The following is a 144,179-nucleotide window of genomic DNA, read 5'->3' on the forward strand; positions in this document are numbered from 1 at the left end:
CTCCAAGCAAGAATAGTGTGGTGGGTTGCCATTCCCTTCTCCAGGGGATCTTCCCGACCCAGGGATTGAACCCAGCTCTACCCCCATTGCGGGCAGATTATCTACCATCTGAGCCACCAGGGAGGCCATTCACAAGCACAGACTGGCAATTTTGAGGCAAATAAGGAAATTCAAGGAAAATAAGAAAGGAGGCAAATGAAGGGAAGAGTCATAGCATCTGTTCCCGAGAGAAAAGTAAAGTAAAAGTGAAAGTCGCTTAGTCGTGTCTGACTCTTTGTGACCCCATGGACTGTATAGTCCATGGAATTCTCCAGGCCAGAATACTGGAGTGGATAGCCTTTCCCTTCTTCAGGGGATCTTCCCAACCCAGGGATTGAACCCAGGTCTCCCACATTGCAGGCAGATTCTTTACCAGCTGAGCCACAAGTTAATTTCTCCCAAAAGAAAATGGGACCCAAATATGACTATCTCAGTCTTCAAGAAACTACAAGACCTAAAGAGAACCACACTGAGATAGCAGTTTATGCCATTAGAATGGCTGTAATCAAAAAGGTAAGAAATAACCAGTGTTGACATGGATGTGGTGAAAAGGAAACCCTTATACACTGTTGGTGGGAATATAAATTGATGCAGCCTCTATGGAAGATAGTGTGAAGATTCCTCAAAGGGGAACACATGTATACCTGTGATGGATTCATTTTGATTTTTGGCAAAACTAATACAATTATGTAAAGTTTAAAAATAAAATTAAATTAAAAAAAAAAAGAATTAAATCTAGAACTACTATATGACCCACAAATTCCGCTTTTGGTATTTATCTGAAGAATTCAAAAACACTAATTTGAAAAGATTCATGCACTCAGTGTTCATTACAGTATTACTTACAATCAGCTCAGTTCAGATGCTCAGTCGTGTCTGACTCTTTGCCATCCCATGGACTGCTGAATGCCAGTCCTCCCTGTCCATCACCAACTCCCAGAGTTTACTCAAACTCATGTCCACTGAGTCAGTGATGCCATCCAACCATTTCATTCTCTGTTCTCCACTTCTCCTCCTACCCTCAATCTTTCCCAGCATCAGGGTCTTTTCCAATAAGTCAGCTCTTCGCATCAGGTGTTCAAAGTATTGGAGTTTCTCAGCTTCAGCATCAGTCCTTCCAATGAACACTCAGGACTGATCTCCTTTAGGATGGACTGGTTGGATCGCCTTGCAGTCCAAGGGACTCTCAAGAGTCTTCTCCAACACCACAGTTCAAAAGCATCAATTCTTCGGAGCTCAGCTTTCTTTGTAGTCCAACTCTCACATCCATACATGACTATTGGAAAAACCATAGCCTTGAATAGACAGACCTTTGTTTACAAAGTAGCGTCTCTGCTTTTCAATATACTGTCTAGGTTGGTCATAACTTTCCTTCCAAGGAGTAACCATCTTTTAATTTCATGGCTGCAGTCACCATCTGCAGTGATGTTGGAGCCCAAAAGAATAAAGTCTCTCACTGCTTCCACCCTTCCCCATCTATTTGCCATGAAGTGATGGGACCGGATGTCAACGATCTTCGTTTTCTGAATGTTGACTTTAAGCCAACTTTTTCACTCTCCTCTTTCCCTTCATCAAGATGCTCTTTAGTTCTTTACTTTCTGCCATAAGGGTGGTATCATCTGTATATCTGAGGTTATTGATATTTCTCCCAGAAATCTTGATTCAAGTCTGTGCTTCCTCCAGACCAGCGTTTCTCATGATGTACTCTGCATATAAGTTAAATAAGCAGGGTGACAATATACAGCCTTGACATACTCCTTTTCCTATTTGGAACCAGTCTGTTGTTCCATGTGCAGTTCTAACTGTTGCTTCCTGACCTGCATACAGATTTCTCAAGAGGCAGGTCAGGTGGTCTGGTATTCCCATTTCTTTCAGAAATTTCCACAGTTTATTATGATCCACACAATAAAAGGTTTTGGCATAGTCAATAAAGCAGAAATAGATGTTTTCTGGAATCCTCTTGCTTTTTCAGTGAGCCAGCGGATGTTGGCAAGTTGATCTCTGGTTCCTCTGCCTTTTCTAAATTCAGCTTGAACATCTGGAATTTCATGGTTCATGTATTGCTGAAGCCTGGCTTGGAGAAGTTTGAGCATTACTTTGCTAGCATGTGAGATGAGTGCAATCATGTGGTAGTTTGAACATTCTTTGGCATTGTCCCTCTTTGGGATTGGAATGAAAACTGACCTTTTCCAGTCATGTAGCCCCTGCTGAGTTTTCCAAATTTGCTGGCATATTGCATGCAGCACTTTCACAGCATCATCTTTTAGGATTTGAAATAGCTCAACTGGAATTCCATAACCTCCACTAGCTTTGTCCATAGTGATGCTTCCTAAGGCCCACTTGACTTCACATTCCAGGATGTCTGGTTGTAGGTGAGGGATCACTTCACTGGGCCATGAAGATCTTTCTTGTACAGTTCCTCTGTGTATTCTTGCCACCTCTTCTTATATCTTTTGCTTCTGTTAGATCCATACCATTTCTGCCCTTTATTGAGCCCAACTTTGCTGAAATGTTTCCTTGATATCTCTAATTTTCTGGAAGAGATCTCTAGTCTTTCCCATTCTGTTGTTTTCCTCTATTTCTTTGCACTGTTTGCTGAGGAAGGCTTTCTTATCTCTCCTTGCTATTCTTTGGAACTCTGAATTCAAATAGGTGTATCTTTCCTTTTCTCCTTTGCTTTTGGCTTCTCTTCTTTTCACAGCTATTTGTAAGGACTCCTCAGACAGCAATTTTGCTTTTTGCATTTCTTTTTCTTGGGGATGGTCTTGATCCCTGTCTCCTGTACAGTGTCATGAACCTCCATCCATAGTTAATCAGACACTCTGTCTACCAGATCTAATCCCTTAAATCTATTTGTCACTTCCACTGTATAATCATAAGAGATTTGATTTAGGTCATACCTGAATGGTCTAGTGGTTTTCCCCACTTTCTTCAATTTCAGTCTGAATTTGGCAATAAGGAGTTCATGATCTCAGCCATAGTCAGCTCCTGGTCTTGTTTTTGCTGACTGTATAGAGCCTCTCCATCTTTAGCTGCAAAGAACATTCTGTACTCCAAGGCCAAATTTGCCTGTTACCCCAGGTGTTTCTTGACTTCCTACTTTTGCATTCCAGTCCCCTATAATGAAAAGGACATCTTTTTCGAGTGTTAGTTCTAAAAGGTCTTGAAGGACTTCATAAAACCATTCAACTTCAGCTTCTTTGTCATTACTGGTCAGGGCAAAGACTTGAATTACAAATAGAGAAGATGTGGCATCTATATACAATGAAATACTTACTATTCAGCTATTTGAAAAAAGATGAAGTCTTGTCATTTGCAACAACATGGATGGACCTTAAGTGTATTGTGCTAAGTGAAATAAGTCAGACTAAAAGAGACAAATATTGTATGGTTTCACATGGCAGATAAACAAAACAAAATAAATGAACAAACCAAAACAAGCAAAAGCAAACATGTAGATCTAGTGAACAGAGAAGTAGTTACCAGAAGAAAAGGGACAGAGGCAGGAACACTAAATGGATAAAGGGAATCAAAGATATGGTGACAGATTACCCAAAGTGTGGTCAGCACACTATAGGGTATACAGGAATAGAAATATAATGTTGTATACATGCAACTTATATAATGTCATAAACCAGTGTTACCTCAATGAAAGACAAACTAAAATATGCACAAAATATATAAATCAATAAACAAATAAATGAGCTATCAAACTACCAAAAAAGACCAAGATCTGAAAGAAAAGTTGATCATAATTGTTCTTAAAATATATGATGTGTTGAAGTGTGAAGTACTTCCAACCCTCCACATAGTTAATGTCTCTAGAATGAGTGAGGGTTTGCTGCTTGGCCCCACATCTCAGATGACCACTTAGATTTGATCACCTAGTGTTTATACTATTTCCCAATTTAGACACTGCCATATCAGTACTTTTCTCTTGGGATCTACTGGTTGGCTTTATCCCAGACAATATCTATGGGAAGAGGAACACTTCTCCTTGCTTGGATTTCCTTCCAGACATGGCTCAGCTCCTATCTAGAGAGGAGCAAGTGCAGGCAGATAACTCCATTTAAGAGTAATAAAGGGAGGAGGAGCCAAGATGGCAGAGGAGTAGGACGGGGAGAACACTTTCTCCCCCACAAATTCATCAAAAGAGCATTTAAACATCGAGTAAATTCCACAAAACAACTTCTGAATGCCGGCAGAGGACATCAGGCACCCAGAAAAGCAATCCAACTCTTCGAAAGGAGCGCGACTGAACAAAGAGAAGAAATACAGCTCCACCCATCAGAACACCGACACAAGCTTCCCTAACCAGGAAACCTTGACAAGCCACCTGTACAAACCCACACACAGTGAGGAAAAGCCACAATAAAGAGAACTCCACAAACTGCCAGAATACAGAAAGGACACCCCAAACTCAGCAATTTAAACAAGATGAAGAGACAAAGGAATAGCCAGCAGATAAAGGAACAGGATAAATGCCCACCAAACCAAACAAAAGAGGAAGAGATAGGGAATCTACCTGATAAAGAATTCCGAATAATGATAGTGAAATTGATCCAAAATCTTGAAATTAAAATGGAATCACACATAAATAGCGTGGAGACAAGGATTGAGAAGATGCAAGAAAGGTTTAACAAGGACCTAGAAGAAATAAAAAAGAGTCAATATATAATGAATAATGCAATAAATGAAATTAAAAACACTCTGGAGGCAACAAATAGTAGAATAACAGAGGCAGAAGATAGGATTAGTGAATTAGAAGATAGAATGGTAGAAATAAATGAATCAGAGAGGATAAAAGAAAAACGAATTAAAAGAAATGAGGACAATCTCAGAGACCTCCAGGACAATATTAAACGCTACAACATTCGAATCATAGGGGTTCCAGAAGAAGAAGACAAAAAGAAAGACCATGAGAAAATACTTGAGGAGATAATAGTTGAAAACTTCCCTAAACTGGGGAAGGAAATAATCACCCAAGTCCAAGAAACCCAGAGAATCCCAAACAGGATAAACCCAAGGCGAAACACCCCAAGACACATATTAATCAAATTAACAAAGATCAAACACAAAGAACAAATATTAAAAGCAGCAAGGGAAAAACAACAAATAACACACAAGGGAATTCCCATAAGGATAACAGCTGATCTTTCAATAGAAACTCTTCAAGCCAGGAGGGAATGGCAAGACATACTTAAAATGATGAAAGAAAATAACCTACAGCCCAGATTATTGTACCCAGCAAGGATTTCATTCAAGTATGAAGGAGAAATCAAAAGCTTCTCAGACAAGCAAAAGCTGAGAGAATTCTGCACCACCAAACCAGCTCTCCAACAAATACTAAAGGATATTCTCTAGACAGGAAACACAAAAATGGTGTATAAATTCGAACCCCAAACAATAAAGTAAATGGCAACGGGATCATACTTATCAGTAATTACCTTAAACGTAAATGGGTTGAATGCCCCAACCAAAAGACAAAGACTGGCTGAATGGATACAAAAACAAGACCCCTACATATGTTGTCTACAGGAGTCCCACCTCAAAACAGGGGACACATACAGACTGAAAGTGAAGGGCTGGAAAAAGATTTTCCATGCAAATAGGGACCAAAAGAAAGCAGGAGTAGCAATACTCATATCAGATAAAATAGACTTTAAAACAAAGGCTGTGAAAAGAGACAAAGAAGGTCACTACATAATGATCAAAGGATCAATCCAAGAAGAAGATATAACAATTATAAATATATATGCACCCAACACGGGAGCACCGCAATATGTAAGACAAATGCTAACAAGTATGAAAGGAGAAATTAACAATAACACAATAATAGTGGGAGACTTTAATACCCCACTCACACCTATGGATAGATCAACTAAACAGAAAATTAACAAGGAAACACAAACTTTAAACGATACAATAGACCAGTTAGACCTAATTGATATCTATAGGACATTTCATCCCAAAACAATGAATTTCACCTTTTTCTCAAGCACACATGGAACCTTCTCCAGGATAGATCACATCCTGGGCCATAAAGCTAGCCTTGGTAAATTCAAAAAAATAGAAATCATTCCAAGCATCTTTTCTGACCACAATGCAGTAAGATTAGATCTCAATTACAGGAGAAAAACTATTAAAAATTCCAACATATGGAGGCTGAACAACACGCTGCTGAATAACAAACAAATCACAGAAGAAATCAAAAAAGAAATCAAAATTTGCATAGAAAAGAATGAAAATGAAAACACAACCCAAAACCTGTGAGACATGGTAAAAGCAGTCCTAAGGGGAAAGTTCATAGCAATACAGGCACACCTCAAGAAACAAGAAAAAAGTCAAATAAATAACCTAACTCTACACCTAAAGCAACTAGAAAAGGAAGAAATGAAGAACCCCAGGGTTAGTAGAAGGAAAGAAATCTTAAAAATTAGAGCAGAAATAAATGCAAAAGAAACAAAAGAGACCATAGCAAAAATCAACAAAGCCAAAAGCTGGTTCTTTGAAAGGATAAATAAAATTGACAAACCATTAGCCAGACTCATCAAGAAACAAAGGGAGAAAAATCAAATCAATAAAATTAGAAACGAAAATGGAGAGATCACAACAGACAACACAGAAATACAAAGGATCATAAGAGACTATTATCAACAATTATATGCCAATAAAATGGACAACGAGGAAGAAATGGACAAATTCTTAGAAAAGTACAACTTTCCAAAACTCGACCAGGAAGAAACAGAAAACCTTAACAGACCCATCACAAGCACGGAAATTGAAACTGTAATCAAAAATCTTCCAGCAAACAAAAGCCCAGGTCCAGACGGCTTCACAGCTGAATTCTACCAAAAATTTAGAGAAGAGCTAACACCTATCCTGCTCAAACTCTTCCAGAAAATTGCAGAGGAAGGTAAACTTCCAAACTCATTCTATGAGGCCACCATCACCCTAATACCAAAACCTGACAAAGATGCCACAAAAAAAGAAAACTACAGGCCAATATCACTGATGAACATAGATGCAAAAATCCTAAACAAAATTCTAGCAATCAGAATCCAACAACACATTAAAAAGATCATACACCATGACCAAGTGGGCTTTATCCCAGGGATGCAAGTGTTCTTCAATATCCGCAAATCAATCAATGTAATACACCACATTAACAAACTGAAAAATAAAAACCATATGATTATCTCAATAGATGCAGAGAAAGCCTTTGACAAAATTCAACACCCATTTATGATAAAAAAACTCTCCAGACAGCAGGAATAGAAGGAACATACCTCAACATAATAAAAGCTATATATGACAAACCCACAGCGAACATTATCCTCAATGGTGAAAAATTGAAAGCATTTCCTCTAAAGTCAGGAACAAGACAAGGGTGCCCACTTTCACCATTACTATTCAACATAGTTTTGGAAGTTTTGGCCACAGCAATCAGAGCAGAAAAAGAAATAAAAGGAATCCAAATTGGAAAAGAAGAAGTAAAACTCTCACTCTTTGCAGATGACATGATCCTCTACATAGAAAACCCTAAAGACTCCACCAGAAAGTTACTAGAACTAATCAATGATTATAGTAAAGTTGCAGGATATAAAATCAACACACAGAAATCCCTTGCATTCCTATACACTAATAATGAGAAAATAGAAAGAGAAATTAAGGAAACAATTCCATTCACCATTGCAACGGAAAGAATAAAATACTTAGGAATATATCTACCTAAAGAAACTAAAGACCTATATATAGAAAACTATAAAACACTGGTGAAAGAAATCAAAGAGGACACTAATAGATGGAGAAATATACCATGTTCATGGATTGGAAGAATCAATATAGTGAAAATGAGTATACTACCCAAAGCGATTTATAGATTCAATGCAATCCCTATCAAGCTACCAACAGTATTCTTCACAGAGCTAGAACAAATAATTTCACAATTTGTATGGAAATACAAAAAACCTCGAATAGCCAAAGCGATCTTGAGAAAGAAAAATGGAACTGGAGGAATCAACCTACCTGACTTCAGGCTCTACTACAAAGCCACAGTTATCAAGACAGTATGGTACTGGCACAAGGACAGAAATATAGATCAATGGAATAAAATAGAAAGCCCAGAGATAAATCCACGCACATATGGACACCTTATCTTTGACAAAGGAGGCAAGAAAATACAATGGATTAAAGACAATCTCTTTAACAAGTGGTGCTGGGAAATCTGGTCAACCACTTGTAAAAGAATGAAACTAGAACACTTTCTAACACCATACACAAAAATAAACTCAAAATGGATTAAAGATCTCAACGTAAGACCAGAAACTATAAAACTCCTAGAGGAGAACATAGGCAAAACACTCTCTGACATACATCACAGCAGGATCCTCTATGACCCACCTCCCAGAATATTGGAAATAAAAGCAAAAATAAACAAATGGGACCTAATTAAACTTAAAAGCTTCTGCACATCAAAGGAAACTATTAGCAAGGTGAAAAGACAGTCTTCAGAATGGGAGAAAATAATAGCAAATGAAGCAACTGACAAACAACTAATCTCAAAAATATACAAGCAACTCCTACAGCTCAACTCCAGAAAAATAAATGACTCAATCAAAAAATGGGCCAAATATCTAAATAGACATTTCTCCAAAGAAGACATACAGATGGCTAACAAACACATGAAAAGATGCTCAACATCACTCATTATCAGAGAAATGCAAATCAAAACCACTATGAGGTACCATTTCACACCAGTCAGAATGGCTGCGATCCAAAAGTCTACAAATAATAAATGCTGGAGAGGGCGTGGAGAAAAGGGAACCCTCTTACACTGTTGGTGGGAATGCAAACTAGTACAGCCACTATGGAGAACAGTGTGGAGATTCCTTAAAAAACTGGAAATAGAACTGCCTTATGATCCAGCAATCCCACTGCTGGGCATACACACTGAGGAAACCAGAAGGGAAAGAGACACATGTACCCCAGTGTTCATCGCAGCACTGTTTATAATAGCCAGGACATGGAAGCAACCTAGATGTCCATCAGCAGATGAATGGATAAGAAAGTGGTGGTACATATACACAATGGAGTATTACTCAGCCATTAAAAAGAATACATTTGAATCAGTTCTAATGAGGTGGATGAAACTGGAGCCTATTATACAGAGTGAAGTAAGCCAGAAGGAAAAACACCAATACAGTATACTAACACATATATATGGAATTTAGAAAGATGGTAACGATAACCCTGTATATGAGACAGCAAAAGAGACACTGACGTATAGAACAGTCTTATGGACTCTGTGGGAGAGGGAGAGGGTGGGAAGATTTGGGAGAATGGCATTGAAACATGTATAATATCATGTATGAAACGAGATGCCAGTCCAGGTTCAATGCACGATACTGGATGCTTGGGGCTAGTGCACTGGGACGACCCAAAGGGATGGTATGGGGAGGGAGGAGGGAGGAGGGTTCAGGATGGGGAACACATGTATACCTGTGGTGGATTCATTTTGATATTTGGCAAAACTAATACAATTATGTAAAGTTTAAAAATAAAATAAAATTAATTAAAAAAAAAAAAGAACAAATCCCTTAAAAAAAAAAAAACCTAAAAAAAAAAAAAAAGAAAGAAATTTAAAAAAAAAAAAAAAAAAAAAGAGTGATAAAGGGCTTCCAGGCGGCGCTACTGGTAAGGAACCTGCCTTTCAATGCAGGCAACCTAAGAGATGCAGGTTGGATTCGTGGACCGGAAAATTCCCTGGAGGATCAGATGACAACCCAGAATGACTGAAGCAACTTAGCATACACGCATGCAAGAGTGACAAAATAGGTTTATAGAGGGTAAGTCATCTTACTTCGTTTATCTGTAAATTGGGGGGATTTGGAAATGATTAATACCAGAAAAAGGCAGAGGAACCAGAGACCAAATTGCCAATATCTGCTGGATCATCGTAAAAGCAAGAGAGTTCCATAAAAACATCTATTTCTGCTTTATTGACTATGCCAAAGCCTTTGACTGTGTGGATCATAATCAACTGTGGAAAATTCTGAAAGAGATGGGAATACCAGACCACCTGACCTGCCTCTTAAGAAACCTATATGCAGGTCAGGAAGCAACAGTTAGAACTGGACATGGAACAACAGACTGGTTCCAAATAGGAAAAGGAGTACGTCAAGGCTGTATATTGTCATGCTGCTTATTTAACTTCTATGCATAGTACATCATGAGAAAGGCTGCTCTGGAGGAAGCACAAGCTGGAATCAAGATTGCCAGGAGAAATATCAATAACCTCAGATATGCAGATGACACCACCCTTATGGCAGAAAGTGAAGGGGAACTAAAGGGCCTCTTGATGAAAGTGAAAGAGGAGAGTGAAAAAGTTGAGTTAAAGCTCAACGTTCAGAAAACTAAGATCATGGCATCCAGTCCCATCACTTCTTGGCAAATAGATGGGGAAAGAGTGGAAACAGTGAGAGATTTTATTTTTCTGGGCTCCAAAATCACTGCAGATGGTGATTGCAGCCATGAAATTAAAAAATGCTTACTCCTTGGAAGGGAAGTTATGACCAACTTAGACAGCATATTAAAACCAGAGATATCATTTTGTTAACAAAGGTCCATCTAGTCAAGGCTATGGTTTTTCCAGTGGTCATGTATGGATGTGAGAGTTGGACTATAAAGAAAAGCTGAGCACTGAAGAATTGATGCTTTTGAACTGTGGTATTGGAGAAGACTCTTGAGAGTCCCTTGGACTGCAAGGAGATCCAACCAGTCCATCCTGAAGGCGAACAGTCCTGGGTGTTCATTGGAAGGACTGATGTTGAAGCTGAAACTCCAATACTTTGGTCACCTGATGTGAAGAGCTGACTCATTTGAAAAAACCCTGATGCTGGGAAGGATTGAGGGCAGTAGGAGAAGGGGACAACAGAAGATGAGATGGTTGGATGGCATCACCGACTCAATGGACATGGGTTTGGGTGGACCCCAGGAGTTGGTGATGGACAGGGAGGCTTGGCATGCTGCAGTTCATGGGGTCGCAAAGAGTCAAACAGGACTGAGCGACTGAATAACTGAGAATAACTGCTCCAAAGGAGTGAAAGTTGGTAGGGGTGAGCCCAGTTTATCTTACATATTACAATTGTTTGTAACCCTCCAAAGTTCAATTTTAATCAGCAAAACCTTACTCCTTAGTATTCAATTTCTCCCATTAGGGACAAATTAAATTTTAATTTAATTTTTCTTCCTATGGGGCTGACAATGAAAAAGATATTGAGAAATATTGGTAATAGTTTATAAAATGCAATAAAATTGTATACGGTATCAGTCAACTATATATGAATACTCACAAATCATATTGGCTTTACATCCCATATCACTAAGAATGACCTGGGTGAAGAATTTGTCTTGATATTCTTCTTTCAGATAATTTTGCTGATCTTCCTTTTAATCTCTCATGTCTATGCTAAAATCACTGCCATTTTTTTATCAGAGAATTTATTAGTGACAGGTAAAAGTCTCAGTTTCTGCTTATGAAACTGCTTTAAATTCTGATTTACGTAACTTTAAAGAGATAGGAATGACTTTTCTCTCTGTGCATTAGTACAGCTTATTTCTCTTTCTCTATATCTTCCCCCTTCCCCTTCCTTTAACTACTAGCTTTGCTTTCTTGTACCACAGACTTGTGATTTCAAGCTTGAATTCACTTTCAAAATGCTTCCAATTAGGCAGAACTGTGGATGCACATGAACTTTCTATGCCACATCTTCGACCAGACGTTCCCACTCCTGCTGTTTGAGGTTTAACACCCAATCATTTTATTCTTAATTCTGTGTAGGCTACATCCAGTGTCAAAATGGTTTTGAAAAATGAACAATTATTTTTTGGAAGATACTTCTGAAAGAAAAAAATAATCAGCTTGCCTAAACCAAAATAATTTTTCCCCTTGAGATGACTTTAAAATGAGAGTCTTTCTATACTGGTCTAGACCTGGCCAACTTTACCAAGATTTTAAGCAAAGAACAGTTTTGCTAACTATTTGGTTTTACTGAGTCATCCAATCTCTATGGTATCACCATAACCTTATTTAAAATTCATGAAATAAATACTTCACAGATACGTTTTCCAGTTTGTATCTTGAGAAAGGGAACACAGAAAACAAAATAACACTCACAGACTCAGATGCATATATACAAACTTATAATTTGAAATCATAAGTTATCATTTGAATTTGAGGGAAGTAATAAAAAGCTCAAATTTCTGAAAAGTCAAATTTCCATTAAGTTTAGAAAGCAAGAAGACTGCAAAAACAATCTAGTCACACAAATCAATGTTCATGCATCTTCCCTAAAAGATAATAATTAGTAGTTTATTCAGTGTAATGCTAATTGCAACAAGTAAGTTTTGTAATACTTGGTAAGGACTTCCCTAGTGGCTCAGTTGTAAAGAATCCACCTGCAGTGCAGGAGACCTGGGTTCAATCACTGCGTTGGGACGATCCCCTGGAGGAGGGCATGGAAACCCAATACAGCATTCTTGCCTGGAGAATTCCCGTGGACAAACGAGCCTGGCAGGCTACAGTCCATGGGGTTGAAAAGAGTCAGACACAGCTGAGACACTAAGCACACAGCACACAATTCATTTAATAAGCATTAGTTTTGAACCTACTGTGCATTACCATATTTTGTATTTTAAGGTCAACAAATTTGAGCATAAATCTTTCTAGAGGATATTTCTAGTCTTTAGAAGGAACAAATCTGACTAACATGCAACAGATTTTTTAAAAAGTAACTTGATTCAAAAAAGAAATTGGATGCCTAACACAGTAAAGAAACAGCCACCAGCAGTGGCAAATGAGGAATAAGAGTAGTGTGGAAGTGACAGCAGGCTAAAATAGGTCTGGGTCATAATTCTGATACTCATGACATTTTACTATGCGATTCACATAACACCAAGGGAATAATTTGGAAATGTTAGTCTTAATTTAACTTACATAGCAGTTTATGTTAGACTAGAATAAAAATATATACCTTATGTTCAAAATATTTTTATTTGTTGATTTTTAACAATGATATTCTCAAAACTTTATACTGTTTAGGGCCATGGAGACTATTTTAAAATATATGCATGAGCCAATAAACCCAGAAGTGTGTTTATTCAGATATTTATTTTAAAGAGAAAAATAGTTTTTCCTTCTGCTTTAATTGGTAGGAGACATTCTCTAGAGATTCAGTTCTCAAACCTTTTGGTTTGGGGATCCCTTTACACTGTTAAAAATTGAGAAACCAAAAGAACTTTTTTTTGTCTCAGTTATATCCATCAATATTTATCATACTAGAAATTAATACTATTGCATTAAAAATATTTATGACATTGAAAATGAAAGTAGTGTATGTATTCTCTATAATATGTAAAATAGTAAACATTTTAATGAAAAATAACTATATATTTTCAAAAAAGAGAGTAGCATTATCTTACATATTTGTAAAATCTATTCAATGTCTACTTTAACAGAAGACAGCTGGATTTTCATATTTGTTTTTATATCAAATTTGTTGAATGTGTTGTTTTTTTGTTGGTGTGTAGAAAGAAACTGAACCTCACAGACTCTGAGTAAAGTCTTGGGGATGCTCTGGTAGTCCTAAGAACACACCTTGAGAACAGCCACTCTAAAGCAGACCAACCAGCTAAGGTGGAGGAGTTATCCCCGTGATACAAAGTAAAAGAATGTTTTCTGTACCAGGGGTTGTGACCATTTCAATTCATGCTTGAGCAACAAACTGTGCCACTGACAGCAAAATTAGGCCTGTATTTGCCCACGTGGGTGTTAGTTGGGAGAAATGTTGGCATAATTCCTATCCTTTTGGCAAAATGCCTGCTGAAAGAGAGGAGCAGCTGACTAGAACACATGTTTTCTAATTTCTTCAACTTCCACAGTAATGGGAAGTAATACTGTTGCACCTGCATGAAGAGAAATTGATAAAGTGCACAAAAACAAAACAACACACAGAAAGGTAAATACGATCTAAAAACTGAATTATTGGATAATTTCACTCATTAGAAAAAATGCATTTAGGAGCATGATAGAATATTGGAGATGTATGCTGAACATGGATATTTCCAGTTCTTATGCTATCACAGCTTCCTCTTTGTGAGGCAATTTCTGCCGAGAGTGATATGATGAATAGCATCATCTCTTTAGCTGATTGATTGATTGATAGTAAGAAGAAAAATAAAAATATTGACAGATGTTTAGAAAAAGGAGCATTAAAAGCCTACATCCAGGTGCCCTAATTTCATGAGAGGCTGTCCATTTTCCTTCACACTTTAAAATCACTTTCTTCCTTGATTTAACAAGCATTTAAAATATGAAGCTTTTAAAAACTAGAGAATTCCTTCATTTTTCCAACAAAATATTACTGAGGAGAGCCATACCAGAAGACAAACAGTTTTATTTATAATAGAGAACACATGTAATTACACATAGCGTGGTCTTATTAATCCATTTACAAAATGCTAAGCTTTTTTGTTAACCAAGGACCAAATAAAGAGTTAATTGAAAGTATTACTCAAATTTTCAACAGAGATGGAAACTCAGCTTATCTTGATCCCCTTGAACCTAATATTAAACATGATCACTTTGCTTCAAAATGGAATCTTGATGGCCCCGTATTTGAGTTTTCAAAAGGAAATCACTTTTTCTACATGTTAATATCAAAAAAACAGATTCACTGCTTCAATAGAAAATGTATCAATTCTATGCACTAATAATATCACATTCATACCTTAAGCACTATCATTGATCTTTGTATCAAGAAATATTCTAATTAAATTTGCATTTTATTAATTTTTACCTTAAGGAAACAATTTCGGACAAAAAGTCTGATTATTATTTATATATGGAGCACTTGGGTAATCTAAAATCTAGACTAATGACTACAGGCGAGCAAATCAAATATTTACAACCTCCAATGCTATTGTATGATCGCCACTGCCTGACAGATTCAAAGTGCCCTCGGTTGCTGCCAGGTGTGCAGCAGATTGTGCTGCACAGGGATGCCTGCTCTGGGCTCCGGGAGAACTCTTACTCCACCCAGCAGTTCCCCAGTGTGGTAACCAGTAGTGAAAAACCAGGGCGTGCAGTGGGACTCGTCTTCCTAGGAGTCATGACATAGTATGTTAACAAAGCTGAACAAAGAAACACACTGCTAAGTTTCGGATTTTCTCAAATTGTTTTCTAAATGGAGATGGAAAGATTGATATTATCCAGATAAAATATTTTTAGGCATGAAAGATTTCAGATGGAAAGCTGGAATATTGGCTCACCTGTTTTAAAATAGAATACCTTGCAAGCTTACAGGAGCTACATGACCAGCTTGCTTCAGGGCTGAATTAGAACAAGACTTATGAATCCCAGCCCTGAATATCTTCCACTTAAATGAAGTTAGTACTTTCTTTTCTGGTTGAAGTCCCATTGAAATACAGAATTAGCAATTATAGCATATCGATGATCTATGTGAAATTATTAATAACCTGTGGATGCATGCATTCATGCTCAGTTGCTCAGTCGTCTCTGACTCTTTGTGACCCCATGGACTGTAGCCCACCAGGCTCCTCTGTCCATGCAATTTTCCAGGCAAGAATACTGGAGTGGGTTTCTATTTCCTGTGCCAAACCTGTGTGTAATGAATTTCAAATCCTACCTGGTCACTTTGTGTGCACCAATTTCCTTATGGTAAAGTGGAGCTGTGGTGAGAATTAACACGAGTAAAACACAAAGCACCTGGTACAAGGTACTTTCTAAATAAGCGATATTATTTATTGCTTACAAAAGAAATACTTTATTCAAGCTATAGATAAGATCCAATGGTATGCATGTAAACAATGATGTTAAGGCAATATTTCATGTCTCAGCAGCTGTTCCATTAACCATGAGTTTTTATGTCTAGTGTAGAACTCTGAACCCAGTGAGAGGATCCAATAACGCAAGATTAAAGAAAGATGATAAAAATAACATTTTCCCTTTCCATATAGAAAAATAATATTTTCCCATTCCAAGCTTTCTGATTTAGGGACTTTCTGGATGAGGCACTCATTGGCCATATCTCCTATATTTAAATATATTTTACATCAGTTTTCATTCCAATCCCGAAGAAAGGCAATGCCAAAGAATGCTCAAACTACTGCACAATTGCACTCATCTCACACACTAGTAAAGTAATGCTCAAAATTCTCCAAGCCAGGCTTCAGCAATATGTGAACCGTGAACTTCCTAATGTTCAAGCTGGTTTTAGAAAAGGCAGAGGAACGAGAGACCAAATTGCCAACATCCGCTGGATCATAGAAAAAGCAAGAGAGTTCCAGAAAAACATCTATTTCTGCTTTATTGACTATGCCAAAGCCTTTGACTGTGTGGATCACAATCAACTGTGGGAAATTCTGAAAGAGATGGGAATACCAGAACACCTGATCTGCCTCTTGAGAAATTTGTATGCAGATCAGGAAGCAACAGTTAGAACTGCACATGGAACAACAGACTGGTTCCAAATAGGAAAAGGAGTTCATCAAGGCTGTATGTTGTCACTCTGTTTATTTAACTTCTATGCAGAGTACATTATGAGAAACGCTGGACTGGAAGAAACACAAACTGGAATCAAGATTGTGGGGAGAAATATCAGTAATCTCAGATATGCAGATGACACCACCCTTATGGCAGAAAGTGAAGAGGAACTCAAAGGCCTCTTGACGAAAGTGAAAGTGGAGAGTGAAAAAGTTGGCTTAAAGCTCCACATTCAGAAAACGAAGATCATGGCATCCGGTCCCACCACTTCATGGGAAATAGATGGGGAAACAGTGGAAACAGTGTCAGACTTTATTTTTCTGGGCTCCAAAATCACTACAGATGGTGACTGCAGCCATGAAATTAAAAGACGCTTACTCCTTGGAAGGAAAGTTATGACCAACCTAGACGGCATATTCAAAAGCAGAGACATTACTTTGCCAACAAAGGTTTGTCTAGTCAAGGCTATAGTTTTTCCTGTGGTCATGTATGGGTGACCAGTCGTGTCCAACTCTTTGCGACCCCATGAATCACAGCACTCCAGGCCTCCCTGTCCATCACCAACTCCCAGAGTTCACTCAGACTCACGTCCATTGAGTCAGTGATGCCATCCAGCCATCTCATCCTCTGTCGTCCTCTTCTCCTCCTGCCCCCGATCCCTCCCAGCATCAGAGTCTTTTCCAATGAGTCAACTCTTCGAATGAGGTGGCCAAAGTACTGGAGTTTCAGCTTTAGCATCATTCCTTCCAAAGAAATCCCAGGGCTGATCTCCTTCAGAATGGACTGGTTGGATCTCCCTGCAGTCCAAGGGACTCTCAAGAGTCTTCTCCAACACCACAGTTCAAAAGCATCAATTCTTCGGCACTCAGCTTTCTTCACAGTCCAACTCTCACATCCATACATGACCACTGGAAAAACCATAGCCTTGACTAGACGAACCTTTGTTGGCAAAGTAATGCATCTGCTTTTCAATATGCTATTTAGGTTGGTCATAACTTTTCTTCCAAGCATAAGCGTCTTTTAATTTCATGGCTGCAATCACCATCTGCAGTGATTTTGGAGCCCAAAAAAACTAAGTCTGACACTGTTTCCACTGTTTCCCCATCTATTTCCCATGAAGTGATGGGACTGGATGCCATGATCTTCGTTTTCTGAATGTTGAGTTTTAAGCCAACTTTTTCACTCTCCTCTTTCACTTTTATCAAGAGGCTTTTGAGTTCCTCTTCACTTTCTGCCATAAGGGTGGTGTCATCTGCATATCTGAGGTTACTGATATTTCTCCCCGCAATCTTGATTCCAGCTTGTGCTTCTTCCACTCCAGCGTTTCTCATGATGTACTCTGCATAGAAGTTAAATAAGCAGGGTGACAATATACAGCCTTGATGAACTCCTTTTCCTATTTGGAACCAGTCTGTTGTTCCATGTGCAGTTCTAACTGTTGCTTCCTGACCTGCATATAGGTTTCTCAAGAGGCAGATCAGGTGTTCTGGTATTCCCATCTCTTTCAGAATTTCCCACAGTTGATTGTGATCCACACAGTCAAAGGCTTTGGCATAGTCAATAAAGCAGAAATAGATGCTTTTCTGGAACTCTCTTGCTTTTTCCATGATCCAGCAGATGTTGGCAATTTGGTCTCTGGTTCCTCTGCCTTTTCTAAAACCAGCTTGAACATCTGGAAGTTCATGGTTCACGTATTGCTAAAGCCTGGCTTGGAGAATGTTGAGCATTACTTTACTAGCTTGTGAGATGAGTGCAATTGTGCAGTAGTTTGAGCATTCTTTGGCATTGCCTTTCTTTGGAATTGGAATGAAAACTGACCTTTTCCAGTCCTGTGGCCACTGCTGAGTTTTCCAAATTTGCTGGCATATTGAGTGCAGGACTTTCACAGCATCATCTTTCAGGATTTGAAATAGCTCAACTGGAATTCCATCACCTCCACTAGCTTTGTTCATAGTGATGCTTTCTAAGGCCCACTTGACTTCACATTCCAGGATATCTGGCTCTAGGTGAGTGATCACACCATCGTGATTATCTGGGTCATGAAGATCTTTTTTGTACAGTTCTTCTGTGTATTCTTGCCACCTCTTCTTAATATCTTCTGCTTCTGTTAGGTCCATACCATTTCTGTCCTTTATTGAGTCCATCTTTGCATGAAACGTTCCCCTGGTATCTCTAATTTTCTTGAAGAGATCTCTAGTCTTTCCCATTCTGTTGTTTTCCTCTATTTCTTTGCATTGATCGCTGAGGAATACCTAACTTACCAGTAATCAATCGCTGTGACAGTATATTTGAAGAAAAAAGTAAAACACACCTTATCTTGTCTATTACCTTTGAGTGAAGGTTGTATGAGAGATTGGTACAGACAAACCATGTTATCATGTATTTTCTTGTTTTGCAATTCCATGCCTCACTACATTCAATTCCTCTCTTCAACTAGTTTTCATTCAGATGTTTAAAACAGATAATAGACACAATACATTGCCATTTCGGCTACTTTCTTTTCAGGAAAAGTATGCTTTTTAAAAAGTTACCATGGTTACATGTGGGTCAGTAGTAGCCTGGTTCTTTTTTAACTTGCTATAAACCAAATAGGACTGAAATTTATAAAGTGGATGGAGTCTCACAACTTGGAATTTTCAGGCGAGGGCTGTTTCTCTACAAAATGTATCTAACTGCTTGCTGTTTACTTTAATATTCCTATTCTACAGTGCCTATCTTAAATCCAACTTCTCTCAGAAAGGTCTTTCCAGCTACTAGAAATGTAATACGTCTTTCCCTGGAGCCCTCTTTGGAATTTTTTCTTTCCATTATTTCTCAAAGTGTGCCACTTTCTCCTAAGAAGCACCTGATACAGTTGCTAATTATGCCAACTTCTAAGTTTCACCTGAGGTTTAATTACTTGGAAACTCTGTTGTGGAATATGGTAATCTAAATAAAATATTTAACAAATGTTCAGAAAATTTTTCTTAAAAAACACATTCTTACAGATTTTTTGAAGTAGAATTCCACAAATGTCATAAATCTTACAATATATCATTTTGTGCTTTAGCCAGCAAATAGGTTTTAAAGAAATCTTATGTGTACAATTTTAACAAGTGTAAAGACCTGTGTAACCTATGCCCTTATCATGAATAAAAACATTTCCACAACACTCCAAAAATCTTTCATATCCACATCCTGTCAATTTCCCCTTTTCCAGAGTACTACTCTGATTCTGGTTTTTTTTTTTAACATTTTATGTGATTTCTATCAATGCAAATGCTACCCAAGATTGAATAAGGTTTATATAAGGAAAACTACAAAACTCTGAGGAAAGAAATCAAAGAACCAAATAAATGGAGAGATGTTCCATGCCCATAGATAGAAACACTCAATATTGTTAAGATGTTCGTTCTTCCCAACTTGATCAATAGATTCAATGCAATCCCAATAAAAATCACAGAAAGCTATGTTGTAGATGTTGCCAAACCAATTCTAAAGTTCATAAGAAAGGCAAAAGCCAGAATAGCCAAAACAGTATTGAAAAAGAAGAAAGTCAGAGGACTGATGCAACCTGATTTAAGACTTACAGAACAGTATTGCTGAAAGAATACACAAATAGGTTAATGGAACAGAATAAAAAGCCCAGAGACAGACCTAGACAACTGATCTGTGACCAAGGACCATGGGCAATACAATGAAGTGAAAATAGTCTTCTCAACAAAAAGTGCTGGAACAAACGGACATCCACATGTGAAGAAAAAAATGAATCCAGACACAGACCTTACACCCTTCACAAAAATTAACTCAGGATGGATCATTGACTTATATGTAAAAGGCAAAAGTATATAACTCCTGGAAGACAACATGGGAGGAGAAAAGTTATATGACCTGGGGTTTAATGATTTAAAAAAATTTTTTTGGTTATTGTAGACTCATCCAATAAAATACTACCCAGCAATAAAAGGAACAAACTACTTATACCTTAGCAACATAGATGAATCTCAAAAAGCATTACACTAAACAAAAGAAATCTGCATGGTATATGATTACATTTATGAAATACTAGAAAGGTACACCTAATCTCTAGGAACTGAAAGGAAATCAGTGGTTGTCTGGTTCCCTGAGTGACATAATATTGACTGGGAAGGATCACAAATGAAGTTTCTGAGGTGATAAAAATATTCATGAGTGTGGTGGTAGTACACAGGTATATGCTTTTATCAAAACTCTCTGTACACTCTACTTAAAATAGGTACTTAAAATAGGTACATTAATATGTGCATAAAATAAGTCAATGATATGACTGATAAGAGATTAATATCCAACATATATAAACAACTCATACAACTCAACATCAAAAAAACAAACAACCCAATTTTAAAAAATGAGCAGAAGAACTGAATAGATATTTTTCCAAAGAGGAAACACAGATGGCCAACAGGCACATGAAATGATGCTCAGCATAGCTAATAATCAGGGAAATGCATGCAAAACTACAATGAGATATTACCCCACACCTGACAGAATGGCTCTCACTGAAAAGAACACAAATAACAAATGTTGGTGGGGATGGGGAGAAAAGGGAACCCTTGTGCACTCGTGGTGGGAATGTAAATTGGTGCAGCTACTGTGGAAAACAGTATGAAAGTTTCTTTAAAAACTAAGAAGAGAAATACTATATGACCCAGCAATCCCACTCTGTAGTGGAATATGGGGTAAGTATATAGCAAAACAAACCAAAACACTAATCTAAAAAGATACATGTACCACAATGTTTACAGCAGCATTTTTTATAATTGCCAAGATATGGAGGTAACCTAAGAGTCCAACAACAGATAAATGGATAAAGAAGATATGGTGTATGTATACATATACAGAATAGAATACTACTCAGCCATAAAAAAGAATGAAATTTTGCCATTTGCAGCAACATGCATGAACTTGGCATTATGCTAAGTGAAATAAGTCCAACAGAGAAAGGCAAATACTGTATGCTATTGCTTATACGTGGAATCTAAAAAAAATTCAACTAGTGAAAATGACAAAAAAAGAAGCAGACTCACAGACAATTAACTATGGTTACCAGTGAGGGGGAAGGGGCAATATAGGGATGGGAATTAGGAGATAAAAACTATTGGGTGTAAGATAGGCTCAAGGATGTATTATAAATGCAACATGGGGAATATAGTCAATATTTTGTAATAACTGTAAATATGAAATAACCTTTAACATTGTATAAAAATTTTAAAGAGTTTAATGCACCTTTAAAATAGGTGCATCTAATTTTTTAAAAATAAAATGTACCTATTATAGTGGGGGAGATTTAAACTTACCTGCAAAGCAACAATAGAGACACAGATGTAGAGAACAAACTTATGGATACCAAGAGGCAAAGGGAAGTAGGATGAATTGGGAGATAGGGGTTGACATATATACACTTGATGTTTAGTTACTAAGTCACAGCCAACTCTTTGCGACCTCATGGACTGTAGGCTGTCAGCCTCCTCTGTCCATGGGATTTTCCAGGAAAGAATAAACTGGAGTGGGTTGCCATTTCCGTCTCCGATATATACACTACTACATATAAAATAGATAACTCTGTGTGTGTGCTTAGTTGCTCAGTCATGTTCAACTCTTTGCAATCCCATGGATTGTAGCCCGCCAGGCTCCACTGTCCGTGGGGATTCTCCAGGCAAGAATACTGGAGTGGATTGCTATGCCCTTTTCCAGGGTATCTTCCTAACCCAGGGATTGAACCCAGTTCTCCCATATTGCAGGTAGATTCTTTACTGTCTGAGCCACCAGGGAAGCCCAAAATAGATAACTAATGAGAACCTACTGTACAGCACAGGGAACTCTACTCAATACTCTGCAGTGACCTAAATGGGAAGGAAATGAAAAAAGGGGGATGGATGCATATGTATAGCTGATTCACTTTGTCGTACAGCAAACATTGTAAAGCAACTACGTTGTTTAGTTGTTAAGTCATGTCTGGCGCTTTGCAACCCCATGGACTGTAACCCAAAAGGCTCCTCTGTCCATGGGATTTTCCAGGCAAGAATACTGGGGCAGGTTGTCATTTCCTTCTCCAGGGGATCTTCCTGACCCAGGGATCAAACCTCATCTCCTGCATCTCCTGCTTGTCAGGCAGATTCTTTACAACTGAGCCAACTGGGAACCTCAAAGCAACTGTACTCCTATAAAAACTAATTTACCAAAAGCAATGGGCAGGTTCAAATCACTGAATTCTTCCCTTATCCTATTAGAATATGCCCCCATCCAAGCAAACCACAAGAAGAAGCATATGATCTTAGAGGCATAGACCACACAGCTGAAGTGATATAGTATACATGGGTCATGCTATGAGACAGCATATTTTTGTTTATCATTCTGTTTTTTTCTAGCTTTACGCACATTTTTAATGTATACACAAACTCAGTAGCTATCCAACTTTAGTTCACGTTTCATGATTTACATGATTCATTATATGCTGTATTTCATGCTTAATCGCCTTTTGGAGAGTTACATATTATTTCTTTCTTTTGAACATCACTATTTTTCATTGTGATGTGCCTGTTTGTGACATGCCTTTCATTTTCTTATGCTTTCTACAAGGAAAAAAGAATAAAGGAGGTGGCATTTAAATTAAAAAGCTATTAATTAACTATATCTACCTACATACATAAAATTCATAGTCATATATCTATATACATCTTGCTATTTGATGACATTTTCTTAGAAACTTAAGGAAAATTAAATAATAAAGGGGAAAAATAAGGTGACGCTAATTAAATTTATATCCATTTTCCCACTAGGACCACAATGTGAAATACCTGTCTTAGCATTCTGAATGACTGCCTGAAATAAAATTTGGTCTGTCTAAGCTTTCTAACTTTTCAATATTTGAAGCTGTCATGATTCCTCATCATTTTGCCTTCAAATGTTATTTTTTTCATAGTTACAAAATTATGCCCACTGAATAGTCCAATGTCATTCTTGCTTCAGTGTTTTCTGTAAAATAACTATTGATAAATATTTACCAATGAAAATGATTTTATTTGCCTTTATAATTTCTTTCTAGTATTCTGTTTATTATTAATATGTGAAGCATCTTCTCGAAGATAAAAATTGCTTCTACTCCTGAGTCTCCTAATTTAGATGGCAGATTTTTGTGTGTGCAACCTTCTCTAGTTATTTCTTATCACCTATCTGCCAGTCTGGCTTTAAGAAAATTTATAGAAATCCTTATATGCATATAACCTTCATCAACATCATTAAAATAGTCTTAGATTCTGTACAGAATTCTTGAATTTATTGTTACAAACAAGGCAGTTTTAAGATACACTGCAAAAACTTACATTAACAAGCATGCATGTGGTAAGACAACAATAAATTATATACCAAATTTGAGGACACTTATGCACTTACTAGCACATAAAGCTTTACTTTAGAAAACTGCTTATAGCCCAGAACGTGGGGAGTCCAGAAAGTGGGGAGCTCAGAGGCAAGGATGTTTAAGCCTGATAGTCACATGAAAAGTGAGATGGGATGGGACACAGAGTAGGAAGACAGTGCGTGGTTCAACCGGCGATGAATGTGGGGACTGGAGGTAGACTTCAAACTCGGGACACCGAGATGTCAAAGCAGAACTGGGAGAGTGCATGAGAGTCTAGAATTTGTGGGTGAAAAGAACTCTCAAAAACTGTGAGAGCTTCTGCAATAGGAAGTCTGCGTTTTTCACCCCTTTGTTTGCTGTATCTATCATAGAACCTGGCACATAAACGACCCAAGTGTTAGTTGAATGACTAATATGTGAATGAAGTGGAAATCCATCTGAGTTAAAATAAGGAGTAGGATTTTTTCCTTGGGGGAGGTACACCAAGCTTGCCTTTCTTGCTCATTATCCGAAGAGATTCTTACCACAAAACAGTGTCATGAGGATGCATGCGTCAGCTTTGTCTCTTTGGGGACAGCTCCATTGCCAAGTTCTGTGTAATGGCAACTTTAGTAAGCAAGTGAGTTGCTTTTCCCCACGAGCCCAACCTATTTTTTCTTGGTTATGCCCTTGTCACCAACCTGATTATCTGCCAGAAGAAAGAAGCTGCTTAATCAAAACCTTACAGATGACTCCTGGGAGTCACAAGAGGCATCAATCCCACCCAAGTCACCTGCCTGAGAATGGGGTAGGGTTGGTTTCCCAGAGGAAATTTGAAATATTATTTCAATTTTATAATATAAATTCTGATTTTGTTATTATCAGAATGAAAGAGAACAGATACGGGGCAGTGAACACAAAACACTCTTCACAATATCTTTCTTTGAATCCCTTAATTGCCATCCATCATAGCCAGATTCAAATCTATCATTTTATTTGAATGTTATTTAGATTTATGCAATGCTGCTATTTTTGATCCGAATCAGGAAAACAAAATGGAGTGTTGAGTCTATATTACTTAATATTCATTTCATTGTTCATTAGTATTTCTATATCTCCTGCATGCTTAGTCACTCAGTAATGTCTGATTCTTTGCAACCCTTTGGACTGTAGCCAGCCAGGCTCCTCTGTCTTTGGGGATTTTTCAGGCAAGAACACAGGAATGGGTTGTCATTTCCTCCTCCAGGGGATCTTCCCAACCTAGGGATCAAACCTGTGTCTCTTGTGTCTCCTGCCTTGCAGGCAGATTCTTAACCCACTGAGCCATTGTGCTGGCTACCATTCTGCCCTAAGACCTCCACAGGGAGAGAGATCAAGATCGCCATCCCCACTGAGGCTCATTCCTTCCTTTATCACTCTTAAATTACTGGACCACAACTCTTTCCTTTGAGCTGAGACCAGATAATACTTACCAAAGTCTCAGTGGTACAGCCTGCAAAGCTCTGGAGAAATGGTTGCCAGTGCCATGGCAGGCAGTGATTTCTCTGCCTCAGAGGAAATTTCTTCTTGATTTCTTCTCCCATCCTCAGACTACCTTACTTAAAGGGCTCTCAAATTCAGCATGCCCAACACTGAACAAACCAGCTTCACTGAGTAGTACTTCTGCCTGCCTTCTACACTCTAGATATGGTACAGGTTTCCCCCTCACTATCCAAAAGAAGAATGTTTTTATAAGCTGAAGTGCTGTAAAACAAGGAAGCATGTTCCCTAGGACATATCTTACTAAGGGATGCAAGAAATAAATTGCAATAAAACACAAATGCTCGCATCCAATTCAAAGCTGGCAACTTGATGCTGAAATGCTGAGTGTAATTCCCTAGGAAGTAGCATGACAGTCCCACTCTCACTGCTCAGGGTATATGCTGCCTCTGGCTACAAAACAAAGCCTGAATGCTATCTTTGCTTTTTGCCTTTTTTCATAAAAGTGAAAATTCTCCTCAAATTTCTTTAATTAAAACTAGATATATTTGTGGGCTTCCTGGGTGGCTCAGCTGGTAAAGAATCTACCTGTGATGCGGGAGAACCTGGTTCAATTCCTGGGTCGGGAAGATCCCCTAGAGAAGGGATAGGCTACCCATTTTGGTATTCTTGGGCTTCCCTGGTGGTTCAGATGGTAAAGAATCTGCCTGCAATCCAGGAGACCTGGGTTTGATCCCTGGGTTGGGAAGATCCCCTGGAGAAGGGAACAGCTACCCACTCCATTATTCTTGCCTGGAAAATCCCCATAAACAGAGGAGCCTGACAGAAAGAGTCAGACAGGATGGAGTGACTAAGCACAGCACACAGCACAACACAGATATATATATAAATGAGCCAAAGGATCCTGGTGTGTGATTTTTGTTATATGTCAACTTGTCTTTATAAATTTAATGGAAATTAGACTATGGTGTTTATACTGATTTCTTACATTTATTCCTAACTTGCTAAAATGAGATTTTTTTAAAGACTTTTCTTTTCAAATGGTTTTGTATTTATAGAAACGTTGCAAAAATAAGTACACAGGATTCCAGTACACCCCTCACCTCTCATTGGGTTTCCCTCTTTGTTAACACTTTATATTACCATTGTACACTTGTCAAGCCTCAGGCACTAACACTGGCACATTTACTATTAACAAAACTCCAAACTTTGTCTGGATTTTACCAGTTTTGACATTAATCTCTTCTTTCTGTTCCATGATCCCATTCAGGGTTGACACCTTGCATTTAGTTGTCCTGTCTCTCTGCACCATCTGATTGTGACAGTTTCCTTGGTCTGTTCTCTTTTCCTGACCTTGACAGTCTTGAGAAGTACTAGCCAAATATGCTGTAAAATATCCCCAACCAAGGTTTATCTGTTTTCTCATGACTAGATTGAGGCAAAATGAAATTTTCCAGGGAAATAGCACTTGCTTAAGAAGTCCTATTCTAAGGAGTCCTTTTCTTAGTGTGTGAAAATAGCCTTTGAAAATTTTCTTGGTTTATTCTGCCCATAGTCAGACCCCAGAACAAGATCCAGCAAGATTAAATTATACGTTGCCATTTTTATTTTAAAGAATTGTTGAAGCATTCTTTTCACATTACAGTGGTTTTTAAAATGTTAGATGTTCTGGTTGCCAGTTGGGATGGAATTGGGAGTGCCTCCACTGCCCCTCAATTAAGCTGAATTGGGGGTGCCTGACTCTTGCCTGCTCGGGTTGGCATTTTTCTGAGGCACTGATCTCTGTTGCCAGGCTCTGAGGAGGTCAAAATCAGACTTTGGAAAAGCCTTTGGTCATTAGGAATCTGCTGTATGTGCTAAAATGGTGAAAAGAAAATGTTACACAAACTCAGAGCTTCATTTACTAAATGTTTTCCTATTTAGCCATTTTAATCATTAACCAAATGAGCCACATAAGCTCCCCAAATGAAATGTGGTTTAAGAAGAGATTAAGGGTCTAAGTTGGGGTTGAATTTAAATACGAACATCATTAAATTAAGAATCAGTGAGAGAGAAGGACATTTACCATTTTTCTTGTCTCTGCACCAATTATAAATGACTTCTCAGTTCAGATCAGTTCAGCCGAACAGTCTCATCCGACTCTCTGCGACCCCATGGACTGCAGTACGCCAGGCTTCCCTGTCCATTACCAACTCCCGCAGCTTACTCAAACTCATGTCCATCGAGTCGGTGATGCCATCCAACCGTCTCATTCTCTGTCGTCCCCTCCTCCTCCTGCCTTTAATCTTGCCCAGCATCAGGGTCTTTTCAAATGAATCAGTTCTTCACAGCAGGTGGCCAAAGTATTGGAGTTTCACCTTCAGTATCAATCCTTCCAATGAATATTCAGGACTGATTTCCTTTTTTTGTTTGTTTTTTATTTTTTTAATTTTATTTTATTTTTAAACTTTACAGTATTGTATTAGTTTTGCCAAATATTGAAATGAATCCGCCACGGGTATACATGTGTTCCCCATCCTGAACCCTCCTCCCACCTCCCTCCCCATACCATCCCTCTGGGTTGTCCCAGTGCACCAGCCCCAAGCATCCAGTATCGTGCATCGAACCTGGACTGGCAACTCGTTTCATACATGATATTATACATGTTTCAATGCCATTCTCCCAAATCTTCCCACCCTCTCCCTCTCCCACAGAGTCCATAAGACTGTTCTATACATCAGTGTCTCTTTTGCTGTCTCGTACACAGGGTTATTGTTACCATCTTTCTAAATTCCATATATATGTGTTAGTATACTGTATTGGTGTTTTTCTTTCTGGCTTACTTCACTCTGTATAATAGGCTCCAGTTTCATCCACCTCATTAGAACTGATTCAAATGTATTCTTTTTAATGGCTGAGTAATACTCCATTGTGTATATGTACCGCAGCTTTCTTATCCATTCATCTGCTGATGGGCATCTAGGTTGCTTCCATGTCCTGGCTATTATAAACAGTGCTGCAATGAACACTGGGGTACACGTGTCTCTTTCCCTTCTGGTTTCCTCAGTGTGTATGCCCAGCAGTGCGATTGCTGGATCATAAGGCAGTTCTATTTCCAGTTTCTTAAGGAATCTCCACACTGTTCTCCATAGTGGCTGTACTAGTTTGCATTCCCACCAACAGTGTAAGAGGGTTCCCTTTTTTCCACACCCTCTCCAGCATTTATTGCTTGTAGACTTTTGGATCGCAGCCATTCTGACTGGCGTGAAATGGTACCTCATAGTGGTTTTGATTTGCATTTCTCTGATAATGAGTGATGTTGAGCATCTTTTCATGTGTTTGTTAGCCATCTGTATGTCTTCTTTGGAGAAATGTCTATTTAGTTCTTTGGCCCATTTTTTGATTGGGTCATTTATTTTTCTGGAGTTGAGCTGTAGGAGTTGCTTGTATATTTTTGAGATTAGTTGTTTGTCAGTTGCTTCATTTGCTATTATTTTCTCCCATTCTGAAGGCTGCCTTTTCACCTTGCTAATAGTTTCCTTTGTTGTGCAGAAGCTTTTAAGGTTAATTAGGTCCCATTTGTTTATTTTTGCTTTTATTTTTTTCTTTTTTAAAAATTAATTTATTTTAATTGGACGCTAATTACTTTACAATATTATAGTGGTTTTTGCCATACATTGACATGAATCAGCCATGGGTGTACGTGTGTTCCCCAACCTGAACCTCCATTCCACCTCCCTCCCCGTCCTATCCCTCAGGGTCATCCCAGTGCACTGGCCCTGAGTGCCCTGTCTCATGCATTGAATGGGTCATAGAGGATCCTGCTGTGATGTATGTCGGAGAGTGTTTTGCCTGTGTTCTCCTCTAGGAGTTTTATAGTTTCTGGTCTTACGTTGAGATCTTTAATCCATTTTGAGTTTATTTTTGTGTATGGTGTTAGAAAGTGTTCTAATTTCATTCTTTTACAAGTGGTTGACCAGTTTTCCCAGCACCACTTGTTAAAGAGATTGTCTTTAATCCATTTTGAGTTTATTTTTGTGTATGGTGTTAGAAAGTGTTCTAATTTCATTCTTTTACAAGTGGTTGACCAGTTTTCCCAGCACCACTTGTTAAAGAGATTGTCTTTAATCCATTTTGAGTTTATTTTTGTGTATGATGTTAGAAAGTGTTCTAATTTCATTCTTTTACAAGTGGTTGACCAGTTTTCCCAGCACCACTTGTTAAAGAGATTGTCTTTAATCCATTGTATATTCTTGCCTCCTTTGTCAAAGATAAGGTGTCCATATGTGCGTGGATTTATCTCTGGGCTTTCTATTTTGTTCCATTGATCTATATTTCTGTCTTTGTGCCAGTACCATACTGTCTTGATGACTGTGGCTTTGTAGTAGAGCCCGAAGTCAGGTAGGTTGCTTCCTCCAGTTCCATTCTTCTTTCTCAAGATAGCTTTGGCTATTTGAGGTTTTTTGTATTTCCATACAAATTGTGAAATTATTTGTTCTAGCTCTGTGAAGAATACCGTTGGTAGCTTTAGAATGGACTGGCTGGATCTCCTTGCAGTCCAAGGGACTCTGAAGAGTCTTCTCCAACATTGCAGTTCAAAAGAATCAGTTCTTCAGTGCTCAGCTTTCTTTATAGTCCAACTCTCACATCCATAAATGACTGCTGGAAAAACCATGGCTTTGACTAAATGGACCTTAGTTCTTCAGTGTTCAGCTTTCTTTATAGTCCAACTCTCACATCCATACATGACTACTGGAAAAACCATGGCTTTGACTAAACGGACCTTTGTTGGCAAAGTAATGTCTCTATTTTTTAATATGCTGTCTAGGTTGGTCATAACTTTTCTTCCAAGGAACAAGCGTCTTTTAATTTCATGGCTGCAGTCATCATCTTCAGTGATTTTGGAGCCCAAAAAATAAAGTCTCTCACTGTTTCCATTGTTTCCCCATCTATTTGCCCTGAAGTGATGGGACCAGATGCCATTAATGTTGAGTTTTAAGCCAGCTTTTTCACTCTTCTCTTTCACTTTCATCAAGAGGCTCTTCAATGTTTCTTTGCTTTCTGCCATAAGGGTGGTGTCATCTGATGGTTATTGATGGTCATCTGAGGTGGCATATCTGAGGTTATTGGTATTTCTCCCAGCAATCTTGATTCCAGCTTGTGCTTCAGCCAGCCCAGTGTTTCTCATGATGTACTCTTCATAGAAGTTAAATAAGCAGGGTGACAATATACAGCCTTGACATACTCCTTTCCCATTTTGGAACCAGTCTATTGTTCCATGTCCAGTTCTAACTGTTGCTTCTTGACCTGCATACAGATTTCTCAGGAGGCAGGTAAGGTGATCTGGTATACCCATCTCTTTAAGAATTTTCCACAGTTTATTGTGATCCTCAGAGGTTTTGGAGTAGTCAATAAAGCAGAAGTAGATGTTTTTCTGGAACTCTCTTGCTTTTTCGATGACCCAGTGGATGTTGGCAATTTGACCTCTGGTTCCTCTGCTTTTTCTAAATCTAGCTTGAAAATCTGGAAATTCATGGTTCATGTCCTGTTGAAGCCTAGCTGGAAAATTCTGAGCATTACTTTGCTAGCATGTGAGGTGAGTGCAATTGTGTGGTAGTTTGAACATTCTTTGGCATTGCCTTTCTTTGTGATGGGAATGAAAACTGACCTTTTCCAGTCCTGTGGCCACTGCTGAGTTTTCCAAATTTCCTGGCATATTGAGTGCAGCACTTTCACAGCATCATCTTTCAGGATTTCAAATAGCTCAACTGGAATTCCATCACCTCCACTACCTTTGTTCATAGTGATGCTTCCTAAGGCCCACTTTGACTTCACATTCCAGGATGTCTGGCTCTAGGTGAGTGATCACACCATCGGGATTATCTGAGTTGTGAAGATCTTTTTTGTACAGTTCTTCTGTGTATTCTTGCCTCCTCTTCTTAATAGTTTCTGCTTCTGTTAGGTCCCTACCATTTCTGTCTTTTATTGAGCTCATCTCTGCATGAAATGTTCCCTTGGTATATCTGATTTTCTTGAAGAGATCTCCAGTCTTTCCCATTCTATTGTTTTCCTCTATTTCTTTGCACTTCACTGAGGAAGGCTTTCTTATCTTTCCTTGGTATTCTTTGGAACTCTGCATTCAAATGGATATATCTTTCCTTTTCTCCTTTGCCTTTCATGTCTTTTCTTTTCTCAGCTATTCTAAGGCCTCCTCTGACAACCATTTTATCAGTGAAAAAATGGAAACCCCACATAAAGGTTGTCTTTAAGTGCCAAAAAGATGAGTAATCTAAAGGCAAAGTTGTTCAAAGCCATTTCTGCAACAAGAGATAGGCAAAATTTCCACAGTCTCCTAAGGCAGCCTAAGAACAGGATTTAGAGGTTATCAAGACATGGTACCTGTATACACAGAATAACAACACTTACATAATGGCTTGGAAATCCATGCGTCAAATAGAAAAGTAATGTTCCCTATGTTTAAAAATACTTTGTTCAGAAATGTAATACATCATGGGATGCAGATTCTCCTCTACATATTTACTGAAACTACATTACCTGTAATAAATGTAAGTCTTTGATGTTGCACTTAATACTTTATAATAAGAGCACCTATTATTTCTCCAGGATTGAAGAATTCGAAATAAAACATGATTTGCAGACTTCCTCTGTTAGAAAACTGATTTCATTTGTAAAATAAGTCACTAAGAACCAGATCATATGAAAAGATTGGTGCACTGCATGTTAACTGGTAAAGAATGACCAGATTCCTTAGGAGTCGGTGCTTTCAAAGAAACTCATCCACATTTGTGCCTTTAATTATATGATCTTTTCTTTTTTTATCCCCCCTTACTATTCATAATGAAAACATGACCACATTTACTATACATCAAATAAAAATGTTAACAAAATACTCCTTTACATACCAACTGTCAGTAAAGTATGTGTACATTCTTAAAAAAAAAAAATGGGATTTAGATCTTTATAAACTTGAGTTAGATATTTTGGGTGAAATTTTAAAAACAGCATAAACTAAAAAGCTATTTTTCATTTTGATGGTCATGATATATTGGTTAATAAAAATGTTCTGGGCTTCCCTGGTGGCTCAGTAGTAGAGAATCCACCTGCCAATGCAGAAGACATTGGTTTGATCCCTGGTCCAAAAATATCCCACATGCCTTGGAGCAACTAAGCCCGTGCACCACAACTACTGAGCCTGTGCTCTAGAGAGCTGCAACTCCTGAGCCCATGTGCTGCGATTACTGAAGCCCAAGCACCCTGGAGCCCGTGCTCTGCAACAAGAGAAGCCCCCACAGTGAGAAGCCCAGGTACCGCAACTAGAGAGTAGCCCCTGCTCTTCAAACTAGAGAAATGCCCATGTGGCAATGAAGACCTAGCACAGCCAAAAATAAAATTAAATAAGCAAATAAATAACTTTTTTTAATGCTTTTATCAAAAACTATTGTCATATTATTTTTTTACATGTCCTTGATTATTGGTAATTCTACCATCAAAATAGTTGGAATTATTAATAATTATTATTTCCTCATTGACTTGGCATACCACTAGGCTCTTGATAAATAAAATTTTAAAGGGTCACATGGGTGAGAGAACAATCAAGAATTTTAGAGTTAAAGTGAACTGGGTTCAAATCTTGGCTCAGCCACTGTGATTTTGAGCAAATTGTTTTACTTCTGATTATCATAACACTTTTGAGATGGTGATAACTGCATCACAGTGTATAATGAAGACTATATGATAAAATATACTGAAAATACTGAGCTTAGTACCGAAAATAAAGCCAGGGTGTGTATATATATATATATATAATTCTTTGTATATGTTATTTCTAAACTGACCATCCATTCAGAATTGAACTTCCTGGAAGAAATTGCTTCTCTGTTTGTCTCAGGGAGAGGGTTCAAGAGTGAAGGACACAGACAGAGCAGGCCTAAAGAAAGAAAAAGACTGAAATCCAACTCATGGGCCGAAATACTTAATAACTAGAAAAGATAAGAATGTCTTTTAATAAACTCAACCATATAAATATTTATATTTATAAAAATAACTGCTGGTAAGCAAGTGAGTTCTAATGACTATATGACCCAAGAAAACCTACAGATTCAATGCAATCCCTATCAAATTACCAATGGTATTTTTCACAGAACCAGAACAAAAAAAACTTTAAATTTGTATAGAGACAAAAAAGACCCCAACTAGACAAAACAATCTTGAGAAAGAACAGAACTGGAGGAATCATAATCCCTGACTTCAGACTATACTATAAAGCTACAATAATCAAAACAGTATAGAACTGATACAAAAACATACACATAGATCAATGGAATATGATAGTAATCCAAGAAATAAACCCACATACTTATGGTTAATTAATCCATGACAAGACAAGAATGTACAATAGAGAAAAGATAGTCTCTTTAATAAGTGGTGCTGGGAAGACTAGACAGCTACACATAAAAGAATGAAATTAGAACATTCTCAAACACTATTATAAAAAATAAACTCAAAATGGATTAAAGACTTAAATGTGAAACCAGATAATATTAAACTCCTAGAGGAAGGCATAGGCAGGACACTCTTTGACAAAAATCACAGTAATTTTTTTTTCTTTTGATCTTTCTCTTAGAGCAATAGAAACAAAAACAAAAATAAACAAATTGGACCTAATCAAACATAAAAGTTTTTGCACAGCACAGACAACCATAGCAAAAAGACAACCTACAGAATGAGGAAAAATATTTGTGAAGGATTTGATCGACAAGGGATTAATTTCTAAAATATGCAAACAGCTCAGACAGCTCAGTATCAGAAAATAAACAATCAATCAAAAAAAAAAAAATGGGCAGAGGACCTAAACAGACATTTCTCCAAAGAAGATATGCAGATGGTCAACAGGGACAGAAAAAGATGCTTAAAGTCAGTAGATCTGGGTCTGAAACCATGTTCTCTCAATCACTTGTTGTGTGACTTTGGGCAAGTCAATCTACCTCCATGAGTCACAGTCATTTGTAAAAAGGGGGACAGTGATAAGACTTACTCCATAAACTTTGTGGTGAGGATTAAATAAGTCAATGTGTGTAAAAACCTAGCAGGATATGTGTACCCAACATGCACACAATAAATATTTCACTGCCACAATATACTGACTTGTCAAGCTCAGTGAAGTTCTGGGGCTACATGCTGATCTCTGTAGATTTGAAGAAGGGACATTTGACTGGTTCCTATAAACAAAGTTAGATGCTAAAAGAACATTTTAAAAAGTGACTCAAAATGTATTTTTAAAACAAACTTTAATTTATCCCACATGCCATTTGGAATACAGTAATAGAACAAAGAAAAAATAATAAATTCAGTGTGACCATCACTATAAATGATTACAAACAAAATCTGTTTGCAGACATAAGCTCACTGACCAAGAAAACCTTGTGTTAAGGTTTACAAGAGTGTTAAGGTTTACAAGAGAGTGAAGACTTGAGATCTGGCTGGTCACAGAGGGGACATTCAAAAGAAGGAATATGTGCAATATTCTTTTTTGAATAATTTCCCTTTTTCCTAGAATGAAACAAGTTTCTCACACATTTATTGTTTTAACAAAATCCAGACAACGTATCTTCCAGTGTGTACTTGTTCTGCGATCTTTAATCTTTCAATGTACATTTTTAGACCCTAATTGTTGCTATGCACTGACAAAATGAATGGAATGATAGAAGTCCCTTAAAGTGGAAAAGAGAACACTGATTTGTTTAAAGGCAAATGTCACATACCAAATGATCTCTATCATATTTAGAGTGATATTTACAAGAGAAAACTAGAACCAAGCAACTGAAATGTTTCTCTACCCAAAAGGAGCAGAAGAATGAACATCACAGAGCAAGTACTGTACATTAATTCAGAAAAGAATTTGATGCCAAAATATGGTAATAAACTGCTCCACTGACTTTCTCGTTTTGTGGCTTTAGTATTTACAGGAGCCAATTCATGGCGCCTGAAAATGGGCTGTGAACACTGGAGCCCTGACTGCTCAGCTCTGGGGCTAAGCAGCAGGATACAGGCCAAGCTCCTCTAACACAACGAGATGAATCAGCTCTTCAAAGACACAGATATGGATTCACAGAGCATCCTCGGTTTCTCCTTTGCTTCCTTCCAGGCCTGTGCTAAATTCTAACGGCCTGGAAGACTCCTCCATTATAATCTCATCTCCCTGCCTCCCGCCACTTTCCTTGGTCTCTTCATGGATCAATTGTGGTAGGCAGTCCTGCTCTGAGTTACTCCAGACGTAGCCAGGTAAAGTCATGTGGTTGTCGGGCTGTCGGCTGGCCTTCCTGGGTGCTTTGCCTGAGATGAGCCCCATGCGCGTGCTGGCCGCCATCTGCGACTGACTGCTGGTGCTGTGCGTCAACGTGGTGAGCACGGAGCCGTATCTGTGGCCGCCGCACGGGGGCGTCCTTTTCCAGTCCACGGAGAGATTCCACCGACTCCACAACTTCTTCACCTCAGACTGAACCTAAACACCACAAGGACCATTTCAGGCATCAAAAACCTTCAGAGGCCCTGCAACCTTACTGGATGGATGTGTGCCCTGACTTCATTGATAGTAATAATCACTAAATTTCCACTGTGTACCAGGGACTTTATATATACAGTTGACACTTCAATAATGCAGGGATTAGGGGTCCCCAACACCTGCAGCTGAAAAATTCCCTATGAATTCTCAGTTAGCCTATATCTGGAGTTTCACACGGGTGGACTCAACCAACCCCAGATGGTGCGGTACTGTAGTGCATATATAGTGAAAATGTATAAGTAACAACACAGTTCAAACCTGTGTTGTTCAAGGGTCAACTGTGTATTCTCTCTCAGTCTCTTCCTGAGAGGTGTTATTACTGGAGATGAGCAAACAGGCTTACAGAGAGGCAAAAAGATTTGTCCAAGGTTAGTGCTTTAATAGAAGTTGACATGCAGCCAGTATAAATGTGTGACTCATGGGAGAGGAAAAAGAGGGGTCTGCGTTGGAGGAACAATATGGATACACAGTGCCAGCTGAGGCTGTGGAAGGGCACGGAAGCTGCTTATCTGTAAATGGAACTGTTAATCTATCACTCTGCACAAGCATAATGATTAACCTATCACTCTGCACAAGCATAATGAAGGAGAGAAACCGGGAGGAGGACTGGACTATGAAAAGTGGGCACTGCAAGGGCATTCTTAGCAGGGTAGGGCTCTCGTTTCCATTCTTGCTGCTGAAGATTCAGTTCTGCTACTGCAACTTTCCAGAAGGGAGCTTTTTGAAAGTTCCATGGGAAGCAGTAGACACCTGATAAGCTGATGTCACCTAGAAGATTTGTACCATTCTTTCTCTCCTAAATGAACTGAAATTGTCCCATCACCATCTGGTAGTTTAAAAAATGTCACAATGTTCTAATGGGTTATTCCCAGAGAGTTATATTTGATTTTTTTATAGAACTTGAAATTAAATGTAAGTTGAAGCACTGACTGGAATATGATGTTCACTGTCCTTCCAAGTATCAATTTGCATTCCAACAAATTGGGTTTCTGACATCAAGGTCTGCAACTGAATTGACATTGAAAAGTGCTGGAAGAGGAAGACCTTGGCTTATTTACATCAATTCTCGCTTTCTCAAAACAATTTATATCTCCTTTCTCCCTGCCCATTCTTTCCTGTAACCCCTGGGGATTCCAAAGAGATTCAGGTCATATTGTGATAGCCATTTATACTCAGAGTTAAACCTACAGGAGGTCTGGGGTCCTTCAGACTTACCTCTCCATTGCAATAGCAGTAGATGATAGACACAAAGAAACCCTGGAGGAGAAAATAGAATGTTTTAATTAATTAATTTTAATTATGAAGATCAGAGCACTAAAGCATCTTGTGTCAAAATGCATATTTTGAAAAACAGGGTTTTTTTAAATGATTCCTCCAGAAAATTATACAAGTTATTCTCTCCTAATATTTCCAAATCCTTAAATATACATGAAAGTTGTCTGAGATCTTTCCTTGGTGTCAAATTAACCAAATAAATAAATAAAATACTCCAGGACACATGAATAACTGATTTTTATCATGTTAATTTCATGTTTGCCACTCAGAATCACAGAACATCCCCTAGCTGGTAAGTGAAATTTATACACTGTGAATGTTGGCAACTATAGGCGTAGGGTATATTATAGTGAAAACACAAACTTTTTTTTCCCCACTCATTCAAAAATATTTGTTGACTTTATACACTGTGAAATGCTCAGTGTTACAGAGATAAACAATTTAATCAACACAGATAAGGTCCCTGTTCTCTTGCAGCTTATATTCTGGAAGAGAATACAGATGAATAAAATATAAACAAATAGCCACAGGAGAAAATCGTAAAATGATGAGATAAAGACTATTCAGGCAAAACAAGTGGTGGTGGAAGAGAAGAGTGGAGAAGATCTATCAGAGGGGGAACTCGATGAAGACCTCTCTGAGAGGGTGACATTTAAGCTGATTTGAATGAGAAGAAGCCAGGCCATATGAATATTAGAGGGAAGAGCATTCCAGGCAGAGAAAACAGCAAGTACTGCCCCTGAGGCAGAAGTGAACCTGAGGAACAGAAACTGTGGATGAGCTAGTGTGGCTCAGACTTAGTGGGCAGCATGGACCTTAGGGAGATGAGGTCACAGCTGGGCAGGATCCCTGCAACGTAGGGCTGTGCACACAAGCAAACAGTGTTTGGATTTCATTCTGACTGCAATGAGAAGCCTCTGGATGTGTTCAGCTGATAAGTGACGTGGTCAGATTTATCTTTAAGAGTCTTCAGACTATTCTATGAAGACTAGGTTGAAGGCCAGGAGGTGGCAGCAAATGAGTAGCAGGAAGAAGAGTTAGGAGGTGTGTTTAGCCATCCATGTGAGGGATGATGGTATCGTGTTTTGTACTGAGATCAAATGTATGGAAGCAACCTCTTCCTCTTTCTTGTCTCCCCTTCCCTTTTTTCCTCTCACCTGCCTATCCTGTCTTTTGTTTTCATTGACCTTCCATATACACACACAGATTCCTGCTCCAAAGGTGTCACATATGTTACAGCAATATGCTTTCTTGTCTCAAAGCCCAGGCTCCTGCTGTGGTAAGAGGTTAACCTGACCTCCTCAGGATAGAAAAGCACAGGTGCCAGAAAACAGTCCCTTTCCTGGCCCTTGGGAGACGGATGGGTGGTGCATGAAAGTCAGAGAAGAGGCAGAGACATGACCTTGCAATTTGGCAGCATCAGAGGGGGTTAGAGGAGCGGGGGTGGAGAGGAGAGCAAAATATAGGAATCACATTACTAGATGGCACTCTCTACCTGAAAGGAGTTGAAAAAGAGCTCACAGTGCATCCGAATCTCCCACCCCAGCCCCGCAAAGGAATGGGGCAGACACACGAACACGATGTAATGCACACCAAAGACCAGGACCAGCACCAGTGTGGATTTGGCGAGTTTCCTGGAAGAGAACAGCACGTCTTTTAATTAGTCAATATAGAGTGCCCTTCTGTAGACATTGGAGAAGGAAATGGCAACGCACTCCAGTATTCTGGCCTGGATATGGATAGTCCATGGAATTGGACTATTCCAAAGAGTTGGGCAAAGAGTTGGACACGACTGAGCGACTTCACTTCACTTTTCTGTAGACATGTGCATGCAAAGTTGCTTCAGTCATGTCCAACTCTTTGAGACTCTATGGGCTGTAGCCAGCCAGGCTCCTCTGTCCACGGGATTCTCCAGGAAAGAGTACTGAAGTGGGTTGCCATTTCCTCCTCCAGGGGATATTCCTGACCCAGGGATCGAACCCACATTTCCTGCATTGCGGGAGGATTCTTTACCACTGAGCACTGGTGAAGCCCCCTGTACACATAACTTTCTGGAAAAAAATAAAGCTTAGCAGAACTAACAGGGACTGATTTCCCCATCTCTGACTCACTACTTCTGCTAATTTTTCCCCGCCTCCCTCTTCTTCCTGTCACTTCTATTCTAAATCGGCAATTTATTCTCATTTCCGGTGATTACTATCCCCTGAAAAGAAGTGAAAGTTGATCAGCCATGTCTGACTCTTTGCAACCCCGTGGACTGTAGTCTGCCAGGTTCCTCTGTCCATGGAATTCTCCAGGCCAGAATACTGGAGTGGGTTGCTGTTTCCTTCTTCAGAGGGTCCTCCTGACCCAGGAACCGAAGCTGGTTCTCTTGCTTTGTAGGCAGATTTCTTTACTATCTGAGCCACCAGGGAAAACCACAATTATCCCCTAAGTCTTTCTAGTCTCATTTCTACTCTTTTTGCTTAAAGGATACTATTTTCATAAAATTGTAAAATGCCTTTTTTTTTCTGTCCTAAATCTTCAGCTTCAACGTTTGAGATGTAAGAAGTGTCTCTTTCTCTAAGAATCATTTAATATCCCAATAATCTCAAAGTAAAGTCAATCCTAAAGGAAATCAGTCCTGAATATTCATTGGAAGGACTGATGCTGAAGCTGAAGCTCCAATACTTTGGCCACCTGATGGGAAGAACTGACTCACTAGAAAAAACCCTGATTCTGGGAAAGATTGAAGGCAGGAGGGGAAGGGGACGACAGAGGATGAGATGATTGGATGGCATCACCGACTCAACGGACATAAGTTTGAGTAAGCTCTGGGGAGTTAGAGATGGACAGGGAAGCCTGGCATGCTGCAGTCTATGTGGTCACAAAGAGTCGGACACAACTGAGTGACTGAACTAACTAAAAAAATCTCAAAGGATTATAACCTTCTCCCTTCCCTCACTAGTCTTTCCTTCAGTGTTCTTCCTTCCTTTCTTTTGTCCTTCCTTCCTTCTTTCCTTTCTTTCTTTCCCTACTTACTTATTTTTTTTCTTTTTGGAAGTAGGTTGACTATCTAGTTTCAAAGATAATCCACTCTTTGTTCTCACCAGAGTTTTTCAAGTCTCTTGGGCAACTTTCTACTGAAAGTATAATTTCACATCGTTCAGAAATAAAGGAAATAGTAGCTTTTATTCAGAACTAGAGAAATAAGCATCTTTCAAACACAAGTGCACTTTTTCATTTTATGAAGATTGAAAGGCTACTTACATTTTTCCATTTCTATCATCCTTTGAACTTTGTCTTCACCAATGGGATGTGACATGAGACAAGCTATCCTAGTATAGCATGGACCCTTTACTGTAAACGCTTAGGCACAATTTATGGTACTACCACTTCCACCATACTGCAAATAACTGGAGCTAGCAGCTGAGCACTCGTTCATACTGTGCATCCCATTCTAGACCTCGGTCCATCTGTACCTGTAGTCTTTTCTGCCTGACAGTAAATGCTTCCTACATGGTATAGGGGAATGTTTGTGAGAGAAGATGGAAATGCTGGCTATGATTTCTTTCTTTCTGTGTCTGAGATAGCATTTCATGACAACATGAGGCAGAAAGAAATAGATTCTTGTTTGGGGACTGCAAAAACTAATCCACATGCTCCTGACTAGTGGGTGTATATGTTCAGTTGCCTAAAAGGCACTTCCAAAATGACTTAGAACCTCTGAAATGATAATTGGAAAAAACAGACATAGTCTTAAAATAGTTTGATAGTGATTATAAATACTTAGGATATTCCTGGTAGCTCAGACAGTAAAAAATCTGCCTGCAATGCGGGAAACCCAAGTTTGATCCCCGGGTCAGGAAGAACTCCTGGAGAAGGCAATGGCAACCCTCTCCAGTACTCTTTCCTGAAGAATCCCATGGACAGAGTAGCCTGGTGGGCTACAGTTCAAGGGGTCACAAAGAGTCGGACACAACTGAGTGACTAACACTTTCATATTCATAAATACTTAATTTGTCCTTTTTTTGAACAAAGACTGAATAATAGACCTCCTTCAATCAGTACTTTTGAAAGTTCTTAAAAATCAGTTATTTGGGAGGTGCCAATTTGATAGGAAGGCTTCTCAGGTGGCCCAGTGGTAAAGAATCTGCCTCGCAGTGCAGGAGAGGCAGGAAACGCAAGTTCAATCCCTGGGTCAGGACGATCCCTTAGAGAAGGATACGACAACCCACTCCAGTATTCTTGCCTGGGAAAATCCCATGGACAGAGGAGCATGATGGGCTACAGGCCATGGGGTCACAGAAGCAGACATGACTGAGCACACAACACACCCAATCTGATGGGCAGGCTGGAACAATATAGCAAATACATTTTCTTGATTTTTGTTGTGTGTGTGTGCTCAGTCGCTAAGCCCTGTCTGACTTTTTGTGACATCCTAGACTGTAGCCTACCAGGCTCCTCTGTCCATGGGATTTCCCAGGCAAGAATACTGGAGTGGGTTGCCATTTCCTCCTTCAGGCGATCTTCTTGAACCAAGGATAGCACCTGCATCTCCTGCTTGGCAGGTGGATTCTTTACCACTGAACCACCAGGTGAGCCCTGGTTACAAAGTTTATTATAAAATCCCAGTTGCTAAGAACATATTTTTAAAAACATACTTAGAATTTAAGCATGTGGTAAGGTCTGTTGTTATTTATATTTTCCTAAAATATATATACTTTTCTGACAAATAGCACAATTAAACCAAACAAAAATATATGTTCACAATTTAGTCTCTTAGAGACATTTCAGATCAATTGATATCTGTCCTTTAGTCTAAATAGTAACCAAAATATTTTCTTTTATGGATGTCTGTCCTGGAATTACCTGTATTGTTTTCTGGTGTCATGCCCAACCACATTGGTCTCCCAGATTTTAGTAGCCAGAACTCTAACAGTATTCAGAAACAGGATAAAATTCAGCTGAAAAAGATAATATTACAAAGAATTATAACTTAGTCTTCAAGTTGTTTGCAAAAATTTACATAAATTGAACTTCTTTGTATTCAAAGACTGAAAATTACTGATTCTGTAAATGTGAATGAGGAAACCTCAGATAAGATATTAGAAAGACAGTGATTCTTGATGTACCCTTATGATAACACAGAGAAAATTTCAACAACACTAGAAATCAGAAATACCAGAGGATAATCTGCCAGAGTCCATGGGGGATTTCCAGGCCAAAGTTCAGATGAAGTTCTGTGGCAGACTGGTTAAAGGATAATAGTTACTATATAAATGTAACTGACTGCCTTTTCAAAATGAATTACCCATCTCTGTATCTATTTGGGAGAAGGCAATGGCACCCCACTCCAGTACTGTTGCCCAGAAAATCCCATGGATGGAGGAGCCTAGTAGGCTGCAGTCCACGGGGTTGCTAAGAGTCAAACATGACTGAGCAACTTCACTTTCACTTTCCACTTTGATGCATTGGAGAAGGAAATGGCAACCCACTCCAGTGTTCTTGCCTGGAGAATCCCACGGATGGAGAACCCCGGTAGGCTGCAGTCCATGGGGTTGCACAGAGTCGGACACGACTGAAGCGACTTAGCAGCAGCAGTATCTATTTTAGGGAGAATAATAGGGTTGCTTTGGGGATGCTGTCTCTTCTACGATGTATGAAAAGCACTGGGTGAAGTATATGTAAGGTTAAGGGGGGGAAAAAAAGCCAGGTAAGATGCTGTATAAGATAAGAAAAGGTCCCAGTGTTGGCAGTTAAATTGAGATATGAGCACCACCAGAGACAATCAAGTTCTGGCTTTAAAAAGGAGAGAGTGAGGAAAAGATATTGGACATTTTATGTCCAAGGGCCTCAAGGATTAGTGAAGAGGTCCAAAATGAAAAAGAAGAAAAGATCTCCAGGTCAGGGTTCATAAAGAGGTGGAAGCCCGAACCCCCTGGGTCCCTTCATTCAAGGAGATGTCTACAGTCCAGGAAGTGCCAGTACTTAGGAATAATGGAAATGTGGATTACCAAGAGTGGGTTAGTGTTAATGCCAGAGTAACAGTTCAAAGGGAGCACCTATCAACTCTGCATCCTGGGATAACCTATCCTGCAGAGTCTTCAGTCCTTTCTGGAATTTGGAGAATTTTGGTTATTGGGTGATTTATGTGCCCCATTACCCAATCGAGTTTATCATCTGCATCAGCCCTTACCATTTTTGCCATCCTACCACTGACTACTCCATAGGCAACTCTCACCAATTTCACAGCTTCCCACAAGAATTGGGGGTCTTGAGCCCCATATCCTAGAGAAAGGACAGAGCTGTGCTGTGAACTTGTGGAATAAGGATGTCTTCAGGTTAATAAGAGCTACTGAGTATTGAACACTCTCTCTAGTTCACATAAATATGTTCACATAAATATGAAACAGGCATGTTTATTACGTATAAAGAAACTCTAGCTCAAGGAGGTTAGCTGATTTAACATAGACTACCCAGCTACCTGGAGAAGGCAATGGCAACCCACTCCAGTACTCCTGCCTGGAAAATCCCATGCCTCGGAGGAGCCTGGTAGGCTGCAGTCCACGGGGTCACTAAGAGTCGGACACGACTGAACGGCCTCACTTTCACTTTTCACTTTCACGCATTGGAGAAAGAAATGGCAACCCACTCCAGTGTTCTTGCCTGGAGAATCCCAGGGACGGGGGAGCCTGGTGGGCTGCTGTCTATGGGGTCCCACAGAGTCGGACACAACTGAAGTGACTTAGCAGAGACCCAGCTACCAGCTGGAATTTGAGCCAGGTCTATATGAGTCTGTATTATGGAATTCTTAACCATTATCTTTATTTTTTAATTAAATTGAATTTTTTAATTTATTGAGGTAACATTAGTTTATAACAATACATAAGTTTCATGTATACAACGTTATATTTCAGTTTCAGTATATACTACAGCATGTTTAACACCAAAAGTCAGTTTCTATCCTTCGCCTTTACCCCTTTCGTCCACCACACCCCCTTCCTCTCTGGTAAACTCCGTATCTAAGTATTTATTTTTATTTAGTTTGGTTTGCTCATTTACTTTGTTTGAGGGGTTTTTTAAATTTTTCTATATCCCACATATAAGTGAAATCATACAATATTTGTCTTTCTCTGTCTTGATTTATTTTAGTTGGTGTAATATCCTCAAGGTCCATCTGTGACACAAATGGCAAGGTTTCACCTTTTATAGCTGAGTCATATTCCACTGTGTCCTTGAGTGTGTGCGTAGATAAATATAGATATATAGGTATCACGTCTTCTATGTCTGTTCATCTATCAATGGGCACTTGGGTTGTTTCCATATCTTGACTATTGTAAAAGAAAATGCTGCTAGGACTATAGCGGTGCATATATCTTTTTGAATTAATGTCTTTGCATTTTTTGAGTAAATAGCCAAAGGTGGAAAAACTGGATTGTATATGATAGTGTCATTCTTCATTTTCTAAGGAATCTCAATACTGTTTCCATAGTAGCTACACCAATTCACATTCTCTACATTCTCTCCAACATTTCTTATTTCTCATTTTTTGATAATAGCCATTCTAATGGACATGGAATGATACCTCACTGTGGTTTTGATTTGCATTTCCCTAATAATTAGTGATATTGAACATCTTTTTGGTGCTTGTTGATCATCTGTATATCTATTCAGCTCCTCTACCCATTTGTTTTTTTGTTGTTGTTTAGTTGTGTAAGTTCTTTATATGTGTTGGGTATTAGTCCCATTATTAGAATAATGATATATGATTTGTAAATACTTCCCCCATTTGGTAGGCTGTCCTTTTTGCTGCTGATAGCTTTCTTTGCTATGCAGAGGCTTTCTAATTTGATACAGTCCCATTTGTTTATTTTTGCTTTTGTTTCCCTTGCCTGAGGAGACACACCCAGAAAGAAATTGCTAAGATCCATGCCAAAGAGCATACTGCTTATGTTTACTCCTAGGAGTTTACAGTTTCAGGTCTTACATCCAAGTCTAATCCACTCTGAGTTGATTTTTGGGTATTGTGTGAGATAGTGGTCCATTTTCATTCTTTTGCAAATGGCAATCCAGTTTTCTCAACACCGTTTTTGAAAAGACTATACTTTCTCCATTGCATGTTCTTTGTTCCTTTGTTGTAAACTGATTGTCAATATATGCGTACGTTTATTGCTGGTCTCTCAATTCTGTTCCACTCCACTGTGTCTGATTTTCAGCCAATACTATTCTGTTTTGACTACTATAGCCGTGTAATAATTTTGAAATCAGGGAGAGTTATATTGCCAGCTTTGTTCTTTTTTCTCAGGATGTCTTTTGCTATTCAGGAAACTTTTGTGGCTGTATATACTTTTTTTTTTAATTTTCGTGTTCTAGTTTTGTGTATAATGTCCTTGGGATTTTGATGGGGATTGCATTGAATATGTATATTTCTTTGGGTAATGTAGACATTTTCACAATATTATTTCTTCCAATCCATCAGCACAGACTGTTTTCCCATTTCTTTGTGTAGTCTTCAATTTCTTTCACCCTGTCTTATAGTTTTCAGTGTAGATATTATTCACCTCTTTGTTAAATTTGTTCCTAGGTATTTTATTCTTTTTGCTACAGTTGTAAATGGGATTGCTTTCTTAGTTTTTCTTCTTACTAGTTCATTGTTAGTGTATAGAAACGCAATGATTTAGTATATTGATTTTGCACCCTGAAACTGTAATGAACTTACTAGTTCTAACAGTTCTTTTATGGAGTCATCAGGGGTTTTTACATACAAAATCATGTCATCCGCAAATAGCATTAGTTTGACTTTTTCCTTTTTAATTTGGATGCTTTTTATTTCCATTTCTGGCCTAACTGCTCTAGCTAGGGCTTCCAATACTACGTTGAATAACAGTGGTAAGTGTGGGCAACCTTGTCTTGCTCCTGATCTTAGAGGGATAGGTTTCAGTTTTTCATTGTTAAGTATGATGTTAGCTGTGATTATCATGTATGGTCTTTATTATGTTGAAGTACATTCCTTTGATATCCATTTTATTGAGTTTTTTAATCATTGGTGGACATTGAATCTTATCAATTACTTTTTATACATCTATTGAGATGGACAGGGAGGCCTGGCATGCTGCAGTCCATGAGGTCACAAAGAGTTGGACACGACTGAGCAACTGAATTGAACTGAACTGAATTGAGATGATCATGTGATTTTTATCTTTCATTTTTTTAATGTGGTATATCATGATAGATTTGCAGTTATTGAACCATCCTTGAATCCCTGGAATGAATATCACTTTATATAATGTATGCTCCTTTTAATATATTATTGTATTAAGTTTGCTAATATTTTGTTGAGGGTTTTTATAATATTTTATTGGGCTTCATTTGTTCTTCTTTTCTAGTTCACTTAGGTGTAAAGTTAGATTGTTAGACTGTTATTTGAGATTTTTCTTGTTTGAGATATGCCTGTATTGCTACAGACTTCCCTCTTTAGTACTACCTTTGCTACATCATATGGATTGTGGTATGTTGTATTTTCATTTATCTTAATTTTTTTTCATTTCTACTTTGATTTATTCTTTGTTGTTGTTGTTCAGTTGACTGGTCATGTCCAACTCTTTGCGACCCCATGGACAGCAGCACAGCAGGCTTCCCTGTCCATCACCAACCCCTGGAGCTTGCTCAAACTCATGTCCATTGAGTCAGTGATGCCATCCAACCATCTCATCATCTGTCATTCCCTTCTTATCCTGCCTTCAAGTTCTCCAGCATCAGGGTCTTTTCTAACGAGTCAGCTCTTTGCATCAGGTGGCCAAAGTATTGGAGCTTCAGCTTCAGCATCAGCCTTTCCAGTGAATATTCAGGATTGATTTCCTTTAGGATTGATAGCAGAGAAGGCAATGGCACCCCACTCCAGTACTCTTGCCTGGAAAATCCCATGGACGGAGGAGCCTGGTGGGCTGCAGTCCATGGGGTCGCTAAGAGTCGGACACGACTGAGTGACTTCACTTTCACTTTTCACTTTTCACTTTCATGCATTGGAGAAGGAAATGGCAACCCACTCCAGTGTTCTTGCCTGGAGAATCCCAGGGACGGCTGAATCTGGTGGGCTGCTGTCTATGGGGTCGCAGAGAGTCAGACACGACTGAAGCGACTTAGCAGCAGCAGTAGCAGCAGCAGGATTGATAGGTTGGTTCTCCGTGCAGTCCAAGGGACTCTCAAGGGTCTTCTCCAACACTGTAGTACAAAAGCATAAATTCTTTGGCTCTCAGCCTTCCTTATAGTCCAACTCTCACATCCATACACAACTACTGGAAAAACCATAGCTTTGACTATATGGACCTTTGTAAGCAAAGTAGTGAGTCTGCTTTTCAATATGCTGTCTAAGTTTGTCATAGTTTTTCTTCCAAGGAGCAAGCATCTTTTAATTTCATGGCTCCAGTCACCATCTGCAATAATTTTGGAGCCCAAGAAAATAAAGTCACTGTTTCCATTGTTTCCTTAACTATTTGCCATGAAGTAATGGGACCAGATGCCATGATCCTCATTTTTTGAATGTTGAGTTTTAAGCCAGCCTTTTCACTCTCCTCTTTCACTTTCATCAAGAGGCTCTTTAGTTCCTCTTCACTTTCTGCCTTAAGGGTGGTGTCATCTGCATATCTGAGGTTATTGATATTTCTCCCAGCAGTCTTGATTCCAGCTTGTGCTTTATCCAACCTGGCATTTTGCATGATGTACTCTGCATAGAAGTTAAATAAGCAGAGTGACAACATACAGCCTTGATGTACTCCTTTCCCAATTTTGAATCAGTCCGTTTTTCCATGTCTGGTTCTAACTGTTGCTTCTTGACCTGCATACAGGTTTCTCAGGAGGCAGGTCAGGTGGTCTGGTATTCTCATCTCTTGAAGAATTTTCCTCAGTTTTTTGTGATCCACACAGTCAAAGGATTTAGCGTAGTCAATGAAGCAGATGTTTTTCTGGAATTCTCCTGCTTTTTTGCTGATCCAACAGATGTTGGCAATTTGATCTCTGGTTTCTCTCCCTTTTCTAAATCCAGCTTGAACATCTAGAAGTTCTCAGTACACATACCACTGAGGCTTAGCTTGGCGAATTTTGAGTGTTATTTTGCTAGCATGGGAAATTAATGCAATTGTGCAGTAGTTTGAACATTCTTTGGCATAGTTCTTCTTTGGGATTGGAATGAAAACTGACCTTTTCCAGTCCTGTGGCCACTGCTGAGTCTTCCAAATTTGCTGGCATATTGAGTGCAGCACAGCATCATTTTTAGGATTTGAAATCACTCAGCTGGAATTCCATCACTTCCACTAGTTTTGTTCATAGATATGCTTCCTAAGGCCTTACTTGACTTCACACTCGACGATGTCTGGCTCTACATAAGTGATCACACCATTGTGGTTATCTGCGTCATTAAGATCTTTTTTGTAGAGATCTTCTTTGTATTCTTGCCACCTCTTCTTAATATCTTCTTCTTTGACCCAAAAGCTATTCAGTAGCATGTTTTTTTAGTCTCAAAATGTTTATTATTTTTTTCAGCTTTCTTCTTGTATTTGATCTCTAGTTTCATACCAAAGGAGTTTCCCTTGTGGCTCAAGAGGGTAAAGAATCTGCCTGCAGTGCAGAAGACCTGGGTTCAATCCCTGGATAGGGAAGAGCCCCTGGAGAAAAGAATGGCAACCCACTCCATTATTCTTGCTTGGAAGATCCCATGAGCAGAGGAACCTGGTTGGCTATAGTCCATGGGGTCACAAAAAGTTGGCACAACTGAGCAACTAACACTTTCATTTTTCATGCCAAAGAGATTGATAAACTGTTTATGTTTCATGTCTGTGCTCTAAATTTATGTTTTCTGGTCACCATAAGTGTTCTCTTAGCTTCATTGACTAATATATCCCATTCCTTCCCCAGATTTGGGAAATTCTCAGCTATTATTTTTTTAATATAAACTTTCTTCCCCCTTCTTCCATTCTTCTCCTGCTGGGATACCAGTAATATAATTCTTTCTTTCCTAACAGTTCTTATAGAATGTCTTCTTTTTTTAAGATCTTAATTCTCTTTTCCCTTCTGTCTCTATTATTTCTAGATTTTTATTTTCAAACTCACTAGTTCTCTCTTCCATATGGGCTGCTGTATTTCCAATACCTCCTTCCTCTTATTTATTGAGTCCTTTAGGTCCAGAATTTCACTTTGGTTCTTTTTTAGAGTTCCATTCTCCTTGGTAAAATATTCCTTCTGTTCATCAATTTTATTTCTGAGTTTATTTAACTGTCTTTCTATATTTTCTTATAGCTTGTTGAGTTTCTTCATGACAACTATTTTGAATTCTCTATCAGTAAAATCACAATATTCTGTGACTTTAAGTTTGGTTTTGCAGGATCTGTCATTTGTTTTTTGTGATACATTGTTACCATGGTTTTCATGGCTCTTGATGAGTTGTTCTTCTGACAGCACATTTGAAGTAGTGAACACTCTTCTTTAGGTAAAGTTTTTTTTTTTTTAACTTGATTCTAAGGATTCAATGGATTAGTAATTAGTAGAGGCCTCACCAGTTTCTGGTCTCTTACCTGAGCTGCTTCTGGTTATATTTGAGAATCAGCCTTTTCCACCTTCCATCAGCTCTGTCAGAGGTGTCATGCATGTCACTGCTTGTGCCTTTGGAGTTATTAGTGCCTTGCTGCTGCTGGCATTGTTACCTGGGACATCAGGGTGGTGGTCACTTCTGCTAGGCCCAGGGTCTCAGTCTCTATTATCCCTGGGGACAGGGGTGACAGGGAGCCAGGGTCACAGGCCCTTTGCCATGGCCAGGATTGTCAGGCACTACCACTGTGGGTAGGGGCAAATGGAGGAGCCAGAGTAATCGGTATGTCCATAACTGGAGGGACAGGGTCATAGGCCCACAGCCACTACTGCCTGGATCCCTGTGGCCAGGGGCACCCCTTTGACAGGGAGGCTGGAGTCATATGTTCTGCTTCCCCTGATGCTGCCAGGCTCTCTGGGGCTGCAGGCTCAGCTACCATGGCTGGGGTTCCAGGATCACAGGCACCACTTCTGCTGTTCTGGTTCTGCCTCCCCCATGTGTTCCAGTCCACCTTCCTTTGCAAAGGTGCTAAATCACTTCAGCCATGTCCAACTCTTTGTGACCCCATGGACTATAGCCCACCAGGCTCCTCTGTCCATGGGATTTCCCAGTGAAGAATCCTGGAGTACGTTGCCATGCCCTCCTCCAGGGGACCTTCCCGACCCAGTGATCAAACTCACGTCTCTTATATCTCCTGCATTGGCAGGTGGGTTCTTTTTACCACTAGTGCCACCTAGGAACTCTGGTGTCCTGCTGTGTTGAGCAGAGGCACCGTTGTTGAGTTATGGATGTTTTTAGTGGTTGTAGATTGAAGAGAAAAGGCAAAGAGAGTGCCACACACCACAATGATGCTGATGTCATGCTTAATCACAATCTTATACCTTCTTTTCAGGAGGATAAAAAGATCCAAAACATGAGAGCTAAGGATTTTCATTTATCCTCTCCCACTGCAATATTTGGTTCACATCTATAGAAACGTTTTCAATAAGAAGGTAAGAAGGTACTGCATGTGTATCATATGTGTGCTACTTTCTGAATGGCTAAACTTACTTCATGCTTCATTAATTCCTCTTTCCCTAAGACTATACTCCCTGGTAATACAATGCAGGTGGAAGAGATACTGTGTAGGTGTGAAGGTCCAAGTGCTAGGAGCTGAAGCTGGCAGAGCCACGGAAACAGTACTAGCTGGGTACTGTCACTTGCCATTCCCTATTCCTAGAAAATAAATAATTACAAACGGCTACAGATGAGCCAATCTTTAGCTCCATTTATATTAAGATGCCCAAGATCAGGGACTCTGTACTCAAGTTAGTAGACCATACTAAGTAAATGCAGCAAACTTAGGGGCAGTTCCAAGATGGTGGAGGAATAGGATGGGGAGACCATTTTCTCCCCCACAAATTCATCAAAAGATCATTTGAATGCTGAGCAACTTCCACAAAACTTCTGAATGCTGGCAGAGGACACCAGGCACCTAGAAACGCAGGCTGTTCTTTTTGAAAGTAGGTAGGACAAAATATAAAAGACAAAAAGAGAGACAAAAGAGTTAGGGACAGAGACCTGTCCTGGGGAGGGAGTCGTGAAAGAAAAGTTTCCAAACAGCAGGAAGCCCTCTCACAGGTGGGTCTGTGGGGAGTTTTGGAGTCTCAGAGGGCAACATAACTGGGAGAAAAAAAAAAAAAAAAACACAGAATAGGCACCTAACCACAACTGCCAGCAGAGAAGTAGCCCAGACGCTCGGCTGGACAGGGAGGTGGGGGCTCATCATCAGTCCTTAGGGTAAGGACCAGGCCTGAATGCCCTGAAGACAATCTGAGGGAGCTAACGTGAGATAGCAACCCAAACTGTGGGATTGCCAAAGAGGGGAAAAAAGAAGAGAATTCTCCCTCAAAAGGCTCTAACCTAATGCACAGCCTGGCCTGCTCACAGAACAAAGGATTGAACAAATACCAAAGGAGAGCTAGCCAGCTGTGTACAGGTCCCTCCCCACTGCTGGAGGCAGAGAAGCAGGCATGCAACAGCCAGAGCTGGAAAACAAGGGGCTACTCCAATCTTGGCCCTAGGGACCAGCATCCTTCACCAAACTGTGAGCAGACTCCCAGTTGCTAGCCCCATCTTCCTGGGATCCTGGATAGTTGACACTTGCCAGGAGGATTGCAGCCTGAGATCAGCTCCCTAGAGGATTCACACAGCACACCTGAGATGGTGCTCTTGCAGTGCACTGGGAAACCAAGTGGCCGGGATGGGGGAGGTGATTAAGATACACGGCCCACCTGCGACAGTGCACTCACCAAGCACCTGGTCATCTGAGCTGCTCGAACCTAGGAAGGGCACAAAATGCATGCTCAACCGAGTCTGTGCCCTTGCAGAGTACCCGAGAACCTAAACCTAAGCAGCTTAGACCTCGAAAGTGCATGAAATGCAGGGGTACTTTGGACAGTACCCCTGCAGAGCACCCTGGAGCCTGAGCAGCATAGACCTGGAAAGCACACACACCATGAGCTGGGGCAAACCCAGTGTGGTCCATACACTGTGAGCACTTCCCACACACACCCACAATATTTGTTTGTAGTGTTTCTCCCTCCCCACAACACAAGCAAACAAGTGAACCTAAATAAGTGACCACCTTCACCCCCTTGTGTCAGGGCAGAAATTAGTCACCAAAGAGACTTGCAAACAGAGGAAGCCAAAATAAAGAAGAGGGAACCACTCTGGAAGTGACAGGTGCAATAGATTAAAACCCTGTAGTTAACATTGACTAAGCACCTGATGTGAAGAACTGACTCATTTGAAAAGACCCTGGTGCTGGGAAAGATTGAAGGCGGGAGGAGAAGGGGATGACAGAGGATGAGATGGTTGGATGGCATCACCGACTTGATGGAAATGAGGTTGAGTAAACTCCAGGAGCTGTTGATGGACAGGGAGGCCTGGCATGCTGCAGTCCATGGGGTCACAAAGAGTCGAACATGACTGAGTGACTGAACTGAACTGAACTGAAGCATTGGAAGGGGCCTATAGACCTTGAGAACAAGTACAAGCTGGAACAAGGAACTATCTGAAACTGAACTGACTCCACACTGCCCACAACAGCTCCAGAGAAATTCCTAGATATATTTTTACTACTATTATTTTTAATTTTTTTTTATCTTTAAGCTCTTTATTACGCCTTTAATTTTCATTTTTATAACCTAGTATTACCTTGAAAAAAAAAAGACCCTACTTTCAAAGCAAATTTCATAGAGCCAGCTAGCTCTCCTTTGGTATTCTCTCAATCCTTTGTTCTGTGAACAGGCCAGGCTATGTGTTAGGTTAGAGCCTTTCATGGGAAAGTTCTTTTTTTCTCTCTGGTTATCCCACAGTTTGGGTTGCTATCTCACATTAGCTCCCTCAGATTGTCCTCAGGTCACTCAGGCCAAGTCCTTACCCTAAGCATGCAGCCTGAGCCTCCCCATCCAGCCCCCACTTGCTGGTGCCGGACACGAGCATCTGGGCTACTTCTCTGCTGGGAGTCGTGGTTAGGCACATATTCTGTGGAGTTTTTTCCTCCTGGTTCTGTTGCCCTCTGAGATTCCAAAACTCCCCACAGACCCACCTGTGAGAAGGCTTCCTGCTGTTTGGAAACTTCTCCTCCTTCACGATTTCCTCCCCAGGATGGGTCTCCATCCCTAACTCTTTTGTCTCTCTTTTTGTCTTTTATATTTTGTCCTACCTCCTTTTGAAGAGAATGGCCTGCATTTCTGGGTGCCTGGTGTCCTCTGCCAGCATTCAGAAGTTGTTTTGTCAAAGTTACTCAGCATTCAAATGATCTAATGGTGAATTTGTGGGGGAGAAAGTGGTCTCCCCGTCCTATTCTTCCACCATCTCGGAACCACCACACACAGTGAATTGATTACTGGCTAGATTGCTTTCTCCCTTTTTGACTCCCCCTCTTCTCCTCCTGGTCACCTCTATCTCTCTCCTCCCTCTTTTCTTCTCCATGTAACTCTGTGAACCTCTCTGTGTGTCCCTCACTGTGGAGAATTATTTCACCATTTACCTAGATGTTTTATCATCTGTGCTGTATGCATGGAGAAGTCTTAAGGCTACTGTAAGAATAAGACTGAAAGCCAGAGGCAGGAGGCTTAACTCCAAAACTTGAGAACATCAGAGAACTCCTGATTCCAGGTAACATTAATAGATAAGAGCTTATCCAAAAGCCTCCATACCTACACTGAAACCAAGCTGTACCCAAGAGCCAACAAGTTCCAGAGCAAGACATACCATGCTAATTCTCCAGCAAAGGAGGAACACAACCCTGAGCATTAAAAAAACAGGCTGCCCAAAGCCATGTCAAACCCATAGACACCCTAAAACTCACTACTGGACAATTCATTGCACTTCAGAGAGAAGAGATCCAGCTCCACCCAGCAGAACACAGACACAAGCTCCCCTAACCAGGAAACCTTGACAAGCCACTAGTCCAACCACACCTACAAGGAGCATGCTCCACAATAAAGAAGAACCACAAACTTTCAGCTTACAGAAAGGACACCCCAAACACAGCAATTTAAACAAAATGAAAAGGCAGGGAAATATTCAGCAGGTAAAGGAACATGATAAATGCCCACCAAACCAAACAAAAGAGGAGGAGATAGGAAGTCTATCTGGAAAAGAATTCCAAATAATGACAGTAAAGATGATCCAAAATCTTGAAAACTAAATGGAGTGACAGATAAATAGTCCAGAGACTATTGAGGATTGAGAAGATGCAAGAAATGTTTAACAAGGATAGAAATAAAGATGAGGCAATCAATAGTGAATAATGCAATAACTGAGATCAAAAGCACTCTGGAGGGAACCAACAGTAGAATAACTGAAGCAGAAGATAGGATAAGTGAGGTGGAAGATAGAATGGTGGAAATAAATGAAGCAGAGAAGAAAAAAGAATGAAAAGAAATGAGGACAACCTCAGAGACCTCTGGGACAATGTTAAACACTCCAACATTCAAATCATAGGAGTCCCAGAAGAAGAATACAAAAAGAAAGGGCATGAGAAAATACTTGAGGAGATAATAGTTGGAAACTTCCCTAAAATGGGAAAGAAAATAGCCAACCAAGTCCAAGAAACCCAGAGGGTCCCAAACAGAATAAACCCAAGGTGAAACACCCCAAGACATATATTAATCAAACTAATGAAGATCAAACACAAAGAACAAATATTAAAAGCAGTAAGGGAAAAGCAACAAATAACACACAAAGGGATCCCCATAAGGATAACAGCTGATCTTTCAATAGAAACTCTTCAGGCCAGAGGGAACAGCAGGACATACTTAGTGATGAAGGAGAAAAACCTACAGCCCAGATTACTATACCCAGCAAGAATCTCATTCAAATATGAAGGAGAAATCAAAAGCTTTACAGACAAGCAAAAGCTGAGAGAATTCAGCACCACCAAACCAGCTCTTCAGCAAATACTAAAGGATCTTCTCTAGACAGGAGACATAAAAGGTTTATAAAATCGAACCCAAAACAACAAAGTAAATGGCAATGAGATCATACTTATCAATAATTACATTAACTGTAAATGGGTTGAATGCCCCAACCAAAAGACAAAGACTGGATGAATGGATTAAAAAATAAGACCCCTATATATGCTATCCATAAGAGACCCACCTCAAACCAAGGAACACAAACAGACTGAAAGTGAAGGGCTGGAAAAAGATATTTCATGCAAATGGAGACCAAAAGAAAGCAGGAGTAGCAATACTCATATCAGACAAAATAGACTTTGAAATAAAGGCCGTGAAAAGAGACAAAGAAGGACACTACATAATGGTCAAAGGATTATAAATATATATGTACCCAACACAGGAGCACCACAATATGTCAGGCAAATGGTAACAAGTATGAAAGGGGAAATTAACAATAACACAATAATAGTGGGAGACTTTAATACCCCACTCACACCAATGGATAGATCAACCAAACAGGAAATTAGAAAGGAAACACAAACTTTAAATAATACAATGGACCAGTTAGACCTAATTGATATCTATAGGACATTTCGCCCCAAAACAATGAATTTCACCTTTTTCTCAAGTGCACACAGAACATTCTCCAAGATAGATCACATCCTGGGCCATTTATCTAGCCTTGGTAAATTTAAAAAAATGGAAATCATTCCAAGCATCTTTTCTGATCAAAAAGCAGTAAAATTAGATGTCAACTACAGGAAAAAAAAAAAAAACTATTAAAAATACAAACATATGGAGGCTAAACAACACACTTCTGAATAACAAACAAATCATGGAAGAAATCAAAAAGAAAATCAAAATATGCATAGAAAGTAATGAAAATGAAAACACGACAACCCAAAAATCTATGGGATTCAGTAAAAGTGCTAAGGGGAAGGTTCATAGCAATACAAGCTTACTTCAAGAAACAAGAGAAAAATCAAATAAATAACATAACTTTACACCTAAAGCAACTAGAAAAAGAATAAATGAAGAACCCCAGGGTTAGCAGAAGGAAAGAAAGCATAAAAATTAGGGCAGAAATAAATTAAAAAGAAACAAAGGAGACTATAGCAAAAATCAACAAAACTAAAAGCTGTTTCTTTGAGAAGATAAATAAAATATACAAACCATTAGCCAGACTCATCAAAAAAAGGGGGGGGGGGATTAAATCAACAAAATCAGAAATTAAAATGGAGAAATCACAACAGACAACACAGAAATGCAAAGGATCATAAAAGACTACTATCAGCAACTATATGCCAATAAAATGGACAACTTGGAAGAAATGGATGAATTCTTAGAAAAGTATAACCTTCCAAAACTGAACCAGGAAGAAATAGAAAATCTTAACAGATCCATTAAAAGCATGGAATAGAAACTGCAATCAAAATCTTCCAACAAATAAAAGCCCAGAACCAGATGGCTTCACAGCTGAATTCTACCAAAAATTTAAAGAAGTGCTAACACCTATCATACTCAAACTCTTCCAGAAAATTGCAGAGGAAGGTAAACTTCCAAACTCATTCTCTGAGGCAACCATCACCCTAATACCAAAACCAAAGATGCCACAAAAACAGAAAACTACAGGTCAATATCACTGATGAACATAGGTGCAAAAATCCTCAACAAAATTCTAGCAAACAGAATCCAACAACATAGCCAAAAGATCATATATCATGACCAAGTGGGCTTTATCCCAGGGATGCAAGGATTCTCCAATATTCACAAATCAATCAATGTGATACACCACATTAACAAATTGAAAGATAATAACCATATGATTATCTCACTATACACAGAGAAAGCCTTTGACAAAATTCAACTTCCATTTATGATAAAAACTCTCCAGAGAGCAGGAATAGAAGGAACATACCTCAACATAATAAAAGCCATATATGATAAACCCACAGCAAACATTATTCTCAATGGCAAAAAACTGAAAGCATTTCCCCTAAAGTCAGGAACAAGACAAGGGTGCCCACTCTCACCACAACTATTCAACATAGTTTTGGAAGGTTTAGCCACAGCAATCAGAGAAGAAAAAGACATAAAAAGAATCCAGATTGGAAAAGAAGATGTAAAACTCTCACTGTTTGCAGATGACATTATCCTCTACACAGAAAACCCTAAAGACACCACCAGAAAACTAATAGAGCTAATCAATGAATATAGTAAAGTTGCAGGATATAAAATTAACACAGAGAAATCCCTTGCATTCCTATACACTAACAATGAGAAGACAGAGAAATTAAGGAAACAATCCCATTCACCATTGCGACAAAAAGAATAAAATAATTAGGAATAAATCTACCAAAAGAAACAAAAGACCAATATATAGAAAACTATAAAACACTGATGAAAGAATTCAAAGACGACACAAACAGATGGAGAAATATACCATGTTCATGGATTGGAAGAACCAATATAGTGAAAATGAGTATACTACCCAAAGCAATCTATAGATTCTATGCAATCCCTATCAAGCTATCAATGGTTTTTTTCACAGAACTAGAACAAATAATTTCACAATTTGTATGGAAATACAAAAAAACCTCGAATAGCCAAAACAATCTTGAGAAAGAAGAATGGAACTGGAGGAATCAACCTGCCTGACTTCAGACTATACTACAAAGCTACAGTCACCAAGACAGTATGGTACTGGCTCAAAGACAGAAATATAGATCAATGGAACAAAATAGAAAGCCCAGAGATAAATCCATGTACCCATGGACACCTTATCTTTGATAAAGGAGGCAAAAATATACAGTGGAGAAAAGATAATCTCTTCAGGGAAAACTGGTCAACCACCTGTAAAAGAATGAAACTAGAACACTTTCTAACACGGTACACAAAAATAAACTCAAAATGGATTAAAGATCTAAATGTAAGACCAGAAACTATAAAACTCCTAGAGAAAAACATAGGCAAAACACTCTGACATAAATCACCGCAAGATCCTCTATGACCCACCTCCCAGAGTAATGAAATGAAAGCAAAAATAAACAAATGGGACCTAATTAAACTTAAAAGCTTTTGTACAACGAAGGAAACTATAAGCAAGGTGAAAAGACAGCCCTCAGAGTGGGAGAAAATAATAGCAAATGAAGCAACTAATGAAGAATTAATCTGAAAAATATACAAACAGCTCATGCAGCTCAATACCAGAAAAATAACCCAATCAAAAAAATAGACCAAAGAACTAAACAGACATTTCTTCAAAGAAGACATACAAATGGCTAACAAACACATGAAAAAATGTTCAGCGTCACTCACTATCACAGAAATGCATATCAAAACCACAATGATGTACCATCTTACACCAGTCAGAATGGCTGCTATCAAAAATGGCTGATATCTACAAACATTAAATGCTGGAGAGGATGTGGAGAATAGGGAACCCTCTTACACTGTTGGTGGGAATGGAAACTAGTACAGACACTATAGAGAACACTGTGGAGATTCCTTAAAAAACTGAAAATAGAACTGCCATATGACCCAGCAACCTCCCTGCTGGGCATATATACTGAGGAAACCAGAATTGAAAGAGACATGTGTACCCCAGTGTTCATTGCAGCACTGTTCACAATAGCTAGGACATAGAAGCAACCTAGATGTCCATCAGTAGATGAATGGATAAGAAAGTTGTGGTACATATACACAATGGAATATTACTCAGCTATTAAAAAGAATATATTTGAATCAGTTCTAATGAGGTGGATGAAAGTGGAGCTTATTATACAAAGTGAAGTAAGCCAGAAAGAAAAACACCAATATAGTATATTATCACGTATACATGGAATTTAGAAAGATGGTAACAACAACCCTATATTCAAGACAGCAAAACAGACACAGATATAAAGAAAAGACTTTTGGACTCTGAGGGAGAAGGCGAGGGTGGGATATATGAGAGAATAGCACTGAAACATGTACATTACCATATGTGAAACAGATGACAGTCCAAGTTTGATGCATGAAACAGGGCACTCAAAGCTGGTGCACTGGGACAACCCAGAGGGATGGGGTGGGGAGGAAGGTGGGAGGGGGGTGCAGGATGGGAGACATGTGTACACCCATGGCTGATTCATGTCAAAGTATTGCAAAAACCATTGCAATATAGTAAAGTAATTAATTAGCCTCCAATTAAAATTTTAAAATTAATTTAAAAAAATAAGAAAATAAATGTTAGAGCAACATTCCATAAATAAAGCATATGATGTACTTAAGCACAGTGCAATGCACAATTTTAAGTCTCTTCTGAGTGGCTGGCACTATGATAGACCTAAAGATAGATGAAGTAATATGCTCAAAAACTCAGTCTTTGTCTGTCTTTCACTCTGATAAAACAATAATCTGGACAAAACTGATTTAAACTGTAGGTGATCTTGTATTCATTGACACTGAAAGGGAACTTTGGCCACCTGATGCGAAGAGCTGACTCATTTGAAAAGACCCTGATGCTGGGAAAGATTGAGGGCAGGAGGAAAAGGGGATGACAGAGGATGAGGATGGTTGGATGGCATCACTGACTCAGTGGACATTAGTTTGGGTAAACTCCAGGAGTTGGTGATGGACAGGGAAGCCTGGCATGCTGAAGTACATGAGGTTGCAAAGACTTGGACATGACTGAGCGACTGAACTGAACAGAACTGAACTGAAAGGAAACTGATATCTATTTAGTAGATACACCAGGCTCTTTATCCACAAACATTATTCATTAAACCTTGTGACAGTGTAAAAAAAAATGCAGCAAATTCCCAAAAACTTGATTAAAGAAGACACCCACCAATCAGTCCATCAATTTGATAGCTAAAATGACAGTCAAGTAGATTATGGAAAGAATTAAGAAAAACTAAGATTAAGAGAACTTGCTGCTTTAAAAAACAGGTAAACAAAATACACAGATGCATGCACACATGCACATACATTCACATAACAGTTGAATGAAATTTAATAATTTAGGAAAGTATAGACTATAGGTTAATCAGAAACTGAGTTATTGACTACTTACGATTCTAAGTATTTCAGGTGAATTAACAGTCTTCACAACAGCTCTATGAAACAGGCACATTATTCTCCCCATTTTGCAGGTGAGGAATCTGAGTCACAGCTTACACAAATTAGGTATGGTCACACAGCCGGCAAGTTGCAGATCCCTAATGCAAAAGTTGGCTTAAAGCTCAACATTCAGAAAACTAAGATCATGGCATCTGGTCCCATCACTTCATGGGAAATAGATGGGGAAACAGTGGAAACAGTGTCAGACTTTATTTTTTGGACTCCAAAATCACTGCAGATGGTGACTGCAGCCATGAAATTAAAAGATGCTTACTCCTTGGAGGGAAAGTTATGACCCACCTAGACAGCATATTCAAAAGCAGAGACATTACTTTGCCAACAAAGGTCCATCTAGTCAAGGCTATGGTTTTCCCAGTAGTCATGTATGGATGTGAGAGTTGGACTGAGAAGAAAGCTGAGCGCCGAGGAACTGATGCTTTTGAACTGTGGTGTTGGAGAAGACTCTTGAGAGTCCCTTGGACTGCAAAGAAATCCAACCAGTCCATTCTAAAGGAGATCAGTCCTGAGTGTTCTTTGGAAGGAATGATGCTAAAGCTGAAACTCCAGTACTTTGGCCACCTCATGTGAAGAGTTGACTCATTGGAAAAGACTCTGATGCTGGGAAGGATTGGGGGCAGGAGGAGAAGTGGACGACAGAGGATGAGATGGCTGGATGGCATCACTGACTCGATGGACATGAGTCTGAGTGAACTCCGGGAGTTGGTGATGGACAGGGAGGCCTGGTGTGCTGCAATTCATGCGGTTGCAAAGAGTCAGACACGACTGAGTGACTGAACTGAACTGAACTGAATGAAACCCATGCAGCCCAGATGTATAGAATGGACTCTTAACCACTGCACAAAATGCCCATAAAAGAGTTAATAGTGAACTGAAATACAGAAATTTTTTAAAGAGCAGAATCAATTAAGAAAAGATTGGAAAGAATCTAACTTACCAATTCAGTTCAGTCGCTCAGCTGTGTCCAACTCTTTGCGACCTCATGGAATGAAACAGGCCAGGCCTCCCTGTCCATCACCAACTCCTGGAGCGTACCCAAACTCATGTCCACTGAGTTGGTGATGCCATCCAACCATCTCATCCTCTGTCATCCCCTTTTCCTCCTGCCTTCAATCTTTCCCGGCATCAAGGTCTTTTCAGATGAGTCAGCTCTTCCCATCAAGTGGCCAAAGTATTGGAGTTTCAGCTTCAACATTAGTCCTTTCAATGAACACCCAGGACTGATCTGCTTTAGGATGGACTGATTGGATCTCCTTACAGTCCAAGGGACTCTCAAGAGTCTTCTCCAACACCACAGTTCAAAAGCATCAATTCTTCTGCGCTCAGCTTTCTTTATAGTCCAACTCTCACATCCATACATGACCACAGGAAAAACCATAGCCTTGACTAGATGGAACTTTGTTGGCAAAGTAATGTCTGTTTTTTTAATATGCTGTCTAGGTTGGTCATAACTTTCCTTCCAAGGAGTAAGCGTCTTTTAATTTCATGGCTGCAATCACCATCTGCAGTGATTTTGGAGCCCCCCAAAAATAAAGTCAGCCACTGTTTCCACTGTTTCCCCATCTATTTCCCATGAAGTTATGGCGTGATCTTAGTTTTCTGAATGTTGGGCTTTAAGCCAATTTTTTCACTCTCCTCTTTCACTTTCATCAAGAGGCTCTTTAGCTCTTCTTCACTTTCTGCCATAAAGGTGGTGTCATCTGCATATGTGAAGTTATTGATATTTCTCCCAGCAATCTTGATTCCAGCTTGTGCTTCATCCAGCCCAGCATTTCTCATGATGTATTCTGCATATATTACTTATATACTATACTTTCCTAAATTATTTATAATAATTTTTAAAATTTCATTCAACTGTTAAATGAGTGTGTGTGCATGTGTGCGTGCATGCGTTTTTTGTTTACCTTTTAAGGCAGCAAGTTCTATTAATCTTAGTTTTTCTTAATTCTTTCCATAATGCACTTGATTGTCATTTTTGCTATCAAATTGATGGACTGATTGGTGGGTGTCTTCTTTAATCAAGTTTTTGGGAGTTTGCTGCATTTTTTTTTACACTGTTACAAGGTTTAATGAATAATGTTTGTGGATAAAGAGCCTGGTGTATCCCCTAAATAAATAAGCAGGGTGACAATATACAGCCTTGACGTACTCCTTTTCCTATTTGGAACCAGACCATTGTTCCATGTCCAGTTTTAACTGTTGCTGCCTGACCTGCATATACGTTTCTCAAGAGGCAGGTCAGGTGGTCTGGTATTCCTATCTCTTTTAGAATTTTCCACAGTTTATTGTGATCCACACAGTCAAAGGCTTTGGCATAGTCAATAAAGCAGAAATAGATGTTTTTCTGGAAATCTTTTCCTTTTTCGATGATCTAGTGGATGTTGGCAATTTGATCTCTGGTTTCTCTCCCTTTTCTAAAACCAGCTTGAACATCTGTTCAAGGTTCATGTATTGCTGAAGCCTGGCTTGGAGAATTTTGAGCATTATTTTACTAACATGTGAGATGAGTGCAATTGTGCAGTAGTTTGAGCATTCTTTGGCATTTCCTTTCTTTGGGATTGGAATGAAAATTGACCTTTCCCAGTCGTGCGGCCACTGCTGAGTTTTCCAAATTTGTTGGCATATTGAGTGCAGCACTTTCACAGCATCATCTTTTAGGATTTGAAATAGCTCAACTGGAATTCCATCACCTCCACTAGCTTTGTTCATAGTGATGCTTCCTAAGGCCCACTTGACTTCACATTCCAGGATGTCTGGCTCTATGTGAGTGATCACACCATCGTGATTATCTGGTTCATGAAGATCTTTTTTGTAGAGTTCTTCCATGTATTCTTGCCACCTCTTCTTAACATCTTCTGCTTCTGTTAGGTCCATACCATTTCTGTCCTTTATTGAGCCCATCTTTGCATGAAATATTCCCTTGGTATCTCTAAGTTTCTTAAAGAGATCTCTAATCTTTCCCATTCTATTGTTTTCCTCTATTTCTTTGCATTGATCGCTGAGGAAGGCTTTCTTATCTCTCCTTGCTATTCTTTGGAACTCTGCATTCAAATGGGTATATCTTTACTTTTCTCCTTTGCTATAACCAGGTTTTAAAATCAATATTAGAAACACAAACATTAGGTCTAAGAGAGAAGGAAAATGGATTTAGCAATTTAGAAGACACTTGAAGAATCTTCCCAAATGGAGGAATGAAGAACAAAGACTTCTGTGATGAGGGATAGATGTCTACATGGAGGGCACAGAATTGAAAGTCATTATGAAGATTATTTCTCTTTCTGAAGAAAATGATAAATAGAACAAATCAATAAAGACATAAAAAGAAAAAATCCTGCTCTAGAGAAAGATTTGAGCCTACAGAAGGAAAAATGACACTATATATTGGGAAATGGAATGAAAAATAACAACTCACATTCTGGGGAGATTTTAAAATTTCTTTTAAATAAAGAAATATATGCTTGGGGCTTGTGCACTGGGACGACCCAGAGGGATGGTATGGGGAGGGAGGAGGGTGGAGGGTTCAGGTTGGGGAACACATGTATACCTGTGGCGGATTCATTTTGATATATGGCAAAACCAATACAATATTGTAAAGTTAAAAAAATAAAAAGACAGAAAGAAATATCATTTAGAGACAGAAAAATCACTTATAGGATCCTTGCATATCTCAGATAACCTTCTTGAAGGGAAAATTTTGCTTAATGTCATTAATAAGCCAGTGAAAGAAAGTGAAAGTGGCTCAGTTGTGTCTGACTCTGCCACCAGTGGACTACAGTCCATGGAATTCTCCAGGCCAGAATACTGGAGTGGGTAGCCTATCGGATCTTCCCCACCCAGGAATCGAATGGGGGTCTTCTGCACTGCAGGTGGATCCTTTACCAACTGAGCTCTCAGTTCAGTTCAGTCTCTCAGTCATGTCCCACTCTTTTCGACCCCAAAAATTGCAGCACGCCAGGCCTCCCTGTCCATCACCAACTCACAGAGTTTACCCAAACTCATGTCCATCGAGTTGGTGATGCCATCCAGCCATCTCATCCTCTGTCGTCCCCTTCTCCTCCTGCTCCCAATCCCTCCCAGCATCAGGGTCTTTTCCAATGAGTCAACTCTTCACATGAGGTGGCCAAAGTATCGGAGTTTCAGCTTCAGCATCAGTCCTTCCAATGAACACCCAGGACTGATCTCCTTTAGGATGGACTGGTTGGATCTCCTTGCAGTCCAAGGGACTCTCAAGAATTTTCTCCGACACCACAGTTCAAAAGCAACTGAGCTCTCAGGGAAGCCCAAAAGAGAACTCCAAGGAATTCAACAAGAGCATTCCTTGGAGGGATTTCCCAGGCAAGAATACTGAAGTGGGTTTCTATGTCCTTCTCCACGGGATCTTCCCGACCCTGGGATTGAACCTGGGTCTCCCGCATTGCAGACAGACTCTTTATTGACTGAGCCACCACAGAAGTCCTGTAGCACACAGAATAAGCCAGTAGCACACAGAATACATTTTATGGAAATGTGGCTTTAAAATAATGCAAATATAAACATTAGATTCTCTCTCAATTACGGTTTTAAAGATTTATTCAAAGTGAACCACAGATGAATTTCAAATTCAAAATTTCAGCCATGAAACCTGTGGTTCCATAGGCCATCTCAAAGACTGCTCCTTGAATCACCTTTGCCAGAATCATTCTCCCCACTCCTTCTGCTCTCCCATCCTTACTAGGACAGCTCATTCTCAGGCTTCAGCCTGAATGTCACTTTTTCTCAAAAGCTATTCCTGACACCCCAGTCCCACCCTAGCACTTGTCACATTTAAATCTTATCTCACCCCATGGGCTTCTCAGGTAGTGCAGTGGTAAAGAATCTGCCTCCCAGTGCAGGAGACACAGGCGAGGCAGGTTTAGTCTCTGCCTCGGGAAGACCCCCTGGAGAAGGAAATAGCAACCCACTCCAGTATTCTTGCCTAGAAAATCCCATGGACAGAGGAGTCTGGTGGGCTACAGTCCATGGAGTCACAAAGAGTCAAACATGACTCACTTGCATGCACTAACCCACTATGGTTAAGTTTAAGGAGAAACTGGTGTCTGTTTTCCCACCATCTCATCCCCATTGCTAACACAGCATCTGGAGTGTTCTTGGTCTTAACCAAGATTTGTTAAATGACTGAATGAAATGCGCATTCTCTAAACCCTACTTATATTGAGGTAAATTAGCACATCCACTTCAGTGTAGAATTTTCACCTCTAAATGTCTATCACAAAAGATTTTAGTAGAGAAAGAAGTCAAATTTATGTACAAGAAAGTCCACTGTTTTAAAATATCTCTAAAGATATCTGAAACTGAAACTGTTAGTCACTCAGTCCTGTCCAACTCTTTGTAACCCCATGGACTGTAGCCCACCAGACTCTTTTGTCCATGGGGTTCTCCGGGCAAGATTACTGGAGTTGGCTGTCATTTCCTTCTCCAGGGGATCCCGACCCAGGGATCAAACCCGGGTCTCCTGCATTGCAGGCAGATTCTTCACTGTCTGAGCTAAAGAATCTGTAAAGCTATCTATTTACACTTAAAATTTTCATCAGTGCTTTTGGATATGTAATGGGAAGGGTTCTCTTTCTCCCCATTCCTGATCTTTCCTTCCAGGGAAGATAGCTCAAATGATGTGCACTTCTGTTCTCCCCACTCCACCTTACTGTCTCCATCCCTGGAGAAGATGGACTAAAGTATTTGATGAGTGAATGCAGGAAGAATACTAAATCTGTTTAATTCAACTCATCCTTCTTTACTTTGGCAGCTTGCAGTGAGCAGACTTGCTCTGCAGCATCTCAGCATCTCAACATCCTGTGCCTGAGTGGGCAGATGCTGCCTATTACGGGCTTCTTCAACAGGCCCACTGCAAGGAGAGATGGAAGATCACCCCAGACTCCAGCAGCTCTAAGGATTTTGCTTTGGTTCTCTCTCTCCTCCTTTGTTTTATATCTCGACTTGTTTGGAATCTGAGCAGCAAAGAGGGATGCTATGTACTAGCTGTCCTCAGACATTCTCTGAACACATCACATCTCACCCCATATATTGGTTTCTTTTTCAGTATCATGAACATAGGAAATGTGTCTGCTTTGTTTATATGTACATCAATTCTAAATATTGAACATTTAATGATAGATAATAAACTCCTTAATCTTTATCAATTATTATCATTTGATTATCTTTATAACAGGCATGATGATAAAGTATTTAACTCAATTCTTATCAGTTGGAATTCAATTTGTAACTTATGGGTAAATGCTTGAGCTTTAATTTCACTTGAAGTTCTATATTTGACTTATTTATAAGAGGAAAGGGATTATGGAGCAGAGATTTTCCTCTAGGGAAAAAAAAAAACAATTTTGTATTTGCAACTCCATCAAAGATTAGAAATTAAATTTCATTCACTTTACTTTAAATTCCTTCCTTATCAGTCATTCCTCTCACCCTCCCCTCTTGTTCTTCATCACTGAGCTTTCTTTAATAACCACTGGGCGGAAATGAATCACTGACTCAACAGCAGCTGAGGTGCTTGTACTCTGCTTGTCCCCTTCTTTTTATATTTCATAAAGTGCACTGGGTATTATTTTTTTTAACTCATCACTGTAAAATTTTTCTTAAAGGAATTAGTAAAAGTACCATCTTATTCCATTTGCTGGCATTCCCTGAAATATCCTTTGACGGGTACATGAACAAAACATGTATAAGAAAAAAATGAAAGTCTGGAGCCTCTCCATTTAATGCACTCTAAATAGCATGCAGTCTCTTCAAGAGCCACTACTTAGTCATTCAAATTAGATCATTACTCATAGGATGAGCAAGCCCATGACAAACATCACAAACTACTTGTTGACCAGAGATTAGTCCTTAGCTTGGGTACACAATGGTGCTGTGATCCATGACAGACATCTAAAAACAAGCAAATATACCAATAACAAAAAGAAAGGGGGGAGAGGAGGGGAGAGAGAGAGAGGGACAGAAGGAAGGAAGGAAGGAACTGTTGCCCTGTAATTTCCTAAAATCCATCAACATGTATAAACCAAACTATACGCTCTCACGGTTATTAATTTTCTGTAGGATTATTTAAAGATCAAAATCTCTGAAATAGTGTTGACAGATTATTATCAGGCAAGAGATCCCCAAAATGCTTTCCAACATGTACATTTTTTTATTTTATGGATTATTTTGGGGGTGTTACCAGGAAATAAACTACTGCTTGTAGAAAAACAAGTACATAAATTCTAGTATCTCAGCAAATGACTAGCCCTGATTTCACATTTCAGTCTCTTTAATAAAAGTTTTGGGTTGCTTTCAGACTGAATTTTGGATTTTCTATTTCACCCTTCCCACATTACTTAGATGTACGTACCATAAGAAAAGTAACTCAAAGAAATTTATACCCGATGAGTATAAAAGCTGTATTGCATGTGTGCTCAGTCATATCTGACTCTTTGCAATTCCATGGACTATAGTCCACAGGTTCCTCTGTCCATGGGATTTTCCAGGCAAGAATACTGCTGCGGTTTGCCATTTCCTACTCGAGGGGATCTTTCAGACCCAGAGACTGAACCTGCATTTCCTGTGTCTCCAGCATTGGCAGGCAGATTCTTTACCACTGAGCCACCTGGGAAGCCCCCAAGTATAAAAGATGTATTATTAAATAGTAACTAAATCAGTAATAATTTTTATCAATGACACTTACCTTTTCTTGGTTCTTTAAAAATAAATAGTTCTTATTGCATTTACATTTTGGTTCTGCTAAGATGAAGCAAAACATTGTACAGAAAAATATTTTGAGAGTTTGTGATGCCTCCAAAGGAATGGATTTATGTGCATGGAAGAGATGGGACTGACTCCTATCAGAAGAAGAAAAAGCCTTGGATTGCTGTCACCCTGCTCATGGTCACCAGCTACTGAAGCACTGATGTCCCTTTGCTGCCCACCCTAGTTTAACACTGTTTATGGTTGTTCCAATTTTAACATAATTCTTTAATGCTTGTATCTTTCTTTGGAAACCTAATGAAGAAAATGACCTCTCACAGAGAAATCTGAGGACCTTCAAAATATCGTAATTGATGCGAGAGTTAATTGGATAGAATTATGTACTTAAAAGTGAATAGTTAATAGTTCTCTTAAACAGATGTCCATGCCTCCAGACTAGTTCATTTAACCCCTGTTCTTGATCTTTCCTTCCAGAGGAGGCAGCTCAACTGATGTGCACTTCTGCTCTCCCCACCCCCTTTACTCTCTCCAGCCCTGGAGGTGATGGACTAAAGCATATGATGAGTGAACGTGGGAAGAATACTGAGGTTGCTTGACTCAGCCCATCCTTCTTTATGGAGGGAGCCTGCAGTGAGCAGACTTCCTCTGCAGTTATCTCCAGGGTTAGGAGCATCCTGTGCCTAGACACCATCCCCATTAGGTCAAAGCCCAAATCTAATCTGATCACTAACCTGCTTAAAATCTTCCAAAGTCTCATCACAATTTTAAGGAAAATTCCAGTGTCCTTTTAGCACAGAATACAAGGCCAATCACAAATCAACCTCTCTCCACTTTCAGTCTACTCTCCTGCATTTTCCACAAATGCACCCATCCAGCCAGCCACAGAAAACATGACCTGTCCTTTTATATTTTTAAAATTCCTGATCACATGAAACATAGCTAGTCTTCCACAACTACTGATTACACTTGTCATGTCTTTTGCAGCCACTTCAAATTTAATTGTCAAGGGAATTTGTCTAGTTCAGCATTTTCCAAGTGGCTTAGAGTGCCACCACCATGATTTTGCTATATCAGTGTTATTCATCCACTATCATTTACTTGATACCCTTCTTCAATCTACTTTTATTAAAGTTTAAACATTTACATTTCATATCATTACCATAAATGGAAATCCAGTAGAAGCTGCTATAAGCAAGTGGCAACTGTAAAAATAAATACAATGGGAACAAGTCATGTGAAATTTTATGTAGACTGGGTTGTCTGTCCCCCACCTCTATCCCCCAAAGGAAGATATCACACATAATAGAAGAGTATTAAAGACCAGTACCAAAATGAGACTGTCTCTGAGATACGTTCAGAAGAGTTGGAGAAGGACCAATATTCTTAATACATGATCCAACATTACTTAATAATATTGCATGTATTACTTAATCAGTCCTCTATGTACCAGGGTATGTGCTCTCAATCTGGTAAACACTGGCTGAGCTTAAATTCAATTACCACGAACAGAAGTCTGTGGGCTCTGTAACTATAATGTATTGCCTGAATTTGAGTACTCTTGCCTGGAAAATCCCATGGACGGAGGAGCCTGGTAGGCTGCAGTCCATGGGGTCGCTAAGAGTCGGCCACGACTGAGCAGCTTCACTTTCATTTTTCACTTTCGTGCATTGGAGAAGGAAATGGCAACCCACTCCAGTGTTCTTGCCTGGAGAATCCCAAGGATGGATGAGCCTGGTGGGCTGCCGTCTATGGCGTCACACAGAGTCAGACACAACTGAAGCGACTTAGCAGCAGGAGCAGCAGTCAGCACTTTATAAATGTATCAGTTCAGTTCAGTTCAGTCGCTCAGTCGTGTCCAACTCTTTGTGACCCCCGTGAATCACAGCACACCAGGCCTCCCTGTCCATCAGCAACTCCTGGAGTTCACTCAAACTCATGTCCATTGAGTTGGTGATGCCATCCAACCATCTCATCCTCTGTCATCCCCTTTTCCTCCTGCCCCCAATCCCTCCCAGCATCAGAGTCTTTTCCAATGAGTCAACTCTTCACATGAGGTGGCCAAAGTACTGGAGTTTCAGCTTTAGCATCATTCCCTCCAAATAAATCCCAGGGCCGATCTCCTTCAGAATGGACTGGTTGGATCTCCTTGCAGTCCAAGGGACTCTCAAGAGTCTTCTCCAACACCACAGTTCAAAAGCATCAATTCTTCGGCGCTCTGCCTTCTTCACAGTCCAACTCTCACATCCATACATGACCACAGGAAAAACCATAGCCTTGATTAGACGGACCTTTGTTGGCAAAGTAACAACAGTTTCTAAGCAACAGTTAGAACTGGTAAATGTATAAACCTAAGCTATTAATAGTTACATAACTGCTCTTGGACTCAAACTAAGAATAGTGAAAATCCCAGTCTCAAAGCTGTTTGAGGGTTAAGGAAGAAAAGGTTTTGTGATAAAACCTGAAGCAAAAAAGACCCTAAAATATTCATTCATCAAATAAATAGAAAGTAGATCCAACCAGTCCATCTTAACGGAGATAAGTCCTGGGTGTTCATTAGAAGGACTGATGCTGAAGCTGAAACTCCAATACTTTGGCCACCTCATGCGAAGAGTTGACTCATTGGAAAAGACTCTGATGCTGGGAGGGATTGGGGGCAGGAGGAGAAGGGGACAACAGAGGATGAGATGTCTGGATGGCATCATGCACTCAATGGACATGAGTTTGGGTAAACTCTGGGAGTTGGTGATGGACAGGGAGGCCTGGCATGCTGCAACTCATGGGGTCGCAAAGAGTCAGACATGACTGAGAGACTGAACTGAACTGAACTGAACTGAAGACATTTAACTCAGTCAAGGGACAAAAGAAAAGACTTTTTGTTAAAATGAAATTGAGCAAGGACTCAAAAGACCTTTTGATCACATATTAGAGGATGATGAATATGAGGATGAAGGGATGAAGTCAACTAACACAGGTTGAAGGAAACAAGTAAAAACAAATACCAAAGAATTTCTGTTTTCCTTTTCCCTTCCCATCACTTCATGGGAAATAGATGGGGAAACAGTGGAAACAGTGTCAGACTTTATTTTTTTCAGCTCCAAAATCACTGCAGATGGTGACTGCAGCCATGAAATTAAAAGACACTTACTCCTTGGAAAGAAAGTTATGACCAAACTAGATAGCATATTCAAAAGCAGAGACATTACTTTGCCAACAAAGGTTCATCTAGTCAAGGCTATGGTTTTTCCTGTGGTCATGTATGGATGTGAGAGTTGGACTGTGAAGAAGGCTGAGCACCGAAGAATTGATGCTTTTGAACTGTGGTGTTGGAGAAGACTCTTGAGAGTCCCTTGGACTGCAAGGAGATCCAACCAGTCCATTCTGAAGGAGATCGGCCCTGGGATTTCTTTGGAGGGACTGATGCTAAAGCTGAAACTCTAGTACTTTGGCTACCTCATGTGAAGAGTTGACTCATTGGACAAGACTCTGATGCTGGGAGGGATTGGGGGCAGGAGGAGAAGGGGACGACAGAGGATGAGATGGCTGGATGGCATCACTGACTCGATGGACATGAGTCTGGGTGAACTCCGGGAGTTGGTGATGGACAGGGAGGCCTGGCGTGCTGCGATTCATGGGGTTGCAAAGAGTTGGACACGACTGAGCAACTGAACTGAACTGAACTGAACCTATAAATTCAAGATATGATGAGGACCAAACCTCTCTCCACCCCATATTACTGGCATCTTCAACAACAACTTGTAAATGCTCAAGAGCAAGTCTGCTCAGTTTGCAATCTGTATTTGTCAGTGGTTTTGTTTCCTTTCAGCTATTACAGACTCTCTCCTGGTTGACACCAGGGACAATGTAGGTCCTCATGTATTGGGAGGCAGTGCCCTGCTGGGTCAGGATTTATCACATCTGCCAACTTCACCTTGACCACTTCTAGATGGTGCTGCCCCACCTGTGGCTTCTCCTGCCCTGCAGGCCAAGCATCCTGTTCCTTCTAAGACTGCTCTGGGAGGCCAGGCGCCAAGACAATGCTCCAAGTCCTGCTGTTGATTAGAAAATATTCCTCTCATATTTTAATGCTATGTAGAAAATTTTTTAAATCGTCTTTGAGTCAACATCAAGATGCTGCAAATGAATAATTAGTTATTAGAGACATTTATTTCAGAACGAAAATTACTACTTTCAAACATAATTGTACCACATATGAACAAAACACAGAAAACCACAGTGCTACAGTTTCAGAACTTTCATCCTTGGAAGAAAAGCTATGACAAACCTAGACAGCATATTAAAAAGCAGAGACATTACTTTGCCAACAAACGTCTATCTAGTCAAACTATGGTTTTTTCAGTAGGCATGTACAAATGTGAAAGTTGGACCACAAAGAAGGCTGAGCACCAAAGAACTGATGCTTTTGAACTGTGGTGTTGGAGAAGACTCTTGAGTGTCCCTTGGACTGCAAGGAGATCAATCCAACCAATCCTAAAGGAAATCAGTCCTGAGTATTCTTTGGAAGAAGTGGTGCTGAAGCTGAAGCTCCACTTTAGCCACCTGATGTGAAGAGCTGACTTATTAGAAAAGACCCTGATTCTGGGAAAGATTGAAGGCAGGAGAAGAAGGGGATGACAAAGGATGAGATGGTTGGATTACATCACCGACTCAATGGACAAGAGTTTGAGCAAACTCTGGGAGATGGTGAAGGACAGGGAAGCCTGGCATGCTGCAGTCCATGGGGTCACAAAGAGTTGGACACAACTGAGCAACTGAATAACGACAGTTTTAGATTTCATGAGTCCAAAATCAAGTGGTTTCTTCCAAACTTGTACTTAAGCCTGTAATTATCTCTAAAATTCAATTCTCTTGATATAACTTTAAGTCAGAAACTATAAATTCTCATTCATACTATGTGCAATGCAAGACTAAAAAACAAAATTTTATCCTGAATTTAACATATAAAAAACTATAAATGCAGCCATAAAAACAAAAAGACTGTTTCCCAATAATTTTGAGAAAAAAAATTTCACATGCTTTGGAAATGTAAGTGAAAAAAAACATGGTCCAAAAATGCAGGTTATAGTCTTGGTTTTGTCACATGGGCTGTGTGACCTTTATGTGTGCGGACTTTAGTTTCCTTTTTAAGAAAATAAAAAGATTGTGTGACATGAACCCAAAAGTTCTGCAATTATACTGGCTTTGTGCTCTTATTTCACTTCTTATATCTTACTGTTTCTGCAGATTATTTACTTTGTACACAGTTTTATTTTTTCAGCAAGTGTTTATGGAGTGGCCACTCCATTTCAGGCAGATTGCTGGACGTTAGAATATAGACATAGAGAAAAATATGGTTCTTATTCACACAAACCTTGCAGTTTAGTGGGCAAGAAAGGCATTCAACAAATAATCCAGAGCATTATACTAGATGATGATCTTGAAGAGGAAAAACCTCACCAGGCTCTGTGGGATATAATACTGCTGCTGCTAAATCGCTTCAGTCACGTCCAACTCTGTACAACCCTATAGACTGCAGCCTGCCAGGCTCCTCTGTCCACAGGATTCTCCAGGCAAGAGTACTGGAGTGGGTTGCCATGCCCTCCTCCAGAGGATCTTCCCAACCCAGGGATTGAACCCAGGTCTCCTACATTGTAGGCAGATTCTTTACCACTGAGCCACCAGGTAAGCCCTCGGGTTATAACAGGTGAACTAATTTAGATGGAGAGCATCAATGACAGGGTCTTCTCTGAACTATCAAGAATGCTGGCTTTTATCATAAGTGTACAGAGCTCACTAGGTAGGGATGCTGGCCCTGATGTTCAAATCTGAGCTCCACCACTTACTAGCTGAGCGACCTTGGGCAGTTTCCTCATTTAGAGTTATTGGTAGGATTAGATCAATGTAAATCAATGTGATCAATGTAAATAAAGTGTATAAAACAGTGCCCAGTGGTGGTAAGCTCTTGGCTATGTATGTTGTTATTATTAGCATCATTTTTCAGACTTCAGAAGAGCTCAGAGGAAGGAGCACTGAACTCCAGGAGCTGAGACCTGGGCTCTAGGAGCATCTCTTCCCATACAGGCTGTTTCTACCATAAAATGAGGAAACCTTAAAAGGAATTGAGATAACCCTGAATTGTAATAAAGAAACAAAAAGGTAGCTTCAGGTGAATAAAAAAAAAATCTGATTTTTGAAATTAAATGGATGTTTTAATATGGGAAAAAGATTTAAGAATTTTTTATTTGTATAATTTTAGTTCTAGAAGATGAAAATGACATCCCACTCAAGGCTCCTTCAGAATTTACTGACTGTACCATCATTTCTGGTTCCCTTTCACCAATGATGAATCTTCTAGAATCTCTGTGATCACCTAGGGGCTTCCCAGGTGGCGCTAGTGGTAAAGAATCCACCTGCCAATGCAGGAGACAGTGGCAGGAGACACAGGTTCCATCCCTGGTCAGGAAGATCCCTTAGAGAAGGGAACAGCAACCCACTCCAGCATTCTTGAAGAGGAAAAGTTAACATTTTACATAACCTCCTGCTCCTTCTGCCTCTGTAACTCAGCTTGCTCCTTGCAAAGTCTGGATCACGTAGGTCACATAGTCTCAGAAAGTGGGAACTTACAATACTAGGAACTGGAGCTTATCTCACTCACCCTTGTCCTACTGTTTGCAAATGCCCAGCCCCTGTAAACCTGCTTAATCATGCCTGTCCGTGTAAAGGTCAGGCATTCCCCTCCCCATCTTGACTGCTGTTCCCACGCTCGAAACCCCTTAGTTTGAATCAGCTTATTAACAGCTAGTGTTGCCCACTATAGTGTGTCCATAAAAACTCTGTAACCCCTTTGTTCGGGGCTCAGAGCTTAGAGTGTTAACTCTCCTTTGGGCCCAACGGCATAATAGACATGTGTTCTCCAACTCTCCAGGTGTAGTGCTTGGTTTCTTGATTATTGGTTTCTGCAACATTCTCACTTGTAAAATCCCTTGGACAGAGGAGCCTGGTGGGCTACAGTCCATGGGGTCACAGAGTCGAATACGACTGAACGACTTTTAACTTCCTCAGTCACAATCACCTGATTTAACTGTTTCACATTGCAATCTAGAAAACTCAGCATATAAACTTCTCATCCACATTGGTGATGTGAGTAAGGTGGCTTAGTGGGTAAAGAACCTGCCTGTCAATGCAAGAGATGTAAGAGATGCACGTTTAATTCCTGGGTTGGGAAGATCCCCTGAAGGAGGGCATGGCAACCCACTCCAGTATTCTTGCCTGGAGAATCCCCATGGACAGAGGAACCTGGCAGGCTACAGTTCATAGGGTCACGAAGAGTCGGACACAACTGAGCAACTGACACACACAAAATCTGTAAACAAACGACAAACCTTCAAATAAAAATCAACTGTAATATACACTTGAAATATTACAGGCAGATAAGGTCCCATGCAATATGATTGCCAACTCTAGTCTTTTTCTTAGTACCTATTAGAGGCTACATATCAGTGTGGAATTCTCTTAACTCCTTTTGGAAAGTATGTCAAATAAAAGCTTTAAGCAATGCTTTATAATAAATCATACTCCCATATTTCCCTCTTGATAATTCCTGTTCTCTTGCTATTCCATCTTGACCTCTCCTCCTGACCTATTACCAGGTGATCAGAACATTGTAAAATAATGGCTGAAAAAAAGAAAGAGTTTAAGGACCTCCCAACTGCTTGAACCTGCAAAAGTTCATAGATATTTTGAAGTCCCAGAATTTTTCCTATGTGCCAGCAGATTAAAGGGAGGGTGTGTGCTTTCTTCATGGATCTCAGTGTCAGCCAGGAATAAGGATCCAGGAATAAGGAATAAGGATTCCCAACCCAGACTTTCTCAACAGCTACTATATAATGTGAGGTTTCCTAAACTTTTATAAACAAAGTGACCAACAGATTTTCTCTGGATTTTAGCAGCAGTTTAATTATCATCTTGTTTTTCTTTTTTTAAAACTATACAGGCCTTTAAACTTACCCCGATAGCAGCTAATATTGGGGCTTGGTAAATCCACTTGATGTCTCCAGCACTAAGTTCCCAGCATCTGAGACATTAAAAAGAACTTCCATGAATAGACTGGCAAAGCAAATAAGAATTTAGTAGCATTTTAAGTTTTACCAAAAACTCCATACCCAGGATTTTGATTAAGAAACAAGTAGACCAAAAAAAAAAAAAAAAGCTCCTAAAACTCTCAGTGGGGAAAAAAATGTAGTGAGTCCTGCTTTCTATACTATTAGCTACCCTTTGGGGATAAGTATTATAAAGAGTGGTGTATTATTTTTATAATAAGAGTCAAGTGGCTATGTTTCCAGAGCCACAAAAAATTAGTCTTCTAAATGTGGTACCATTGATTCTTTACTTTTGATATCACTGGAATGAGCCATAACAGTTAAACAGAGTTTAACAGTTGATAGAGAAAGTCCTCCCATTTTCAGAATTTACTCCATTGGCTATAAGACACTGACATTAATACATTCTTATCCACAGACATGCAACATAAAACTAACAATAATGCAAATGATCCTTGTTAATAGGAATGTAGAAGAAAACTGAATACAAATGATTTTTATCCCTAGAAAGGAAAATTAGCTGTTTGGTGAAATGTAAGTGACTAGTGATCTGTGAATATTGACCAGTTTTTACATTTATTTGTAAAATCATTTCAGCGTTCACAGTACTAAATATAAACATGCGATTCTTTTATTTCTCCTTTGAACCAGTTAGCTCACTGGTTACTAAGCTAAGCTTATTGGTTAGCTAACTAATCAGTGAGTCAAAAAATCTCTGACAGGTAGTCATTTCATATTTGCATAACATCATGACTTTTAACTTCTTTTTTTAAGAGTTTTTTTAATAGTATTAATAAAAATGCATTAGTTGTTCAGTCGTATCTGACTCTTTGCAACCCTATGGACTGTGTAGATCACCAGGTTCCTCTGTCCATGGAATTCTCCATGCAAGAATACTGGAGTGGGTTGGCATTTCCTTTTCCAAGGATCTTGGATCTTCCTGACACAGGAGTTGAACCTGGATCTCCCGCATTGCAAGCAAATTCTTTACTGTCTGAGCCACCAGTATATAATTTACCTATTTGCTATACTTATTTTCTGCTTCCTGCTCACTCCAACTAGAATTTAAGTTTAGATAGGCACGGATTGCTGTTGTTTTTGTTTTCTGTTATAAGTGCCTAGATCATACACAGTATTTAGGTAGCCAATAAACATGTTTTGAATTAACTGAATTAAAAGTAAGTTGAACTTCACCCAATCTGGTTTGTGGTAAAGGTCTTACACTAGAATAAATGGAACAGAGTTAAGAAAAACTAGTTCCACTTGAAACTTTAACATAACACTTTAAACAGTTTTTTAAAATTAAAGATACATAAAGCCTTCAGTTTCTCTCTCCTTAGACCTAACATTGATTGTAGCATTAGTAAATAAAATCTTATGAAGAAATTTTAGTGATATAATGATAATTTTTTTATTCTAGATGATAAACTTATATTAAGAAGTTACTTTTAAATTAATTGGATTCATTCTGATATATGGCAAAACCAATAAAATATTGTAAAGTTAAAAAATAAAATATATAAAAAATAAAATAAAAATAAAAATAATAAATTAATTAACAAATTATGGATAATAAAAGGCTATTTCAACTATTTCTTGAAAGTAAAACATTTTCAGCACACATATAATAACAAAAATTTTAATTTTTATGTAAGCAATACATTCTCAGTCCATTCTGAAGGATATCAGCCCTGGGATTTCTTTGGAAGGAATGATGCTAAAGCTAAAACTCCAATACTTTGGCCACCTCATGCGAAGAGTTGACTCATTGGAAAAGACTCTGATGCTGGGAGGGATTGGGGGCAGGAGGAAAAGGGGACGACAGAGGATGAGATGGCTGGATGGCATCACTGACTTGATGGACGTGAGTCTGAGTGAACTCCGGGAGTTGGTGATGAACAGGGAGGCCTGGCGTGCTGCGATTCATGGGGTCACAAAGAGTCGGACATGACTGAGCGACTGAACTGAACTGAACTGAATATATTCTCATTTCAAAACTCAACCTATATAAAAAGACAGACATTGAGACATTTCAGCCCTCCCCATCTTCCTGTCTATATCCGACCTTGCCCTTCTGCTTACAGGTTAATACCTTTTATTACTTTATTGTGCATGCTTTCAGTATTTTGTTGTGCATAAACAAACACATACAGATACTATAATCTTATTTTCCCCATCTTACAAAAATGCAATGTACACTCTGTTCTGTAACTTGCCTTTTCCTTTTTATAGCATAACTTTAATTTCTTTCCATGTCAGTATTGAGAGAGCTCAGTAGCCCAGCATTTCATTGGAAGGCTAAATCGACCAAACTCCTACACCAAAGTGTAATTCTGATCCAGCCACGCTGAAATCAGCAAAATCAATGGGCTTGAAGACTGAGTCAGAATAGACATCAAACATACGTTACTTGTTTACACAAGTAACTTGCATACGTTACTTGTTTACACAGTGTTGAACACTGCCCAATATCATCTGCATGCACCTATATTCCACATTGTTCAGCCAGACAAGAAAAAGATAGTGTTACGGAATCATGCAAAACATCTATCACACCACCCTAAAAAGGCTTCCTACTGTAAGGAAAGTGGCACGTGTTGTGAAAATATAAATTGAACACTGATTCACTAGCTATGAGACTCTTGGATTTCATAAATTCTCTTTTCAGCTTTGACATTTGGTAATACCTTTATAATCCTCTTTCTTTTTGCCACAATGACATTTCATTGTGGTGTCTCCTAACACACTGGAATTCAATCACACAATTTCAGTGAAGGAGAAAACAGAACAGGCTTTATCTTGAAAGCACAACTCCATCTTGGGCCTGACTGGACTTTGAGCTATATGCCGAGTATCTATGGGAACAATATACCAACTGGAAAACCAGAACCCCGCCCGCCCGAGATGGAAGAGCCCCAGGGCTCAGACCTAGACTCTCGTCTCCTAAAAGAATACCCTAATTATCTGTGTAACTGAATAGAATCATAAATTTTATTATGCTTATTGGGGTATGACCACAGGCCTATTGATAATTGTCCACTGTTAACTACCTAGGCCTAAGGCATATGAATCCCGGGTTATCTTTGACTGTATCTTTCTTTCCCTTTGTTCAGGGTATATAAGGTTTTCACAAGGACTGGTCAGGGTCCTTGGCTAAGAGGAGACTCTGCCTTGGGCCCGCCAGTGTAATAAATTGCACTGCACTATCTGCATTGTCCTTCTGAGAGAGTTTGTTTCCTGGAATGCGTGGCTACAACATCAGCTCTACAAAATCCTCGTACCTGGAAGTAGGTCAAATCAGCTACTTCTAAAAACAAGAAAAACTTGACTTTGATCATTTTCAATGTCGAAGTTTTAAATTTGCCCTTTGATAAGAGGCAACCGAGGTTTCAGATTTTTTTTTTAAGGAAATGCTGTTGATTCTTGCTTATCATTAATTATTCAATGACCCAGCTCACACTGTGTTTGTCAACATGGCCAAGAAATTACTCTCTGTTCAGATTTTTTAAAATAAATTTTAACACCCTCGGAAATGCAGGAATAAATGTCAGTAAATATGTAACTCTGAATGGTAGAGCATAAAACACAGTTGTCTTGAATAGTAGAGCATAGACAGGAAAGTAGGTCCTTCAGCCAAGCTGGGAGCAGGAAATGTACTGTCTCCCAAAAGGACCCAGTATTGGCATACTGTATTATCTCCAACACTCACACTCTGATAAGAGAAGAGGAAGTGAAGTAACCTTAAAGCCATGCAGATTTCCCAGAAATGACAGAGTGTAACATTTCTTGGTCCTTTTTACTGCAAGCCTTAATGTTCCTACTGGCATCTCTTATCTCCTTTGAGTGAGCAGGGAGACAGTAATAAAGTATCTCATAAGGTGTTTTTGCTTTTGTAAGTTAAAAAGAAAGAGAAAATTATTCACTCTTTAAGTCATTTGTCCAATCTAAACTGCAGGAAATTTCCTAAAGGAAATCAACCCTGAATATTCATTGGAAGGATTGATGCTGAAACTGAACCTCCAATACTTTGGCCACCTAATTGATGTGAAGAGCTGACTCATTGGAAAAGACCCTGATGCTGGGAAAGATTGAAGGCAGGAGGAGAAGGGGACAACAAAGAACAAGATGGTTGGATGGCATCACCAACTCAATGGATATGAGTTTGAGCAAGCTCTGGGAGATGGTGAAAGACAGAGAAGCCTGGCATGCTGCAGTCGCAAGGTGCCGGACATGACTGAGTGACGGAACAACAAACTACAGGCCTCAGTTATCTTACCCTACGTTAGTCAACACTTCACTAGAACTTTAGAACTGGAAGAAACTTTTTGTATATTCAATAGTTTAAAGTACCGTCTAAAACTGGGTCTTATCTGCTTATTTCTAAATGTCCAAGATACAGAGAAAATAAGAGTTCTAGCTTTGAAAGTCCAGATCAGAAAAAGATAAATCTCAAGTGTAAGAGACATGAACCAGGACCCCACCTGGCCTTTGGAGATGCTCCCAGTCTGCTCTCTCTACCTGAACTTTGTGACATGACACAATACGTAGGTCAGATGACACTCAAGAAACCCAAGAATCTTTTTATCTTAGACAAGCTGAATTTCATGAGAAATCAAATCAGGCAATTATGAAATTATGCCATGAATGTGGTAACACAGTTTTATTTTCTACGCAAAATAAATGTAAAATGACCTCTTAACCCAATTATCACACTCAGATCAGAGCACTACAGAATTCAAGATTTTAATCTAAGGTAAGGTAGGAATAAATATGCTATGCAGAGGAGTCATATGATCTAACTTATAGTTAATATTTTTACATTAATTCGTCTGTTTTAGAGCAATATTTAGCATCAGCTGTAGTTTTGCAAGTATCATGTACCTAATGGATTTTTTCTAAAAATAATAAACTCATAGTTCCTATTTGTTCAGCAAAATAATTATGATTATTAATAACTTAATACCTAGTTTATAATTTTTAAGAAAAAGCGCAAGATAACTAAGGAAACTACCTATTTAATTCAATATATAATGCACTATAAATATATTTGCTTTCTTTCCATGCTCAAGGCCTGGAAGAGCTACGGAATGGATGAATGAGTCGAAGTGCTCCAGGATATGTATAGGCAATCAGGTCTCATTCTATTCATCTCTCACAAGAGAGGATTGGACCAAACAATGCTTTTGGTTCTACCCTCTCTAAAATTCCAAATCTGAGTGATTTGGTTACATATCTCAGGGTAAAATTATTTAGCACCTCTTTACTGACTCAACCTCCCTCTCTCATTCAAGAAATCAAATAGCAAGGCTGCAGGGTTTTTTTGAGATTTCCAATATTGCTGTGTAACTATAACAATAATGGTAACAATGTAGATAACATTAACCCTCATGTGTGTGTTAAGTCACTTCAGTCACGTCCAACTCTTTGTGGCCCCGTGGACTCTGCCAGGGTCTACCCTGCCAGGCTCTTCTGTCCATGCAATTTGCCAGGCAAGAATATTGGAGTAGACTAACATTTCCTTCTCCAGGGGATCTTTCCAACCCAGGGATCAAACCCCAGGTCTCCTGCATTTGGCAGGCTGGTTCTTTTCCACTATCGCCACCTGGGAAGCCCTCGTTAACCCCCAAGTGTCAGCAAATCCAAATAGCAAAAAGAGATAAAGGTAAGTAAAAATGAAACCCTGCAGGATCCTTCTGTGTATAAGCCCCTCCACATTTCCACTTCTTATTTGGGAAAAAGCTTTAGCCTTGTGAAATGAAAATATCTCCTGCCATATCAATAAACAAGAAATGTCACAGCCTTCAGCAATTTCTGGCCTCCAAATGTGAATGAGGGTTCCCAAAACTGTGATCCAACAGATGCTGCCACTTCCCCCCTCTCCCTCGCCGAGGTAAATGCTGAGGAACTAGGGGAAGGGATGCAAGAAACAGCCATCTGCCACTCCTAAAGTTGAACAAGGAAATAGGATTTGGCACCAGAGAGCTGAGCTGCATATGAGAAGAATGAATTCAGTGAGCCCAGAGGCTTGCACCTTCCCATACATAGAATGCTAAATTCCTTAACTTAATATCTAATCTTTGATGTTCAGACTGCTTACTCCCTTTGTTGCAAGCTTGTATATAGCCTAACTCCCCCTCCTGCCTCCTTGGAGCAGTTTTCTCAGAGCTACTGAGATACGGTCTCCCGGGCTCTGAGTCCAAAACATGTACACCAAACAAAATAATTCTACTTTCAGGTTGTGACTATATTTTTTAGTCGACAGTTTTCAAGGGCTTCCCCAAGTTTTGAAGAGCAGACTCAGTCACTAATTAGGAAAGTGAGAAAATGCAGAAACAAAGGAAAAGCAGTCAAGCAAGAAAAGTAGTAACAACATGAACGACAGAGTTCCATGACTCCTAGTTTCTCCTAAAGAAAGATAGATAATGATCTAATGCATAACTTTGCACTGTTCTGCAGAAATTAAGCACCAGCCCAGTGGATGTTGACTACATGCTGACTACAAGCATGTCGACCCCGGGCTGGTTAAAACCAGAAGACTGGTAATCAAGATTCCTAAAACATCACCATTACCTAACCACTAACCAGTATCCATGACATCATCTTGCTGTGTGCTCATAAAACGTTTACTTTATGTACACGCAGAGAAGGCACCCTCTGGTTTCTCTTCTCACAAAGACACTAATCCTGTTATATCAGAATCCTACCCTCAGGATTTCATTTAACCTTAATTACCTTCTTAAGGGTACTATCTCCAAATACAGCCACATTGGGGGTTGGGGTTTCCCACATGTGAATTTGGGGGAGATACATTCAGTCCAAGCAATAAGTTTGACAGTGAAAGCAAAAAGCAGGGACTGAATACTTCTCTATGTTCTCCTTTCCTTTCTTTGACTCATCATCACTAAAAATAGAAATAATATGAAGCAATGAATGTTTCAGCATCCATGCGTCATGTAGCATCAAAAGAGAAACAGGCAACTGGGAGGCTAGTGATTCCCTAGGATGGATTCCACTTCTAATGTGCACTTGTTTATCATTTTAATATATTTATCTATGCTATGCAAGACAAGAAAACAAAGAGGTGGATTAAACCTATACTTGACATCACATATATGTAAGTAGTAAGTAGAACACGTGTGTGTTAAGCATAGGTACTAGATACTTCGGGCAACTGAGCACTAAATATCCAGTTCACCAAATATATGAGACACAAAGTATCCCTTGATACACAGGAAGTCCTTGATATTCTTGATGTCTTAAGCACCAACAGGTGGAACTCATGGCCACATATCCTTTGCCCAAAGAACGCAAATAAAACCTAGGACTGCTGAGTAGCCTACATGGCAAGTTAGAACCATGGCCACATAAACTTGCCCTTACATCTCTCTGAGACAGCAAGTGTGTGTCCCTGGCCCAGGGCACCTTCTGTCTGTGGGTTTCCTTGCTGCAACCTTATTTCTGGCCCTCGTAACTGATGAGTGGGGAATGCTGATGTGGTGGAGAGTAAGAGAAAGGAGATATGAATATTGCATATTCATATATTAGTTAGTACAGTCCTTTCACCTGTGTGCACGACATCCTAAGTATGTTAACTAACCCATCTCTTTCCCCCAGCTTCTTATGGTATGTTTCAAATTGATTTCATAAACCATGGCGGTCAAGCATCCCAACTGGGTCTGTGAGTCCTTCTGTCTCATGACTCTGGAATGGATAGCTGGCTGGTAATATATGAGAGGCTATAGGGTAGTCCCTAAAGGGCAACGTCATCAAGAACAGCCGCAAGTGCGAACTCCAAGGAAGCCAGACTTGAGAAAATCTGAGGCTTTTGCTTTACCTCTTCCTTTTCACCCACCTCGCATCAGCCAGAGTTGCTCGTGCTACAGCCCAGACTGTCACAAAAGCCGCTGGGAACCCTGCAATCAGAAAAGGATTCAGAGACAATATTTGTTTCAGGATTAAGGTATCTTTTTCTTATATTCATCACATAAAAATATACTATTAAAAGGTGAGAGAAAAATTGGACATGAAAAATGTTACTATGTGAACAAGAAAATTCCACTTAATTTTCACCTTGTCCTTTTGAGAAGAGAGCTGGTACATTGATGTTATTTGTTCCCAAAAGTCTGAAGAAGAAGATTGGCCCTATTTTCATTTGAGGGGTATAAGGTTAAGCTATGTAAGGAGGGGACTGAAGTTCCTGAAGTCAAAGGCAGGCAGTGGTCGGTGCATATAACTTTACCTCTTGCCACTCCAACAGCCGTATGCTTTCCAAGAAGCGTGAAGCAACAAAGAGGGTCTCATGAGAAGTGACAGGAAGGCTATTGTTTTTAAAAATTCGAATTTTCTCATTCTAAAGGTGGAAGGCATAGAGAGGCTACACTGAAAGTTACAAAATTAGGATGTTTTGATCAGTTTATCCTCTTCCTTTTTGTTCATATTGGCTCCAGACAGAAGCATTTGCAGGTACTGAAAACTTACCAAAGAATGGTGCTATGTTAGCTTGATGATTTGAGCATGACATATTTGTCTTTCATAAATAATAATCACCTATGAGCTTGCAACATCAAATCTATTAATTACACTGACTTTCTATGAGTCTTTGCTTCCAGTAAAGATGGACTGTTCAGTTCATGCTATATTCAGTTAGACTCTGACATCATGAAAAAAACACAAACCATACTTTTATAGAACTCTGCAATAGAAGATCAAAGGATTTAATGGATATGTGGCCTTTTAGAAAGAAGTTTTAAAAAAAGGAAAGAGAGGCCACAGGAAGTACCATACAAAGAGAGAAAAAAATTTAACTCAGAACACTTTTAACACAATATTTTTTACCTTTTAAAAAACACATTTGTAATTTTTCAAATATCTTTTATAAGCAAAGGAACATAAAAATAGATGTAGATAAAAAATTTCAGAAAAATTAAAATAAGGTTATATCCTACGGTAGGGAATTTCTTTGGTTTTCTTAGTGATCTAGTTGAATTTAACCTCAGTCTGCCTGTGTGGCTATTTAATTTTATAACTCTATATTCCAGTTTTATTTATTGTTTTTATATAACTCCCTCTTTTAAAAAATCTGTTCAAATTCTATGTTTTAGGAAATTTTTGTCAAAATGAAAGTGAAAGTGTTAGTCCCTCAGTCACATCCTACTCTTTGGGACCCCATGGACTGTAGCCTGCCAGGCTTCTCTGTCCATGGAACTCTTCCAGGCAAGAATACTGGCATAAACTGCCATTCCCTTCTCCAGGGAATGTTTGTGACCAGGGATTGAACCCCCAATCTCCTGCACTGCAGGCAGATTCTTTACCATCTGAGCCACCAGGGAAGCTCAGTGTGCTGTGCTGTGCTTAGCTGTGTCTGACTCTTTGAGACCCCGTGGACTGTAGCTCACCAGGCTCCTCTGCCCATGGGGATTCTCCAGGCAAGAATACTAGAGTGGGTTGCCATGCCCTCCTCCAGAGGATCTTCCCAACCCAGGAATTGAACCAGGGTCTCCTGCATTGCAGGCAGATTCTTTACCAGCTGAGCTACTAGGGAAGCCCAAAAGTTAAGTGCTTTTATATGATAATACATACATTCTGGCATCTCATCTGACAGGTGAAAATTAAGAATGGCTGCTAATACAGAGGTAAATTACCACATTCAATAAGGATAAATAAGCAAGATTGAAGCCTTTTTTTCTATCTTGTACATTATAACTTTAGGCTCCCTAAAGGTAGGTAAATGGGCTTCCCTGGTGGCTCAGAGGTTAAAGCGTCTGCCTGCAATGTGGGAGACCCAGGTTTGATCCCTGGGTCGGGAAGATCCCCTGGAGAAGGAAATGCCAACCCATTCCAGTATTCTTGCCTGGAGAGTCCCATGGATGGAGGAGCCTGGTAGACACAGTCCACAGGGTTGTAGAGTCTGACACAACTGAGCGACTTCACTTCACTCACTTGGTAGGTAAACACTCAGCACTTTATTACTCACACTGTAATGATGTGTGGAGCTGTATTTATTTACATTGATTTTGCTGGTTCTTAATAATAAATTGGCAAGGAAGGAAATTACCATCTAAAGAAGAACATATGCTGTATCTGCCTTTGTAAATTGAAGACTGATATTTAAAATGACTGTTTTTGTACATCTTTATCACAAAACAAGATGTACAGAGAAGCAAAAGCAAATTCTAATGATAACTATGTTTCTATTCTTTCAACCAATCATAGCCTTAATTTTTCCTATTCCTGACTCAGTTTTCTCATAAATAAGGCACCTTATTCTTGGCTCCAACTGCACATTTTAAAATTGCATTTAATTCTATATTTAAGAAAAGAAAAGAAAGAAAAGAAAGCAAAGTCACTCAGTTATGTCCGACTCTTTGCAACCCCATGGACTGTAGCCTACCAGGCTCCTCAGTCCATGGAATTTTCCAGGCAAGAGTACTGGAGTGGGTTGCCATTTCCTTCTCCAGGGGATCTTCCTGACCCAGGGATCAAATCCAGGTCTCCCACATTGCAGGCAGACGCTTTACCATCTGAGCCACCAGAAGGGTCAGTCAAAAGTACAAACTTCCACTAATAAGCACAACAAAAGGTACAAACTTCCGGAAATAAGATAAATAAGTACTAGAGACGTAATATACAACATAGAAAAAGATTAGTTGTTACTGTTTTAAATTGTGGTTAATTAAGTGAGCATAATATTGCATGTAATATGATTTATAAAAGTGAGCTTTCACGTAAATCCTACTTGCTTTCATGCACGTTATTAAACCATTCAATGAAATGACGATTTCAAGTTGTGATGGTTATCTTCTATAGTTGTCACTCCTATGCCAAAATGTTTCTGGGGAAATTAACACAAGTTGTAAGGAAGGTAAGAAACTAAGACCTGTATAGAAGCTCACTGGAATCCTAACTACTTTTTTTTTTCAATTTTTCATAGAAAGATTTGAAAACTAGTTTCCTGGGTTTCAGAGCTTCCCTGGTGGCTCAAATGGTAAAGAATCTGCCTGCGATGTAGGACAAGCTAGAGACTCGGGTTTAATCCCTGGGTCAGAAAGATTCTCTGGAGAAGGGAATGGCAACCCACTCCAGTATTCTTGAAAATCCCATTAAGAGAACAGCCTGGTGGGCTACAGTTCATGGGGTTGCAAAGAGCTGGACACAACTAGAGCCACTAACACTTCCTGGGTTTCAGTGAGACAAACCCCTGACTTTATGAAGCAACAGACTGAGTGATACAGCCCAAATAAGATTTGATAGAGGACTGAGCAGCTGACTATCAAACCAATTCGTAAATAAAGAAAAAACAAGTTTATTAATTACTAGTGTGATCAGTGTCATAGCAAGCCAAAAAATAAAATCAAACTCAAAGTCACTGTTGAATTTTCTATCAACTTTATAAACTTCTTTTGAGTTTATAATTGAGAGAATTACCAAAGTACCTCCCCAAAATATTAAATGTATCTTTTTTTATTTTAGTAACTGGTAGTCAAAGATAAGGGGACAGCTTAAAACCAAACTTTTTTCAGAAATAAAATTTTATTCACGACAATTAGAATTTCATAATAAATAAAGAGTAACAGTAAATTGACCCTTTGTCTTCTTCAAGGTTGTTAAGTAACAGGAAATTCAATATCCCTTACTTTACATTTTTAAATGTTAAGACAATGTTAAGGCAAAACAGGCAAAAAAAACTTTCTTATTTTAGAGGGGAAAAAAAACCTTCAAAGTTAATCTTGAGCCACTTAGTTAATTTTTTCCCTTTGCTGACCACCTGTTCATTTACAAATTAAAATAACAATTGTTAATCTTGAGACTTCTTAATTTTAACCACATATGAGTTTTAATTTCTCTTAAACTATAACAAACAAACAACACTTTTTCTCCATATCACATTGAGTTAGTTCCTGGTTCAATAATCCCTCTAGGACTGAAAAGGCATTTTGGAATGTGAGTTGAATCTTTTTTTTTTAATTACTTATGCCAAAAGTCATTCTAACTATTTCCTCCCAAAAGACATGGTAAGTCTACATAATTAGCTTGTAATTTGTAGTGTTAAATACAGCCAAGATGGTTCTATAAATTCCTTTCTGTCATTCTCATCATATGATCTAGAATTATAAATCAAAGATGCATCATTATGGATTAGAAATTTAAAAATCAAAATTTGTAGAATGGAATTACAGTTAAATCAAGACACTGGCATAAGACATGATGAGCACAGCAGTTCTAAATGTGTAAGGCAAGCAAGGTATATCCCCCAAAGAATCCTCTCAAGAATCTAGTCTAAGAACAGTAACCCTAAGTTAAACGTGAAAAGTTTGTTACCACTGGGAGAATCATAGACTTGATTTTAACGATCTTCCTCAATAAATAATTAAAGAGAAAGGAAAGATAAAGATGGGGTGGGGAGAGATTATTCCAGGAAAAGAGCTGAAAGAATGCTGATGACAGGCATGACACAAAGCCCTGAAATCCATAATCCACTTGAAAAGGAAAGGAGACAGAAATGCCTTACCCCAGCCTATCAAGGTGAAGCCCCACAGGTACTTGGTGTCCGAAAAGAATGCCACAAAGATTAAACTATGCAGATAGAGACCTTCCACCAAAATCCAATAGTAGTTTGTAGCCAAGAAGTAAATAAACATCACAACAGCCATCTTGCACCCAATCTGTTACAAATAAACCAACACGGCACCATATTAGAACTCCTAATCATACTGTTTCCAACATTAGACCACTAAAAAGCAGTTCCTCCATTTCTTTTTTAGAATCTAAAGTCTCTTATACATGGGGAAGCCAAGACTTTTTAAAGAGGCCAGAACAATGTTATTTAAATGTAACATTTTTAAGACTGCTGGCTTGATTTTATTTTCAAAATAAGATTTTTTTTTTCCTTTAGAAGTAACAAGAAATCACCTTTCCTCAATTTATTCAAAAAAGAATACTTGATCATCAGAGAAAATTAGGAAGGTACAGAGAAGAATAAAGAAGAAATTTATCTATCATTCTACCATGAATTTATTTTATTCTGGACTTTGTTATACTCCAAAAAGTTAAATGGCTTACAACACTAAACATTTAATGTGCCTTATGAATCTATGGATTGGCTAGGTGATTCTACTGATCTGGGAGAAGCTCAGGTAATCTTGACTAGATTCACTCATAGAAGTCTACCTTCAACTGGCATACCATCACACCCACTTCATCCTTCATTTTAAACAAGTCACAAAGCCAATGCAGAATTATAATCAGCAGGGACGACAATGAATTACAGGGAAAAGGACAAAGATAACTATGGCATTAATTCATACCATCAAGAAATCAGTCTACTCTACCTAATTTCCAGATATACCACTTCAAGGTGATAATGCTTTCCATTAACTGAATGACTGGGTAATTCTACATACTTAATAACACTAGGATATCTAAGAGCAAAATCAAGTACTATGGAATCTTACACAGGAACAAGTCTTTGGGTCTTTAATAAAGGAAGTAAATCCCCTGGGTTTTTAAATCCCAACCTTCTAGTTTTGCAGGTAGGTTTTGCTTTTACTTTTAGAAGTGGTGAGCCATGTAAGGGGTCATGAGGAAAACACTTACATATTGTGATTTGTCCACAGCAGGCACTTCTATGGAGCTTTGTAGGTCATCCTGCAGTATCAGGGACTGCAGCTCCTTTACTCCTATGTTAGCATGGACCACTCCGTCCTTGACAAAGATGCTTGCAGCTCTCAGCATGAAAGACACAAATAAATGCATGTGGATATAGTTCCTAGTACAATGCAGTCGTCTACGGAGAGAAAATATTTAGTATTTAGATTTGAATAAAATTAGAAATGGAGAAAGAAAATACATAAATGAGCTCAAACTACCCCCAAAAAGAATATAATAAACCTGAACAAAAAGAGCAACAATTGGAGTCAAAAACTAAAATATAATTTTTTGAGAATTAATTTCAAATATACCCTGATCAGCTACCATGTTTATCCAGATTATGCAGTGTTAAATATTATACTACAGTATAGTATTATAATATACCATTACATTATATGTGCGTACATGCTAAGTTGCTTCAGTCATGTTCAACTTTTATGTGATTCCATGGACTGTAGCCCACCAGGCTCTTCTGTACATAGGATTTCCCAGGCTAGAATACTAGAGTGGGTTGCCATTTCCTTCTCTAGGGGATCTTCCCAACCCAGAGATCAAACTCACATCTCCTGCATTGGCAGGCAGATTCTTTACCACTGACGCACCTGAGAAGCCCCTATTTCTTCTTGTATGGTATTGAATCATCTAGAGATTATTTAAGATGAATTTCTGTCCCATGCCACCAAAATCATTTGGAAAAGGTGAAATAAGCCTTCACATCATGAATGAAATTTTTTCTAACTCCTTTGACAATACTCTGCATCATTTAGCAAAAATAGACTGCAATGCAGACACACTGTTTTAATGGTTTAATACCGCATTGAGGCTTTAAGTCTTTAAACAAACAATGAAGAATAACCCTGAATTTTTCATCAAAAAAAACTTATCAAAGTCAAATAATATAACACAAGGTTGAATTCAGAAACGCGTGTTTAGGGAAAGTATCTGGAGGCACAGATTGTGAGAGGTCTGTATCTTTGATGAATAAGAAACAGACCTGCCCCTTCACGGAGGAAGGGATTGAGAATTACTCACCTGAAGTAACCAATGATGAGAATAGCCACGGCCAGGGATGCAAAGGAGACAGAGTATCCAATAGTGTACATGACATAGAGGCGTTCAAAGAACTCTTGCTGCAGGGCAAGAGATTTAATCAGAAAAGCATATTTGATGGAGGTAAATTAAGACCGTGCATTTAAAAGATAGGCAATGTGTTGGCACATTCATATAATATATAGATTATTTTTACGGCCTTCTTTTTACTCCCCAAATTCAAGTCAGGGTTAACATAAAATAATTGGCATTTCTTCTTGCTTTAACTCAATGTTTCAAGATTCACTTCATAGAGTTTTTGCAGTGTTCATTTTAACTAGTTGGAATTGTATATCTAACGTGGTATTTGGAGTAAATAAAACACATTGAAGGATGATTTTAAAACTAGTCAAAAGGATATATCACTTTTGGAATATTATTTCTAGTTTTCTTTCGCTTTTCTACCAAGCTGTATTTTCTATGAAAGCAAACTGTGCAGATTTTAAATGAGCAGTTTGATGGGTTTTGACAAACTGAGTTCTTTGTGCCACTAGCTAGTCAAAAATCCACCCACCATCCACCCCCCAGGTTAACTACTGTTCCAATTTCTGTCATCACAAATTGGCTTTATCTATTCATATACTTCATATATTTCTTGACTCTTCTCAGACTTCTTAGAATTATGTAGTGTACACTGTACACTCCTTTTTGTCAAGACACTGTTATGATATTCACTGATATTATTACATGAATCAACAGTTCATTCCTTTTTCTTCTTTTGTATTTCAAAATGACTATAGATTCAAAAGAAGTAGGAAAAGACAGTACGAAAGGTCCTCTGTACCCCTTCACCAGTATCCTCCAATGCTCGCATCTAATTACACTAAAATACCAAACTAGGAATTTGGCATTGGTACAATTCAGGTGTTTACAGTCTGTGTCATTTTATCTATCACACATGAAAAAATTTTTAAATGTCTCTGCAGTCGAGCTACAGAAATATTCCATCACAACAAAGATCTTCCTCCTGCTGTTCCTTTTACAGTCATACCTACCCTCTTCCTCTCCACCATCCTTATCACCCACCAAACATTAATCTGTTTTCTATCTCTGCAATTCTGTCGTTTCATAAATGGAGAAATGAAATCCTACAGAACATGAACTTTAAATCTGGCTTTTTTCACTCAGAGTAATAACCTCAAGATCCATTCAGGTTGTTACTCATACCAAGTTTGTACTTTTTTATTGCTGCACAGTTTGTGGCAAATGATTAGAATAATTAAGAGAGATAACTAAACTAGGGCTTTCCAGGTGGCGCGAGCTGTAGAGAACCTGCCTGCCAATGCAGGAGACGTAAGAGACACAGGTTCACTCCTTGGGTCAGCAAGATCCCCTGGAGGAGGGCATGGCAACCCACTCCAGTATTCTCGCCTGGAGAATCCCATGGACAGAGGAGCCTGGAGGGCTACAGTCCATGGGGTCACAAAGAGTCGGACATGACTGAGTAACTTAGCACACTGCCTGGTATGTACATAACCACCATTATATTTGAAATGAGTTTCAGACTTTGTAGATAACATACAAAGTTGGGTCATGTTTCTTATAGACTCTTCTAATTTCTGTTAATTGGTATCTTAAGATATTTGTTTTTAATATAACACTGATATAATATTAAGGCTAAGTCCATTTTATATTTTTATTTTCTGTTACGTTTTTCATTTCTGTGTTTTAATTTTCTGGCCATCCCTGCATTACTTGAACAATTTGTAGAATTCCATTTTGATGTATATTTTTGGTGGTGGCTTTTGGTGGTGGCTCTAGGTATTACACTGTATAACTTAATGTGGAAGATTTGATCACTGAATTTTCAACTTTCTTCTTTTCTAATTAAGTATTGAGAGCTATAAATCTATCTCAACATCTGCTTCTGCTGTTTCCCACAGTCTTTGATATATATTGAGCTTTCTTTTTTTTTTACATTAGTTTTTTTTTAATTTAAATTTATTTATTTTAATTGGAGGCTAATTAGTTTACAATATTGTATTGGTTTCCATTTATCCAAACTTTTGTCATTGGTCACATAATTTTCAACTATTTATGAATTCTCTACATATTTTAGTTGATTTTCTATTGATTCTTTTGTGGTCAAAGAATATACATAAGCTGTGTGATTTTAATCTTGAGATTTATTGAAACTTGTTTTATACCCCAGCGTATGTTCTATCTTGATAACCTTTGGTGAGTACTTTAAAAGAATGTGAATTTTTCAATTATTGTGAATGAAGTAAAGTGAAGTGAAAGTCTCTCAGTCGTGTCTGACTCTTTGCAACCCCATGGACTGTAGCCCGCCAGACTCCTCTGTCCATGGGATTCTTCAGGCAAGAATACCGGAGTGGATAGACATTCCCTTCTCAAGAGGATCTTCCGGACCCAGTCATCAAGTTCTGGGTCTCCTGCATTGCAAGCAGATTATTTATCACCGACTAAGCCATCAGAGAGAAGAAAATGGCAACCCACTTCAGTGTTCTTGCCTGGAGAATCCCAGGGACTGGGGAGCCTGGTGGGCTGCCATCTATGGGGTTGCACAGAGTCGGACACGACTGCAGTGACTTAGCAGCAGCAGCAGCAAGCCATCAGGGAAGACTCTGAAGCTCCTAAACGCATATATATTTAGGATTATTTCCTCTTGGTAAATTGATTCTTTATAATTTTAAATATTGCTCTGTCTTGGTAATGCTCTTTTTCTTGATGTCTACATTTCTCAAAGACAGCATACAGTTGAGCAATACTTTTATTATCCATTCTAACAATCTCTGCCTTTTAAGAGAAATGTTTAGTTCACTGACCTCAAATACGATCATTGCTGTGACTGGGTTTAGATCTAACATATAGGTATTTGCATTCTATACGTCTATCTTTTCTCTGAGCTTCTGTACCTATTTCCTTACCTTTTATTGGGGGTTGGGGAATGGGGAACTCAATCAGGTATTTATTAGTATTTCACTTGTGTTATCTTTTAGCAGTTACTATAGAGACTTGGTTATGCATCTTGAACTTATCAGACCTACATTTAATAATATTGAACTATTTCACCATATAAACAGATATTTGAAATTATGTACCTAATTTTGCTCCCTTAACCTTTGTCACATCTAGATTTTGTTCTACGTAATTTATAAACCCTAATGAGAGGTTATTATGTTTGCTTTAAGCAGTCAGCAGACTTTTAAATGAATTAAATTATAGATATAAAGATGGATATAAACATAGCAATAAATAAGGATAGGTATATAGTTCTGCTTATTATTTTAGTCTGTCATTTTTATCCACATATGTATCTGTTCTGGTACTCCTCATTCTTTCCTGTCAATCTTTGCTTCCATCTGATATATTTCTCTCCCATCTAGAGAATTTTTTTGAGCATTTCTTATACAGAAGTCTGATAAAGATGAATTTGCTCAGATTTGTTTCTGTCCGAAAAATATCATTATTTTCCCTTTATCTTAATGCATATTACCACTTTTAGATGCCATTCCATTGTATTCAGGCCTCTGCTGTTTAACTAAACGACAAGCATCCTTTTAGTTTTTGTTCTCCTGAACATCACGTGCGCTTTTCCTCTCACTGCTTCTAAGGTTTTCTTCTTACCTTGATTTACAGCATTTTAACTATGATGTGTCAAAGTATGGTTTTCTTTTTATTTAAGCTGCCTAGGGTTTCCTGAATGCCTGGGACCTGTGATTGATTTATTTCACCCACTTCATAAATTTACTGGCCATTGCCTTCTGAAATATTTATTTTGTCCTATTTCTTCCCCCTCTTCTTACCCCTAATTTCATATATCGTAGGCAATTACATATTATCTCACAGTCTCAGATGGTTTTGTTTATTAAATTTACTTTTTCTCTTAATGTGTCACTTGGAAAATTTTTGTAGCCTTCAAGTTCACTAATCTTTTTCATTCTGTGTCCAGTATTCTATTGAGCATATCAAACAAATTCTTCATTTTGAATTGAATATTTCAATTCTAGAATTTCCTTTTTTTTTTTTTTAAGTTTTCATTTCTCTGTCAGTTTCCCCATCTATTTATGTACTTTTTTCACTAAATCAGCTAACATATTTATGAGTCATTACCTGGAAATTACAACATCTGGATCATCTATTTTTTCTGCTTTGTTTTTACTCTAGATTTGGGGTCCCTACTCTGTAATTTTTATTACATTATGGGCACTGTAAGTAACAGAAGAGTTGGGACTGAAGCATATAATATTGAGGCAGGAGGCAGATGGGCGCCCCCCTCCCACCAGGGTAAAGCAAATTGGAGATTCATTTTCTATTGACCAAAACTCTAAGATAAGAATAGCGGGACAATTAAGGGAGGAGGCTGGACCCTGCACAGACCACATAGTTCTCATTTCCAGAAGTTGGGAGATCTCCTGGACCACATATGTGCAGAAAGGGCCACTTGGAGGCCAAAGGGGAGTCATGTCAAGGGATGTTCCACCCAGACGCCTCTTTAGTAGGATCCATCTTGGCTAAGAGATGCATGTGCACACATGGGAGGATTCTGAGATATACCAAATATGGACTGTGAACCAGGCAAATCACAATGATTGACCAAAGGAAACCTGAAAGAAATATGAAACTAATATGCCCCATATTAGTGATTTAAACTGCCATGAAGGTGCAACTCAGTGACTTTCCCTGCGTGTCTATTCCACATGTACTGTACTCTTCTCCTCTTAGTAAATACTTTACTTGCTTCACTACTTTCCATCTTTGTGGAAACTCTTTTCTCCAAAGCCAAAGGGCCAGGGCCCTTGTCACTGACCACTGGTCTAAGTGACTAGGATCTGGTGCCTTCACCGCTGCAATCCAGCCCACGTCTGGCTGGAAATCCAAGTCCAGCCCCAAGCCATTGCAGACAGAGGCCACCTGAGATCAGTATTAATAGGCTGAAAAGGGTAGTCATCTTCTTCTATCAGGCTTCTTGGGTAGTGAGGATGGATTACTTTGTTTTAATCTGGGGTTGGGTTTGTTGTAGTTTTTCTCAGTTCGTTGTTCTTTCCATGATTCTGTTTATCCTGGTTTTAGGTTTTGAGAGCAGAATCCCAAATTTTCCTTCAGTAGATGAGAAGGCAATGGCATCCCACTCCAGTACTCTTGCCTGGAAAATCCCATGGACGGAGGAGCCTGGTAGGCTGCAGTCCATGGGGTCGCTAAGAGTCGGACACGACTGAGCAACTTCACTTTCACTTTTCACTTCCATGCATTTGGAGAAGGAAATGGCAACCCACTCCAGTGTTCTTGCCTGGAGAATCCCAGGGAAGGGGGAGCCTGGTGGGCTGCTGTCTATGGGGTCGCACAGAGTCGGACACGACTGAAGCAATTTAGCAGCAGTAGATGATGGGATCTTAGCACCAGCAGCCTCTAGCGGCCATTATTTGCGGTTTTGTCCATCTGAAGGTTTTCTAAGCTGCAGAGAAACTCTTTCTGCTTTCTGAACCATCCATCAGCTATATAAACTTCATATAGCCTTTAGACACAAGAATATATGATAATTTCTACAGTATGCTGCTGTTTTAAATATAATACTCTAAAGAATTTAACAACCTCATGGCCTCTCATAAGCATTCCCTACCTTTTTTGTCTTTTAATTTCACTTTGCTGTGAATTTCACTTTGCTCTCTAGCCTGCCCTGGGCTTTCTGCATCTCAGCACATGTTTGTCCATTATGCTGCTCTGCTCCAGTTCTCGGCTAGCCACTGTCTCATTTTAGATGAAGACCTCTTGTGTCTAGAAAAGATCTTTTTCAGCTCTATTTTATCAGGCTTTTCACTCACTGAGATTTGTCATCTTGGGGGTTTCTCTCAGCTTTCCTGCCCTCCCTCAGCAGTCATGCTGTAAGTGAGGGCCCCAGATACCCCAAGAGATATCTCTCAGCTCCTCTGTTCTGTCCCATGCCTTCAACTAACAGCTACCTCTCACCCAGTGAGGGTCCTACATACATCTTGGGAAGTTTCTCTGCGTCCACCTACACTGTCCCCAGCCTTTAACTCACTGCCTCCAGAAACTCAGTGAAGGCTCATGGGTAAGAACTGGCTGATGGGTAATAGCTCACCCTGACTGGGCTTCATTTCTTGGAATTCTAAGCCTTTATTCTAGTCCTCGTCTGATGAAAGTTCTTTTAAAAATGGTTCTTTTCTTTTTATCCCCTTCTATAGCCTGGTTGCTCCTCTTCTAGTGCAGAAACAGGGATAAATACAGCCACAGGTTTCTTCTGTCATAAGAAGAGGCTTTCCTCTTTCTGCAATTAGCTTCATTTAGATTTCTTGGCATCTTCAGCTCACTGACAGGCTTTTACAAATTATTAATGTTGCATCTTACTCAGCTTATTCTTAATGCTGCAACTTCTCACATGCTGACTGGAAGCAGAAGACTGTCTCTTACTGCCTTTTTAAAACATTTATGACATATTTTCTCTTAATAAAATGTTAAACTTCTGTAGAAAATATTTGGATAATGTGTAAAATTAAAAAAGAGAGAGAGAAGGGGAAAAACTCCATAATTCCCACACAAGCAAAAAGAAACACTGCATTTCATATATTTCTTTTCATTCTATTTCTGTTTATCATTTCCCATTGTTTTGAATATTTGCATTCCCAATTTATATACAACTTTATTATCTGATTTTCTTCCAAGTAATTGAATAACAAAGGGATTTCCCAAGACCACAAACTCTTTACACAAAATATATATTTCAGCTGACTTAGCCAATTCTTCACTGGAAATTTAAATTCTTCAAAATATTCACTATAATAATTAATGGTTCAATGAACACTATTCCATTCAGTTCCCCCCAACTCCAAATCTTTATGCTTGAATCTCAGAAACAAAATTATAAGATCAAAGGATAAGACCCTCTTGAAGTCTATTAATATATATTGTTAAATTTTTGTCCAAAAATTCATATAGCCTTTAGACAGAAGGATATATAATAATTTCTACAGTATGCTGATGCTTTAAATATAATACCCTAAAGAATTTAACAACTTCATGGCCCCTCATAAGCAATCCCTGCCTATTTGTCCTTTAATTTTTGAAATCGTTTTCTGGACAAGATTATTGGAGTGGGGTTGCCATTTTCTCCTCCAGGGGAACTTCCTGACCTAGGAATCAAACCTACATCACCATGTCTCCCACATTACAGGCAGATTCTTTACCACTGATCCACTGAGGAAGCCATTCTCCCTTTTTTTATTAAAAGTAATTCTCTCATTTGTCAAGTCAATGATATGAAAATTATTTAAAGAACAAAACAATAGATATTTTAAAAATCTTTGTCTTATTTTCCCTATAAAAATGTGGCATGTATTCTAAATTCACTGTTTTTACTTTTATCTTTTGTTTCTTATACAAAAATTCTGATTACAACCATAATAATTAATATCTCATAAGTAATATCACTTTGCCCTACAGCATATCAAAACTTTAGGACATAGCCAGTTTTCTTATTAAAAGATTTTTTACATTTCTTAAGTTTTCTCAGATTATTACTTAAGGGTTGTAAACAACAGAAAACACTCTATTTTTAATTAAGGAGATAAAATTACTATGGCTAACAAAATTAGTCAAATTTTTCAGTTAAATTTTAAATCATGTTCATATAAAATAGTATATATTTTGGATATTTTACTTTCCTTTGATATTTTGACTCTTGGAATACAGAGTAGTCAAAAAGAATGGTTGTAATATTAGAGTTCAATGTAAATAAAATCATGATATAAGGTTCGATGCACGATACTGGATGCTTGGGGCTGGTGTACTGGGACGACCCAGAGGGATGGTACAGGGAGGGAGGAGGGAGGAGGGTTCGGGATGGGGAACACGTGTATACCTGTGGAGGATTCATGTTGATATATGGCAAAACCAATACAACATTGTAAAGTTAAAAAATAAAATTAAATTTTAAAAAAATTTAAAAAAATCATGATATAATTTAATGCCATTTAAAAGCTATGAAAGACTTGCATTTGTCATTTAATCCACAAATTTATAACACAGAACACTAAACATTGTGAACGTTTATCTATTTCAGTGAAATTGAAGTTATTTTAAAGTGTTTTACATTAACTTGGCTTTGGCTCCACTGTAACATACACAATAATCTCCTCACATTAGCTAATTTTATCTAAGAAGCATGTCAACAATGAAATACAAAACTGAAGTCTTTTAGCAACTTACTAAAGAGTCCTTAAGGTGGTAGCGTTTTGTGTTAGAAAAAAAATTAAGGAAAGAAGTCCTGACTATTAATGCCTAATCAAACAAGGAACTCTCCAACTCACCAATTCTCATGCCACTGCTCCTCCTTCCCCACAACCAAAAAAGACCACCAAGCATAAAGAAAAACGTCTGATGTTAGGAGAGTTATATATTATGACTGTTCTCAGGGGCCTCATAAAATCATTTATACTTCAACTTATGTTCACCCCTACCATCATATGACTATGGTGAAGTTATGCTCATCCCTAGAGCACCATGCATTTTATAGATGAGGTCTGAGTGACAGGAATTTAAGCATGACTTTTAATCTATCTACCATATATAACCTAAAAGTAACTATCTAGAGGTTTCTGAAGTTTACATGTGATTACCATATCAGAAATAGCACCGATAAAAAATGTGGAGAGCAGGGCCCTGCTCTAGACCCTGTCATAACTGAGCTGTGTCACTTTGATCGACCCCTCGTCTCTGGTTCTAAGTTGACACACGTGTACAATTAAGGTATTATGTGAGAAGATCTATAAGACAGCCCCTTGCTCCTCTTTAACTCTACATACTCTAATTTTTCCTGTACTAATGAAATCACCTACTGGCAAATCTTACGAGATGAAAAACACATCTATACAATATAAAGTTACTCCAGGAACATATAGTGAGACAAGATGTTGCTATTCATATGTAACCAAGAAAAAAATCATGAATTATATTGCTGACTACCTATTTGGATTTTTACACATAATACAGCATCATATAATATAATATAAACATAATGTAATATAAGTGACACATAAGTATACATACATATATCTCAGCCAGGTAATTCTAACCAAAAGAAAATACCAAAATGTTTCAGGTCCTAGACCTCTCCTTAACTAGGTATCTGAAAAGCTTTCAACCTTGCTTTTATCTTTTTTGATATTTGTGTCAGATAATAAAAGAGTTTTTTGTACAGTGGTTGGTAATCATTTTGTTTTCCTTTAGGGGCTCACAAATACAAAAATACCATTACCTTTCCTATGTTGACATCTGGTTGCAGAAAGCGAAGGCAGTCTGAATAATTAGACCATGTTTTATTTAAACTGTGCATAAAATCCCATGTTCCATTGGGGTTACAGTGTCGGAAAGCAACTCCTATAAAGATGTGAAGAAAAACACTGAGATTGCTCAGTTCTTATAGAGTCTATTATTTTTAAAAAAGGAAGTTTCTATTCCAAATGAATCATTTCATAAAAAATTAAATACCTTTATGATTGAAGTCGTAAATATAAGGAGGACATGGGACAGCCAACGTTTTTCCCACTGTTCCTCTAGGCCAACAGATGAGTCCATCCCATTCTGGGAAACAGTTTCCTTCTGATAAGGAAAAAATTAAAAAACAAATAAACAAAAATGCAGTTAGAACCAGAGAGTTAATGCATTTAAAATACAAAATTTCAAGTCACTGCCTATAGCAAAATGTAAAGCAAACTGGTAGTTTTGTAAACTAGAATGGGATGGACATATGATGCAAACATCTCAAAATTCATCCACCTAGCCCCATCAAAGGCCCATTGCTAGGAATATTTGATTTGCATAAATTAAAACTATTTAGTGTTTCTAATATATATGAATCATAGCAATGAATATGTAAGAAACACCAAAATCCACTGAGAACAATTTCCTTTAGTAAAATTCTATCATAGTTGTAGTTGCATTTTTTTACCCTAACTTTTTCAAATTACTGTTTAAAAATATGACACATGAAAAAGATTGAACGTCACAGATAAGCTCCAAGATCTGGGTTTGCCTTTTTACAAATAATCAGTAATTTATTTGAGTCTAATAATCACCTCAGACAAAATTCTCATGAACTCTACTTTCCTCCAGATGAATCCAGAACCCTACCGCTTCTCACAACCTCGACTGCCACCCAACCCCCCATCCACGCCACCACAACTCCAGCCTTAATTATTGCAATGGCCCCCAACTGGTCTTCCTGATTCTATTCTTGTTCCCCTCATGCAATAGCCCAAAGGCTTCCCACCTCATTCTGAGGAAAAGCCAAGTCTCTTCAACGCCTAAAAGCCCCACAGGATCTGCTCTCTTCTCTGGCTTATCCCTCATCCTCCCACCCCAGCCTACACTCCTTATCCCTCTTTCATGCTGTGTTTTTCACTTGAGCTCTCTTTTTTCTTCCACTATCAAGTTTTATTTTATTATAATTTTCTTAAACCATAGGATTTAAGGACCTTGAGAGTGGGGAATTTTGTTACATGCATTTGCTATTCTGTGTTGTTCACGACTCTTCTCCATTAGTTGTGCACAAAACTTCCAAGAAGAGAGCCCATCAGCCAGGTCATATTCAGATTTCCCCAAAAGAGACTTTTAATGATTTCTGTATTCATCTTCCCTTGTTACTATAACAAATTACCACAAACTTACAGCTTGAAATAACCCAAACTTGTTATCTAGCTATTTCTGTCCGTCAGAAGTCTGGTGAGCTCGGCCAGACCCCTGCTTAGAGACTCACAAACCTGAATCAAAGACTGCTGCTGCTAAGTCGCTTCAGTCGTGTCCGACTCTGTGCGACCCCATAGACGGCAGCCCACCAGGCTCCGCCGTCCCTGGGATTCTTCAGGCAAGAACGCTGGAGTGGGTTGCCATTTCCTTCTCCAATGCATCAAAGTGAAAAGTGAAAGTGAAGTCGCTCAGTCATGTCCAACCCTCAGGGACCCCATGGACTGCAGCCTTCCAGGCTCCTCCGTCCATGGGATTTTCCATGGAAAAACCCTAGACAGGATTAAAAACCCATTTCCTTACTCATTCCAGTTGCTAGTAGAATTTAGTTCCTTTCACTGATGACTAAGATTCTCATTTCCTTCCTGGCTGTTAGCTAAGGGTTGTTCCCAACTTCTGGAAGCCACTTGCATTCCTTGGTTCATGGCCCCCTTCCTCTGTCTTCAAAGTCAACAAGGGAGGTCAAGTCTTTCTCATGTTTTCAATCTCTTCTCCACTCTTCTTTTCTCTTACCAACTATTTTTCCTTCGTTTTCCACTTTTAAGAATCCATATATTTACATTAGTCCCATCCAAATAATCCAGGCTAATTTTCCTATTTTAAGGTTAACAACTTTAATTCCATTTGCAATGCCCCTTTGCCTTGTTACATAACATACACAGGCAGAACATCAGAGATTAGGGTTTGCACATCTTTGAGGGGACATTATTCTGCTACCAGAAGTACCATTACAGCTCTCAATCTTTTAGTTACCAATTACACTAACCGTGGCTGAAGATTTTATTCTAGCTAAGGTGGCAGAGTGGTAAAGAAGCTGTCTGTCAATGCAGGAGATGCAACATGCAGGTTTGATCTCTGGGTTGGGAAGACCCCCTGGAGGAAAAAATGACAACTTGCTTCAGTAATTTTGCTGGGAAATCCCATGGACAGAAGAGCCTGGTGGGCTAAAGTCCAGTTCAGTTCAGTTCAGTCACTCAGTCATATCCGACTCTTTGCAACCCCAAGGACTGCAACAGGCCAGACTTCTCTGTCCATTACCAACTCCAGGAGCTTGCTCAAACTCATGTTCATTGAGTCGGTGATGCCATCCAGCTATCTCATCCTCTGTCTTCCTCTTCTCCTTCTGCCTTCAATCTTTCCCAGCATCAGGGTCTTTTCCAGTGAGTCAGTTCTTCACATCAGGCGGCCCAAGTATTGGAGCTTCAGCTTCAACATCAGTCCTTCCAATGAATATTCAGGGTTGAGTTCCTTTAGGATTGACTGGTTTGATCTCCTTGCAGTCCAACAGACTCTCAGGCTTCTCCAACACCACATTTCAAAACCCTCAAGTCTTCAGTGCTCAGCTTTCCTTATGGTCCAACTCTCACATCCATGCATGACTACTAGAAAAACCATAGCTTTGACTAGACAGACCTTTGTCAGCAAAGTAATGTCTCTGCTTTTTAATATGCTGTCCAGGTTTGTCACAGCTTTTGTTCCAAGGAGCATGTGTCTTTTACTTTCATGGCTGCAGTCACCATCTGCAGCGATTTTGGAGCCCAAGAAAATAAAGTCTCTCACTGTTTCCATTGTTTCCCCATCTATTTGCCATGAAGTGAGGGGACCAGATGCCATGATCTTCGTTTTTTGAATGTGGAGTTTAAGCTAGTTTTTCACTCTCCTCTTTCACTTTCCTCAAGAGGCTCTTTGGTTCCTCTTCACTTTCTGCCATAAGGGTGGTGTCATCTGCGTATCTGAGGTTATTAATATTTTTCTCAGCAATCTTTAATCCAGCCTGTGCTTCATCCAGCCTGGCATTTTACATGATGTACTCTGCATATAAGTTAAATAAGTACGGTGACAATATACAGCCTTGACGTACTCCTTTCCTGATTTGGAACCAGTCCATTGTTCCATATGCAGTTCTAACTGCTACATCTTGACCTGCATACAAATTTCTCAGATGACAGGTAAGGTGGTCTGGTATTCCTATCTCTTTAAGAATTTTCCACAGTTTGTTGTAATCCACACAAAGGCTTTAGCGTAGTCAATGAAGAGAAGTAGATGTTTTTCTGGAATTCTCTTGCTTTTTATATGATCCAACGGATGTTGGCAATTTGATCTCTGGTTCCTCTGCCTTTTCTAAATACAGCTTAAATATCTGGAAGTTCTCAGTTCATATACTGTTGAAGCCTAGCTTGGGAAATTTTTAGCATTATTTTGCTAGCGTATGAGATGAGTGTAATTGTGCTACAGTCCATGGCTACAGCCCATGGAGTCTACAGCCATCTAGTCCATGGCTGCAGTCCATGGGGTTACAAACAGTCAGATATATTGAGCACACAGACACACACACAGAGCGTTCATTCTGTCAAGTTGTTTGTTTGGTTTTGAATACTCAGCATAACTGAACCTCATGGAACCAGTATCTACAGCAAAGAATTCAGTGTGAACCTGAAATTGACTTGCTAATGTCCACCATATCACATGGAAACAAATACTTGATTTGTTCTGTGGATGGCTGAAGCAATAAGAAAATGAGAAATCTTCCCTCACCCACACTGTTCTCACAGGAGAGAATGTTTTCTTGGAAACAGCCTCACTTTGCTCCATAACAAAAGCTTGGATTTACATACTGCTAGTAACCATGGAACTCATCACACTGGCTTCCATATTTGGTACATGGCTTTACCTACTTCTTTTCACCATGACCTACTTTTTGTTTGCTTTACCTGCTTCTTTCCACCATGATCTACTTTTTGTTTATCTTTCTTCTTGTTTAAATAGAGTATAATGAATCAATCTCTTCCACCAGCTTCAGTTCAGTTCAGTCGCTCAGTCATGTCCAACTCTTTGTGACCCCATGGACTGCAGCACACCAGGCCTCCTTGTCCATCACCAATTCCCAGAGTTTACTCAAACTCATGTCCATTGAGTTGGTGATGCCATCCAACCATCTCATCCTTGTTGTCCCCTTCTCCTCCTGCCTTCAATCTTTCCCAGCAACAGGGTCTTTTCAAATGAGTCAATTCTTCCCATCAGGTGGTCAAAGTATTGGAGTTTCAGCTTCAGCACCAGTCCTTCCAAAGAATATTCAGGACTCATTTCCTTTAGGATGGACTGGTTGGATCTCCTTGCTATCCAAGGGACTCTTAAGCGTCTTCTCCAACACCGCAGCTCAAAAGCATCAATTTTGTCCTGAATATTTTTCTGTCTTGATAGCATTCAATATGGTTTCCCATCCATTTACTTTATATCTAATAAGTCACATATACTTATTTTTCTGAAACCAATACTTTCCCAGATATCTATCATGCAGTCTACATAAAATGGACCCAGACATATATTCTTTTGTTCTTGTAACTAGTTGTCCTTCAAAATGTGTGCTTCAATGTCACATGAGATTTTCCAAGAGTTGGTCATGTGAGGAACTAAGGTCCTCATAGAAGTCTGAATCAATGATCAATTTATTCTATAATTATGCAGTTTTTAAGCTGCAATAGAGAAAACTGTTGCTATTTTGCTTATGCTTTAAAAGGGATAGTTTTTGGTTCCCTAAAAGGTTGTTGTTGGTGTTCAGTCACTAAGTCATGTCTGACTCTTTGCCACTCCATGGACTGCAGGATGCCAGGCTCCTCTGTCCTCCAATATCTCCTGGAGTTTGCTTAAATTCATGTCCATTGAAAATGTGATGCTATGTAACCATCTTATCCTCTGCAGTCCCCTTCTCCTTTTGCCTTCAATCTATCCCAGCATCAGGGTGTTTTCCAATGGGTTGGTTCTTCATAAAAGATGACCAAAGTATTGGAGCTTCATGCCATCCCCAATGTACAAAGAGCTCATACAGCTTAATGTCAGAAAATAGCAACCCAATCAAAACATGAGCAAAGGGACTTGCCTGGTGGTCCAGAGGCTAAGATTTCATGCTCCCAAAGCAGGACGCCCAGGTTCAATCCCTGGTCAGGGAACTATCCTGCATGCCACAACCAAAACCCAATAAGTAAATAAATAAATATTTTTTAAATGACCAGAAACTCTAAATAGACATTTCTCCACAGAAGACACACAGATGGCCAACAGGCACATGAAAAGATGCTCAGTATCACTAATTATTAGAGAAATGCAAATCAAAACTACAACAAAGTACCACCTCAGACCAGTCAGAATGGCCATCATTTTAAAAATCTACAAATAATAAATGCTAGAGAGGTTGTGGAAGAAAGGGAACCCTCCTACACTGTTGGTAGAAATGTAAGCTGGTGCAACCACTATGGAAAACAGTACCGATTTTCCTCAAAATACTAAAAATAGAGTTGCCTTTTGATCTAGCAATCCCACTCCTGGGCATATATCCAGATATAAATTATATTTCAGAAACTTACATGCATTCTTATGTTCATAGCAGCAGTATTTACAATAGCCAGGACATCAAAGCAACCTACACATCTATCAACAGATGAGTGGATAAAGACAATGTGACACATATATATGTATGGTGGTGGTTTAGTCGCTAAGTCCTATCTGATTCTTGTCACCCCATGGACAGTAGCCTGCCAGACTCTTCCGTCATGGGATTCTCCAGGCAAAAATACTGGAATGGGTTGCTCCATTTCTTTCTCCAGGGGATCTTCCTGACCCAGGGTCTCGAACCCAGGTCTCCTGCATTGCAGGCAGATTCTTTACAGACTGAGCTACAAGGGAAGCCCATATATATATATATATATATATGTGTGTGTGTGTGTGTGTGTGTATGTACATATGTGTGTATGTGTGTATGCACATGTGTGTGTGCATGTGTGTAATGGAATACTACTTAAACATAAAATAGAATGAAATAATGCCATTTGCAACAACCTAGAGATTATCATACTAAGTGAAGTCAGTCAGAAAGAGAAAGACAAATACCATATGATACCACTTATGTGACACAATCTAAAATATGACACAAAAGAAATTACCTATAAAACAGGAACAGACTCAGACATGGAGAATAGACTTGTGGCTACCAAAGGAAAAGGGGGATGAGGGAGAGGTGGATTGGACATTTGGGATTTGCAGAGGCAAATTGGTATATACAGAATAGATAAACAACAAGGTCCAACTGTATAGCACAAGGAGCTATATTCAATATCCTGTGATAAACTACAATGGAAAAGAATATGAAAAAAACTCTAATTAGAAAAGATATATGCACCCCAATATTCACAGCAGCAGTATTTATAAAAGCCAAGACGCAGAAGCAACCTAAATGTCCACCAACAAATGAATGAATAAAGATGTGACACCTATACAGATATATATACTGGTATAGTACTCAGCTATAAAAAGTATAAAACAATGCTATTTGAAGTAACATGGATGGACCCAGAGATGATCTTACTAACTGAAATAAGTCAAACAGAGAAAGACAAATATTATATGATATCACTTCTGTGTGGAATCTAAACAAATGATACAGATAAACATATTTACAAAACAGAAATATACTCCTGGATACAGAAAACAAACTTATGGTTACCAAAGGAGATGTAAGGGAGAAATAAATTAGGAGTTTGAAATTAACATACACACACTATTATATATAAAATAGGTAAATAACTAGGTCCTTTTGAATAGTACAGGGAACTTATACTCAATATCTTATAATAACCTGTAATGGAAACTTATAATGTAAATATACATATAGATAGATATAACTGAATCACTCTGCTATAAACCTGAAACTAACACAACATTGTAGATTAACTATACTTCATTTTTTTTAAGTTTTTAAAAACAAAATAGTATTTCTCTTTAAAAAAAAAAAAAATCCCACACACATACACACACAGATATACTCCAAAACTGAGAAAACCAACACTCCCCCAAAATAATGTTTCTGTAGATTGTAATAATTTCTCTGCTGGCTATTTGACAAACAGAATAATCAACATTCACAAAAGATTGAGAAGACTGGGAAAACCATGCCCTCATACAGATAATACACAGAGATCTTAATTAGCATCTTCTCTTTGATCAACATTTCACAATCTGTATGAGTAAATACTTTCATTATTTAGCAAGAAACTAATTAACTGCCTAATGAGTCACCAAACTCCCTTTATAAATTAACACCATCAATTACATTCCATGCAATCTTTTGTGTGTGCCAGGAGGAACTGATCATTAGTGAAACTTGTCAAACCATATTTACACAAAGCATTCTAAAATTTGGAGAATCTGACTTTGACTCTTTACAGTTCTACAGTTTCCATAGCATAATATGACCATACAATTGTGAAATAAACCTGGGATCATAATATTTGGGGTTTTGTTTTTAAATACTTAAATAGTTTTATAACTAGATATTTTTACATTTTCTTTTCTTTCTTTCATAGAAAAGAAGAAAAATTTTACTTCCTTTTTATTATAAAAATTTTTACCAAAATAAAACAGAGGATATAATATACCCACTATTTAAAATTTACAGTTAGTAATATTTTATCAAATTTATCTTCATTGTAGTATTTTAAAGTAAGTTGCAGATAGTATAACAGCTCACTCCTAAATATTTTGATATACATCTCTCAATTTAAGAGAATTTTTAAATGAAAACTTAAATAAGTTAGTGAATTCAAAATGTCATTTGTCTTTTTACAGTTGTACATGAAGAAATGTTGAATCAATTTACATATAATTAGACATTTTTCATTGAAAGTAGACCAAAGTTTGTCCAGATTTAATTCTAGCATATTTTATAGAGAAAGATCTCAAAGAACATGTTTTTTCTCTTAATATTTATTCCTCTACATGTTTCACATGAGTTGCACCTTCACAAATTTTAGAAGTCATATAAGTTTACATCTAGATCATTTACTCTTTTTATGTTTAACTCTCATGATGTGTTACTGATTCCCCAGTTGTTTGTCTTTGCCAACCTTATTCTGTCTACATGGAATGTCTTTTTACTTCCTCCTCTACACATCCAATTCCTACTCCTTTAATTTTAAGGTTCCTTGTCCATAAAGCTTTCTCTGATTCCTCTGTGATGAATTAAGATGCTTTTTTTCACTGGTTCCACAATTGTGATACTTCTGTTGTTAAACTTAGACACCATCTGAGGGGTGTCTACTTCCTGTACTATTAGATAATCATTTCCATGGAGTAAGGATAGAATCTGATTCATTTTTTCCAGTGCTCACTACAGAAGCAACACACTGTAGGTACATAATATGTTTGTTGAACTGTTAAAGGGACACTAAAGATAATCATGTTAGACTAGATAATTTCTAAGACATCTTCCAGCTCAAAATTTCATGAGACTTCATAAAAGATAATTCATTTAACTCTCATAGATAACAATCTTTATAAATACCTTCACGGCAATGTTGCCACTCATTAGTAGACCTAAATGTTTGAGACATCAGGGTCAGTGTTCTTTAAAGATAACACTAGTGACTCCCTTTCCTGACATTATTAGCCTAGCCATTCAGACAACTCTTTTCTAGTGCAAGACATCTACAAAGGCTGAATTAATATAAAAACTTTCTTGCTTAAAACATGGCTTAGGGAGGGAGGTTCAAGAGGGAGGGGGGGTACATATATATATGACTGATTTGTGTTGTTGTATGGCAAAAACCAACAGAACACTGTAAAGCAATTTTCCTCCACTTAAATTTTTTTAAACATGATTTATAGCTACAAATTAAAAAATATGAGGCCAGAAAATATTCCACAGGATCAGCAATCACCACATTGGGGCTTACAATAGAGGCCTCTACTGACTTGTTGGCTAAAAACTTGGATTTTGATGGTATTCTGATAAAAAAAAAAAATTAGTCTGAGACCTGATGAAGTAGGAAGCTATACTGGAAACTCCTACATAAGGTCAGGATTCCCAAAAGATGAATCACTTAGTGGGTGAACAAAAAACAAAAGCACCCTTTAGAAAGAGACTGGATGTTTCACTGCTGGCTGCATTTAGAGGTGGAACAGGTAACAGTAAGAAAAAGATTCTTCTCTGAAAATTTCTAACCACAAAATTTCTCACACAAATTTCTCACAGGTAACAGTAAGAAAAAGATTCTTCTCTGAAAATTTCTAACCACAAAATTTCTCACACTTTGGTGTGGTCTAATATATGGTCTTAGTTTAAAGTGGAGTTAGATCAATAGTTCTACTAGGCACCTTGCAGAAAATAGAAATAAATTTCTATTTATTCTATTTTTTAGAAGAATGGATATTAAATGAGGATCTCATAAATCCTTTATCATAAGTCATTAGACACATAAGGAAATAAGCCCCCATGTGTGGTAGTCAGTATTGACAAGCAAAGTCTATGGTTATCTTAATATCAAATGCAGAATATAAAATATGTCTAGTGAGAAAAAAAGAAAGATTAAAATTATATTTAAGATTAAAAAACTATCAAAATTAAATAGACTTCAAAACTGAAAAACAGAATAATAAAAATTAACTTGATGGATTAAAGAGCCTTTAGACAAAGCTCAAAAAAGAGTTGATGAATTAGAAAATATATTTGAAGAAATTACCAAAACAGCAGTAGAAAAACAAAGAAAAGGAAAACATGCAAGACAGGAAGATACAAAGGGTAATGGGAGAAGCTCCCTCATTTATCTACTTAAAGTTCCAGAAGGAGAAAATAGGAAAATGAGGAAAAGCAAATTTTCAAAGACAAAATAACAAAACATTCCCACCACTGAATAAAGACACAGATCCTTAGACTCCAGAAATCAAGTGAACCCATACCTAGACACACTATGAAATTGCGGAACACCAAAATCAAAGAGAAACTCTGAAAAGGAGCTAATAAGAAAAACTAATGACCAACAAAATTTTCCAACAATAACAATGGAAGCCACAGTGGAAAAATAAAGTCTTTAGGAGCTAAAAGTAAATAATTCTCATCCAAAGATCATTAGCCCAGAAAAAATATCTCTGAAGACTGAGATTGAAATTAATACCTTGTCAAACAAACAAAATACAGAGTTCACTATGTGTTCATGCGTGCTCAGTCGCTTCAGTTGTGGTCAACTCTTTGCAGTCCTAGGGACTGTAGTCTGCCAGGCTCCTCTGTCCACAGGATTTTCCCAGAAAGAATACTGAAGTGGGTTGCCATGCCGTCCTCCAGGGGATCTTCCTGACCCAGGGATCGAACCTGCATCTCTTGCATCTCCCACACTGCCCATGGATTCTTTACCACTGAACCACTGGGGAAGCCCAGAAGTAGTGATACTACTTATAGTAAGTATCATTATAAGTAGATTCCAGTGTAAGGAAACCTCTTAAAAAGATGTATTTTAGGAAGAAGAAAAATTATACAAACTTACACTTAATATAAAACACTAAGATAACAGCATATAATTTGGAAGCAGTTAAGGTATTTTAAAATGCTTATACTATTTGATAGAGGGAAATTATTGATAACTTTAAACTTTCTTTAATATAACATGAAAAATTCTAGGCTAATCACTAAAGAATTAAATATAACATATACCTTCCAAACTAGTAGGGAGAGGGAGGATGAAATAAGGAAAAAAGCCTCAATCAATTTAAAAGAAGCCAACACAAGGTGGAAGTAGAGAGTAGAAAGAATTATAGGAAGAGCTGGTAAAATGAAAAGCCCAGACAGATGGTAAATTCAAATACAGTGTATTCATAATCATAATTAATGCAATTGGCTAAATTCTTTAATTATAGACAAAGTCTATCAAAATGGATAACAAGAAAAATCCCACCTGTGTCTTGTTTATAAATGAAACTCCCGAAGTATAAGTACACAGAGAAGTTTAATAAATAAATAGGAAAAGATAAGGAATTGCTGAGTTAGAGTGTCAGTTTTGCAAAACGAAAAATTTCCGGCTATTAGTTTAACATAACAATGTGAATATACTTAACATTACTGAGCTGTATGCTTAAAATATTTAAGATGATTAGTTTAATATTATGTGCATTGTACCATAATTAAAGATTTTTAAGGATGGAAAAAGGTGTGCAAGGCAAATATCAAACAAGAGAGAAAGAACTAAGTTATTTATTAAATATTGTTATTTTAATATAATAATTTTAGTATTTAGTTAGTATTTAAAGCAAAAGTAAAGTAGAAACAAAGAAAGATGCTTCACATCAATAGAAGGTTTGACTTACCAGGAAATATAACATTTCTCAATTTGTATACACCCAATAACATATTTTCTAAATATATGAAGCAAAAAGTTCATCATCATTGTAGGCTATTTTAAGATATATATATCAGAAAAGAATAAGTCAAATAGATGAGAACTCATAGATACAGAATACATGAGCCACACAACCAATAAGCTTAACCTAGTGGATATTATAAAACACTGTGCTCAGAAACCGAACAGTACACATTCTTTTGAAGACCACATGAAACATTTATCAAAATTGACCCCAATAGAAGCAAGTAAGTCTCAGCACATTTTTGAAAATTAATATCATGCAGACCACATTCTCTGATCATAACCAACTGCAAAATCAATCACATATCTTTTTAAAGCACAGCTTTAAGGACATCATCTACTGCATGCAGATTTAGGGAACTCAGTAAACACCACCTCTGTTTTTAAAAAAATGTCTCTGAATCATTCAACTATCAAGACAAGGCATTTCCCTATTTACAACATTGTAATTTTCATACTACTCAATTCAGTAAATGACTTTATCCAATGGCCCTAATGAGAACTGTGAGTGACCACCAGACCCCAAGGAACACAAACCACAGGTCCCCAGCTGCAACAGGAGAGACGCCTGAGACCACCAACATCACCACAAACTTGTCAGCAGTTTTGTAGCTTTGTTTTTATAGTTTACCACTTGGAACTAATTGAAAAATTACATAAGGAGTCGGCAGATGAAGATAAAATAATCACTTTATTGAGAAGAAAGTTTTTGGAGAACATAGTCTATGTATGCATCAGTCGGCTTGCCTATTGACTCCTTTGAATTTTACCTACTAAAACTGCAGATGAACACCTTGAAGCTCCTTGAAGCTTACTGCACAGTCAAGGGCAAAACAATATGCATGCTCTCTGCAAACAGACGGATCCCAAAGACATGTCTGAGGAAGAGGCTGGCATATACCTGCCTGGTCTATTCCCAAACTCACAAACCAGGCAAGTCACTCATCCACAGGGAGGGAAGAGATGATGGTGAAAGAGATGAAAATAGCGTTATTCTGCCACACACCTCTCCACACACAAACATGGAATGACTGATGAGAAACTCCCTAACACTCAGTAAGGAGGAGATTCACAATCTTTGTGAGGATTTGGGTGGGACACACGGGGGGCACAGTTTCTTCCACATCTTTACCTCCTTCCTGGAGCTGGGCTGTGATGTTGAGCTCACACTGCACTTTAGCTTTCAGCACAAGGACAATCTGCTCCTCTATAGTGATGGTGCCATCAGAATCCAGCTGTAGATATGAACAAAATACAAACAGAGAAACACATGCCACTATTTTTTTAAGCCATGACACAATCTTTCATTATTTCACCTTCTAATATAATTAAAAATTACTTTGATACCAAGCTACCTTGATATAGTTCTTTATAGAACTAGTTCTAAAGAAATAGTTCTTTATCTGAATCAAAATTCATAATCCATCAATGTGTAAGATTTGAGAATAATCATATTTTACCTGCTTAGCCTAAAGGAAAAAAAAGCCATTTTTAAAAAATTAAAAAGTTATAGAAAATTTTAATTAGGTCACCCTATGTAATATAATCAGAAAAAATAATAAACATATTGAAAATTTCCTGGAATGTTACAAAGACCCAGCATTTTATTAGTCCTCTTGCTGCTGCTGCTGCTGCTAAGTCGCTTCAGTTGTGTCCGACTCTGTGCAACCCCATAGACGGCAGCCCACCAGGCTCCCCCGTCCCTGGGATTCTCCAGGCAAGAATACTGGAGTGGGTTACCATTTCCTTCTCCAATGCATGAAAGTGAAAAGTGAAAGTGAAGTTGCTCAGTCATGTCCGACTCTTTGCAACCCCATGGGCTGCAGCCTACCAGGCTCCTCCGTCCATGGCTTACAATATGTCAATTATGGCACATAAAAAGGAGAAATGGACTAGAAGATTCTTTTTAGCTCTACTGAAAAATTACCAGTGAAACTGGACAATCATTCCATGTTTGGGGGTTTTGGTTTACTCATCTATGAAATAAGAGAGTTACTCCAAATGGTTTCTAGTTGAATTTTTGCCTTTTTCCCTCCAGTTTTATTGAGGTATTACTTACAGACAACATAAATTAAGTTTACGGTGTACTATGTAGTGATTTGATACATTTACATATTGTGAAATGTCTACCACAATAAGATTAGCTAACACCTCCCCCCCATAATTACCTTTAACGTGTGTGTGATGATAACATTTAAGATCTACTCTCTCAACAATTTTTGAGTATATAATAAAGTACTGTTAATTATAGTCACCATATTACACACTAGATCCCCAGAACTCAGTCACCCTATAGCTAGAAGTTTAAACCCTTTGACCAATGTCCCCTCATTTCTCCCACTCCCCAAGGCCTGGCTGCCACTAATTCTACTCTCTCTGAGTTCAGCCTTTTTAGGTTCCATACAAATGAGAACATACAGTATTTGTCTCTTACTTATTTCACTAAGAATAATGGCCTTAAAGTCAATCCATGTTGCACAAAAGGAAAGATTCCCTCTTCTTTATGGATGGATCATATTCCTCTGTGTGTGCGCATCACATTTTCTTTATTTATCCATCCCTTCACAGACACTTAGATTGTTCCCATGTCTTGGCAATTGTAAGCAATGCTGCAATAAACAAGAGGGACACCTAACCTTTGAGATAGTGATTTCACTCCCTTTGGGTATTATCTAGAAGTGAGACTGCCAGATCATACAGTAGTTCTATTTTTATTTTTTGAGGAACTTATACTTTTTCCAGAGTGGTTTTAAAGATTTACATTCCCACCAATAGTGCACAAGTGTTCCCTTTTCTCCTCATCCTCTCCAAATCTTGTCTCTTGTCTTTTTGATGATAGCCATTCTAACAAGTGTGAGGTGGATACCTCATTTCGGTTTTGAGGTATATTGCCCTCATTATTAATCATGTTGAGAATCTTTTCATGTACCTATTATTTCTTTTGCTGTGCAGAAGCTTTTTAGATTGAGGTCATCCCGGTTGTTTATTTTCTGTTTTGTTGCTTGCATTTTGATGTTATATCCAAAAAATAACTGCCAAGATCAATGTCAAGAAACTTTACCCCTGTTTTCTTCTAGTAAGTTTAGAGTCTTAAATTTAAGTCATTAATCCATTTGGAGTTAATTTTTGTGAGTAGTATAAAATGGGGATCTAATTTTATTCATTTGTATATGAATCCCATTTTCCTAACACCATTTATTGAAGAGACTGTCCTTTCCCCAGTAGGTATTCATGGCTCTCTTGTCAAAGAGTTATTTCTGGGCTCTTGATTCTGCTCCATTGGTCTATGTGCCTGTTTTTATGCCAGAATTCTGCAGTTTTGATTACGGTAGTTTTGTAATAAAGCTTGAAATCAGGTAATGCAGAGTAGATAAGTAAATAGGTATATAGTCTTAAATATTTCTGCATAGTATTCATGGGCTTCCCTGTGGCTAGAGGTAAAGAATCTGCCTGCCAACGCAAGAGACACAAGTTTGATCCCTGGGTCTGGAAGATCCCCTGGAGAAGGAAATAGCAACCCACTCCAGTATTCTTGCCTGGGAAATCCCATGGACAGAGGAGTCTGATGAGCAAAGTCCATGGGGTTGCAAAGAGTCGGATACAACTTAGCGAGTTCACATTTATTTTAACATGAAAGGAGAAAATAATCAAAATGAATTTTTTGGATTGGGATACACACCATCATTTAGCTAATAGACTAACACAATGCAGATTGTGAGTTAAAGGCAGCTACACTAAAAGTTTGCCATAAAATCTCCCTTATCAAAAAGGGAGAACAAAATGGAAAGAGATGAGTCACCTGAGTGGGCAGGGAGGAAAACCTGACTTCTTCCAATATTCTCTAGAAACAGTCAGGCACCATTCAAATTGTTTTGGTTTTTTGTTTTGTTTTTCCTGGCTGTTTTTCCAATTCAATAGTTACTTTCTTTTACTTTAATCCCAGAAAACACTGGGTAACCCATGACCAAGTTTCAGAACTATAAATTTGATTGAAAGAAATCTGACCTCAGTTATTAAACACGGACATTTCAAATCACACTGTGTACTGTTTTTACCTGAACACATTTATTTTTGTTTCCTTTTGTACAGATGTAGCCTTTTTACTGGGATAACCTTTTCAGGAACATAATCGTCATGTAAACTACAGCTTCTAAAGATAATTTTGTTCTAAAAAAAAAAATGTGGCCGGTTTAACCAGGAGGTAAGTTTGATTAGCATGTGCTAACTGATGATCTGTTAAATTGATCTTTAGTTATTTCATCAAGTGAAAGTAAGAAAATGTTCATCTTTTATATTGTTTTCTCTTCCACCTATGTTTTGGAAACACGTGTTCTTTACCATAAAGGGACATTAAAAATCACAGTGTATTTAAACCAAAAGAGCAGTTTTCATATTCAGTGTCTGTTACTCCAAAAGCAACAACTACATCCAAAACAAAGCAGTACATTTAGAAAAATACATTTTAGCAATGTTTCCTGTGCAAAGGACCATTTGTAATAGGGAAGAACACATCTGACTCCATAGTGGATCTGTTTCTTTTTCTTTAACCTTTGTGCTCTGTTGCCCATGCTTAGTCAAGCTGGCTCTGCATCTTTTGTGAAAGAATGCTGCCTACAGCCTAAAATATTAATATACAGGATAGCCCAATCTCAAGACTCTGACCTTTAAAGATATAACACTCTTCCACTCATATAGTGATAAAAAGTTGCAGTTAAAGGATTAAAAGATTATGTTTATTGAATTCTGCTTGTCAGTGACTAAGACAGGAGAGTTCTAGAAACACCCAACTCTTTTAGATATATGCTTTGCCAGCAGCTCTCTTCTCTCCAGCTTTGTGACCAGATATGAGTTCCACTGTATAATTCGTATCCAGAACAGCCACCTCTGCCCCTTAGAATAGAATGACATTTTTTTTAATTAAAACTGGAGTAAATAATTAGAGACTTGAGTTCCCTGCGGGCTCAAAAAAGACAGATTTTCTTGGAATGAAAGAAATACAAATTACCTTAGTCAATGGAGTGATACCACTCCAAAGGTGGTACCTTATGGAGAAGCTAACACCCAAAGCCACCATGCTAATTGTCATAGGGGATTCCAAACTGCTTACTACTTCTCCATGGGGTTGGCCAAGACTTTGTCAGGCTTGCATCCCAGTCTGAGACTCTCCTTGTGCTACCCTGCTTCCTCACCCTGTTATCTTTCTCAGGCATTACCCTCCAATAAACATCTGTACCCCTATTCTCAGTCTGTTTCCAGGATTCACTAACAGTAAAGAAAAATTACAGACATTAATACAGTCGTCCTCATTGCCATGTGAAAATGTGACTGGGAAATGTATTGCTGGGCTCTGCAATGATGCTGGATGCATGAATTCATGGCCTCTGAACTGATCTGAGGGAAAGGAGGGGGTGGGGGGTAGCTTCACCAACTAAAGACCACAGAGTTATTCAAAACAACTGAAAGAACTGGCCTATGTTATCTATTTTGTAATGCAATCCAGTGTTTCCCAGATACTAAGCATTTATTATATACAAGCCACAAGCTAATTCTGCTTAGATGAGTTCCCTCTGTTGTTCTATCAATATATTAAAACTTTTAAATATATGTCTTGGCTGGGAATGAAGAAACTGAAGACCAAACAAGGTGTCAATGTGTCTATGCAAATCTCTTTAATGTAACCTTCAAATTTTGTTTAAAGTGCCAAAAATGTAAATATTATCACAAACTGTCATTTTACATAACTCAATCTATAAACATAAATGGAAATCATTGTTAAGCAACGGGTCTCAACCAGAGGCAATTCTGCCTCCCAAAGGACCATGTGCAGTATCTGGACACATTTTTGGTTGTCACAGCCGGGCAGGGGTAGGGGGTTGCAACTGGATCTAGTGTAAAGAGGACAGAGATTCTACTAAATATCCTACAACGGACAAGTCAGTTCCCATAACAAAGACTTACATGGCCCAAAACGTTGAGAAGCTTTGACTTAAAATTATAGAAAAAGTGTTCAATGTCCTGAGTTTTCTAAAGCTAAAAGGAAATATCCTTCCCATGGTAGCATAGTGATTTTTTTTCTTTGTTGTGTTAAACAATGTCTCTCCATTTCCTTAGAAAAATTAATCTGGGACATTGAATAAAATAAATGGTTAGAAGTCATTTGCCCCTTATATAAGGAAGCTGCGTTTTCAAGCACATTATCCAAATACCTTATGAGACAGAAACATTAGAGATCACCCGAGTTCTATCACTGTCACCAAATTCTTAGTTTTTTTCATTCTTTCACATTCTTTCTGTTATCTGGGTGAAATTTTTCATGTATGAGCATACTCTACTTTTGAGCATTCATTGACAATTTAATTGCTCAATGACAGCGCACCTCGTTTGATTTTTTTTTTTTAACAGATTTATTTCACGTGAACTATCCTGGTCATATCAGCAGGGCAAAAAAATAAACAAAAAAACTGCACGTTTAGAATAACTGAAATTTTAACTGGCCGTTTGAAAACCAAGAACATAGTATTAAGTTTAGACAGTATCCGTGCATAATGCCTTAACTAATTGGGGGCTTTATTTGACGGTCAAATGCGCCCCCTTCCGAATAAAAGAGAGAAATAACGTTGGTTTGAGTCATTCGGTCACAGGGCCCTTAAACTGCATTCCACTCAACACTACAAGCATCTCTTTCTAGCTCGTCTGAAAAGCTCAGTGTAAATCCTATAATTTATTTGATTCAAAACAATGTGAGGATGAATTATGACTTGTACATTAGAGAGGCTCCTTTGTGAAAGATCACCCAGAAACTCTCTGAAGGATACTAGCAGTCCGAAAATGACAATTGCCACTTATTTTAAAAACGAACAACTCAACTTTAACAAGTTACGTATATTTTTCTATCTAGTTTCCTCGCTTTAATGATGCATGATTCTGTATTAGCGAGATCCAGTTATCCTTTCAGGCAGTGGTCTCAAACAACCCTAGAAATTTAAGTTCTCAAAACGGACGGTAAATTGCCAGCAGACAAAAAACAATTTAATTAAACAGGGAACCAAGAAATCTAACAGTAAGAAAAGTTCCTCACCTCTCAATCTCACTCTACCTATCCAAAAAGCCGTGGTTCCTAAATATCCTCTGACAGCAGATGCCAAGATGCTGGCCGGAATACCACCCCAGGACATCATTCGCCTAAAGGATATCTCTGCAGCTCCACTATATGCCTGTCAAATTTGCCGGGTGCACCTCTGTGTGTGCGTGTCTGTCTGTCTCTCTGTCTGCCTCTGTGTGCGTTAGTGCGTGGATGTGTAAGGATGCGCGCACCTTGGCCTCAGCCAAGTCCCGGCGTTCGGCCCTAACGCCGGGTTCCGGTGGGTGGCTCCGGGAAGCAGGTGCCTCCGGGCACTGGCTCTTACCTGGGCTCCGGCGAGAATGCAGCAGCCGAGCAACAGCCACCCCCAGAAATGCAGCGAGGCCCCTGGCCCGGCCATACCCAAACCAGCCCGAGCCAGGAACTGGAACATTCTTCCCGGAGCCCGGGATAAGCTCCACACTCGCAACTTGGCCGGCGCGAGGCAAACTTGTCACTGGGAACACGGCGCAACTGCGAGTCGGGTTCGAGGCTACCGGCTGGGATGCCCTGGACCAGGCTGTCCGCACCGCGTGCGTTTGGGGTTGAGTCTTGCCTCTCGGAGGCTCTCGCTTTGGTCGGTACTTCAGGCTGAGCTGCTAGAGTCCCGGCTTTAGCTCGCTGGCCCTGCGCCAGGTGGATGCGCGCGCGCCCCCCGCGCGGCTGCTGGAGCGGCAGGAAGGCGCTTGCGCTCCTCTTCCGAGTCACTCTGTCCCGCAGCTCAAGGGAACCCGAGGGCGACGGATCCGGAGCGCCGCTGCTGCCACCCGCAACTCGTACTGTCTCTGCCTCCCTCCACTCTGTCCCACGTCCCGATGCCTTGTCTCTAGGGGCACCCTGGGTCGTTGAGGAGTGTCCGAACTTTCCTTCCTGTGCAGACGCGGGCTGACCACCAGCCGCTGAGACCGGAACAGCGTGGTTAAAGGTTTCGGAGGCCAGGTGGATTCCCCATCCATGACTCTGAGCTGAACAGTACCTACATCTCTAAAGTTCTGATTGCCTTTCTCTTTAACCACTGTACTAATTCTGTGCCTGTGGGGCGCGGGGGCGGAGAGAGGTTCTACTCCAACAGAAATCTCTAGGTCAAAATTTTTTTGGATCTTTATATTTTTGGATCCAGGCATTAAAAAAAAAAAAAAAAAAAACTAGTTTTCTTTAATATTTTTCTGTGTGTAAACACCTTCGTTTGAGACAAAGTCTTTTTCTTTATTTTTCTTAGAGGCATAATCTTCAAGATGCCAGAGACTGCTTCACAGACATTGAATTGAAGAATATTCAGTCTCCCAGCATCTGATAAAATTTCCAAAGAATGATTCCCATAGATGAAACACAAATTCACTCATGTCCTCTTAACAATGAGCGTCTGAAGTGTTACCGCTAGCTTTCATTGGAATGCCGAAGTGAAAACGGAGTTTGCTTTTAAAACGTAGATTGCTAATGACTGCATGCTCAGTCGCTCAGTCATGTCCAGGTCTTTAGGACCCCGTGGACTACAGCCTGTTAGGCTCCTCTGGCCTTGGGATTTCCCAAGCAAGAATACTGGAGTGGGCTGCCATTTCCTCCTCCAGGGATCTTCCCCACCCAGGGACAGAACCCAGGTCTCCTGGGTTTCCAGCATTGGCAGATGGATTCTTTACCACTGAGCCTTACTAATGACTGGACAGCTCTAAAATACTAGAAATAGACAAGGTTTATTTCTAATTCTACATATCTAAAAAAAGTTCACTCCTATCCTTCTTTTTATTGTTTATAGTGCAGATAGGTGTTATAAACAATTTGATGTGCTTTTCTCCATGCATAGCATTTTCCAGGCAAGAGTACTGGAGTGGGTTGCCATTTCCTTCTCAGCGGGATCTTCCTGACCTGGGGTTCTAACCCGGGTCTCCCGCATTGCTGGCAGACTACCATCTGAGCCACGAGGGAAGTCCTTTTTTGAAATTAACAAAATCTAAATTATATAACATATACACACACCTGCAAAATTACCAATAAAATTCACTTTCCACTTATTCTACCAAAAATTTAAGGGGGGGTACGCTATTTTTCAAAACAGGACTCTCTATAGTCACTATTCTCTAAAATCTGGTTTGATTAAATTTTTAAATAATTTATTTATTTTTGGCTGTGCGGGGTATTCATTGCTGCACAGTCTTTAATTGTGGCAAGTAAAGGCTACTCTCTAGTTGCAGTTCGAGGGCTTCTCATTGCAGTGGCTTCTCTTGTTTCAGAGCATGGGCTCTAGGGCACACAGACTTCAATAGCTGCAGCATGTGGGCTCAGAAGCTGCAGTTCCCAGGCTCTAGAGCACTGAGTCAACAGTTGCGGTGTTTGGGCTCAGTTGCTCCGCAGCATCAGGGATCTTCCTGTACCAGGGATTGAACCTGTATCTTCTGCATTAGCAGGCGGATTCTTTACCACTGAGCCCCCAGGGAAGCCCCCGCTTTGATTAAATTATTTAGAATTATTAACTGTTATACTACCCTACTCAAACAAGAAAATAATAACAGTAATAATACTGACGGCATTTAATAAGTGCTTTGCTACATTCCAGTGACTCCTCTATGTACTTAAAATAATCTCTACAATTAACCCTGTGAGATAGTATTACTGTTGTCCATTCTTAGAGATGAGGAAATAGACACCAAGTCACTTGCCCAAGGTCCAGATATTCTATCATGTGGCACTTTTGATCATCTGTTCTCATGTTTGGCAATAGTATTATTGCAAATTTTGTTTCATATTCCTTAGGCATCACAAAACCAGAAACACTTTACCAGCCAGTTTTTATTTTCATTTCTTTGTTTGTGCCCCCTCCCAAAACTTGAGAATAATTTACTGTGTGTTACAGCAGTACTTCTGAGCCAGAGGAGGTTTTGTCCCAGGGTACATGTGGCAAAATGTCTGGACATCTTTGATGTGTCACAGTACATGTTTTGGCATGCTAGGTAAAATTAAAAAATAATTATGCAAATCACTGTGATAGCATCAGGATATTTGTCACTCTTCTCATACAATGCTATAATCACTTATACTATGGGTCAACATGGAATAATTAGTTAGGATTATTCACAAACTGATAATTAGGGGAAAAAAAACAAAGCTTTGTGCAAAGCTGATGAAATGGCTTAACCACCAAGTGTCTTTGCAAATAACATCTTGTCAATCCTTGAGATCAATGAAAACTAGGTAAAGGCTCTGATCATCCACATTCACAAGTGAAAAACAGGATCCAGATGATAAAGGAACTCAATTTCAGGTCAATCTTGGTCCCGAAGAAATTATCTGTTTATTTATGCCAAAGTTTCATTTTATGTCTTGTTGTTTATTTACTTGTTAGCTTGTTTTTGTCTAAATCATAAGCTGACCATCTGCAAAATTAGCTGGCATGCTTGTTAAAAGGCACCTTCTGGGGCTTTACGTCAGACCTGCTGAATCCCAATATTAAGGATCACGTTCAGGAATCTCCATTTTTAACAGGCTCCTGGGTGTCTCATACAAGATTAGGTTTGGACACCGCTGTCTAGACTGATTGATACACACAGCTGGTGTGGGCTTCATGGGCAGTTGAAAGGTCTGTTAGTGCAATCCTTTTCTTCTTTGCAAAGTGTATTATCCTATGCAATGAAGGGCCTGGGGACAACAGTCAGCCTACTTGGTAAGAGAAAGATATGGGGACAAACAGGCTATTATCCCGACATTCCCCAAATTGCAGATTGGACAGCCTTATTTTGAGGTGGACTATTTTTGTTGTTGTTGTTGTTCTGTTTATCCATCTCTAAGTACAGCCATCTTTCCTTGTTTTAATGTTGTGTTCTTTCTTGGTTTTTATTGGGGAGAAGTGAAGGATCAGAGGCTCTGCTCTGCTTCTCCCTGGGGCTCCAGTACTTTCAGGTTGAGCTTCTCTTGAGCAGACCACCTACTGTTTCTAGAAGCGAATTTGGAGGGCTTCATGCTGGGAGCATGAAGATTGCTGCTGTTAGCTGCTCTGCATTTACAGGAAAGGCAGCTAAAGCATTAAAATCAATTAATTAATTTGAGGTTAATCATCTATGTAAAGTAATTGCTTTGATCATTTCTCTAAGTTCTTTAAAGCTTTTTAATCACAAGCTAGGATATGTGGTTGTGCAGCTGCTGTGTGTGTCTGTGAGTGTGTCTGTGTTTGCCTGTCTATATCTGTGTGTCTGTCTGTGTGTGTTTACAATTGTATCTATTTTTAACATTCCAGGAATTTCTCAAAAATTTTAGTGTACTGATCTCAGGGTTTTTTTGTTTGTTTGTTTTCCAGTATGATGCAGTTTGATTCTTTTAAAATGTGGATATGCATTTTCTTTCATTTCAGTAGGGTTTTAAACAGGAAGTACAAATAAATGTATGTTCTCTATTCATGTTTTCTGGAAACCCAAAGGGAAAAAATGTATGTAAAAATTCTTGGGAATTCCTTGGTGATCCAGTGGTTAGGACTCTGCTCTTCCACTGCACAGGTCCTGGCTTTGATGGCAGGGGAACTAGGATCCCACAACCTGCGTGGAGGGGGAAAAAAATTTAGTCACATTTTTATTATAATACATATTCCAAGAGAAAATTTTGCAAATGCATAAAATCACAGAGGAGAATAAAAATCAAACAAAATTCCTCTACCCACCATTTTGTCTGCTCATAATTATTTTGAAATAAGATTGGCCTTTTACTGATTATAACACTTTTTAAAGGATGAAAAACAAACACACTGAATAAAAATGTAGGGTTGGGTGGGTTTTATTATTTAATTTTCTATACTTTCTATATATTATATGATACAACATTCTGGAAACAAAGAGTTATCACTGGGATGATTATCCTTGAACATGTATTTTTATGTAAATCATTGAATATTGCCTTAAAATAAATTTTTAAATCAAAAATTTTTTTTAAAAAATATGTTCAAATTTAAGACTTATTGCAGATATTTATAAACTGAACCTGAACTTGTTTATAATTTTGCTGAAGCATCTCCTTACATGCTTGCTTTTGTTGGTATTACATTTTAGAATATTGTCCATTTAGCAAAGATGACATGTCCTTACTGTTATTATTTTTAGTGTATTAATAAGGTTGATTAATGCATACATGTATTGTCCAATAGTATCACTTCTTTTAAAAATTTATTCTTGCTTCTTGAGGGAAGAGATGAAGGGGCACACAATCTAAAGCAAGAAAGCCTGGGTTTGAATTCCGGTTCTGCCACTTCCTCGCTGAGTAACTCTGGGGAGATTACATAAAGGCCTTCCTTTCCCTTAATGTCCTCAATCATAAAAATGGAGAAAATAAGAGTACCTCCCTCAAAAGTTTGTTGGAAAATTTAAGTGAGTTAACAAACCTAAGCAGTGAGAAACTACCTGGTTCAGGGGAAATGCTCAATAGATGTTAGTTACAGTAATTGTACTGTTTTATTTCCTATTACTATTATTAATGATTTTAGCCCTGTGACCAGTGTATGAATGAGCAAAGGACTGTGGTGAGTTTGAGTAATTCTTATTTATGGAAAAAAAGCACTATCTCTATTTAGAATATTAAATATTTTTTACTAGAAATACCAAAATATCTTTTCAACTTTATTTTTGGCTTAATCTGAAATGTCTGAATCAGTGGAAAAGTTAAAAAAAAAAAAAAAAACTTTTATGGATCTGAATCTATCAGTATTTTATAGTTTCTTCCTTAGCTTTTAAGGCATGAAAGAAACAGCATTCTAAAAACTAGAATATCTTTTCATCAGATCTTTTTCTATTTTTTCACTATTTCATAATTTCACATTTAACACTTTAGAAGTATTGACTTTTTTAAAATGATGATTTAACAATTTCCCCAAATACCTAACCAGTTAATGCTGCATCATTTATCAAAGAATCCACTTGTTTAATGAGAAAGATATTTTGAAGAGAGGTGGAGGATGGGTGCGAGGGAGGCTCAACTGGGAAGGGATATATGTATACATATAGCTGACCCACCTCCCCATTCACACCCCTCTAGATCATCACAGAGCAATGAGCTGAGCTACCTGTGCTATACAGCAACTTCCCACTGGCTATCTGTTTTACACATGGTAGTGTATATATGTCAGTGCTACTCTTCCAATGAAAGAAATGGGAATACAAGACCACTTGACCTGCCTCTTGAGAAATCTGTATGCAGGTCAGGAAGCAACAGTTAGAACTGGACATGGAACAACAGACTGGTTCCAAATAGAAAAGGAGTATGTCAAGGCTGTATACTGTTACCTGCTTCTTTAACTTATATGCAGAGTACATCATGAGAAACGCTGGGCTGGATGAAGCACAAGCTGGAATCAAGATTGCTGGGAGAAATATCAGTAACCTCACATATGCAGATGACACCACCCTTATGGCGGAAAGTAAAAAAGAACAAAAGAGCCTCTTGATGAAAGTGAAAGAGAAGAGTGATAAAGTTGGCTTAAAGCTCAACATTCAGAAAACGAAGATCATGGCATCTGGTCCCATCACTTCATGGGAAACAGATGGGGAAACAGTGGAAACAAACTTTATTTTGGGGGGTTCCAAAATCACTGCAGATGGTGACTGCAGCCATGAAACTAAAAGACACTTACTCTTTGGAAGAAAAGTTATGACCAACCTAGACAGTATATTAAAAAGGAGAGACATTACTTTGCCAACAAAGGTCCATCTAGTCAAGGCTATGGTTTTTCCAGTAGTCATTTATGGATGTGAGAGTTGGACTATAAAGAAAGCTGAGCACTGAAGAATTGATGCTTTTGAACTGCAGTGTTGGAAAAGACTCTTGAGAGTCCCTTGGACTGCAAGGAGGTCCACCAGTCCATCCTAAAGGAGATCAGTCTTGGGTGTTCATTGGAAGGACTGATGTTGAAGCTGAAAATCCAATACTTTGGCCGCCTGATGTGAAGAGCTGACTTATTGGAAAAGACCCTGATGCTGGGAAAGATTGAAGGCAGGAGGAGAAGGGGACGACAGAGGATGACATGGTTGGATGGCATCACCGACTCAATGGACATGAGTTTGAGTAAACTCTGGGAATTGGTGATGGACAGGGAGGACTGGAGTGCTACAGTCCATGGGGTCACAGAGAGTCAGACATGACTGAGTGACTGAAGTGAACTGATAGCTAGCTGATTCACACTGTTGTGAAGCATAAACTAACACAACATTGTAAAGCAAGTATACTCCAATAATAAAATTTTTAAAAAATAGAAAAGCAATTTATGGTATTTGTTGTCCATAATAAAAATTAAAGTTTTCAAGGGAAAAAAAAAAAAAAAAAACCCAGATGTCAAAGGCCCCTGCCAAACAGTTGGCAATGTTTCTTCTGAATATCTATTAGATTTGGAAAGCTTTAAGAAATTAGGCCTATGAAGTCAGTCCTGAAGGCTTTCTGACTGGAACTCTGGAAGTAGGCAGACAGCAGCAGGAAAAAACCTGGCCATTTAAACACGGTTATGAGCTTCCCATAAGGTAAAGATTCTGCCTGCAATGTAGGAGACCCAGGTTCGATCCCTGTGTGGGGAAGATTCCTGGAGAAGGGAATGGGTACTCACACTAGTATTCTTGCCTGGAGAATCTCATGGATAGAGGAACCTGACAGGCTACAGACCATTGTGTTGCAAAGAGTCAGACACAACCAAGCAACGAATACTTTATGGGCTTCTTTGGTAGCTCTAGGTGAGTGATCACACCATCGTGATTATCTGGGTCGTGAAAGATCTTCTTTGTACAGTTCTTCTGTGTATTCTTGCCACCTCTTCTTAGTATCTTCTGCTTCTGTTAGGTCCCTACCATTTCTGTCCTTTATTGAGCCCATCTTTGCATGAAATGTTCCCTTGGTATGTCTTAATTTTCTTGAAGAGATCTCTAGTCTTTCCCACTCTATTGTTTTCATCTATTTCTTTGCACTGACCACTGAGGAAGGCTTTCTTATCTCTCCTTGCTATTCTTTGGAACTCTGCATTCAAATGGGTATATCTTTCCTTTTCTCCTTTGCTTTTGGCTTCTCTTCTTTTCACAGCTATTTGTAAGGACTCCTCAGACAGCCATTTTGCTTCTTTCCATTTCTTTTCCTTGGGGATGATCTTGTTCCCTTGGACATGACTGAGCGACTGAACTGAACTGAACTGAACTGGTGGCTCAGATGGTAAAGAATCTGCCTGCGATGAGGGAGACCCAAGTTTGATACCTGGGTTGGGAAGATCCCCTGGAGAAGGGAAAGGCTACCCACTCCAGTATTCTTCCCAAGAGAACTCCGTGGCCAGAGGAGCCTAGAGGGCTACAGTCCATAAGGTCGCAGAGTCAGACACGACTGAGCAACTAACACTTTCACTTTCACTTCATTGGTAAGTTACCCCAAAAGAGAAAACATGTTCCACAAGGAAAGGGCTGACCCCAGACTGACTTTCAGTGGCTCATATGCTAGTCTTTTTCATCTGGAAAATTTATTATTAGTAATAACCACTCGCCTTACGATGTTTGTGAATTAGACGAAATACTGACAATGTCAAAGAAACTTTTACCAGCTGTACTGAATTACACAGATGATAGTAACTTTGGTATTTACAGAATTCTTTCATGTACACTATCATACTCAAATTGTAATTGTTAATATGCAAAGCTTATTATAAAATACTCTGTAATTAATTGGTAGCTTAAGGGAAACTAATGAAAAGGAAGCAACAGCAAATCTTAAAATTTTCCTGAGGATTAAAGAAAAGAATTAATTCATGCAGAGCCTACTTCAGTCAAGATAAAGCCCAAAGAAAATTAAGAATTTGAGCAATTGTTTGTTTGTCACCATCCCACTTCCTCTTTATACAGATATATATTCTTTTTACATTCTTTTCCATTATGGTTTAGCCCAGGATATTGAATATAGTTCCCTGTGCTGTGTAGGACCTTGCTGTTTATCTATTCTATACATAATAGCTTACATCTGCTAATCCCAAATTCCCAGTCCTTCCCTTCCCCACACCCATCCCCCTTGGCAACAACAAGTCTGTTTTCTTTATCTGTGAGTCTGTTTTTACTTCATAAATGCGTTGATTTGTGTCATATTTTAGATTCCACATATAAGCAAGATCAGAATGGCCATCATTAGGAAGTCTATAAATAACAAATGATGGCGAGCATGTAGAGAAGAGAGAATCCTCTTACACTGTTCATGGGAACGTAAACTGGTACAGCCAGTATGTAAAACAGTATGCATATCCTTAAAAAACTAGATTATATGGCCATATAATCCAGCAATCCCAGTCCTGGGCATATATCCAGACAAAACTGTCCTTCAAAAAGATACCTGCATGCCTATGTTCATAGCAGAACTATTTACAATAGCCAAGACATAGAAACAACCTAACTGTCCATAGACAGATGAATGGATAAAGATGTGGTGCATATACACAGTGGAGAAAACTACTCAGCCATCAAAAAGAGTTTGATTCCTGGTTGGGGAGCTGAGATCTCACATACCTCATGGCCAAAAAACCAAAACATAAAACAGAAACAATATTGTGACAAATAAAGACTTTAAAAAAAAAGAAAATTAGAAGAGGGAAAAAAATATTTCAAAAGACATATTTGATGAAGGAGTGTTATCCTTCCAAATATATAAAGAACTCTAAGAACTCAACAATAAAAAACAAATAACTCAATTTAAAAATGGACCAAAGATCTTGACAATCACCTCATAAGGCAAATAAGCATATGAGAGGATGCTCTACAGCATGTCATTAAGGAAATGCAAATTAAAGGAACAATGTGATGCCACCACATACCTCTAAAATGGCCAAAATCTAGAATACAAAACTGAAGCCATGAACTGTGTGGAGGCAAGGGTATAAGAGAAATATCTGTACCTTTTCCTCACGTTTGTTGTATACCTAAAACTATTCTTTAAAAAAAAATAGGTCTTGAAAAAAATCTAATCTAGTTGATGACATAGGTAATAAGAACAATTTGCTTTCATTGTTAGTTCACTTGTGACCAGGATTCAATCCTGACCAAATACTGACCGGACAGGTGGCCTCCTCTGCCCTTATAACTCTATTTTTATCTTTCTAAAGTCTTCTGGCTTTCTCAGAGTTGACTCACTCTTCAGTCCAGAGTTTCTGAGAACTATGATTTTTCCCAAGGAATGACATAGAATATTGGTATTTGAAAAACCTTTCAACTTCTTCCCAATACTTAAATTGTTCCTACAAATCCAAAGCTATATTTCCTCCATAAGAATAATCCTAGGTACATCCCTAGGTTGTTCAATGGTTGGGAATCTGCCTGCCAATGCAGGAGACATGAGTTTAACTCCTGGTCCAGGAAGATCCCTCATTCTGCAGGGCAAGTAAGCCTGCCAGCTACAACCACTGAGCCCATGCACCCTAGAGCCTGAGAACTGCAGCAAGAGAAGCCACAGCAGTGCGAAGCCTGGCACAACTAGAGAGCAACCCTTGCTTGCCACACCTAGAGAAAAGCCGAGTGCAGCAATGAAGACCCAGTACAAAAAAATAAAGTAAAAATAATAATTTAAAAAGGAATATTTCCTTTTTTTTAAAAAAAGGAATATTTCTAGTGATAAAAGTCTAATTCAGTAGGCAGTGAGATTAACATGGAAAACAACTGCTTGGACTAGCGAATAACGTGGATTAAATGGCTACAACTAGCTGACTATAACAATAACTCATATTTTATAGCATTGTGTAAAATTTTTACAGACTTTACAAATTCCCTTCATAAATTCATATCTTGTGAAATATTTGTGTCAGCAAAATATCCTGGTCCTTTAGGACTTCCCCAGCAGTACAATGGTTAGAACTCCACCTTCCAATGCAGGGGGTGGAGGTTCGAGCCCCAGTTGGGGAACTAAGGTCCCTGGGTGTGGCCAAAAAAATTTTTTTTAAATACCCTGGTCCTTCAAACAATCTTAAGAGATGGGCAAACTAAGGTGCCCACTTTAACGATGGTACTCATTTAGATGAGGAAATTGCAACTTAGATAAAAGCTAAATAACTTGCAGAAGAACTTGAACTTGGGTCTTCTGTTTCCATATCTATCACTTTTCCTATTATCCTATCATACCCTCATATGATGCACTTTAGTGTTCTTATAGAACTTCACAAATCTCCTAAGTGCCTTCTCCTACATTTTCTCATTTCTCCCACAAAGATAACTTTCTAGTAGAATCACATTTTAAAAGATATTCTTCTTAAACTAAAGGATTAGTCACATTTCAGGCAGTATGACAAATCCATGGGTGATTTATTTTGAGTCTTTCAGCACAGGGAGCCATATGCTCCCAAGGATGTACCAAATAACACTAAAAAGAGAAATTTAACCTAGATAAGAGGGATGATCCTTTAACTTGGAGATGGGTTAGAAAAAAAAAAAAAAAAACAGAAATTTTCGAGTTAGTTATTCCTCTATTTCTTTTTTTTTTTTTCTTCTAATTTTATTTTATTTTTAATCTTTACATAATTGTATTAGTTTTGCCAAATATCAAAATGAATCTGCCACAGGTATACATGTGTTCCCCATCCCGAACCCTCCTCCCTCCCCATACCAACCCTCTGGGTTGTCCCAGTGCACCAGCCCCAAGCATCCAGCATCGTGCATCGAACCTGGACTGGCAACTCGTTTCCTACATGATATTTTACATGTTTCAATGCCATTCTCCCAAATCTTCCCACCCTCTCCCTCTCCCACAGAGTCCATAAGACTGTTCTATACGTCAGTGTCTCTTTTGCTGTCTCGTATACAGAGTTATTGTTACCATCTTTCTAAATTCCATATATATGCGTTAGTATACTGTATTTATGTTTTTCCTTCTGGCTTACTTCACTCTGTATAATAGGCTCCAGTTTCATCCACCTCATTAGAACTGATTCAAATGTATTCTTTTTAATGGCTGAGTAATACTCCATTGTGTATATGTACCACAGCTTTCTTATCCATTCATCTGCTGATGGACATCTAGGTTGCTTCCATGTCCTGGCTATTATAAACAGTGCTGCGATGAACATTGGGGTACACGTGTCTCTTTCCCTTCTGGTTTCCTCAGTGTGTATGCCCAGTAGTGGGATTGCTGGATCATAAGGCAGTTCTATTTCCAGTTTCTTAAGGAATCTCCACACTGTTCTCCATAGTGGCTGTACTAGGTTGCATTCCCACCAACAGTGTAAGAGGGTTCCCTTTTCTCCACACCCTCTCCAGCATTTATTATTTGTAGACTTTTGGATCGCAGCCATTCTGACTGGTGTGAAATGGTACCTCATAGTGGTTTTGATTTGCATTTCTCTGATAATGAGTGATGTTGAGCATCTTTTCATGTGTTTGTTAGCCATCTGTATGTCTTCTTTGGAGAAATGTCTATTTAGTTCTTTGGCCCATTTTTTGATTGGGTCGTTTATTTTTCTGGAGTTGAGCTGTAGGAGTTGCTTGTATATTTTTGAGATTAGTTGTTTGTCGGTTGCTTCATTTGCTATTATTTTCTCCCATTCTGAAGGCTGTCTTTTCACCTTGCTAATAGTTTCCTTTGATGTGCAGAAGCTTTTAAGGTTAATTAGGTCCCTATTTCTTAAGAAAAAGTGCAAAGAACTTTGTAAAAGATAATTTCGTTAAGATTTTTAAGACTTAGGGAACATAACATTTTGTTAGCAATTTATACTCAGTACTTTCCTAGACATAGAAGCTCACTGTAAGAAGTAAATGTTGCTTAAAAACAAAGAAAGAGAACATATTGCTTGTGTCATAAAGAATTTATATGACAAAGCAAAATATCAACATAGACAAAATCATATATTATAAAAGTAGCCACAGACTTCAGAGTGAGGGAATGATCAGCTGGGGCTGAGGTTACTTGAAAGTTTTCAGGAGGCGGGAAGATTCACAAAGCTCCTTTGGTGATATGACAGAGGGAGGAGCATTTTATGTGTTTTGTGTGGCATGAGCTTCCCAAGAAGCTGGATATATTACATATTATATAATGCAATCTTCTAATGTACATAAGAAACCAGGAAGAAAACTGCCTTGTTGGTAAGAATGAGAAGATGAGAAGCAACAGGAGCTGAGAGTCTCTCTTTTCTGACTAAGATGTGGAACTTGGAATGGCATGGTAGCCAGTCATATCCTACCGGAAAGTTAAGATACGAAAATGTTTTCATAGGAAAACGTTTTCATATGTTTTCATAGTTAAGAAAAAAATGTTTCTGTTCTGTTTGCTCTGTGTGGAAGCAATGAGGAGGAGCCAGGATGTTGTGTAAGAAGACCACGTGTAATAACAACAACCCACAGGCAGTGAGCTAGGCACCAGAGCTTCCAGCAGAACAATCTCATCCTGTTTCCAATGTGTTCCCAAAAGGCAGCAGGGGATAAGGTGGAAGTCCACCATACCCTGTGTGGGTGAGAGAAGATTTCTGGAGGAAATATGGGAACTGATGTGAAGAGTGGCTACGTGTGAGTCAACAACAGGGAGGAATGCTGAAGAGGGCATTCACAACAGAGAGCAATGTCCATGCAGAAAGAAGGAGATGGGGGAGAGCCGGTTGGAGCATCACTGAGAGAAGGAAGTGGAAATGTGGCTAAAAGTTCTGAGGATGAAAACAACCAGCAGAGAAATGCAGGGGAAAGGGCAAAACTGAGAGAAAATGTGAACCAGGAAGTAAATGGCCTTGCTGATAAGAATGAGATGAATGAGAAAATATTAGCAGGACTTGGTTACTGACTGGCACTGGAGGATAAAAGGGATGATGGGGTTTTAAAAAGTCCCACATGTTGTGAGTCTTGGGGACCAAAAGAATGAGAGTAGTGTTGGCTATAACGGAAAGGCAGGAAAGTACTGTGTGAGGAAGGAAGAGAAGCTAATCTTGACCTTCCTCTTGCTAAATTTCAGGTAACATTAGAACATACAGGTGTCAGGTGGGGAAGAATTTGGGGATTGAAGAGCATGTGAAATTGAAGGATGGGGCTGAGAGCTGGAGACAGATTTAGGGATAGTCCAGACACAGATGGAAGCGAAGACCATGTGTACATGAATTACTTGAAGGAATTCAATGTATTTGAGAATATAAATTATTTTCTAATAGAACTCACACACACATAGAATAGATCAGAGTATGGCATAACCCTATTGTACACCTCCTTCAGACATTTGGAGTACAATTAACAAAGGAGCGTAGTGTTGGTAAACTAGACCTACTGACTCTTACATGTCAATATCCAGTTGGTGGACTTCCCTGGTGGTCCAGTGGTTAAGACTCCCCTGCCAAAGCAGAGGACAGGGGTTCAATTCCTGGTCCAGGAACTAAGATCCCACATGCCTGGAGGCCAATAATCCCAGGCACCAACTAGAGAGCCTGCACACCACAACTAAGACCTTATTCAGCCAAATAAATATTTTTTAAAAATGTATCTAGTTGGTTTCTGTCAGGAACTATGAAACTGACACTTCTCAACTATTTATTAAGATCTACTATGAAATTTGGATTTATTCTCTCCACAAAACTTTTTCACTTGTACGGAAAAGTTCAAGAGATACAAATATATCTAGTGAGATATCTGTCTAGACATCAAATATCTTTTGATAAAAGAATATCTTGAGGATTAGTTGAATTTTAACACACATATACCATATTTCCAATAAAGCATAAATAGGCTTTAGAAATTAAAGAAACTTAATATAGCAATTATATATTGAACCCTAGTTCACCTGATTTGAAAAACTTTTAGATAAAATTATTATCTAATTTTTCAGGTCTAATAATTTTCCCTAAGTTAAATCAATGGGATCTGTATGAAAAGTTATAGATAAAGTAATAAACCTAATACCAAAGTAACCACTAACATAATTTACTCTGAATCATCTATTAGTGACCTGGGTAATTTTACTATTTTTACTCGGTTACCAGGTTAAACTAGACACCTGAAAAAATAGGCTCTATAAGAAATTCAAATAGCTCCTGCCATTCTTGAAAATAAAAGAATATCCCTTCACAGAGTAAATAGACATAGCCTTTCATTTTAGGTGGTCCCAAGGACAGGCACTGATGACTAATATTGGGCAGATATTTTTGACAGGCACTTTTCAGGATATTATAATATTACAAAAGAGAAACATCTACTGAAGTCAATTCTGTGTATAAGTTTGTGTGCTCAGTTGCTCAGTCGTACATGTCTGACTCTTTGCAACCCCATGGACTGTAGGCTCCTCTGTCCATGGAATTTTTCAGGAGTGGGTTGCGATTTCCTCCTCCATGGGATCTTCCCAACCCAGGGATTGAACCTGTATCTCGTGAATCTTCTGAATTGGCAGGCATATTCTTTAAAACTGTGCTACCTGGCAAACCCAAAGTCAATTCTGCCACTCACCTTTTGAGGAATTTGAACCTTACTAGTTAGAATTCATATTTTGTTGTTTGCAATTAATAAGTACTGTACTAACCTCTGGATATATAATCACTATAATATTTATTTTAGTAAGCTATAAAAAGCAGCAGGGCTTCCTTTATGGCTCAACTAGTAAAGAATCTGCCTGCAATGTCGGAGACCTGGGTGGGATCCCTGGGTTGGGAAGATCCCCTGGAGAAGGGAAAGGCTACCCACTCCAGTATTCTGGCTTAGAGAATTCCATGGACTGTACAGTCCATGGGGTCGCAAAGAGTCGGACACAACTGAACCACTTTCACTCACTCACTCAGAAAGCAGCAAGTATTATCTTCAAAACAAAATAGGTCAAATAACTCAAGGAATTAGTATGAGATTTAGAAAGAGACTAATTTTCCAGATGATTTAACCGAAGACCTGTTGAAACAGAGTTTTATTTTCTATGAGATAATTAATAAAGGCTTGTGAAGTGAAAGTTGCTCAGTTGTGTCTGACTCTTTGCTGCCCCATAGACTATACAGTCCATGGAATTCTCCAGGCCAGAATACTAGAGTGGGTAGCCTTTCCCTTCTCCAAGGGATCTTCCCAACCCAGGGATTGAACCCAGGTCTCCCAAATTGCAGGCAGATTCTTTACCAGCTGAGCCATCAGGGAATCCCAAGAATACTGGAATGGGTAGCCTACCCCTTCTCCAGCGGATCTTCCCAACCCAGGGATCAATCCAAAGTCTCCGCATTGCAGGCGGATTCTTTACCAGCTGAGCTATGAGGTAAGCCCTTATAGCTTAAGGCTTAAAGCTCCGTAAAAAAAGTGAGTGTCATTATAAATGGCTGGAAGGGTATTAGCAAGGAGGTTTGTATCTCTAGATGGTGGAGAAAAGGTAAGCAGCAAGGCTGCATACTTTTCTGTGTCAGAAGGAGAGAAAAACCCTCAGATCTCTTTGTTGAACATGCTATGTTGGGGGTCCCACCATCTTTACTCTGGATGAATTGTTAGGTTTCCTAGGACACAGAAGCTATTACACCAGTGCTTACAATTTGTTACAATGAAAGGATACAGGCTAAATTCAACATGGGGAAAAGGCACATGGGGCAAAATTCAGGAGAAACCAAGCACAAGTTACCAGGTGTCTTCTCTCCGTGGAGTAGCACAGACCCATCTAATTCTCCTGGCAAAGATGCACATAAAAAAAATAAATAAATAAATACCGCCACCTGGGAAGCACACCCAAGTGTTGGTGTCCAGGGCTTTTACTGATCTCACCCACTCCAGCCTCCCCTACCTCAAGCAAAAACAAGATAGTCAAACATAGAGCCCTTCATTAGCATAAACTATCTGGTCAAATCAGCAAGGTCTCAGACATACAACACCTTTATCTAGCAGAATAGTGCCAGGATTCAGCACTCACCTCCCAGGAGCCAGTCAAGGTAATCCTGAAGACTGGCCTTTTGGGGGATGTGCAGGGATAGAGCCTCCCAGGCCTGCTGGGGCACACACATTAACGACAAGACTTCCCACTAAGCATACAAATGGTATTTACTAGGGATCGAAAGATAATGGTGAGAAATCTATACCTATAAAATGTTGTTAGGAGGACAAATACTATGTATATGCTTATTCACTCAGTTGTGTCCAACTCTTTGCTATCCCATGGATTGTAGCCCACCAGGCTCCTTTGTCCATGGGATTTCTCAGGCAAGAATACTGGAGAGGGCTGCCATGCCCTCCTCCAAGGGATCTTTCCAACCCAGGAAATAAACCCATGTCTCTTGCGTCTCCTGCATTGCAGGTGGATTCTTTACCATCTGAGCCACCAGGGAAACCCTGTGCATGCTATTTATTATAAATAAACTTAAAATTTACAGATTTATGGGTGAGATGCTTTGCTACAAAATGAGAAATGATCATACAACAGGTAATCAACAGGGTGTGTAGAAGAAAAGTTTCATAACCAAAACTATACCATTTGTTTGAACAGTGTCTGCAGACAAAGTGAAAGTGAAAGTCACTCAGTCATGTCCAATTCTTTGTGACCCCATGGACTATAGAGTCCATGGAATTCTTCAGGCCAGCAAACTGGCATGGGTAGCCTTTCCCTTCTCCAGGGGATCTTCCCAACCTGAGGATCAAACTCAGATCTCCAGCATTGCACGCAGATTCTTTACCAGCTGAGCCACAAGGGAAGCCCAAGAATACTGGATCGGGTAGCCTATCACTTCTCCAGAGGATTTTCCTGACCCAGGAATTGAACCGAGGTCGCCTGCATTGTAGGCGGATTCTTTACCAAACGAGATATCAGGGGATGACTGCAGACATTGCTTATAAGGAAACTCGTCTGTTTAATCTAAAACCAAAATTTATCCTACTGCAGGAGAACAGGGACATTTTTGGAAGCTCTGCTGAGTGGTATCAGACTTTTCCAAGACTATTTATTTGTGCCTGATGTTTCCCTGAGTTTTTGAATCATTAGTCAAGTTTGGTGCTGGTTAAGAGCTAGAATTCAAGAGTCTAAATTGAGGATTCAAGCCTCTGCTGTGTTCACAAGGACATAGGTCGATGAGATAACTCCTCTCAGATTTAAGACACATTATTCTAGGTATGAATCAAATGGTACAAGATCAAGATAGCAAATAAATGGGTAATACAACAACCCTGGGAAAGAGAGAAGTCCTTTAAACATTTAGTGGAATGTTCTAATCACATTCTGAAACCACATCCATGTACCCAATAAATAGACTCCCTAAATAAAGATGTAATGTCCCTAAAGAAGGACTTCCCAGGTGGCTCAGTGGTAAAGAATTAACCTGCCCCAGGTTCAATGCAGGATACAGGATGCTTGGGGCTGGTGCACTGGGATGAAACCAGAGGGATGGTATAAGGAGGGAGGTGGGAGAGGGATTCAGGATGGGGAACACATGTACACCCGTGGTGGATTCATGTTGATGTATGGCAAAACCAATACAATATTGTAAAGTTAAAAAAAAAAAAAAAAAAAAAAGAACTAACCTGCCAATGCAGGAGATGTGGGAGAAAAGCAGTTTTGATCCTAGGGTCAGGAAGGTCCCCTAGAGTAGGAAATGGCAACCCATTCCAGTACTCTTGCCTGGACAATTCCATGGACAGAGGAGCCTGGCAAACTACAGTCCATAGGGTTGCAAAGAGTCAGACGTGACTGAACACACACACACATACACACAAAGAAGCTTTTCCTTTTGGACCCAAGAGTGTGACTGTCTTCTTTCTGTATCTAAGACTCTGTGTCTAAGGACACACATTTAACTCAGCCACTAAATCACCATGGTAACTGGAAATGGGTGAAGCACTGACAGAGGCTGCTACAAAAAATAAACACTTTCAACCAATCACTGCTATAAACCCACAGTGAGTTTGTAGTTTGGTTTCTTGCATAAAACATGTGTTTGACTTTCATGACTATTCTGGCAACAGATTCTTTTTTTTTTTAATTTAAATTTATTAGATTCTTAAAGAGAATTCCAAGGAGTACTGACATGCACCCTGTATATTGAAAAGTAAGAAACATCATTGTTTCATACAAAGTAGTAATAGCAGTGTTTATAAAATATATAACTAACAAGAAAAAATAAAATAAATTATATATATTAGATGGGAAGGGGTGGGAGGTGAGAGAGAGGTTCAAGAGAGATGGGACATATGTATACCCATGGCTGATTCATGTCGATGTATGGCAGAAACCAATACCACAGTGTAAAGCAATTATCCTTCAGTTAAAAATAAATACAGAAAAAATTATATAAGACAGAGCCTAATTTTGTAAATAATACTAAGTAAATATAAAATTCTAAATAAATCTAAAAAATATGTCAAATCTGGTTTGGAGATGGTATGTATACTAAAAGTACTTTGGGATTTAACTCCCTGACATAGCACCAGTACAAGCAAAAGCTGTTTTCTAAAAACTTATGTCTGAAACTATGGAATTTTAAGCTAAAAACACTACTGGGTTATTTTTATAATTTCTATGTTTTGTTTATACATGACAAGAGGGGACAGATTTCAGGCTGCTATTTCCAAGCACTCTGCAAATAGCACACTGTGGGTGCAGATAGGCCCCTTATTATCAATAAATGAAAAGCCAAATTGGAAAAAAAAAAAGAAACATCATTTCATTATGGATAATGAAGACGTATCTGTTATGGTACTTAAAGTAATTCATTCTGGGAGAAAAAGAAACTAATATTTCTAAACAAAATGCCTAGGGTAGTAAACTCTTTTTTTCCCATGATAGCTGTGGCTTAAAGAATATTTTTTTTAAAACCCAAATTAATTTTCTATTGTTTGATTTTATTTTTAGGTTGAATGATAAATTTCTTTCTAGTAATAAGTCACATGTATTATTACTATTATTATTCACTGGATGATAAATACTTCCAATGAATATATTCTGATGTGTGGCATTTGGAGACCAAGAAAAATATGAGTACCCTCTCAAAAACAGGACTAAAAGCAGCTTGTGTATCTTTATCATCCAAATAATATTTATTGAATACCTACTATGTGCCAGATACTCTTTTAGGCTATGGCAATACTGCAACTTTTAAAAAACTAGGAAAAAAACTTTATCCAAGGATCTTAAAATTTTACTCATTGATAGTTTTCAATAAAGCATCAATGTTTGACCCCACTGTGGTAGAGAGTATAGCAGAGTCAATTTAACCATGATTCACAGCTTCTTCTTGGGGTTCACATACAGTCTAGACCTGGCAGGAAGGTGCTATTCCAGAGCTACATACGGACAGCAACCTACAATCTAACAAGAGCTTAATCCTATTTGTAAGCTAGAAATTAAAAGATGTATTTAATTATCGGTTCTCTGGTGCTTCTGTTATCTTTTGATATTTATGAGAGTTAATAAACTGCCATGGTTTCTGCAAATATAACTGGCAGTAATCCACAATTGCTTGAGTTAATTAAGCAGAACAATTGTCAAGAGCTAAAAATAAAGTGAAGGAAGAATTTTAATGAATGTGTATGGATGAACAGCACCAAAGAGTGCAGACAGTCAATTTGCAGATTTTCCCTAATAAATGGTGTGTTTCACTAGTAAATGCTTGTTCTTAATGTATTATTCTATAAAGCATAGCATATTCCCAACATTCAGAGTAATAGAAAATAAATTTTTAGAAATTCAGTCTTTCCAATAGCTTGACTATGTAATCCTTTTTAAAAATACTTATTTATGTACTTATTTACTTATGTTGGCTGTGCTGGGTCTTCTTTACAGTGTGCAGGCTTTGCTAGTTGCGGCATACATGGCGTGGTTGCAGCATGTGGGGTCTTAGTTCCCTAGTCAGGGATCGAACCTTGGCCTCCTGCAATGGGAACATGGAGTCTTAATCACTGGACCTCTAGGGAAGTCCCTGTGATACTTTCTGATGCTTAAATTATCATATAATTAAAGTATCTTCACATTATGAATGCCCTTTTATTATTAATCATCTTTTGATTCTAAGATGAAGGTGGCAAAGATGTTGATGCTAGGGTTGCTTTATTCAACATATTCATTAAAAGTTCAAATATTCTTTTGTTGGATTATTATGTGTGCTATGCTCCAAGGAATCTGAGCTACAGGATATTCCCTGCTTACATCCATGAGTACTTACTAGGTATCAGACCCCAGATAAGGAGAACAATAACAAAAGACTAGAAGAAGCAGAGCCTCAGGGATTTGGGCATTGAATTGGTATGTCTCATATCCTAATAGGGCATATTAGGATAATATCCCCTAAAATTATCCTAATAGGATATGCCCTAATATCCTAATAGGGCATATCCTGATAGCTCAATTGGTAAAGAATTGGCCTGCAATGCAGGAGACCCAGGTTCAATTCCTGGGTCAGGAACATCCGCTGGAGAAGTGATAGGCTACCCAATACAGTATTCTTGGGCTTCCCACTAGTAAAAAATCTGCCTGCAATGCGGAGACCTGGGTTCGATCCCTGGGTTGGGAAGATCCCCTGGAGAAGGGAAAGGCTACCCACTCTAATATTCTGGCCTGGAGAATCCCATGGACAGTACAGTCCATGGGGTCGCAAAGAGTTGGACATGACAGAGCAACTTTCACTTTCACTTTCATATCCTAATATGTTTGGTCATCATTGTTGACGGTTTTCTTTCTTAAGTTTACTTCATCTATCATGTTTATTTCACTAATTCTACTCTGTCTATTCCAGAGCAGTTACTCTTACATGGTATTTCAAACCACACAATCCATAAACATATATTTCATGCAACAGAGGATTTCAGGAATTACAAAATCTAGATGCCAACACAGAGTATGTACATACGGAGATAAATATGACCTAACAGTTTACTCCAAGTCTTGATGGAATGGAATTCATGAGTGGACACAGCAGAAGAGATTTCATGGCAGTGCTGAGTGATGGCATGAAATGTCACCTGAGGTGAGGTCTTCCTGAATGTATGTGTGAAATTCTAGCTCTAGAAGTGTTGGAACCAGTGCTATTGGTGTTAAGCATTTGTGAGTTCATGATGTCATCTACTACTATGTAGTCTATTTCCTCAAGGAGTCAATGAACGATATTTGAGAGAGCCTTGCACCCAAATCCAGGTTCTGTTACTCCCAGGATCATCTGTGATCCTAGAATAAGTTACTTAACCCTTAAGCACCAGTTTCCTGCTTTTTGTAAAGCAAAGTAGAAGCGAAAGATAACTATATCAGAGATTTGTTGCAACGATGGAGTGACTGAAACAGACGTGGTCTCTCCCTTTCAGAGAATAGTCAAGTAAAAAGATTACTATACCCATGGACTGTAGCCTGCCAGGCTCCTCTGTCCATCCAATTCTGCAGGCCAGAATACTGGAGTGGGTATCAGTTCCCTTCTCCAGGGGATCTTCCCAACCCAGGGATCAAACCCAGGTCTCCCACATTGCAGGCAGATTCTTTACCAACTGAGCCACAAGGGAAGCCCAAGAATACTGGAGTGGGTAGCCTATCCCTTCTCCAGTGGATCAAATCCAGATCACTTACACTGAAGGTAGATTCTTTAGCAGATCTCCCACACTGAAGGCGGATTCTGAGCCACCAGGAAAGCCCAAGAACACTGGAGTGGATACCCTATTCTTTCTCTAGCAGATCTTCCTGACTCAGGAATCAAACTTGGATCTCCTGCATTGCAGGCAGATTCTTTACCAGGTGAACTACCAGGGAAGCAAAATCTCCTGAATGTCATCTTGACTCAGTCATGTTCATTACGGGAAATGATCTAACTGCAAAGAACAGAGCCACACTTTTAATGAGAGATAAAATTCTAATATGAATAAGTGGCTTTTCATTTCTGAAGCCCCAGGAATTTTTCCTACAGGAATCAGAGCAGCAGAATCAGGAGCTCGACTGATTGAGAAGGTAGGGACAGAGAATGTACTGGGGGGAGATTTTATAAGGGTGTTATAGTGTTGTAATTCAGGAACTGCCTGTTGTATTAACATTTTAACTTAAAAGTTTTATCAAGTATTAATTACCTCTTAAATAGAATATCAACTCTTGAAAATTTTCCCTTACCTGTTCTGGGCTGAATTTTGTGTATCCCCCAAAATTCAAGTGCTGAAACCCTAAGCCCCAGTGTGATGGTATTTGGAGGTGGCGTTTTGGGGATATCATTAGGTGAGTAGAGCCCTCTTGATGGGGTTAGTGTTCAGAAGAGTCACAAGAGAGCTGAGCTCTCTTTGTGCCATGTTAGGATACCGCTAGAAGGTGGCTGTCTGCCAACCAGAAAGAGGGCCTTCACTAGCAACAAAATTTGCCAGCACCCTAGATGTGCAGATGACACCACCCTTATGACAGAAAGCAAAGAGGAACTAAAGAGCCTCTTGATGAAGGTGAAAGAGGAGAGTGAAAAGCTGGCTTAAAATTCAACATTAAAAAAACTAAGATCATGGCATCCAGTCCCATCACTTCATGGCAAATAGAAGGGGAAAAAGTAGAAGCAATAACAGATTTTCTTTTGGCGGGGGGCTCCAAAATCACTGTGGATGGTGACTGCAGCCATGAAATTAAAAGATGCTTGTTTTTTGGAAGGAAAGCTATGACAAACCTAAACAGCATATTAAAAAGCAAAGATATCACTTTGCCAACAAAGATCAGAATAGTCAGAATTATGGTTTTTCCAGTAGTCATATCTGGATGTGAGAGCTGGACCATAAAAAAGGTTAAGTGCCAAAGAATTGATGTGTTTGAACTGTGGTGTTAAAGAGTCCCTTGGAGAGTAAGGAGATCAAACCAGTCAATCCTAAAGGAAATCAACACTGAATACTCACTGGAAGGACTGATGCTGAAGTTGAATCTTCAAAACTTTGGCCACCTGATGCAAAGAGCCGACTCATCGCAAAGACCCTGAGCTGGGAAAGACTGAAGGCAAAAGGAGAAGAGGGCACCAGAGGACAAGATGGTTAGATGGCATCACAGACTCAATGGACATGACCTTGAGTGAACTCCAGGAGATAATGGAGGACAGGGAGGCCTGGCGTGCTGCAGTCCATGGGGTTGTGAAGAGTCAAACACGACTGAGCAACCGAACAACAACCATCTACAACTTCCCAGCCACCAGAACTTCAAGAAATAAATGTCCCAGCCTATGGTATTTTGTTAAAGCAGCCTGAACTAAAACATTGTACAAATACATTATTATACTTATTAGCAATTTCTCTTTTTTGTGTGACTCCCTCTACTTGTCCTCTTTGACTCTCTCGAACTAATTAGAACTGACTGATGGCAGTGTGCCAAGTGCAAAGCATTTCACAAGCATCAATTTATTTAAGCTTCACAACTCAATAATGTATTTATTTAGATACAGTCCAGATGTATATGAAATATAGATGTAATTATACATCTGTCAGTGTCTATGTAAATACTGCATCTACAACCATTTGTATCATCTGGGTATGAAAGTGAAAAGTGAAATTGTGAGTTGCTCAGTCGTGTATGACTCTGTGATCCCATGGCTGTAGCCTGCCAGGAGACTTGGGTTTGATCCCTGAGTTGGGAAGATCCCCTGGAGAAGGGAAAGGCTACACTTCAGTATTCTGGCCTGGAGATTTCCATGGACTGTACATCCATGGGGTCGCTCAGAGTCGGACACAACTGAGTGACTTTCACTTTTAAGTTATCTGTCACATTTGTTTCTTTATCTTCTGGGTCTAGGTCTTCATCGATCTTTTACTATGAAGTTGGGAGAAATCACATCAAGGCAGAAAGCCAGATTCCCTTTCAAATCCAGATTGGCAATATGTGGTTGACAGAAAATGAGCCACTGCCAAAAAGACTACAGCCCAGGAGAGAATTGCAGTGTTTCCCAGTCTTTACACTCTGTGACACCTGTAGACTTCATCAGGGTTTCTTCCAGTGATCACAGAGCTTCAATGTAGCAAAGCCTCCAAGTGGAAATGCTGTGGCAGAACATAAAAATATTTTAAAATAGTTTTATAGTTTCTATTATATGCATCAATTGCCCTCCAGAAATGTGATTTGCAACCCTATCCATAAAATTTAAGCAATAATTTTAAAAGTACTCATTTTTGAGCGGCAAAATTGTATTCCATTATTTTAACTTGCATTTCTTTGACTATTAACGAGGGAACATTTGTAACATTTTAACATTTTTAACATGTTCATTAACCACTTTTACTGCTTGTTTTTTAAATGACCTGCTCATGTCCTTTACTTAACAGGCCATTCAAAAAATACTGTGTACAATTAAAGGACGCAGTTTCATGGAACAGATCATTTAAAGGCACTAAACAAAAG

The 144,179-nt window shown here is 38.8% G+C and overlaps 1 protein-coding gene across 1 annotated transcript; it reads right to left on the minus strand.

The window, feature by feature from the left end:
- Positions 1 to 35,058: 35,058 nt before the first annotated feature.
- Positions 35,059 to 119,646, minus strand: PTH2R (parathyroid hormone 2 receptor). The gene is made up of 13 exons (XM_086342924.1): positions 119,278 to 119,646; positions 113,004 to 113,106; positions 100,437 to 100,547; positions 100,204 to 100,325; positions 90,915 to 91,012; positions 89,829 to 90,018; positions 88,744 to 88,897; positions 84,088 to 84,148; positions 76,144 to 76,210; positions 42,127 to 42,221; positions 38,771 to 38,909; positions 37,216 to 37,257; positions 35,059 to 35,940 (listed from the first exon to the last, which is right to left on the minus strand). Exons 1-13 carry the CDS (start codon positions 119,383 to 119,385, stop codon positions 35,545 to 35,547), a joined length of 1,686 nt encoding a protein of 561 aa, XP_086199050.1. The 5' UTR covers positions 119,386 to 119,646; the 3' UTR covers positions 35,059 to 35,544.
- Positions 119,647 to 144,179: the final 24,533 nt, after the last annotated feature.

Source organism: Bos grunniens, chromosome 2 (genome assembly GCF_055505025.1).
Source record: "Bos grunniens cultivar Pamir isolate PY7600 chromosome 2, Bosgru_T2T1.0, whole genome shotgun sequence".
NCBI classification, from domain to species: domain Eukaryota; kingdom Metazoa; phylum Chordata; class Mammalia; order Artiodactyla; family Bovidae; genus Bos; species Bos grunniens.

Bases quoted from the DNA above. Each gene is read 5' to 3' on its own strand.
- PTH2R (XM_086342924.1), bottom strand. From the start codon at position 119,385: ATGTTCCAGTTCCTGGCTCGGGCTGGTTTGGGTATGGCCGGGCCAGGG. The intron at 113,107-119,277 runs GTAAGAGCCAGT...TCATATCTACAG, and splicing joins GCATTCTCGCCGGAGCCCAG to CTGGATTCTGATGGCACCAT. The intron at 38,910-42,126 runs GTAATTCCAGGA...GTTCTCTTCCAG, and splicing joins GACACCAGAAAACAATACAG to GAAACTCGCCAAATCCACAC.